The sequence below is a fragment of the Giraffa tippelskirchi genome, chromosome 13 (assembly GCF_054371585.1).
Source record: "Giraffa tippelskirchi isolate mGirTip1 chromosome 13, T2T-mGirTip1v1.2.pri, whole genome shotgun sequence".
NCBI lineage: Eukaryota > Metazoa > Chordata > Mammalia > Artiodactyla > Giraffidae > Giraffa > Giraffa tippelskirchi.
This window is the reverse complement of record NC_137287.1, coordinates 80,814,488-80,958,666: the sequence shown is the minus strand read 5'-3', so window position 1 is coordinate 80,958,666 and position 144,179 is coordinate 80,814,488. Positions and strand designations below refer to the sequence as shown.

The window sequence follows — 144,179 nt, the reverse complement described above, 5'->3', positions numbered from 1 at the left end:
AGGAAGGAAATCCAAAACAGGGGGGAATATGTATATGTACAGCTGATTTACTTTACTGTAAGCAGAAACTGACACAACTCTGTAAAGCAACCATATTCCAACAAAAAAATGAAACAAAAAGAAAGAAATAGAATGAGATGTAGAAAAAAAAATGCTCATGATTGCATTAATGTCCAACCACACAATGAGTGACACAGCCCAACCTTCCAGGAGGTCGCCTTTCCTCTCTGCCTTGTTCAGAAACTCAGAACCCCAGTTACAAAGATTTAGGGTGAAATGTATGTTCCTCTGTAGCCTTGGACCATAAAGATGCTCCTAGAAAGGATCTTTCTATCTCTGTGACAAGATTTTGAATATTTTTCTATCTGGGTGACATCAACTAAGGTTCTGATCTCTACTATCCTTGTTTAGAGAGCAGCTCCTTCCATAGATTTGGTGCTAAAGAAAAAACCCGAGATACATTTTTACAATGTCAGGGCGGAGGAGTGGGGGAGAGCATCCCTCGATTCGTGTGTTCTCTGAGACCGTTCACATTCCACAGTTTATGTGCTGAGACCAGGACGTGTTTTGTGAAGAAAGTTATACTTGACTAAATTGTCCTCCTGACGTAAACCTGTAATTTAAAAATTATATATATTTAGAGAACAAGTCAAAACAGGAAGCGCATTCCCAAAGAGGATAAAGATATTTATGTGTTAAAATACCTACTACTACTATAGTAGACCTAGGTCCCTGTATTTAAATAGAAGAACTCTGAAAAGAACAGAAAGAAAGAGCAAAGAAGTTAGCCTATCGTCATGCTTGTGGATGAGGCCAGGGTCTTCTAGTGGGAACATATTTCTTCGTCACTTTCCTTCTTGACAGAGACCCTGGTGCCCATTGCCTCCCACCTAGGGGCTGTGGCAAGAGCAGAGGTTGAGTTGAAGCAAAGCATGACAGAACAGAAAATATGATTTCGTGGGAAACAAAAGAGGTTAAGGGGTAGGAAATGTTAAACTAAAACTCAAAGATAGCCAGAGCAGAAGAAAGAACTCAAAAGTTAGGCAAAGGTAAATAAGATGATGCCTCCAGAAGCCCTTCAGCCAATGATCCTAAGCTGGTTCTTCCTAATTGGATCCAGGTGTAAATTAGGCCTCTCTGAAACAGGCACCAGTGTATGAATCATTTGATGCCTATATGCCATGTTGGGCTTCCCTGATGGCTCAGTGGTAAAGAATCCCCTTGTCAATGCAGGAGACATGGGTTCGATCCCTGAGTCAGGAGGATGCCATGGAAAAGGAAATGGCAACGCACTCCAGTGTTCTTGCTTGGGAAATTCCATGGACAGAGGAGACTGGTGGGCTACAGTCCATGGGGTAGCAAAGAATCAGACAACAAGTTAGGAATTAAACAACCACAATAGTGCCATGTTAATCAAAGTTGTTTTGATATAAGGAAGGGTAAGGGTAAGAACTGACTTCTGCTCTTGGAGAACAGTAATCTAGTTGGAGAGACCAGAAGGACACATATAAAAGTAAAATAAGAAGTCTAGACTTAAATAGTAGTGAATTAAAATAAGAAGTGTCACTGCCTAGTGTCAGATTGAGCCCAGAGAGATCTTTGTTTCCATCCTTTTGCACAGGAACCACAGCCTGTGGGCCCTGAGGAAGGAGATTTAAAAAGGATTGGCACCTTGCATTTATCTTGAAAGAGTGTTGAGAACTTTATGTAAGACTCCCCTAAAAGTGGTTCAAGGCAGGCAGAACATCTCTTTCTCATGTAGATCTTTTCCTAGAGTTTCAGTGATGGAAGTGTGGCTAGGGGTGTGGAGGTTGTGTGCATTTCTGTTCCACTCCTGTGTCCATACAGATCTGGCTGTCTGTCCCTGGGTGATGTTTACACATCCGCAAAGCAGATGACTCCACTATCAAAGGGTGCTCTGTGCTACCTGAATTGTTAACTCCTTTAGCTTTGATCTTTCAAAGCACTCCCTACAGTGCCTTATAAACAACAGGTACACGGTAAATGTTCCAAATGAGTGAATGAATTTTTAAATGTGGTCTTGAATGCATGAATAAAAGCTGTCCTACTTCAGGGGAAGGGTGAGATTTTAAGAGACTTCGCATGATCTAGACACATGCTTTTCTGTGATCCCACAGATCGACTATGACTAAGTCCACGGAAGGCAGCCTCCAAGATGACCCTAACAATCCCTGTGTCTCTGATAGTGGGCTTCCCAGGTGGCTCCATGATCATGAATCTGCCTGCAATACAGGAGACATAGGTTCGATCTCTGGGTCAGGAAAATCCCCTGGAGGAGGAAATGGCAACCCACTCCAGTATTCTTGCCTGGAAAATCCCACAGACAGAGGAACTGGCAGGTTACAGTCCATGAGGTTGCAAAGAGTCATAAGTGAATGAGTGACTGAGCTCATTCTCAGCATGTCTCCTATGGCCAGTCCCTGTATAACCCCTTCCCCTGGAGTGCAGCTGGACCCAGAACTTTGCTCCTAATGAACAGAACATGGCAAAGGTGATAGGGTGTCCCTTCTGAGATGGGGTTGTAAAGGGATGGTGGGTTCCATCTGGCAAGCCTGCTCTGATGCTCTCACCTGCTCACTCGGATGGAAGCCAGCTGCCACGCCATGAGCTGCCCTGTGCAGAGGCTCACATGGCAGGGAACTGGGGGTGACCCCCCGGCTCCAGGCAACAGCCAGCAAAGAACCAAGGCCCTCAGTCCAATAGCCTAGGAGGAAACTGGACCATGCTGACAATCACGGGAGGGAGCTTAGCAGAGGATTGTCTCTCAATTGAGCCTTCAGATAAGATGACAGCCCCAGCCAAACCTCTACTGCAGTCTTTTGAGAGACTGTGAGGCAGAAGCACCCAAACAAGCTGTCTCTGGATTTCATAGACATGCAGTCACAGAAATGCTTGTTTTAAGCCTCTAAGTTTTGGGGGCAATTCATTATCCAGTAATAGATAGTTATTACAAAGTCCATTATAAAAGTAAAAGTTATTAAGTCATTTTATAGTTGTGGAAACCAAGATATCAAAAGACTAAATGTGTTTTCCATGGCCACCCAAGGAAGCAGTAGCAAAATAAAAAATGGAGTTGGTGCCAAGGCTTATCTTCTTCTGAACAAAAAACAGACAGGATTTTATGAGAAACAATGCTAGTGGAATCCATGAGGTTCATAGTCACAAGTCACCTTTCTTCCTGTATTTCCATTTTTAATCTCTTTAGGGACTAACCATTTAACCATTCAGTGCTGGCCCTTCTCTCAGAGAACATGACTCCTTTAACAAAATAGCTTGATCTTTTCCAAAAGAAAGAGATTCTAGGCATTCATTGTGCATTCTAACAAACTGAGATGTTGAAACACTGGAGAAGAGTAACTTTCAAATAAGCATATAATTAGCAAGCAATCTTCTCTCCACCTATTATGAAATTTATGACTTTAGGAATGTTGTTTATTATGAATTATTTATTTATTATGAATTTTCTCTTCCCTCATCACAAATTTCTCATTCTTAAGAATTTTGTCCCCAAAATTCTTTAGGCTGACAAAGCCTAAAGAAAGTAAAAGTGAAAGTCACTCAGTCGTGTCCAACTATTTGCAACCCCATGGACTAACCAGTCAAATTCTCCTGGCCAGAATACGGGAATAGGTTGCCTGTCCCTTCTCCAGGGGATCTTCCCAACCCGGGGGTTGAACCTAGGTCTCCCTAGGTTGATTCTTTACCAGCTGAGCCACAAGGGAAGCCCAAGAATACTGGAGTGGATAGCCTATCCCTTCTCCAGTGATCTTCCTGATCCAGCAATTGAACCAGGGTCTCCTGCATTGTAGGCGTATTCTTAACCAACTGAGTTATCAGAGAAGCCCTAAAGAAGCACCTCTTAATTATAATTTCTTCTTTTTTAATCAAGTGGAAGGAGAAATTATTATTGATGCAAGAGAAGTATTTTCCCTTCTAGTGAGATATTTAACCAGGATCCTCAGCCTTCTTCCCACAGGGAAATAATACATTTATGAGTTGCCCCTCCTGTGATTACACCATCGGATATAACAAAGCTTCACATCAACCAGGCCAATCTTAAGAATATATTGAAGAAACCTAACATACACTTAAAAACAAAGACATCTCGCATTGTAAAATTGTAAGCCTCTAGTCTATATGGATTAAGAATTCCTTTATGACAATTCCTTAAATATACCAAAAAGAGAAGCAGCAGTTTCTTTTGTAGTGGAGTCCCCATATTTGGTGACCATCATTGGCAAGCTGACCTTGGACCATTTCTAAAACATGGTGGTTCTACAACAAAAATGATTATACAAAAGTTTTCATTATTGAGTGGTCAGTAAGACAGGAGCTAGCAAGTCTAGCACTGGAAGAAAAAGAACTTCATCTCTGGGGAGAAAACACCAACTCTAGGAAAATACTGTTTCTAATCTATTGCTCAAGGCCAGTGTGTTGTTTGAAACACCTCAATAGGCTCATTGTTCTGGACTAGAACAATATCAGCAATGAAAACCACTATATCAGCTACAACACAGGTACCATAAGCAAGGTTCTTTGGATTAGTAATTTCATTTATTCATTGCAATAATCCTGTTATGTAAGAATTGTTTTCTCCATTGTGCAGGTGGGAATCAGAGATGAGAAGCTGAGGAACTTGACTAAGACCATTTACCTAGTGAGCAGTTGAGGTAGAATTCAAAGCTGGAACACTTTGATCCCAAAGTCTGGGTACTCCTGACTATGCTACCTTGATTCTAAAGCCCTGAATTCAGGGAGGATGAGCTTCAGGCCTTTAAAACCCAGAGCTCTGACCCACGCTGGTGAAATACAACTGCCCTTGATAGAGTATATACCCAGTCACAGTGTTGTCCATGTGTAGAGAGGCATGCCTTTCTGGGAAGAATCACTAGAAAAGTAAGAGGCAGAGGTGAAGCCTCCAGACAATGAAGACTCCCAGGAAGATCAAAGAGTTATTTCTGGGTATGCTCTCCCATGAGTATGTTCAAGAGAGGAGCCCAGCACAATTTTCAATATTCCCCTAGAGAACTCACACGAAAGTTTAGAATAACATAAAGGTCTTAAATTCATCCGTTGTCTATTCATTATTATAAAGAATGCTGGACATTTTGTATTTTCCATCCTAATTGAAGAATAATGTGGATGTCCCCTCCCTCACCCCATTAAGGGCACTTACTGTGATGTACCATAAATAGTATCATAAAATCTGGTATTTTATGTGTCATTTTCCCAGTAAATAAAATAATCTGACTTGCAACCCCAGTAAATTATTAAAATATTCTTTTAGGGCAAATGCTAATGTCCCTTTGATATTTAGAGTCAAAGAAAAAAAAATAAAAGCAACTTGAACTAGTTTCCATTCTCTGCAGTGATTCTTTCTCCACTTGGTCATGTCTGTCTCCACCAAGTGCTGTACTCCCATTGGGCAGAAAGTCAATCCACCTACAGGTATTTACTTAATGTCCATTAAAAATCACATTATGCACATTATACCCTGTTAGCCTGTCCCATTTATTGTGAATTTCTCATATTTCCGTCATTCTTCTGGTGATTTTTTCCTTTATAGCTTCTATTTTCCCCCCATTAATCCTTCAAAACCCCTGGGAGGTAAGATTGTGCATATAATTTTCTCTGTATTCTAAAATACTGTTTGGAGTTTTGCTTTGAAATTGCTTTTAAGGCTGGATGTTTGACTTTCTTAAGTGAACCTGTAATAAACACTGTTGAATTCTCTCCAAATTACCTCGAAGAATTACCTGCTTATCTGGAAGAACCATCAGTGTAATTTTAAGGGATTTTGTTTTTATTCAGTGGCTCTGAGTCTTTGAACTTCTCTGCCTCAATTTTTCAGTCTTTCCATAGGAAGAGTTCTGCTGAGAACAAGCGCTTTGACTCAAAGGCAGAAGAGAGTGTTTTTGTTTCTACTTTGGTACTTGTGATTCTAGCTCTAAAGGAAGCAAGATTTCCAAGATTAGGATAGTTTAGTCTGGAAAGAAGACTAGTTAAAGGGGGCGTGATTAAAACCTACTTAGGGATTTGAGAATGCTTGTGAAAACTAAATGATTCATTTTTTTAAACCTTTCACAAAACTCAACAAGGAAATACTCCATGAACTAGAGGAATGATAGACTTAAGTCCAATGATAAATTCCTTACACAGCTTCTAGATATAGGTACCCTTATTAGCCATTTTCCAGGGAAGGAAACTGAGATGCAGAAAAACTCTATGACCTGCTGAGAGAGAGTCACAGAGTAAGCAGTGGAGTAGAGATTGTGTATATGCCTGGATTCCAGAGCCCAGGCTTTCCATTATTGTGCTCTATTTCTATGATGTGATGGTTGCTCTTAAAAACCAGCTTGTAGCTACCATGATTGAGGCTTCCCTCGCAGCTCAGTTGGTAAAGAATTTGCCTACAGTGCAGGAGTCTGCCTGCAAAGCAGGAAACCTGGGTTCAATTCCTGGGTTGGGAAGATCCCCTGGAGAAGGAAATGGCAACCCAGTCCAGCATTCTTGCCTGGGAAGTCCCATGGACATAGGAGCCTGGGAGGCTACACTTCATGGGGTCGCAAAGAGTGACTAAACCACCACCATGAGTGAACAACTGCACCAAAAGAATGTAGGAATCCTTCCTGCTGATTCACCCATTCACGTGGTTAAGCAGAGTCAAGGCTAGAGCCTGGCAGAGCACTTGGTCAGTAAATACCATTTTCCTGGAGGTAGATTAGTGCAAAGAAGTATAGAAGGACCAGCAAATGAGTTCAAATCCTACCTCTTCTAGCTGGAGGACCCTGGGGATATTACAGAGTCTCTGTAAACCTCAGTTTCTTTATGTGTTAAGTAAAGATAATAATAGTAACTATCTCAGAGGATTCAATGGGAGATTAACCATAGGATGGCCACGGTATTCCCAGATACCCATTATTATCATCGTTTTCTTGGAGAGAGGATGAGAAAGCAGGATGACGCTGGAAGAAGGGAGTGGAGATGTGTACTCACTCTTGTGAATAAGGAGTCTGTAGGGAGAGGGCAAGGATTTTCACAGGTCCTTGCACATAATGGGTTTTCAAACTGTAGTGACCAAAGTGCCATGCCACCTTTACAAGTTTAGCTTTAGATTTCTGGTCAGTGGTTTGGATAAAAAAAATACACCAATAAAAAGAAAAAAAGATACACTGAAGTAAAAGGTACACCAGATCTTCAAGTAATAAATGCAAAATTAAGGTCAGGGAGTCAGAATGGGATCATTAGCATATGGCTCAGGTTTCCATGGAGGCAGATGTAGCAAAGAGGATGTGATGTCAAGAACACAGATGGGAATAGTATCTTAGATTTGTTCAGGGAAAGCATATTTAGATTTAAGTCAAGTTTCAGAGCACCAGTGGCCAGAGCCAGAGGAAACAGAAACATTACAGTGTGGACCAGACTCAGGGTTTCTTAGGCATCCTTTGCATTCCTAGCCTAGACCTATATTTCTTCTTTGCACATGAGAATCAGACAGTACTGACTTTGTAAGGGTCAGTGAATGTTATACAGTGTCTTGTCCATAGAAGGCTCTCAAAAATATAGGACATGTTATGAAGACTGGGGAGCTGATAATGGTGAAACATCAGAGCTACCTTGGTCATCACTATCTGCTACCACCTGGCACAGTACAGGCACTCAATGAATATTTTTTGAATAAATGACTGATTTTTAAAGAAGTCAAAGAATCTGGTTAAAATGGATATCAGAGAAGTCATTCAGGGGAAGAGGATCATAAGAAGGACCTTATGGAGGGTGATTTATGGGAGAGGAAAGGGCCAGCCAGCCCCAGACCCTTCTTCTCCTTCACCTTTACACATCAGGGGCAATCACTGAGACTTGGCCCTTTGAAAAATACCAGAATTCCTTCTTTCCAATGGACTCTCTCTAAAGACACTCCTAGATGCTAGATCCAAGGACCACAAAGAGACCATTCAAGTCAAGAGGAATGGGCACCCACCTTTCTGCTTCTCACCAGAGATTGGCAGTGGGTCACTTGCTGGCCTTTTGGAATTTGATTGCTGGTCTGGAGAGCAGTTCACTCTGAATAAAATGGCATTTGCCACAGAGAACAAGGGCTTTCCTGGTGGCTCAGACGGTAAAGAATCTGCCTACAGTGCAGAAAGTGTGGGTTCAATCCCCAAGTCGGGAAGATCCCCTGGAGAAGAAAATGGCAACTTGCTCCAGTAATCTTGCCTGGAAAATCCCATGGGAAGAGGTGCATGGCGGGCTGGTGATATCGCAAAGAGTCAGACATGACTGAAGCCACTAACACATACACAGGAGGAACAAAGTCGCGATGGACCTCAGGGAGTGGGTCCATTAATGAACAGCAGGAGCCAAGATAGTTACAAATTGTTACCAATGTGTGTATTTTCCTAGTGAGGATAAGTTTACCAGTGAGGAGTTTCTTCTCTAAGAAACAGTTTTGACCTATCTTTTAAAATCATGTCAACATTTAAAAAGCAAATTATGTTTTCTTTTTTGTTGTTGTTAAGAAACAAATCAGGAGATTTTTAAAATAAACTTTTTATTTGGAGATAACTGTAGATTCACATGCAGTTGTAAGAAATAATATGAAGAGACCCAGAGCGCCATTTCTCCAGTTCCTCTCTATAGTAACATCTTGCAAAACTGTAGCAGTACTCTCCCAACAGGGATATTAACATTGATACAGTCAAGTTTGGAGCATCCTTGGATTGTTCCCATACTTGTGGCTCAGTCTCGTTGACCTTTACAGCCACATACCCTCCTCTCCCACCCACCCCTCTTTATCCTTGGCAGACACCAATCTCTTCTCCATTTCTAGAATTTTGTGAGTCCAAGGATGTTCTATAAATGGAATCACACTGAACATAATATTTTTGCAGTGCTTTTTTTCCACTCAATCTAATTTTATGCAGATTCTTCCAGCTGTTATTTGTTATCAATAGCCCATATCTTTGTATTGCTGTGCTGTGCTTAGTTGCTCAGTCATGCCCTACTCTTTGAGACCCCATGGACCCCTATCAGGCTCCTCTGTCCATGCAGATTCTCCAGGCAAGAATACTGGAGTGGGTTGCCATGCCCTCCTCCAGGGGAATCTTCCCAACCCGGAGATCGAACCCAAGTCTTCCAAATTACATGTATATTCTTTACTGTCTGAGCCACCAGGGAAGCCCATGAATACTGGGGTGGGTAGCCTATTCCTTCTACAGGGGATCTTCCCAACCCAGGAATTAAACTGGAGTCTCCTGCATTGCAGGCAGATTCTTAACCAGCTGAGCTACCAGGGATACTGACTAGTAATCTTTGGTTTGTTGAATCATTCACCTGTTGAAAGACAACTGGGTTCTTTCTAGTTTTTGGCCATTATGAATAAAGTCAACATGAGCACTCATGTAGAGGTTTTTATGTGCACAGAAGTCTCCACTTCTCTAGATTGCTCATGAGTTGAAAAACAAGCTTCTTCTCAAAGCCATTGAATATTTGAGTCTATTTATAACAGCACATCTGTATACTCTGTTAGCATGTGTGTGTGCCAAGTCCCTTCAGTCATATCTGACTATAATCCTATGGACCATAGGACCCGCCAGCCTCCTCTGTCCAAGGGATTCTCTAGACAGAAATACTGGGGTGTGTTGCCATGGTCTCCTCCAAGGGATTTTCCTGACCGAGGGATCGAATCAGCGTCTCTTACATCTCCTGCCTTGGGAGGGAGGTTCTTTAACACTAGCACCACCCAGGAAGCCCATACTCTGCCTGCTTATCCTAAATGACACAAATGTCTTTCATATACTGGTCACTGCCATGGTGACAATCACAGCTATAAGTTCTTGAATGCTCACTGTGATGCAGGTACTATATGTAACTACATTGTAACAGTAAATGGTAATTGACATTTACTGGGGACTGACAATGTACCAGGCACTAAGTGCTACATACACCAATTCATATAATCTACAAACCACCCTATAAGGCAGGTACTATTTCTCCCTCATTTAACGATGAAAACACCGAAACACAGAGATTTAACAATCTGCCTGAGGACACATCCAGGAAGAGCTAAAATTGGAATAAAAAGTGAGATAAGACTGGTACCAGGGCCTACCATTTTAGTGAAAGTGAAAGTCACTCAGTCGTGTCCAACTCTTTGCGACCCCCATCCAGGCCAGAATACTGGGCTGGGTTACCTTTCCCTTCTCCAGGGGATCTTCCCAACCAAGGGATCGAACCCAGGTCTCCCATATTGCAGGCAGATTCTTTACAATGTGAGCCACCAGGGAAGCCCAAGAATACTGGAGTGGGTAGACTATCCCTCTCCAGTGGAACTTCCCCATCCAGGAATCAAGCTGGGGTCTCCTGCATTGCAGGCAGATTCTTTACCAACTAAGCTACCAGGGAAGCCATTTTAACCACTATGCTATAATGCTTCTCTGTTCTGTGGCATTAGATAGACAAAACTCTATCAGATAGGTTTTGGGATTTCCAAGGAAACCCTCAATAGCCTTCACCCCTCTATTCTACCAGAATTGGTATATTTGTATAAAATAAAATAAGAGATTAAGTAAGCAGTCTAAAATGCTTTTATTATTGACATCACTAAATTAGAGAAGTTCATTTACTATAATATTCGATAGGCCTACTCACCAGACTCTAGAAATAGAATCACCCTCCCAATAAAGTGATAGTGAGCTTGTGTAAGGAGTCTTATCTCAGGAGGCCCAAGGCTTGGAGGAACAAATGGAAATTCACGCTTTCTATGAGGAGGCTGCTTCCCCACGGGAATGAAATTGAACCTACATGTGCCCAGGTGTTTTCCCCAGATTTGTCACGCATAGCATTTCATCTTTCCAGAAAGTAAAGGACCCAAGAGAGGCTCAGAATTACATGAATTGAACTCTCTTTCCAGAAAATGAGTTCCTTTTCCTAATAAGAACAGGGAGTTAGTATTATAAGAACTAGGCTAGAATACTCCCATTTTACAGGGATTGAATATGACCAGAAATTATGTGGAAGAAAACTGGGCCTCAGAGAAGTTTCAGATATGCCTAAGATTGAAAAGTGAGTTTTCAGTGGAATCATGTTAATTCTGAGCACTGATGCTTTGCTCTCAAAGGAAGAGGTATTACATCAGCAAATTGTCTGGCTACACACATAAGTAAATCTCACAAAAGCTTTCAACACTAAAGCAGGGCAGCCATCAGGTAAAATAATTTTTGGTTTTACCCAACAAGGACCTACTGTATAGCAGAGGGAACTATACACAATATTTTGTAATAACCTATAAGGAAAAATAATCTAAATATATATATGTGCATATATATATACATATTTACCTGAATCACCATGTTGTATACTTGAACTAACACAACACTGCAAATCAACTGTATTTCAATGAAAAGTAATCTTTAGTGTTGCTAAGTTAAGTCATCATTGAAACAGGCAAAAATATTATCTAAAAGATATTATTTCTGAAACCTGCATTCATTATTATTAAAATGGAAATGTAGGTGACTCATCTTTAATCTTTCATGTGGGATAAGAAGTGATGAAGATACCAGTTAGATAAACTTGCAGCAAGCCTATTGATCAGTCCTGTTCTAACTGGACACCCAATGTCACCTACTGGAACTACAGTCATCACTCCTAGCAGAAAAATAGCAGCCTTTGGGATATAACTTATAACTCTAAATGAACGTCAGACATCAGAATGGACATCAAGAAAATATAATCATCTCCCTTGGACAGCAAGGAGATCAAATCAGTCAATCCTAAAGGAAATCAACCCTGAGTATTCATTGGAAGGACAAATACTGAAGCTGAAGCTCCAATACTTTGGCCACCTGATGCAAAGAGCTGACTTATAGGAAAAGGATGCTGGGAAAGATTGAAGGCAGGAGGAGAAAGAGGTTACAGAGGATAAGATGGTTGGATGGCATCACTGACTCAATGGACAGGAGTTTGGGCAAACTCAGGGAGACAGTGAAGGACAGGTAAGCCTGGCATGCTGCAATCCATGGGGTCACAAAGAGTTAGACACAACTTAGTGACTGAAAAACAACAACAACAGGATCTGAAAAATATCTGTAAGAGATGTCGCTGTGGAACAAGAGTGACTTGTTAGCTTTGAGGAAGAAAATGGCAGTATTGCTTCCCCACGTTGCAAGGAACTGAAGCTTGCCTCTAGTAACTGAGGAAAGCTTGTGGTCAACAGCCATCAAGAATCTGGATTCTTCAGTCTTACAGTCACAAAGACTTGAATTCTACCAACAAATGCATGAATTTGGAAGCATCTCTCTCCGTACATGAGAACCTAGCCCTGACCAACACCTTGATTGCAGAGTCCAGCTAAACCATGCCTAAACCACTGACCCACAGGATTAGAAATAATCTATGTGTGTTATGTTGAAAGCTGCTAAATTTGTGATGATCTTGTTCTATTGTATAAGGTAACTGATATAGATTTTGGTAATGGAAGTAAAATGCTGATCTAACGTATACCTAAAAATGTGGGAATGGCTTTGGAACTGGGCAATGGGCAGAGGCCAGAAGAATTTTGAAAAGAAAGCCTAAATTGTCTTGGACAGACTGTTAAAAGAAACTTGGACATTAAAAATGTTGCCAGTGGGGACTCAAAAGGAAGTGAGGAACATGTTATTGATAACTGGAGGAAGAAGGATCCTTGTTAAATAGTGCCAGAAAGCTTAGCACAATTATCTTCTGCAATTATGTGAAAAGCAGAACTTGTGATAAACTGAGTTATCTAAGTATATTTCCAAGCAAAATATTGAAGGTGCCACTTGGTTTCTTCTTGCTACTTGGAATAAAATGTGTGAAGAAAGAGATAATTTGAGGGGGAAAAAAAAATGTTGAACTAAAAGGAACCAAAACTTTTCTTGGTGCCTTTTTCACTAAGCCTAATTCTCCTCAAATTCATCCAGTTGTTATTTATATCAATAGTCCATACCTTTGTATTCAGTTCAGTTCCGTTCAGTTCAGTCGCTCAGTCACGTCTGACTGAGTCTTGTCTGATCCCATGGGCTGCAGCACATCAGGCCTCCCTGTCCATCGCCAACTCCCGGAGTTTACTCAAACTCATGTCCATCGAGTCGGTGATGCCATCCAACCATCTCATCCTCTGTTGTCCCCTTCTCCTCCTGCCTGCAATCTTTCCCAGCATCAGTGTCTTTTCAAATGAGTTGATTCTTCGCATCAGGTGGCCAAAGTATTGGAGTTTTGTATTACTGACTAGTAATCTGTGGTTTGCTCAATCATCATCCATTGAAAGACAACTGGGTTCTTTCTAGTTTTTGGCAACAATGAATAGAATAAAGTCAATATGATAAAAAAAAAAGTCAATATGAGCACTCATGTACAGGTTTTTATGTGCACAAAATATTTTGAAAATATTCAGTCTCCCTAGATGGCAAAATATGCTAATATTGAGAGACAGCTTCCACTCTCAAAAAAAGTGAAATCTAGAGAAAAAGATGAGTGTGTGAATATACAATATCGTCCTCAAATCTCAGAAAAGATCAAAAAGCGTATTCTGCCACACAAAGAGCCATTTCAAGAGACTAAGGGTGTGCCTCACAGATCTCAGTCGAACCACAGATCCTCTAGGAAATTCAAAGGCATTGCCCCTCAGCCATCTCAGCAGAAGCCCAAGGTAGAAAAGAACTTTTTCATAAAGTTCTGTGCATGCAGCTTCTGTCTAATGGAGTGAACTCCAGGAAAATCAGTGAAAGCCCACAAAAGTCTTGAGAAAATTGTTTCAGAAGGAACACTGTCAGCTTGGACTGAAAATACAGATAGGACAAACTAAGAGGAGACTGTTGTAACCCCAGATTCCACTGGTAAGAAGCAGGTTGATAAAATTATTCAGCTGCAAACATGTGTCAAATAATTCTGCACCCAATTCCAATGTGAGGTGGGGGGTAGCGAGTTTTCCCTACATTAACAAGAGACTCTCTGCCACCATCTGGATGTCTTATCATTCAACTAATTCTAACTCTACCCAGAGATAGCATCAGATCCCACAGATGAGGGGCTCAGCCTCACAAGACTGCCTGTCAGCCCCCCAACCCCACTTCCAGGGAGGTGGGGCTGAAATACCCAACTCTCTAAACACACAGTTGGCTCCTTTGGCTACCAGTTTCTATCCTTTAGGGCTTCCCTAGTAGCTCAGTTGATAAAGAATCCACCTACCATGCAGGAGACCCCAGTTTGATTCCTGGGTCAGGAAGATCCCTTGTAGAAGGGAAAGGCTAACCACTCCAGTATTCTGGCCTGGAGAATTCCATGGACTGTACAGCCCATGGGATCACAAAGAGTCAGACATGACTGACTGACTTTCACTTCACTTTTCATCCTTTATATTTTTCCTGGTGGCTCAGATGGTAAAGAAACTGCCTGCAATTTAGGAAACCTGAGTTTGATCCCTGGGTCGGGAAGATCCTCTGGAGAAGGGAATTGTTACTCACTCCAGTATTCTTGCCTGCAGAATTCCATGGACAGACTACAGTCCATGGGGCCACAAAGAGACAAACAAGACTGAAGCAATTAACACTTTCACTTTCATCCTTTCGTTACCCAGAGACATTCCAAAATTCAATTCATTAACAGAAAAATAGCAGCCTTGTCACTCTCATCATTTTGGCAATTTCAGTGGTTTTAGTAGCTCTAAAATGAGGATGAAGCAACAGGGACAAAGGCCAAATATCTATTTCTTACTATCAATCATAATATAATGTACTACCTTCCATTATAAAAAGAAAGGATAACTCAGAAGATCCCAGAAGCAGATCGTAGAGCTATGGAGAATTATTCCAAGCCTAATTTTAACTCAAGGTCAGAGCAGTGTTTAAACTGGGGCTAATTATTTTTCACTACTGAGATAAGAATTTTTTAAGTACCCTACCCAATGTGATTGATAATGGTTTTCTTTTCCTGGTTGTGTAAACAAGCATCACTATCAGCCCTTTGTGGGCACCAGCTACTCTTCTGCAGCCTCAGAGAAATCAACAGACATGCTCTGATGAGTGCTCTCCTGAGCACTCAGGAAGGGCCCTCTACTGTCATCCAGGGTTCTGTCTGTATGCAGCTTTCCCCTCTCTGGTCCACCATCTCTAGCCAACATAGTGTCCTTGAACTTCCAGCTCCAACTCCTAAGGCCAGGAGTCTTCTGGTTTTTCTACCTAGCTTGCCTTTCCTGTGTCACAGCCTGAAAACTCTTACAAGGCAAACACTAGACCATTCATTGAACTCACCTCTTTTGTTTTCTGTGTCTGAGGGATCACTGTTCTTTGTTTGGTGTCTTGAAAATCATTGTTTCACATATTTTGTCCAGTTCTTTCCTGCTTCATGAAGAAGGTTAAATCCAGCCACAGGAACTCCAGGTTGGTCAGAAGTGAAATCTTAATAGAATTTCTTTTTCTTCCTTTTTATTATCTTCATCGCTGCATTGAAATTCTCATCTCTTTCTCCATGTGGTTTACCTTTTCCATTACATCATTTAGTATACTCATCGCTGTTATTTTAAAATTCAGACCTGTACCATCTCCAGGAATGCTTCTATCATCCACTCCTTCTGTTTGACCATGAGTCACATGGATTTATTTTTTTAGTATCTTCAAATGTCCCATTATTTTTATCATACAATGAACAGTTTACATGAAAGGACACTAGAGAAATAAGTAAATAATACTTCTAGGAAATGTCACATCCCTTCTTTAGTATGGCTTCAAAATTGGAGGGCTGAGTCCATCTGATACATAGTCAGTCTGGATCTGACCTTTGCTTCCCTTTTAGTTTGATTCAGTTGCCCACTGGCTTCAAATGTTCAGTTCCTCACCTTCAGCAGGTCTGAAACCCGAGCATTTGAGATAGTCCAGATAGTTCTCTATGATTTACACAAAAATGCCATTTTCCAAACCATGGGATATTTCTCTGACTTACAGCCTGGCTCCTAAGTTCCCCAGTATCCACTCCTCTGAGTTTTGGGGGGAGCCTAGAGTCCCTGCCTCTTCCCTAACTGCCTTTGATGGCATTCTGTCAGCTCCCTGCCCTGCCCCCAGGTTTAAAAGGCAGCTAGCTGCCTTGCACTTGGGCAAGATTCCTCTTACCTCCTGGGAGACCTCCCTCAGCTCTCTAGTCCCAGCCTTCAACATATTGTCCATGAACTTGGACAAAACCTGTATTAAAACGTGTGATAGGTGGGTACAGATTTCTTCTGTGGCTGGAGCTCCTTGGCATCCTAATTTTTCACACTGACTCATACACGGTCATTATAATTTTCCCACAAGTTTGGTAGGTTTCTCCCTACCATCTACAGTAGGTGTCTTCTCTTCCTGGTTTGGTTTTGAGGGCAAGAGTGAGAGTCTTTTTACTTTCTACACCATAACCAGAAACAGAAGTCCCTTCAACCTTTCTCCTAATATCCTGCTTTCTAGAAAAATGAAAAGCACCTCTTTTTCATAGTAGTTTTCCTGCCATAGGTGAAATTCCATCTCCTCTTGAGTTTGCCTGACTTTCCTGAAGGTTGGGAGGGTGGAGACAGAGAACTGGGGATTTCTATATTTGGATGGAAATTTTGGGATTACCCTGCTCAATTTCCTGACTGATACTTCTTTCTTAGGAACTCTCCCATCAAGCTAGTTGTGTGTGTGTGTGTGTGTGTGTGTGTGTGTGTGTGTATTTTCAGTTCCTACGTGTTAATGTGTGACCCTCTCTGACTGCAGTTGACCCAACTATTCCCACTGCACAGTGGTTCATTTTTTTCTCTCTGAATATTGAATATTATACCAAACCAACCTCCAGAAAACTTCCCATGTGCCCAAGCAACTCTGTCTGGCCTGGCTCACAGCGGGGATTGGACCTTGGACAGTGCCAGAACAGACGGATCCATATGAATCTAGTATCTCTGGTCTCGTTTGATTACTAAGATGCTTAATTGGGGACTGGGTTTTTTGGTTGTGTTTTTGAACACTAATATCTATTCTTTTGATTTGTTTTTTACGTGGTCTCTTGTGGCAATAAAAGTTTAGAAGAAGCCCAGCTCATGATCACAGACAAGCACTCTTTAATAATGACTTTTTCTGTATTTAAAAACAGGACCTATAAATCCTAAACAACTTGTCATTTTCTTGGCCGAGTGGAAATGCATTGTGGTTAGTATAGTTATACAAAATCATGTCAGCTCTTTACTCACAGTGGCAGTGAGTTCTAATAGGAAACTTGTGTGATTGCTCATTTTTAAAGAAAAAATTAGCCCATCCTGTGACCACTCTGTAATTTGATCCGTGATAACACAATGCTGATGCTTCATTGCAGAGAAGGAGCCTCTTCTCTGATCTTAGAGGATCTGTATCCTTCCATCCATTTTGAGCTCTTTCTCAAAACAATTTATAAGAAAACAGTTTACTAAAAGGTGGGATTACCCAGCAGCAGTAACAAAGCTACTACCATCTATTAAGCACCTATCACATCTCAGGTACTGCACTAGGCCTTTTACATACAAATCCTCTTTTAAATCTCATTGCATCCTTGGTTGTGTGCTAGTTAGTTGTTCAGTTGTGTTTGACTATTTTGCAATCCCATGAACTGTAGCCCACCAGGCTCCTCTGTCCATGGGATTCTCCAGGCAAGGATACTGGAGTAGGTTGCCATTTCCTACTCCAGGGGGTCTTCCTAACCTAGAAATAAAACCCAGGTCTTCTGCACTGCAGAGAGATTCTTTACCATCTGAGCCACCAGGGAAGCCGGCATCCTTGGTTATTAGCTTCCAAATCATTAGCCCTATTTAAGCGATGAGGAAACCTGAAACATTCTAAGGTGAGAGCTGGTGAGGGAGGGTCTAGAGCCAGGTCTGCCGAACCCCAGCATCTGTGCTTTCCCCAAGACCACCCTGCCTCCTGCCCTAGGGACAGACCTTCTCATCCATCCTCCCTTCTCCTCTGTACACTCTCCTCTTTAATTGAGCAAGACCTCTTTTCCATTCTGGTGAATCAGAATCCAGCTCCACATCTGCACAGGGCAGACCGATGACCCTCCATCATCATCTCCTCCCCTCCAGTCTCAGCTGTCCACTTCCCTACAGCCCTACTCCATCTAGGTGTATCCCAACAAATGCAAGCCTGCAGAGAAGTGGGAAAGGGCAGGTCCAGTTCTGTGATGAGATGTGAAAGCCCCATGATAGCATCACTGCCTGTGTAGATAGTGGATGTCAGGAATAGAAATGGAAACAGGAATCAGGGATCACCTCTGAGATGAGGAACAGGACTGGGAAAGATGTTTCTGCTCTGAATCTTTTTCAGGGTTTTGTATACATGGGTGCATAGATTTGTGAAAACTATGGAACTCTACACTTAAGATGCACCTATTTTATGTACAAAATTTTACTTCAGTGAAGTGAAAGTATTAGTTGCTCAGTCTTGTCTGACTATTTGCGACCTCATGGACTGTAGCCCACCAGGCTCTTCTGTCCATGGGATTCTCTAGGCATGGGTTGCCATTTCCTTCTCCAGGGGATCTTCCCAACACGGGGACTGAACCCATGTCTCCTGCATCTCCTTCATTGGCAAGTGGATTCTTTACCACTGAGCCAGCAGGGAAGGTGCAGACAAGTACTATTCAATAACACTTACACAAGATACCTAGAATAGTCAAATTTATAGAGTCAGAAGGTACATTGGTGGATGCCAGGGGCTGGAGAGGGAGGGGCAAGGGGATTTAATATTTACTGGAGATGGAGTTTCAGTTTAGGAAGGTGAAAAATTCGGGAGATGGATGATGGTGAGAGTTGTATGACAATGTGAAAATACTTAGTGTCACTGAGATATACAGTTATATATGGCTGAACAGTATCTTTTATATTATGTGACTTTAATACAATATAAAAAATTTTTTTTAAAAAAATGCAGGTGCTATGGTGTGCAGATGCTAATTTTAAATGTCAAGTTTCTTGCCTTTGAGGATCTGCTCTGGTCCTTACCCCTGTACCTGCATGCTCCAGTTATGCTACTGAACTAGCTCATCAGTCAGTCAGTTCAGTCGCTCAGTTGTTTCTGACTCTTTGTGACCCCATGAACTGCAGCATGCCAGGTTTTCCTGTCCATCACCATCTCCTGGAATTTGTTCAAACTCAGGTCCATTGAGTCGGTGATGCCATCCAACCATCTCATCCTCTGTCATCCCTTTCTCCTCCTGCCTTCAATCTTTCCCAGCATTAGGGCCTTTTCAAACGAGTCAGTTCACATCAAGTGGCCAAAGTATTAGAGTTTCAACTTCAGCATTAGTCCTTCCAATGAATATTCATGACTGATTTCCTTTAGGAGGGACTGGTTTGATCTCCTTGCAGTCCAAGGGACTCTCAAGAGTCTTCTCCAACACCATAGTTCAAAAGCATCAATTCTCCAGTGCTCAGCTTTCTTTATAATCCAGCTCTCACTTCCATACATGACTTCTAGAAAAGCCATAGCTTTGACTAGATGGACCTTTGTTGGCAAAGTAATGTCTCTACTTTTTAATATGCTGTCTAGGTTGGTCATAGCTTTTCTTCCAAGGAGCAAGCGTCTTTTAATTTCATGGCTATAGTCACCTTCTACAGTGATTTTGGAGCCCCCCAAAATAAAGCCTCTCACTGTTTCCATTGTTTCCTCATCTATTTGTCATGAAGTGATGGGACCAGATGCCATGATCTTAGTTTTCTGAATGTTGAATTTTAAGCCAACTTTTTCACTCTCCTCTTTCACTTTCATCAAGGGGCTCTTTAGTTCTTCTTCACTTTCTGCCGTAAGGGTGGTGTCATCCGCATATATGAGGTTATTGATATTTCTCCCAGCAATCTTGATTCCAGCTTGTGCTTCATCCAGTCCAGCATTTCTCATGATGTACTCTGTACATAAAGTAAATAAGCAGGGTGACAATATACAGCCTTGATATACTCCTTTCCCAATTTGGAACCAGTCTGTTGTTTCACGTCCAGTTCTAATGGTTGCTTCTTGACCTGCATACAGATTTCTCAAGAGGCAGGTCAGGTGGTCTGGTATTCCCATTTCTTGAAGAATTTTCCACAATTTGTTGTGGTCCACATAGTCAAAGGCTTTGGCGTAGTCAATAAAGCAGAAATAGATGTTTTTCTGGAACTCTCTTGCTTTTTCGATGATCCAACGGATGTTGGCAATTTGATCTCTGGTTCCTCTTCCTTTTCTAAATCCAGCTTGAACATCTGGAAGTTCACGGTTCACGTACTGTGAAAGCCTGGCTTGGAGAATTTTGAGCGTTACTTTGCTAGCGTGTGAGATGAGTGCAATTGTGCAGTAGCTAGTTGACTCTTTGTCCCCATCAGAGGGCTTAACAAGCTTTGAGTGGTGAAGGAATTCAGACTATGCCAGACCATAGATGATTTCGAGCTGAAGGCACTTGAGAAGAAGCAGACACAGGAAAAGCTCTCCGTTCTCTACTATCTACTTAAAACAGGGCACAAATGTCCCCTGTGGAAGTGTCCCTCACTTTTGTATCAGGGAAGGAAAAGTAACCATTTTCAATGGAGATAGTGGAGGCACTGAGATGAGTTTTACAGACAAAACCTATCTCACCCTTGTCATCCACTAGCTTCCTCTATATATTTACCTTACCACAATTTACTCCAGAAGCCCTAGCCCCAGCCCCATTCCCTTTGTCTTTTCACTTCTTCACAATTTATAGTCCTTTGTTAAAATGATATACAAGCCCTTTAAGTCTAATCACTTCTCTGGCACTTCTTTTCTGTGATATTCTCTTTGCATGGAAACGTTAAAATATTAGCATCCAATAAACTATGTATGCCTTTTCTCTTATTAACCTGTCTTTAGTCAGTTTAAATTGCAGAGTCTAACTTAGGAACATAAGAGGGTAGAGAAAATTTTTCCTCCTCTACAGAAGCTGAGGTTCAAGAACATCACAGTAAAGAAGGATCTGTACACCAAAGCATTGAGATCCTTAAAGGACAGGGAGACACAGTGCCGAGTCATGAACCTGGCAACAAACCAGGTCATCCTCTTTCAGAACCAAACTTGGGTCGACTCACTCGTGGGCAGTAAAGTCAATCTACCAGGTTGTGGTGAAGGAAAGTGCAGGGTTTATTGTAGAGCACCAAGCAAGGAGTCCAGAGCAACTAGTTGCTCAAACACCAAAATTCCCAGATGGGGTTTCAGCAAAGCATTTTTAAAGGTCAAATGAGTGAAGGGAGCCCCAGGGTATGTGACCAGCTTGTGCACAATTCTCTGATTGGTTGATGGTGAGGTAACAGGGCAGTGTCACAGGGGTTAACATCAATTCTCAGGCTCCAGTAGGTCTGGGGGCTATGTGCTCACAGTCATCAATTAGTTAATTTCTTCCATTTGGTGGTGGTTTTAGCATCTGTAAAACAACTCAGGAAATGTGCATCAGATACTATCATCTGTGTACTTCGGAGAGGAGCTAAAGCAGAGGATGTGGGGGAGGGGTTTGTCCTGGGAAGGCCCTGATCAGGTCCTGCTCAGTTACAACCCTCTGTCTCCAATCCTAATTCAAGAGAGAGACCAGCCCTGCTGATGCTCTGAAAAACAGTGTCACAGCCAGAGGCAAGCAGTGCAGACTGGCAGCTCCCCCACATCTCCCCCACTAGGCTCCAGCAGAGGAAGTGAACCCTCCAATCTCCTTCCTTCCTTATGAGATGCTGGTTCTCATATCTCCAAGGCCTCAGGTCTTTGGAAGGAGTAGGTCACCAGCATCCTGAGACTCTGGACAAAGCCAACCCTGACCCCTGGCAAGGGTGGCCCCAGGCCAGCCAGAGGCTCAGAGTCTGAAGAGTTGATGGGCATCATGGTACAAGGGCAAGGCCAATCCTGCCTCAGAGCAGGAGTCCCCAGACCACGCTGCCCTCCCCCCCTGCCCTCCCCTCCCTTCTCCCAGCTGGCTTTGCCTTTGATCTTAACACAGAAAGCTCTAGCCCATTATAAACCTGTTTACACTCTAAAGACAAGAATACAGGCAAAAGTAATTAGACATGAACATTAAATGGCTTAGGCTGGCTCCCTAGCAGAACCGGGTAGGGTGGGCGGTGGGGATGAGTCAACCAGCTTGAGCAGCAGAGGTTTGCTTCAGATGGTCCAGGATGTGGCCTTGCTGTCCCCAAGGTCTTTCCTCTGTAGAAAATACCTCACTGGCAGCCACTTCAACAGAACTGTGAAATCTCTCTTTTTAAACAGGAATTCCCAAGGATCCTCCAAAGCTCTTGCCCCTGCTTCAGGTGTTCGGTGAGCCCCAGGCTTCTTCTCCCTCCCCTCTCTGATTTCAAGAATGAACTCTGGTATCAGTCATGTACATTTTAGTGAGAGTTTTTTTTCTAACAATTTTCTCGGAGCCTAGGGTAGACTGGACAATCACTCTCAGTATCAGCACAGAGGAGAAAGAGAGTGTACACCAAAGCCACTGCCAACTGTCTCACTGGGAAACTAGAAAATCTATGTCCTGGAAAACATGAAGCATCAATTTCACTTACACACTAGAATGCGTGTAATCGGTTTCTGTCTGCAGACACACCTTGGATCTAATGTGCTCTAACAGGAAGGCTGCAGTCCTGGTTGAGTCCCTTGTACACAATAACCTGTTATTTTGTGATTGGTATAATATTTTCCTAGGGCTCTGAGATTTTATGTTTAAACTGGAAAGAAATATTGAAAGCAAGGGTTTTTTCTTTCTTCCTTTAAAAAAAAAATAACCAAATATGACACTATTACCCATAATCCCAATCTGAGTCTCTCTCAGTTCCCAGGAAAGAGATGAAGTTGTCTGTACTAACTTTGCAGCTCTCTGCTCTGCAGCCTGAACCACGACCAAGGTCAAGTACACAGGCGACGTCTTTCATTACCATGGGGCGAGCCTCCAGTCCAGCCATCAGAGGAGAGCCTTCTGGTCTCCAGCAAGTCATTATATACTTAGGATTATCATTAATTTTCTCTCCCTGAAGTGCTTCTGATGAATGTGAGGGCTGTGGGCTCAAGCCGGCTATGCAGTCACTGATAAAAGGTTCTATGTTCAATTTTCCAAAAGTGCCCTTAGAGAATCCCCAATTTCCGGCCTCTTCCTAAGAAGAAACTGAACTCATGCTGCCTTCAAAAGGGTAGAACTGAGTCCTCTTAGTGTAAAAGCCTCCTGAAGTTTGGAAGGAGAGGCCACTGGGACATTCTGGAGACGCTGCTGACCACGGAGATAGAGGCCTTTTTATTTATTCAAGCTTAAGAACCGTACAAGCCAATGCTGGTGTGGCTTCCGCTTCTCCATCCCATTTTCCACTGGTACTGCCTTGGCTGACCTCCTGGGAATCTCACACCAGCTCCTGCAAGTCCCGATGAACTTGATCAGCGAGACTAGGTCCATCTTTCGTCTTTTTGTGATGGCTCCACACTGCCTAGGGTGCCCCTGACTCAGCCTGTTCTCATGGTCACATTTGATAGAGGACATCTGCTCCCTCAGACGCATGGGGGTGAAGCTGGTGCACTAAAGCGAGAGTACACCCAGTCAACAGCAGCAGCAGCACACCCAGTCAGCCGGATGCCTTGTCTCCAGCGAGGCAGGGAAGGATACGGAGGCTCCAGGCAGAAATGGCTTGGGGTAGACAGTGCGCTCACAGGAAGAGCTCTGGAGCGCCATCTTTTATTCAGCCACAGGCATTTGGGGACATTTGTTGTCAAGCTGTATAGTGTAAGTTATCGTCATGAACTAGAAGAGCCTGTAGATGTGTCTGGGCTTTAAAATCATGCTTCTGGGTGGAGCCCTTGCGAAGGAACAACCTAGGGTTTCAAGGATGTATCCAGGGCCCTGTTGCATCACGCTCCTCACCACTCCCTGGACCACTCCTGCCAGCATCCAGAGTTTGCTGTGACGCTTCAGCTTTTGCCACAACTGCCATAGCTCCTCACAGGGCTAACAAAGGCCAGGCTCTGTGGGTCAGCATCAACCAGAATTGACTAGCTCTATGCTTGCAGCCACAGATAACCCTGCAAGTGCCCCTGAGGCCAAGCAGAAGAGCTCTGTCTGCAGATAGGAAAGATCCTGAATTTCAGAGCTGCCCTGGTGGCTCAGACACTAAAGAATCTGCCCACAATGTGGGAGAACTGGGTTCGATCCCTGGCTTGGAAAGATCCTCTGGAGAAGGGCATGGCAACCCAGTCCAGTATTCTAGCCTGGAGATTCCCACGGACAGAGGTTGCAAAGAGTCAGACACGACTGAAGTGACATAGTACACAGAGCTGTACTGGACTATGAACCCCACAGCTTGAATTCTCCCCGAGGGATGGAGGAAAGCATACCATGGCTGTGTCCCGGCTGACAGAGGCTGAGGGATGCACATGACAGGCCTGGGGCCCAAGGAATGAACTATCAAACCAGCCATGTGTGGGGGCAGATAATAGTAGTGTTAAAAGAAGACAATTATTAAGAGACTGGGAGATTTAATTAGATCCAGTGCCCTGCAGAAAGGTCAATTCAGAGAAGCAAAAAGCTAAAGGGCTTTTGAAAGTATAGATGAGTCTTTTCAGACTGACATTCCCCTCCTCCCACATCCCTCAATCTCGGTTAAAGTAATTGTTAGGATATTCCAGTAGGTTTGGGACTGGAAATTTGTCATGGCGTGTTGGAAAATAATTCTTGTTTGGCATTCTCTGACAAGTTCAGATAATCTCTTACTCATACTTTTTTTTTTTTAACTAACATGTGTGTGTGTGCCTGCTAAGTCGCTTCACTTGTTTCTGACTCTTTTCAACCCTATGGACTGTAGCCCTCCAGGTTCCTCTATACATGGGATTCTCTAGACAAGAATACTGGAGCGAGTTGCCATTTCCTTCTCCATTGGATCTTCCCAACCCAAGGATCGAACCCACATCTCCTGCAACTCCTGCATAGCAAGTAGATTCTTTATCACTAAGCCACTAGAGAAACCACCAGCCCTTTACACTCCTATCTCCCTACTAACAGGAACAAATCAATAGCTAGTCCACAACTCTAGAATGTTGGTTCCTGAGGAAGAATTGGATGTTGCAGTAGTATTTACCATAGGGAGAGCCAGTCCATTTTAATGGAGAAGATTAGTCAATTTTAGGGAGGTCTTTGTTATATACAACATCAAAAAACCGATTCATTGGCTTGAAAAAATGTTTCAATGAATTCTTTTCAAGTTAGGTAGACTCAACCTCTGTATGGGAATAGCTATCAAAAATGCTGTGTCATTGAGGCATTGTGTTTTCAGTATTGAGTGCCACACACAAAACTTTCAGACATTAGAGGAAATCTGATGCGCCCTTGCAAAAAGAGATCAGTAGAACCAAGCCTTTTATCTGCATTGTGATGTGATTTAGATATTATTTCTGTGCTATTGTCGATTCTTATATAAAAACTTTGTGAGATAAAAAATCTTTTTCTTTCTTGTAAGGATACTCAGTCAAGACTCAGGCCAGAACATGTGACATGATGTTTGCTTTAAGATAGAGCCACCTTATTGTCAAAGAGGAAGACCTGAGTCAGGTGAAATGGGTTCTGGTTCCAGATATGACTGTGTTATCCAAAAAGAAAATTACTCAGCTTCTCTTGATTAAAAGCTGTGCTTAAGTGTAGTTAGAAACACAAGTGCAGAATCACACAACCTGGGTTTGCATCACTTAAAAGCTGAGCAATCTTGGACAAGTTACTCAACCTCTTTGAGCCTCAGTTTTACACCCAGTACCATGGGCATGATAATTATAGTGATCTTAAGAGGAGGTTGGGAAGATTAAAGCACATACAGTAAGTTTTCAGTCAATCAATGTTCATTATTCTTATTACTGACTTTGATTCTCTACATAGTGATAATTTTATATAAGACTCCTCCAAAATTCTTTTCAATTTTAAAACTCTATGATCCTCAGGTCCAATCCAGGCAACCCAAGCATCTTAACCAGACTTCAAGCTGGAGAGTGGATGGATGGAGCACAGCCTGGCTTTCATCACTTCCTTTGAGGTTGAAGCACTCACACTGAGATTTAAAGGGAAAAGAAGGCAAGTAGGAAACGTTTTCTAAAGAATGGGGAAGCAGTCAACTGAGAAACTTAAACAGAAAAAATCTGGTTTGAGTTTTATCTTCCCAAAACACAAAATTTAAAAGATGTCTTCTGAGCATGCTTTTCTTATGCAGTGTCATAAAACACCACCCACTAGTGGTTATTGAAGAAAACAGCCAATAGCAAGTAGTGTGCGATCTTACGTATTCCCTTCACCTGTCCACGGGGTGGAGGGGCAAACCTCCACAGAGAAAACCCACATGGGACTCAGTTCAATGATCCCATGACTGAATCTCTACTTTCTTACTGTGAATGAGTTTCCTATAAGACATCGAAAGTCAGAGTCTCCTCATGGGAGAATCATGAGCAATTGGCAGCCTTTGTTACCAGAACACCCTGATGGGACCCGTTGAGGGTTGGTCCAGGCAAACCTGTGAGCTGTGTGGGTTCACCTTCTCATCTGGCCATCTCTCATCTCTTTTGCTCACTTGTTTTATGGCTAAGGAGGCTCAGGTTACATACCTGCCCAACATAACGACTCTTGTGGTTTCCAGGACAAGCATCTGAATGAGGACCTCTGTTTCCAAAGGGTCTGGGGACCTGCCTTCCTGCCATATTGCATCTTACATCATGGGCCCATCCAGGGTTACATGAGGTAGCTGTCTTCAAAAAGAGAAAAGTTCTTGTTCTGACCATTTTTTCAGTTTTAATAGAATGGACATTTGTTTCAGCCCAGTCCAGCCTGATCCTGTAACCCACATGCAGAGACATGAAATAAGCAAACCACAAAGCCCCAGAAAAGTCTTCTTCTGCTCAACTTAGACACAGGGTGTTCCTTTGAGGTAGCTATGCCTCTATTAATACAGAACATCAGTCAAATGGGAAATATTTTCTGGGTAATGGGAAAGCGCTCAGAGAAAACATTGAAAACCATTAAAATCTAAAAAGACCCTCCCATCCAAAGAGCCCAGGGTGAGTTCATTTTCTTTCTGGGTCATCAGTAATAAGAAGCACATCCCCCCAGAAGCATCTGGGTTTGTATCCTGAGAAATGAAATATTTCCTGCCATATCAGTAAGCAAGGATGTCACAGTCATCAGCAATTGCAGTCTTCCAACGTGAGCTGGTGGAAGAAGAATACCTGTGATCTAACAGCCACTAGACTGCAGCCCCTCCCTATGGTGAGCCCCAAGGGAGCTCAGGATGTGAAAAAATGCAGTACACTGGCCCAAGATATTTGAAATGCATATGAAAGGAATGATTTCAGTGAGCCCAGACTCTCATCCATCTTCCCATACATAGAAGAGTGCTAAATTCCTCAACTTGGTATATCTGGTTTTCTTTAATTCACAAAAATACTTTGACATTCAGACTACCTGCCCTTTGTTGCACATTTCTACATAACCTGGCTCCCCACCCCCACCGCCACAGTCCTCAGAGAAGTTCTCTCAGGGTCACTTGAGATGCTATCTCCTGGGCTTGAAGTCCTAAAAATTCCCACTGAGTAAAACATAACTCTAAGCTTTTAGCTTGTGGTTATTTTTTAAGTTGACAATCCATTGGTACAGGATCAGTCTTGGGCATGGATCCCAAGAAGAAGGAAGCTTTTAAGGGCTTGTCCTTATCACTAGCATCACCCAGGAGCTCTTCAGCAATGCACAATCTCAGACCCCAGCTCAGGCCTCCCAAATCAGAATCCACCTTATAACAATATCTTCAGGTAACTTGTATATATACCTTCAAGTTTGAGAAATCCTATTGGAAGGTACTATTCATTAGAACAATTAAGGCTGTTTGACCCAGGTGATACAGGTGGTATTTAAGATCATTCTCCTGGCCTCTGAGACACAGTATCCTCAGTTCTTTACTACCTGGATGGGGCTTCTTCCTACTAACAGGGCTAGCCTTCAGTCTGGAAGAATAAAGAAAACAATCTGGCAGTTGTATTCAGTGTATCACATCTGATGCCAATTTTTTAAGACCCAAAATATAATCAAATGCCCTTATAAACAAAAATCACATTGACATTGGAATCCTTGATGGGCACTGGGGACTGATCTTGTAGGAGATCAAAATCACCTTGGGAACATCAGCTTTCTTCCTGGAGAGGATGTGAGCTGTGCCAACTAATGGACCATCTCCGCTGCTCACGTTGCAGGGTGGGCAACTTAGTTCAGCGTGTGAGGGGGCGGAGCCGAGGGTGAGGGCTGTACCTGGACAGGTAAGCTATAACAAAGAATGAGGCATTCTTCAAACTGAAAGGGCTGGTTTCTCTGGTTAGCTGAGTCTAGATTGATGGCACTAGGAATTTAACATAATTAGGGCCAAGCCTCCTAATGGGAATGTCTTTACAATTTAATTCTGCCTGCAGGCTGGGGTTGGGGACCGGCTGGCCAACGAGGGGGAGTTTCCACCTTCTGAACCCTCTTAGTCTGGTTTGATTCTGCTGAGAACCCTTGCTGCAGTCCTTTTGCTGTTTTCCTCCCATTCCTGCAGACTTAAAAGATTTGAAAATGCCTAGACGTTCCCAGCCTGCCCTGGCCCTGAATCCTGAGTTCAGTTCCCTTCTTCCCCCTGACCTGTGTTTGTACAAAACGAATATACAACTGTAGACTCCAAGCTCAAACTGCTCGGGATGGGTCCCTGCCTCCATCTGTCAGCTGGGGAAAGACCACCCTTTCTGTGCCTGGATTTTCCCAGCTGTGAATGGAGCTGATCAGAGTGTGGCCTTGAGAGCTGGCCCCAGAGAACTGTTCTGAGGATTAATGAGCTAATATGTGTTAACACCTGTTAAACGTGTTGTCAGATGGCATGTGCTTCAGACACTTGGCAAGCATAGTTACCATCTTAGGGCATCAGATTTGGAACTGAGAAGTGGAATGTTTCCTACCATATCTGTAAACAAGGATGTCACAGTCATCAGCCATTCAGTTCAGTTCAGTCTCTCAGTCATTCGTGTCTGACTCTTTGCGACCCCATGGACTGCAGCACACCAGGCTTCCCTGTCCATCACTAACTCCCAGAGCTTGCTCAAACTCATGTCCATCTTGTCGGTGATGCCATCCAACCATCTCATCCTCTGTCGTTCCCTTCTCCTCCTGCCTTCAATCTTTCCCAGCATCAGGGTCTTTTCCAATGAGTCAGTTCTTCGCATCAGGTGGCCAAAGTGTTGGAGTTTCAGCTTCAACATCAGTCCTTCCAATGAATATTCAGGACTGGCTTCCTTTACAATGGACTGGTTTGATCTCCTTGCAGTCCAAGGGACTCTCAAGAGTCTTCTCCAACACCACAGTTCAAAAGCATCAATTCTTCGGCACTCAGCTTTCTTTATAGTCCAACTCTCACATCCATACATAACTACTGGAAAAACCATAGCTTTGACTAGATGGACCTTTGTTGGCAAGGTCATCAGCCATTGCAACCCTCCAGTGTGAGCCAGTGAGCCCTAAGGACACTCAGGAAGGAGAATACCTGCCATCTAGCAGCCATCAGACTATAGCCACTCCCTACGGTCAGCCTGGAGGAAAGAAAGCTCAAGATATGAAAAAGACAAGATACTGACTTCAGATAGGTGAAAAGTGAAAGTGCAAGTTGCTCAGTTGTGTCTGACTCTGCGACCCTATGGACTATACAGTCTGTGGAATTCTCCAGGCCAGAATATAGATAGGTGAGGTGCATATGAAAATGTTTTCAGTGAACCCAGACTCTGGTATCTTCTTGTACACAGAAAAGCATTAAGTTCCTTAACTTGGGATATCTGGTTTTCTTTAATTAACAGTAATATGTTGATGTTCAGACTACCTGCCCTTTGTTGCAAAACTTCCATTAATATATAAACTGGCTCCTTCCTCTTCTGGGCTTGAAGTCCTAGAAATTCCCACCGAATAAAACGTAACTCTCAACTTCCAGGTCATGACTATACTTTTACATTGATGGAACTTGCTCCTAGGCACTTCTTACCCCCAAAGGGGAAAAGGAAGCATCAACTCCCAGTAGCCAGTAGGCAATTGAGGTCACTGTCTTCTCTGCCTGGGTCTCAGGGTTCTAATTGGCCCAAGAAGAGATCAAGGCACTCTGGACTAGGGCGAGGTTGGAGTTCGGAGGTTCGAGGATGCTCTGAGTGTGCACCAACACAACTTGACCACCACCACCACCCCCTGCCCCCATGCCGGAAGTGTGGGACTGAACCATCATCCTCTTTATAAACAGTCAGAGAGTTCTCTTGGGAACAGGCCATGGGTTTGTTTAGGTGGCTCCTGCTTGGCTGGGAAGGCCGAGGCTTGCTGGAGCCGCTGGGCTTAGCCCCCAGCAGCTGGGCAAAGTGGAGTTCAGCCCAAGGGCAAGCTCTGTTGAAGTTGGCAATGGAACATAATGTGAGATAACCCCAGGGCTTCCCTTGGAATTTGCACTGTCCTGTTCTCCAAACCTTAGGAATGGATAAACCAGCTACCTTGAGGGCAGAAGGTTGGGGATTTGTGATGATACTTCCCAAGTCTACGCAGATGGGGGCGTCTGGTATTTTCTGCTTCTCACTCACACTGAAGCTGATTCTGTTGGCACCCTCAGCAGCCAGGAGACACTTTTAACCCTTTGTGGACAGTTTTTCTCTGTGTTGGGTTCATTGTTTTTCAGTGAGACTACCGTTAGCATTTCTATTGCAAGCCTAAAAAAACAAGGAAACCGGGAATTGTCCACCTCATCCAGTCCACAGACACTTACATAATCATAGACAATAGATTTGATTTTGGTTCAGGTTTGGGTTCTGAGTGATGGCCCTTCTCCCCAATTCTTATAACTATTGGGACACAGTTGAAATGATTATGTTTTACATATATTTTTCAAATGCCATCACTTCAGTACTTTCAGTTGCCAAAGGTTCAATTTTTGGCTGTGTAATGGCTGGCGGGATCTTTGTTCCCCAACCAGAGATTGAACCCGGGCCCTCAGCACTGAAAATGCTGAGTCCTAACTGCTGAACCACCAGGAAATCCCCACCAGAAGTACATTTTCCAGACAAAGCACTCAGGCAGGCAGAGCAGAGGCCATGATTCTTGGAGTCAGAGATTTCAAAAGCCTGAGACCCACCTCCACCTCTGTCACACCGAGGCCGAAGCTGGCTGGGGACTGGAGTTTCAGAAGCTCCACTGTACGTACCTACTCCCCCCCGCCTCCACCACCCTATCCTTGAGTCTCCTTTGTCACATACTTATACCAAGTTTTCATTTTACAACTGGTATAATTTTGTAAGCCATATTTATTTTTTTCAAGGACTGGCTAAGAATAAAGTAAATGATTGATAATCTCTTTTGAAGAACAGTTCAGTTCAGTTCAGTTCAGTCGCTCAGCCGTGTCCGACTCTTTGCGGCCCCATGAATTGCAGCATGCCAGGCCTCCCTGTCCATCACCAACTCCTGGAGTCCACCCAAACCCATGTCCATCGAGTCAGTGATGCCATCCAACCATCTTATCCTCTGTCGTCCCCTTCTCCTCCTGCCCCCAATCCTACCCAGCATTAGGGTCTTTTCCAATGAGTCAACTCTTCGCATGAGGTGGCCAAAGTATTGGAGTTTCAGCTTCAACATCAGACCTTCCAATGAACACCCAGGATTGATCTCCTTTAGGATGGATTGATTGAATCTCCTTGCAGTCCAAGGGACTCTCAAGAGTCTTCTCCAACACCACACTTCAAAAGCATCAATTCTTCGGCACTCAGCTTTCTTCACCGTCCAACTCTCACATCCATACATGACTACTGGAAAAACCATAGCCTTGACTAGACGGACTTTTGTTGGCAAAGTAATGTCTCTGCTTTTAAATATGCTATCTAGGTTGGCCATAACCTTCCTTCCAAGGAGTAAGTGTCTTTTAATTTCATGGCTGCAATCACCATCAGCAGTGATTTTGGAGCCCCCCAAAATAAAGTCTGACACTGTTTCCACTGTTTCCCCATCTATTTCCCATGAAGTGATGGGACAAGATGCCATGATCTTAGTTTTCTGAACGTTGAGCTTTAAGCCAACTTTTTCACTCTCCTCTTTCACTTTCATCAAGAGGCTCTTTAGTTCTTTTGAAGAACAGACTCAAGACCAAAGCTTCTCTGCCCAAACCTGAAATCTCAAAAAGCATTGGGATCTCACTGAATATTTGTACAAGTTCTGAAAATTATATAAAGTTGTCTCCTCTGAAATGGTGAAGAAACCAGCGGGTGACATGGTTGTACCCCTGGGAAGAAAAACACAAGCCAAGCAACTCAAGCCACCTAGCAGATGCTAGGTTGTTGGTAGCAGAACCACCAAAGCAGAGTGGTTCATCATCAGACACCAATATGGGATTCTCATTCGAGTACAACCAGCAGGAACTGGCCTCCTGGTCAGCACCCATCAAAGTCTGGGGACTGATCATGGCACCCTCTCAGCTTAAAACCACTGCTCTTGGGATGAAGATCAACGCACCCCCCCCCACCCAGTACACCTGCAAAACCCCTAACGATTGATACCCCAATACCCTCTGCAGTGTCTTTGTCCCCCTCTTTTCCCTGCCCTTTACCTTCTGTAACTTTCTCACACCACACGTCTCTTAGCTCTGAGCTTTTCACATGATATTCCCTTCTCTTCATGCTGTTCCCTGTCTTCAAAGCATTCTTTGAAAGTCAGCTCAAAGTGTTCCCTGGTGGCTCACACCATAAAGAATCTGCCTGCAATACAGGAGACCCGGGTTCAATCCCTGGTCAGGAAGATCCCCTGGAGAAGGGAATGGCAACCTACTCAAGTATTCTTGCCTGGAGAATTCCACGGACAGAAGAGCATGGCAGGCTACAGTCCAGTGTGTCGCAAAGAGTTGGACGCAACTGAGCAACTGACACTTTTCAGTTTTGCATTTTCAAAGTATACATCCTCCACAAAGAATTCTTAGAATTTCATACTGAAGCAACTTCTCCACAGAACACTCTCAGTGTTGGCTTTATCTTCTCTTTGTGGCATTTACTACCATCTGCCATCATATATTTGTGTGCTCAGGGTCAGTTTATTTGCTCATAGTTGTGTTCCCAGCATGTATATGCCTGACAGAAAGAATTCATCTAAGAAAACGATGGAAAGGCAAGATGACTTTTCTGGGCCTGGAGGGATTCTAAATTGTCTCCTTGGATCAAGTCAGACACCCCAAGACTGCTCCTGGAGGATACTATCCTTGGCTTCAATCGGCAGTCTCCATTAGAGGCTTCATACAGATGATGCCCCTGCTCTCATGTAAGAATGCAACTTCACTGGTGAGATACCCTGTTTTTGCAGGGAGGGAGGTGCAGCTAGTTTAACTGCAAGTTTAGGATGATGAACTGGGTATGTGCAGCCCAGACCTTTCTCTGCCCTTTCTCCCAGATGTGACCCTGCCTACAGAAAGCAGGCATTCCACACTGCCCCCAGGAGTGTCTCACAGGGACAGGTCCCCACGCACATGAGGTTGATGGTGGACCTTACCCACGATTGATTAGATAAACCTCTCAAGTTTTGGGGTTCAGTACTAGGAGCCCAGCGTTTCTGCAGATAAGAGCCACATTCTCCAATATGATATTTATCAGTAATAAAATAATATTTTGATCTTTCCACTTCACTCTTGATGCCAGAATTCAACCATTTATTTGGGCCACATCATACCCATCAGAAATAATTTTAAGGAAACCTCTTCCACATTTAGTATAAAACAGGATGGACTCTAAATACAATTCCCATTCTACCACTTTTCTGTATATAAAATTCTAGTTTAAAAGTTCTCACAGTTTGGTGTCAGGAAAATTTGTCTTGAGCTAAGGAGCTGGTATTCTTTTTACTTTCCAATAAAGAGAGTTATGAAACTCTGGAATCTGGGATACCGGCAAGTCCACAGTCTAATTAGAAGCTCAATCAAAACAATCCGATCGACCACCTCCTCTTACTTTGATGTTGCTTTCCAGCTTCTCTTTAAGTTGTGCAGCTTTATAGTCAGCCACAGCTACCCCAAGTCCTATTTGGAAAAGGATAGATAAGGCCACGTTTTAACAACATGAGATGATGTGAGTTGACAACCAAAGAAAACAAGGGAGATTGATCGAGTGATAACTAAGAGCCATGCTAATGACTTTATCCCCATTATCTCATTTAATCCTTGTGATAACACAGTGAGTTTAGGACCATTATTATCACTGCCCATGAAGGGATGAAGAACGTGAGGTGTGGATGGGTCTGTTTGTCCAACCTGCCACTGCTCCATGGCGTGGAATGAGGATTGAACTCATTCAGCTCCAGAGTCTGAACTCTGAATGGCTATTCCACACCTTCGTGAGCTGGAAAGAAGATTTGGCTTAAATAAAACTAACTCCATTTATTTATTTTTCTAAGAAAAAAAAAAGTTTATTGAGGAGTTTTGAACAAAAGAGATTTAGCTTGGTACTGAATAAAAACTTAGATTTTTATTAATAAAATAATAATTACTTTAGCAATGTCTAACTGTATAAAAAGCCACCATTATCTAGTTCATTGTTTTGTGCCCACATCACCTTTATGATTAAGGTAGATTAAGTTTAGGGTAGACACTTGGAAGATGAAGCAGCAAAGTATTACGTTATTTAACTAGACTTTGTCATTTTTTTTAAATGTCGAACAGTCTCTGAGAAAATAACTCTCCCAAATTTGCAGAATCTAAAATTGCATTTGCTGTGAATGAAGCAAAAGATAAAAAACCAGACCCATCTCATCAGTTCAGTTCAGTCTCTCAGTCGTGTCCGACTCTTTGCGACCCCATGGACTGCAGCATGCACGCCAGGCTTCCCTGTCCATCACCAACTCCCAAAGCCTGACCCATCTCATGCACTTCATAAAAGCAGAACTTTGAGTTCTGGACATGTGAAGGGTCAGCCAAGCTCTCTATTTTCTGATCCTGGGAAAGGGCAGTATAGCTGACATCTTAGGTCCTGCTTAGATGTGGGAGACCGAGCACAGACAAAACAGAGACCCTGCCCCATATTCAAGTCAGGGAATGGGGCAGGGGCAGGTAAGGTAGACAGACAACATGTAAAGAAACAAGGAAACACACTGTATGTCAGGGTATAAAGCTCTATGAGAGAAAAATAAACTAGAATAAGGGTGATTGGTCATAGCAGGCTAGGAGTGGGGGTTAGGGGGCTCTTTCTATGGGTTAGTTAGAGAAGGTCTGACTAGTGGGGTGACATTTAAGCAAGTGTTGAGGAAGAAAGTGAGCAAGGTGCTCATCCCTGGAAGGAACATTCCAGACAGAGGGAACTGTGAGCTGAGGGGCCGGGGGTGAGTTTGATGTTTCCTAGAAGCAGCAAGGAGACCAAGCGAGGAAAGAGGGGAGAGGCAGGAGATGGCACGCGATGAGGATGAGGGGACCAGACCTCTCAGGGACACAGGGACACTGAAACATCATTGGAGGGAGATTGGTTTTTATTTTAGGTGAGACAGGAGAGCAAGGAGCAGATGAGTCTTGAAAGGCTCACTCTAGTTGCTGCAACTGAGAGCAGCGTGTTGGGGGTGGGGTGAGAAGGCACAGGGACACCTGTCAGGATGGCTGACAACCAACCTTCACCTTGGGAAGAGGCTTCCAGCCCTGGGCTGGGGCCTGAATCCTCACAGGGCGGATTTGTTATTTAACATGATGGACGAAATCGGAGGAAGGAATGGAAACTGACGATGAGAGAAGTAACTCCGTTCCGGGCATGGAAACCAAGGGCAGATGCCAGGCAGGCACAAGATATGTGAGTCTGGAGCTTCGGGTGGACTGCCAGGCTAATGAGCATTTAAGTTGTGAATGGTGACTGACATCCTGGACTGTATAAAGATGACTGCATACCTTGGCAAGAGTGCATGCTGATCTGGGTGAGAAAAATTTCCAGTAGTAAATCGAAAATCCTAGAAGCTGCTGACATGTGAGCACCTGAGGGTGAGGACTTGGTCCTTCTTAGCTCTATTCTTCACTGAGACTGCATCATTCCTGCACACAGAGTGGACTATATATCTATTGAACTAAACCTACCAAAATAGAATTAACATTTAAACTCTGAATCATAGTCAGTTCAGGCAAGCAAATCACCAAGATTTTTTTTTTCAAACTTACCTAAAATTAGTCTCTTGCCCAACCCAGTTCATTTTTCTCCACAAATATTTCCAGATTTCAAAAATGATATTGTAACTTGGAATAACAAACTTCACTAAAAGAGGGAAGGGAACAGATATATTAGCTTAAGAAAAACTACACTGCAAGGAAGCAAGAAATAAGCTCTTTTTTTTTTTCCTTTTGCTTTAAGAAGACTTGTTTATAGGAACACTAGAAGAGACTAAACATATAAATTCTAAAAATGATCTCTACTCTCAGGAGACTGGAATCTAATAAGCGCAGTTAAATCAATTTCAGTACCACAGCACTGTTCATTCCTTGGGGTGGCTCCTTCTGTTTCCCTTTTCAGTATCCACATCTCTTTCATGGTATCTGGAAGAGGAGTCAGACAGTGAAACAGGCACCCCAGGAGGAAAAGGAAAACAGGAGGAAAGGAACCATCCCCTTAGAGATACATCAGACCTTGCTTATACGATCTTTTCCATTCCTAGAGAGAAAGCTAGTTTTTTTTTTTATTAGGAACAGAGAATCCATTTCTTTCAATTCCATGACATTTCAGACACCGCTGGCCTCTGGATATAGTTCCACTGTCCCCATATGTAGTTTCAAAGATGTTTTGGGCCTGAAATCTTCTGAATCAAGCTTTCGTCATCCACCTCCAGCTTCTGGACTCTCTTTGCCCAGAACACATCCTGGGTAACTGACGTCCAACGCGAGGGTTTTACAATAGGCAATCGTTTCTAAATTGTGTGAACCTTTTCTCTAAAAGATAAAATTCTTCTTCTTCTTCTTTTAATGTGGACCATTTTTAAAGTTTGTATTGAATTTGTTACAATATTGTGTATATTTCATGGTTTGTTTTTTTTTTTTTTTTTTGCCATGCATATGGGATCTTAGTTCCCTGACCAGGGGTCAAACCTTCACCCCCTTCATTGGAAGGCAAAGTCTTAGCCACTGGACCACCAGGGAAGTCCCAAGATAAAATTCTTCTTAAAGTGATGCAATTGATGGTATTTCAAATTTCAGGAGCTATTTACATGCTCAGTCAAATCTTCCTATTTGTAAGAGAGGTGGCAAGTAGCCCAACTTACTTCTAACCGCATGAGACTAGCTCAGAGCAGTGACACCCTCTCCAGAGAGGCTTCTGTGGATAAGAAGCCGTCGCAGGAGAACTGGGGCCCAGACGCATGCAGATCTCATGCGGGTTGGTCCTTTTCTTCCTGGAGCCAGGAAGTACATTCCTCCTGCAGCCGGAAGAAACGTGGTTCCTGTCAGGAGCCAGAATCATTAACAACTATCTCTGAAACCATCAAGAAGTGGTCTCGTTTAGTTCAGTTCTTTGGGGACCAGACACTTTTGGAACTTTTCAGTTGTGTCTGTCCTCCAGAACAGAAATCACGGTCAAACCTTCCTTGAAATAAGAGTTCTCTACCTCAAGCTTTGGAAATGATTCTTCCAGATTTGGAGGTATTTGCAAAGAGAAATGAAGAGAGGTCTCAACAAAGAACCCAGGGACCAGAGTGTTTCGCCAGGCTCTCTGCCTGACGTTGATAAGTCACCTACAGTTCTGGGTCAGATGAGATAACAGCCTTTCGAAGTGCATTGCCTGTGACGTCACAGCACGGCTGGACCTGAGGTGTAGGTCAAGGGGTAGAGTCCAGTCGAAACAGGAGACTCAGAGCTCAGTATCCAGTCATAAGGAACCCTTTTGCTTTGTCTTGGTTATTTTCACATTGAAAAAAGTAGCATGTGTCCATTGTGAAACATTTGGAAAATACAGGAAAGTTTAAAGATGCAGACAAACACCTGAAAAGTCATGATCTCAAAGCAGCTACTGATCCTATATGGGCCCATATCCACCCAGTTTTCACTCTACACTTGTGACTTCTTCCTGAGATCACCCTGCATGTGCTGTGTGTCCAGCTTTCTAAGCTCAATACTGCATCCCTTAAACACATGGGTGTCACTTGTCCACTGAGTGTCTGCCCTGAGCTAGGCACTGGGAAACACGATGAACAGCATGGTGACGCCTGGGTGAGTGCACCTTCCAGCCGTTTCCATATCATTAAGAACTTTCCGTCAGACAGAGAAAGACAAAAACTGTATAATATCACATATGTGGGGTTAAAAAAATATTGCTAGTGAATATAAGAAAAAAGAAACAGACTCACAGATACATGGAACAAATCAGTGGTTACCAGTGGGGAAAGGGAAAGGGGGAACAAGCTAGGGGGAGAGAATTAAGAGGTACCAAGCACCAGGTATAAAACAAGCTACAATGATATATTTTACATCACAGGGATTACAGCCGATATTTTACAATAGCTATATATGGAACATAATCTTTAAAATTGTGAATCACTGCTGTACGCCTGAAGCATATAATGTTCCTCAACTAAAAAAAAACAAAAAACTTCTCATAGACATAATATCTAATGGCTACATCTCACTCTTAAAACAGTTTGTTGTTATTTCACTCTGCGTGGCACTGGAGGAAATAATATAGCTCAAGAAGGAACAGAAGAGAAAAACCCAGCAGAACACGGAGAGTGAAGCTACAGGGGAGAGAGCAAGACAATGTGATGGGAGGGACTTCCCTGGTGGTCCAGTGGTTAAGAATCCAGCTTTCAATGTGGGGGATGTGAATTCAATCACTGGTTGAGAAACTAAGAAAGATCTCACATGCTATGGAGCAACTAGCCCACATACCCACAACTACTGAGTCAGAGTGCCACAACTAGAGAGAAGCCTGATGCAGTCAAATATATATATGTGTGTGTGTGTGTATATACATATAATACAAAGAAGTGTCCCTGGTTGCTCAGATGGTAAAGAGCAATTTGCCTGCAATGTGGGAGACCTCGGTTCAATCCCTGGGTTGGGAAGATCCCCTGGAGAAGGAAATGGCAACCCACTCCGGTATTCTTGCCTGGAAAAATTCCATGGATGGAGGGATAAAATGCAATGGGAGACAGAGAAGGAAATCCAGAAAGGGAGAAACAGAGAGGAAGCAAGGAAGGTGAGCAGATTTAAGAGTAGCTGCTCTGAGCCCAGGAACTCCCCGGGTGATTTGGCACATGGAGAAGAGAACGCAGGCTTTAGTGCCTGGTAGATGACCAGTTGGGGCATCTTGGGCAAGTTTCTTAACACTTCTGTGCCCTGGTTTCCTGGTGTGGAAGATGGGGATGATAACACTCACTCTTTACTGTGGTAATAAGGATTAAGTGAGATCATATATGTAAAACATTGAGCACCTAAGTACTCAAAACAGGATATTATTAGCCTTTATTAATCACTCTCATATTTCAGTACTGTACAGTATATTGTACCAAGGGGTTGGGAGTCAGGGACTATCAATTAAAATTTTTCTGTTCTTACTAGATGATAAATATACATATACATATATATATGTATATATGTGTATTTTTTTAGGTACAGTTATCTTTCTTAACCTATACATCTACACGTATGTGCCAGTAAAAGAAGACATTGGGAAGTGGTAACTACATAGGGTTTAATGAAAGTCCCTTATCCAAAGACGTGGGCAGAGAACCCAGAAAAGGGTAGTAAAGCATCTCTGGGGCATCAACAGGAACCCACAGCTAATTCTGAACCTAAACCTAGCAGGCACTCTAGGGTTTCCTGATGGGAGCCAGGGAGGAACTCAGCCCCCTTCAGATCTGCTGCCAGGAGCTGCCATGTGCTGAAACCCCAAGGAAGTCAAAGGGCAGTAGATGCCCTGGACAAAGCCACCTGCAGAGATCAGCTTCCAGGACATAGAGAGCACAGAAATGCAGAGAGGCTGTGGAAAAGCAACAGAGGAAGCGCAGGATACAGGAGCTTCTGGCACATCCAATTCCGGTTATCCCTGGGCATCTGTGAATGCACCCATCAAAGACCATTTGTAAATGTGCTGACCATGCCTATGGAGACCACGTCCCCACAGGTCCTGCTACCCAGACATCACTGTCTGCCCAGTGCTTGCATTTTTGTGCACATACCTGTGCACATACGCACAGGCTATGAGCCCATGAAATCCAGGACCACAACATTAAGAGCTATCAAATCCCAGTAAAACCACACACCCTCAAAATCAATGAAATGTAATATTCAGCACAAACTGTGAAGCTTGTGTGTTTATTAGCATTGTGTGCCTCTGTTTATAATAAAATGGATTGTATTTTTGTCAGGCACTTCTTTTAGGTCTAAGGATGAAAAGGATGTGTTTTGCGATTAACATCATTGGGGAAAATAGGGCCTAAGAGACTAATGCAGAAAGAAGCGGCAGATTTAGTGTCTGGTGTGTGTGTGTGTGTGTGTGTGTGTGTGTGTGTGTGTGTGTGTGTGTGTGTGTGTGTGTGTGTGTGTGTGTGTGTTTAGTTACTAAGCATTTGATAGTATTTAATAATAAATGAATACAAACTAGGACCTGGCAATTCACTGTTCTTCCCAGCTCCTCTTTGTCTTGTTAGAGAGGGCATGGACGGGCAGAGGGACAGACAGTCAAGTGAAACCCATTTGGGGCATATAAAGTGGTCATTTCTGTCCCCTCCTGTGCCCAGAGACAAGCTTTCTACCCTTTTCTTTCCACCCTCTTCCTAACAGCAGAGAAATCTTGGCTATAGGTCACAATAATAGCACAGTAGGCGGTAAAGTTCTTGTTTGGCTTGTGGATTTAGTATAATCAGAACACATAGTTGTGTTTGAAAATTTCTTTGTTCAAGGATACATTGTACAACATGGGGAACATAGCCAATATTTCATAATAATTATAAATGGAGTGTAACCTTAAAGAAAGTACTAATTAGAAACAGTTCTTCTTTCAGAGATGAATTCCTCTTATATAATAATAGATTTGATTTTTTAAGTAAATGAAAATCCATTATTTTAGAATATGGGTTCGCTTTGTAGAATTTGAAGTTACTAGTTTTTGTCTAAAGCCATTGTTCAATGTTTTTAAAATAGAGGATACGTTTGGCTTTTGTTCTTTTTCCTTATTCAGATCGTAATAAACTGATATGTGTAGGTAGAAAAAAAGAGAAATTTGGTTTGTTTACATATTTATATATTCTTTGCTATAGACCAAATGGTCTTAAAATAGGCATTAGTATATATTTAGGCTTGTTAAAGGAAACTCAAACTTTGGGTAGGTTACCTTTGCATTAATAAGCCAGTTGTCAGATTAGAGACGATGGTTGGAAGCTGTGCATTTGGGGAGCCTGTTTTAATTTGTTTTAAGTTTGTTTTAATTTCTGTTTTTATTTCACTTATATATTTATTGCCAACATTCGTAGCCCCGCCATCTGGGAAGACTTGCTCCTTAATTTCCAGTGCGGATGGAAGTAGAAGATGACAGCTTTGCTGAAGAGCACAAATTGTAAAGATAAGGCACTTGGGAAATTTCTCCCTTCTTACTGCCGGCTGCCTCCTAGGGCAGGCAGATCCCGGCAGAGATTTAAAGTGTTCAGTGTCGTGTTCCCAGATAAGACCTCATCGCCAGCTCCAGGCAGAGGCAGGAATGAATGGAATTTAACCATTTTATTTATTACTGGGGATTTCAAATAACTTTGCTCCAGGTTTATTAGGTTTTCAAAGATCGCTAGGTCAGACTGAATGGAAACTCTTTATCTCAGGCTTTCTGATTGGTTACCAATTCCACAAATTCCTGTGCGCCCTTTCTTAATTTTTTCCCAGGCTCTTTGTTATAAAGAATGATTCACTGACTACATATCTTTTTAAAGGAAGTGTTGGGCTACAGCATCAAGTCCTAGTCACAATTCATAAAATCTTTTAAAAGCTACAAAATAACAAGGAGTTGAAGAATTCTACCAGTAGGAGCCACTGGTCTAAGAATGTGATTTGAGGTGGCAAACTGGCTTCATTTCAATGCTTCTGCAGATTCTTCTCCTCTTTCCCAGGCCTTTACCCTAATTGAAGTGTCAATGTTTATTTTTAAAGCTTTACAGTGATTTGGTTGGCTTTTTGGACTGTATATTGCAGTGCTTTGGAATTTGTCGTATCAGATATTAGAATACTAATGTCATCAAGTCAGACTCAATGCCGTTTTGTACCTTGTCAGAGCCAGTGAGAACAAGTTTCTCTCTCTCTTTTTAATTGAAGTATAATTACAATGTTGTATTAATTTAAAGCACAAGCATCTGTTGATAAAGATGCTTAAATAAGCCCTATGCTAGTATTAACTGAAAAAAGTACACAGCGTGACAGTTGCAAGTTAAGTTTTATTTGGGGCAAAATGAGGACTTCTGCCCTGGAGATAGGCACCTCAGATAGCTCTGAGAAGCTCTGAGAATTCTCCAGGCCAGAATACTGGAGTGGGTAGCCATTCCTTTCTCCAGCGGATCTTCCCAACCCAGGGATCGAACCCAGGTCTCCCACATTGCAGGCAACTTCTTTACCAGCTGAGACACAAGGGAAGCAACTTCTCCATTGCTGTCCTGCAAATAAATTCATCGGTACCATCCTTCTAGATTCCATATATATGCATTAGTGTATGATATTTGTCTTTCTCTTGTACCCCAATGTTCATTGCAGTGTTGTTTACAACAGCTAGAACATGGAAGCAACTTAGATGTCCATCGACAGATGAATGGATAAAGAAGCTGTGGTATATATACACAGTGGAGTATTACTCAATTTGCCATTTTTATGCACAAGGACACGGGGAAAGTGTGGAGCCCATTCTCCCAAGTGACTAAGGATTTGTAATTGACTGGAGGGTATTCATCCAAAAGAACCCACCCATTCCAAAGGAATTTGAATTGTGTTTTGTTGGGAAAGAACAAACTTTTATTCTTCCTTCTCCCAGAAAATATTTTAGGCAGGTTTCAATAAAGTGTGTGTTCACAATCAGGTGGTTAAAATAGAAAATCAGAAAGCATGTCAACGGGGAGATTTTAAATAGTTACTGTAACTTAACATTAAATTTAATTCTGGGCTTCCTGATAGTTTAGGGAGAGAGGAAACACAATGGAGTACATTGTTTTCAGATTCTGATGAAAGGGAGAATTTCACTGTTTCAGAAGATACTTGCTTTTCCTGTGACTAAATTTTTAGAGGGCTGTATCCAATGGTCCCTTATATGCTTCTGGAGCAGGAAATGGCAACCTACTCCAGTATTCTTGCCTAGAAAATCCCATGGACAGAGGAGCCTGGGGGGCCCCAGTCCATGGGGTTACAAAGAGTCGGACACGTACATCCAGTGATCTCTTATGTGCTCTACAGAAAACACCAAAAAAAAATCTTTTTTCAACTCCAGACAAAACTTGGGACTGCAAAACTGAAAATACACCCAAAGAAAGTAAAGCACGGCCTGCGGTCAGTATGTTCTTAACATCATCTCAAGGCACCAGGCAGCACATTTTCCAAATTTAGATTTCCCACAAGATAAAGCATCCCTACCATCACTTTCTAAATGTATGTGCTGGTTTCCATCTGCTGTGAATAAAAAATAATGGCATTCTCTTTCTGAACTGGTATATCTTAGAACCTCTGGAAAGATGAAAATTCTAGAATAAAGCTACACAAACATAATTATGACAGCGTATGATAAGCCAAGAATCTCTCAGATGTGCTTAATTTAACATGGAAATAAGTTGTCTCGTATTATTCTAGCTTGTCACTGGAAACTATTTTTTATTTGGCCTCCTTTGCTCCTAAGAATGCAGTGAAATAATGAAAATCAAAATCTGGGATTTGTTGACGTAAAAAAGGGGAAGTGCTGAATTTACCTGCTCGTAAATTTAGCAGGTCCCTGCTGAGTGAGGGACCTCAACAGGACTCCATGTTATGGGAGAACCATCGTTTCTGTTCAACAGAGAAGCACCCTACCCAGGGATCAAGACTGCTTCCAGTGAGGCTCAGGTCCTAGGGGATAAAGTGACTGGGCCCTCCAAATTTAACTAAATTGGCACTGTGGGAAAGCTTCTTTTCCACATACCAGCCCACACTGCGGACTTCATGTAGACCGAAGTCTGTTATTTAGAGAGCTGAAGACGGGGCGTGGTTTTGCACCACAATTTCCAAGATCCTCCATCTTCTGCAGCAAAGTCCCTCAGCAAAAGTTGACACAGCAACACTGCAGCAGGACCGAGCTCCAAGGAATACACGACCTCGAGCTCTGAAAAAGAGGGCTGTGTTGGCTTTCAATTGCATGTATACATCACTGATTCCAGGATTTTCCTCCTTGGGTGGCTCTGTCTGCATTCAGAGCTGCCTCATTTTCATATTTCTTTGTCTGTCCCAAGCATAGTCATATTTCTGGGTCTTTAGGTGATCTCTTGCTTCATTATGACTTCCTGGCATTCACAGCACCTTGCAAGTTATCTGGTGGTTTATTAAAACATTTATTCTCCCAAGTATCTATTGTTTTTGTTTTGTTTTTAGTCACTAAGTTGTGTCTGACTCTTTTGCCACCCCATGGACTCTACCTCTGTCTATGAGATTTCCCAGGCAAGAATACTGGAGTGGTTTTGCCATTTTCTTCTCCAGGGAATATTCCTGACCCAGGGATCTAGAACCTGCATCTCCTGCACTGGCAGGCAGGTTCTTTACCACTGAGCCACCAGGGAAGCTAAGTATCTATTGTGTGTGTGTGTGCTGAGTCGCTTCAGTCATGTCCGACTCTGAGGGACCCCGTGGACTGTAGCCCACCAGGCTCCTCTGTCCATGGGATTCTCTAGGCAAGAACACTGGAGTGGGTACCATGTCCTGGGGATCTTCCTGATCCAGCAATCAAACCCAAGACTCTTATCTCTCCTGAATTGGCAGGCAGGTTCTTTACCACTAGCGCTACCTGGGAAGCCCCAAGTATCTATTAAATAAACATAAAAAAATCCAACTAATGCTAACATCTATAGACTTTGCTAGCTTTTCTTCCACCTCATTCTACGACCATTGGTTATTCTTCCTTGGTCTCCCTTGATTGTGGTCAGTGTGCTCTACTGCAATTTCATGGGGTTGTTTTGCATTGTATTTCACTCATTATTTTGCTAGCTTAGTTATCAAACTGTGAAACTAACTACTGAGGCTTTTTCTATCAGTCAACACTATGGTTCCTCTTTCATCAGTGTTCATTTATTCACTCTTCATGTACTTAATAAATATATCTATTACACATAGAGCATGTTTATTTGCCAAATGAATTTCAGATTTTAAAAGTATTTATTTGAACTGAAACTAGACCCAAAGCATATCCATCACACGAGAACCCTTGCCCTTGTGCCTGCACTGTGGCATCATGCCATTGCTCCAATTTTCCAAAGCAGCAGGAGAGAGAGAAAGGATCCAGGTTAGAGAAACCCCAACTAGCTTGTGTTTAATTGTAGTGCAATAAGAGAGGGGAAGACCCCTGTTTTTGTAAAAGATAAGAGGAGAATTATTAGGAAAAGGAGTGTCATCGTGCATGAAAGTATTCTGATAACCTCTCTGGGCATGAAGGGAGAAACCACCAGGTCAGGACAATGCTGCAGAGCACCAAGGTAAGCTCCTGGTGCTATACGGCAGCTTCCCGTTAGCTGTCTACTTTACGTATGGTAATGGATATGTTTCAATGCTACTCTCAGTTCTCCCCACCTTCTCCTTCCCCTGCTGTGTCTTCAAGTCTGTTTTAATCCACTAGAGTTTAGGGTGATTTGTTTTGCAGCAATGGTAACCAGAACATCAATGTTTCAAGTTTACTTCCCAACACTGTTTTCATTTAGATTCCGGATCAGGTGGTTCCTAAGTCTAATTGTAACACGCATTTCAATTTTTATAAATTCATGCATAATAACTCCATTTCAAGAATTTCAGGCAGCAAGTTCAGCTGAGGGAACATGAGAGAACTCTGGAAGCAGATCCTCTTGGTGTTAAACAATAGCTCGGCTAATTAATGATGTAAACTTGATGCTTAGTCACTCAGTCATGTCTGATCCTTTGCGACCCTATGGGCTGTAGCTCGCTAGGCTCCTCCGTCCATGGGAATTCTCCAGGCAAGAATACTGGAGGGAGTTGTCATGCCCTCCTCCAGGGGATCTTCCGAACCCAGGGATTGAACCCAGGTCTCTGGCATTGCGGGCGGATTCTTTGCCATCTGAGCCACCAGGGAAACCCAAGAATATTGGAGTGGGTAGCGCATCCCTTCTCCAGGGGATCTTTCCGACCCAGGGATCAAACCGGGGTCCCCTACATTGCAGGCAGATTCTTTGCCAGCTGAGCCACCAGGAAAGCCCAGTGTAAACTTGGACCCGTGTAAATTATCTGATGTGGACCAGGTGTTGCCCAGATGCCTATCCCCATATCCCTGCATCTTCTGTTTCTTTCCCTTCATAGGTCATTAGTGTTTTAGAGGCAGGAGATGTGGATTCTTGTGGCTTTTGAAGTCAAAGAGACACGGAATTCAAATCTGTGCATTTTGTATGTGACCTCATAAAAATCACTTAAAATCTAAGTCTCAATTTTTCTCAATAGGAAAACTGAGAAGACTCAAAGAAATATTTTATGTTTTGGGACCAGCACAGTTCCTGGCACAGAATAAGTGCTCAGTAAATAGAAGTTGCAGTTGTCATCATTATTATAATTCATGTCAAGCACAAGTGTTAATAAGATTAGGAGGTCAATCTTATGTTTAATCATGCTTTGTGGGAGTAAAACAAGATATCTCAATCATTTAATATCTTTTCTGTGATGTACTTCTCTTCCTCCTAAAATGAAAAAAGGGATTAATATATGTTTCAGTAGATTCAGTTAAATGGAAACTATCATCTCTTGGGAAGCAAAGTCATATAATGTCCATAAAATAAACATGGCTATGGGATTTATCTCCCGTGTGTCAACTATCTTTTTTTCTTTTTAAAGTCTTTTGCTTTTATCAGATGTAACCACACTGTTCATTCTTATCTCAACATCTTAGTTCAATCTTGCAAATATGGTATATTTCTGTTTTTATCAGGGCAATCAAGGGACACGGACTCCTATAAAGAGCTACTTTTGCTGAATCAAGATGAGAGAATACAGACCATGAGGGATTCTGGGATCTTTTGGTGGGAGTGGGGAGTGGGCAGTCAGAACACCTACTTACTATCAGCCTTTTTGAATAAAATCAACCACTATGTTTTTGAAAAGTTTTAGAAACTTTGTCACTGGCACAAATAATTCCTTGAACAGAAAAACCTTTCTCCTTCTGAGTTTTTTAAATTTAATGTTGGTGCTGAACAAGGGCCCAGTTAAATCCCTTTGGGAAGAGTTTGGGGTCCAGAGGAGACATCTTTTGCCCCATTTAATTCAAGGATTTCCTGGATCCTTGACTCTTCCCTCACTTATCATCCCAAATGCATTCTTCTCAAGGCTGTGGGCTTGTTGGAAGAGAACAACCTCCATCAGGGGAATTGGGGAACTTTTCTTTAGTTCAGATATGCAAGTGAAAGTCTCTCAATTGTGTCTGACTCTTTGTGACCCCATGGACTATACAGTCCATGGAATACTCCAGACCAGAATACTGGAGTGGGTTGCCTTTCCCTTCTCCAGGGGATCTTCCCAACCCAAGGATTGAACCCAGGTCTCCCACATTGCAGGTGGATTCTTTACCAGCTGAGCCACAAGGAAAGCCCAAGAATATTGGAGTGGGTAGCCTATCCCTTCTTCAGGGGATCTTCCCAACCCAGGAATCGAACCGGGGTCTCCTGCACTGCAGGTGGATTCTTTACCAACTGAGCTATCAGGAAAGCCCCCATCCTTTGCTAGAGCTTTCGGAGCTTTCAGATAAATTTCAAAAAGCTCTGCACACACAAGCCTTGGAAAGTGAAGTATGTGCAAGGCTGGCACACAGTAGGTCAGTTTTTAGTAAATATTGGTTCTCTTCTCTACCTTCTATGAACCCCACCCTATATATCTTTCATCTCAGTTAGAATTCACAACAATGAGATGAGAACTCTGGAGAAAGAAAGCTGTGTTTGTGTCCCAGCTCCAGGATCACAGCAAGTGCCAATTCTCCCATCTGGAGAATAAGAATATTATAAAGGTAGAATAATGTAATGCATGTAAAGTCATTAGCACAATATCAGGCACATAGAAAGCACCAGGGAAGGCCCTATTAAGTGCCTGCAGTGTGGGAGGCCCAGATTTAATCCCTGGGTTGGGAAGATCCTCCAGAGAAGGGAATGTTAACCCACTCCAGTATTTTTGCCTGGATAATTCCATAAACAGAGGAGCCTGGTGGGCTAGAGTCCATTCGGTTGCAAAGAGTCTGACATGACTGAGCGATTAACACAAGCACTTAATAAACATTAACTAAGAAAGTTACAAGTTAAATATTATGACCTCCACTTGAAAAATGAGGAAATAGGTGTTCAGAGGGTTCCAGTAACTCACCCAGATTGTTCATCTAGTTGTGAAATGGGTGAGGGGGGAACAGAACTTTGAGTCAAACCCAAGCCTTTATGACTCCAAAACCTTATACTGGATCTTGGTTGTGTTTTGGGATCTGTTACCTCATGCTGTTGTTGTTTAGTCGCAAGTCGTGTCTGATTCTTTTGTGACCCCATGGACTGTAGCCTACCAGTCTCCTTTGTCCATGGAATTTCCCAGGCAAGAACACGGGAGTGGTTTGCCATTTCCTTCTCCAGGGGATCTTCCTGACCCAGGGGTCGAACCCAAGTCTCCTGCATTGGCAGGTGGATTCTTTACTGCTGAGCCACCTAGGAAGCCCAGGCAGCAAGGATGCAAGGTGATAAAGTCATTAACACACTCACTCTGGAATATGGGGCATATTCCAGAGGACTAGCAACTGTCAGTTCTGCTAGAACACTGCTTCTTTGAAAATGTAAATTTGTTTGAGCAAGCCCTATTGATTTATCAGGAAATTATCTGAGCATAACTCAAATTTCCCACCTACCTACAAATGATTTCTGAGAAACACTAACTGCACCCAGTTCTTGCCTCCTGCTTGCTTGCTTGTGTGTGTTCAGTCATACTGGACTCTTTGTGACCCTACGGACTATAGCCTGCCACGCTCCTCTGTCCATTTTCCAGTCAAGAAGACTGGAGTGGGTTGCCATTTCCTCCTCCAGGGGATCTTCCTGACCCAGGGATCAAACCCATATCTCCTGCATTGACAGGCAGATTCTTTACTGCTGAGTCACCGAGGAAGCCAGTTACCTCCTGACATAACAGCAAAACTAGGCTGTCTCTCCATCTACCAGCTGGAGAGAAAAGTACTTCCTACAATGCAGCAAGAACCTAAGAATCAATATGTATTTTTGTTTTATTTTTTCACTCCCTTTCCTAAGCTGACTTGCTGGAAACATCATTATTACCACGCTGTTTACTGGTGGGATCCCAGTTTGCCAGTTCAGAGGCAGGAGGCTTCATCCTATGGCATGGGATGGTACCTTTCTTTCCTGTCTTTTTTTGGGCAACTTAACAAGACTATTAAGAAAAAAGTAAGCAAACATAGACAAAAGCAGTCAGACTTCACTTCAACCTGTGTTGACTTTTGTGACTCTCATTTGCAGCAGTCCTTGATTGGGTAAAGACAAAAAACTCACTCTGAATTTCCATCAAATGCCTTTTGAAAAACCACAAGGGGATGGACTTAAATATACATGAGTCAGAAACATCCGGATTATATTTCCAGGGAATTATCCAGGGATTTAAAAATTTAGAGGAAGAGAGGTTTGGCAACCAGCATTCTGGGGTTCTTTAAAAAGCTTTTCAGACAATTAGACCATGGGCCTTGCTTTGTCCTGTGATCGTCCACTAAACAGTGCCTAGAACCTGGCAATGGGACCAGCATGGGTCCCATGGGTTTAAAGTCACAATGACTGTTGAGAGCTTCGACCCCACTCTAGGTCAGTGCGAGGTGATGGGAAGAGGACCATGTTGGAGCCATGTTCCTCCTTGTTGCAGAGAGGGAGCCCAGAATCTCATTAGATTTGAGTGTGGGGCCACCAGTTCCCTGAAGGCATCTTTTGTTGATCTTGCTGTTTAAAGACAGAATTGTCTCGGAACAAAACTTTTTCTATTTTTAGGTACATTGTTGATTGTGAAACTGGAGTCTCCAATGCTCATTTCGTAAACATACCAGAGACTGTCTCCAGAGACAAATGGACTGGAGTTCCGGCCAAGGGCAGTTTGATGGGGAGCTCAAACGGACCTTGAAGTCCCTGACGTGTAAGGGATTGGGGGTTTGTAGGGGGAGAGAAGGGCTGTGTAGAACTAACCTGGGAACCTGTGGGCTCTTGGGTGTCCCTGCTTTATACTTTCAGCTCTTTAGGGAAATGATGGGCTGCTGTCAGGACAAATTGTGAGCACCTTCTTGATATGGATGTAGAGGGACAACAGACGGGGCTCTGGTGTCATGGCCAACCCCCTGCCCCCATCCACACCACTGGATCCAGGTCCTCTCTGCACTTCCTGCCTCCAGGCGTCCTGGAGGAGGCCAAAACTGCCGGACCAGCCACCCTGGTCTCCCTGCCAAAAGGAGAGGCCGGCAAGATGATACTTTGAAATAAAAGAGAACAGGACAGACACAATCGGCCTCTCCAGCTCTCTAATTTGTGTCTCTCTTAAAACTGACTTTAATCTTCAGCTTCATTTATCCAATCCTGGCCCAGCCTGTTTGTTTCCATGATTCAGGAGAAGCAGCAAAGAGCTTGTCTGCCGTCCAAGCGCGGGTCGGGCTGCAGTGGCTCTGGAAAGAAGCCCTAGCTAGTCTCCTGCTCTGCGGGGGCCCTGGCTCTGGGCCCAAGCCAGTCATGGCCACTCTGTCCCCTTGCCAGCCCCTGCAAGTTCAGACTTTGTTGTAGTTTACAGGCAAATCTCCGGCCTCCTGTCCACATCCTAATACTCAGACTTGATCTCCCCAAAAGTCCATGTACCAGGATAAGGGAGCTGAAACCACAGAACGACTCCAACATGGAATATTCAGTCCTCACCCAGACACCCCAACACCACATGCATAGGAGAAGCAGAAACGTCCGCTGGTCCTGAAATCCTCTCTCTTTAGCCACCACCGCATGTGGCAGGAATGGGTTAGGCTATCCAGACGACCAGAACTGCGTATCGAGAAAACAGAACTCTGGCTATAGAACAAACAACGACCTACTGTCTAGCACAGGGAATTCAGTATTTTGTAATAACCTATAAAGGAAAAGAGGGCTTCCTAGGTGGCGCTAGTGGTAAAGAACCCGCCTGTCACTGCAAGAGACGGAAAAGACGTGGGTTTGTTGCCTGGGTCGGGAAGATCCCCTGAAGGAGGGCATGGCAACCCACTTCAGTATTCTTGCCTGGAGAATCCCTTGGACAGAGGAGCCTGACGGGCTACAGTCCATGGAGTCACAGAGAGTTGGACAAGACTGAGTGACTAAGCACAGAAGATATGAATGTATCATTTGCTGTAGACCTGAAGTCAACACAACATTGTAAATTATCTATACTTCAATTAAAAAGAAAGAAGATCACAGGGCTTTGTGGAGGAAAATTCCAACCTACTTCTGAATTCCCTGTTACACTCCCACAGCCAGTTGCCTTTTGAGATGAAACAGGGAAGCTTTAAGGCAAACCTGCGAGTTGGAGCATGATTAAAACTTTGAATGAAACCTGGAGACGACAGCTGTAATTATAAGGAGGATGCGTCACTTTTATATTCCATTCAACAGTGCTTAAACCCAATTACAACACACCAGTTTGCTGTGCTTTCCTTTAAAGCTGTTTCCACATGCTAACAATGAACCATCTTGTAACCTCATCAGGAGGAAGGGGTGGCCTCCCTGCTGTCAGCTGAGCCAGGGTCCCGCTCCCTGAGACCCACACAGACACCTGGGTGTCCCAGACCTGCATGGTTACCTGGGTGTGTCCAAGACTGTTTTCTAGAGCTCAATATTGGTAAAACCAGGAAGATGATGTCTTTTAAACTCAGCTAATTACTTTCAAAAAGACCATGGTTCCTGATGCACCGGATCTGGAATAGTACTACTTAATAAATGATCTCAGGCAGGGAAAGAGAAAGAAAACAGCACTTCCCAGCCCTCCACCGCACCCCCATAGTGGGTGAGCAGCAGTGATTGTAGTGACTTAAGCTACATTTCTTTCTTAGGGTGAGGAGTAGTCTAGTCCAGAAATCTGACTACAACAGATAATAGTAAAAGGGCATCAGCTTTCTCGTCTTCACTCTACTCCACTTTTGCAGATGATAAACAAGCCAGAGCAGTTTTTTTTTTTTTTGTATTGTATTGTATTGTATTTTTTTGGCTCCACTGGGTCTTTGTTGCTTTTCGAGGGCTTTCTCCAGTTGTGGCGAGCAGGGGCTATTCTCTAGTTACAATTCTCGGGCTTCTCATTGCGGTGGCTTCTCTTGTTGCAGAGCACAGGCTCTAAGGCATGCAGGTTCAATAATTGTGGCACCCGGGCTTAGTTCCCCTGCAGCATGTGGGATCTTCACGGACCAGGGGTCGAACCAGTGTCACCTGCTTTGGTAGGCAGATTCTTAACCGCTGGATCACCAGGAAAGTCCCAGAGCAATCTCTTTGTATATGCATCTCTACTGTAGAGCAATTGGTTGTAGAATCAGTATGGAGGGAATACACATATTTTTTTCCTTTTAAAGAGATTTTGGACAACAATCAAATTAGAGAAGTACTGATGATTGAGTATGATGAGCCTGATTCATACACCTAAGAACATCCCACTTTGGGATGGGACCAGGTCCTGCTTTTGCCCCTAGGGGTCCACTGGGCGGAGAGGGGGGCGGTGAACGCTCTTCCCGGATCAAGAGAGGGAATTTACTCAAATGGCCCCTAGTGGCCTGAAGGCGTTACTGCAGTTTTGTTAAAATACGCACGTGTATCCATTATTGTTCTCTGAAGATATAGCGGATTTTCCTTCCGTGTTTAAGGATAATAAACCTGTTACACCACAAATAAAACAAATGTACCTGGAATGAGTACACTGCATTGGTTTAGCAAGATCACTAGGAGGAGCCCTTGCTTTTTAATAATAGTTGCGAAGTCATTGGTTACTGACCTCAAGAATACCTTTCAGGTTTTTTTTTTTTTTAAAGATAATGATTAATTTTGAACAGAAAATTATCAAAATAAGAAATTTATATTCTTGCTTGTTCCAGAAAAATTGTAGGCCCATTACAGAAATATGTAAATTACAGAAAGATGTAAGAAGGGGATATAGAAGGAAAAGATACAAACCGGGACTCCGAATGAGGCTAATAGTTCTCTCTCTCTCTCTCCTTCTGAAGGCTAGTAGATAATATATCCCCCTGTTTTAAAATTTTCCCTCTGTGTTATACTTTTACCAGTCCAGTGTATTTTTTGAGTGTTAGTAGATTTCTCTTAGTCAGTCATGTCTGACTCTTTGCAGCCCCATGGACTGTAGCCCACCAAGCTCTCTGTCCATGGGATTTCCCAGGCGAGAATACTGGAGTGGGTTGCCATTTCCTTCTCCAAGGGGATCTTCCCGATCCAGGAATCAAACCCGGGTCTCCTGCATTGCAGGCAGATTCTTTACCAGCTGAGCCACCACGGAAGCCCCAGATTTTTCTCAGAAACCAGGCATATGATTATGAATATTATTCACTAGTCTCCATGAAACTTTATGGTACTACTTACATTTAAAAACAAACAAGATATAATAACAAAACCCAATCCATCCCTAGTTTCTACTTTATATTACAAACAGTGTAAGAATTTCTAAGCTTGTCCTTGGTTGAAGTCAGGGTATAAGAGGAAATAAACTCACTTTTTTCACCTCCTATTTCCAGAGATTCATGCACTGAGCAAGTGCGCAAACCCATATTTTTCAGAACTCACGTAAACACCACTCCAATCCAGAAGAACAAGACAGGGAGAATGAAAGCGAAATTACAGGGTTTAAGACTTTGTGAACCCAAATTCATAGGCTTCCCATAATTTTCCTTTTAGGCAGGGAGACGCACCCCACCCACCCTTTATTCTGACCCCAGGTTCTTTCTTTCAGGATTGTGGGCAGGCTTTCTGACTGCTGTGATTTTTGCTCTCTTAAAAACTTTAGTCATTCACAACAACTAGTAGGCTGGTTGGCTTTTCTGTGTCTAAAACAACTGTAAACTGTAAAGCTGGCATTTCTGTCAACTTTACAGGGCCTCATCAGCTTGCTCATTTCAACTTGAAATGGTCAGGCCAAGGAATGTTTCGTCATTTCTGTTTTCTCTTCCCATCCCCTCTTCCATATTTTCATGAGACCCACAGCACATCAGATATGAACCCAAAGCACACTGAGTTTAGCTCTAAGCCCTGGGGAGAGTGAAGAGGCTGAGGGGGTTTCTCTGGCCAGGAGTCTTCAGGACAATGCCCTCCACCCACCTCTTCAGCCAGAGGCAGGGCCACCAATGTCTCAAAGTGTTTGGGAGGAGCTAGCTTTCTTCCATTAATTTGCTGTGAAGACGTAATGGTTTTCGAAAGAAATATGTTTTTTATAAGACAGTCAGCCTAATGCACTTTAACTGTTCTTACCTTCCTAAAGAGAATGACAAGCCAGAGAGAAAAAAAAAATGCTAACACGCAAAGGTCATGCGACATACATAGAAACATTTGCTCCAGGATCTAAAAATGTTACCTCTTGGTTAGAATTCAAACTCTGATGTCTCTCTAAGTTCATCTGAAAGGCAGACAAAATCAATTAGCAAGCCTTTCACCCTCTGGCAAAAAAAGGAATTTCTACGAGAATGCCTTCCAGAAGCTCTTCGTTGCTTGACTCTTGGCTGTGTTTGGCTGATGTGAAGGCAGAGACACAACTTTGGGGCTTCCCCAGGGGACAGGCGCTGGCTCCATCCTGTCTCTCCTCTACCTTTGTCGGCTCAGCTCTCTGCCCCCAGGGGGAGGACCATGAGCACGTCCCGATCCGGGGTCAGCTGTCAGGAGACAGATCTGTTTAATATTTAGCTTTGAAGGGAACTGGCTGAATCAAAGATGAAAGGGATCAGCTCCAAGGGATGGGGAAAAACAAAAACAAGGCTCGATTATTTCAGTATTTCCAGAGAAAAATAGAAAGATAAAGTCAATGCAGGTAAGAGAGAAAGAATGAGAGAGTGAAAGAGATGGAAAGATGGGGGAGGGAGGGAGAGATAAATAGAGGGAGAGAGGTAGAAAAACGGAAGGAAGGAGAGAGAACGCTCCAAAAGTCCCTGGGAAGTAGTCCCCTAACCCATGTGCATTGGCCAGTTTTGCTCTGGTGCACACATACCATCGAGAAATACAGGTAATTGTCCACTCTCAATGACAGTTCTAGAATAAAGAATAAAATCTGCAAAATGTAGATTCTGAGTTAGTAGATCTGGGGTGAAACCTGCCATTCTGCATTTCTGCATAAGACCTACAGTTCTACTGACTGGCACTCTGTCCCCAGGGTATAGAGTCTAGAACACATCAGCTTGCTTGCACAGGGAAGGCATTCAGCAACCACAGCTTCTGGATGGCTGCTTGTTCTAAAGCCGTCCCTATAAAGAGATGAAGAAGTATAATATAAAGTTGCATGTGCTTGTGTGTTAAGTTGCTTCAGTCGTATCCGACTCTTTGTGACCCTATGGTCCCCAGCCCGCAAAGCTCCTCTGTCCATGGGATTCTCCAGGCAAGAATACTGGAGTGGCTTGCCATGCCCTCCTCCAGAGGATCTTCCCAACTAGGGATTGAACCCACATCTCCTCTGTTGCTTGCATTGGCAGTTGGGTTCTCTACCAGTAGCATCACCTGGAAAGTCCCATAAAGCTGCACACATGGGAATAATTAAATGAGAAAGAAAAGGTTAAAGAAGATATTCACTTTTTTTTTTTTTTTTTAAATAGAAGCTTAGTGGAAGAAATAGGAACAAATTCAGCATGATTTTGACTCATCCCAAATACCCACTTTTCAGGTTGGGCCATTTCTGTTATAAAATGAAGTCAGTACTGATTTTGCTGGGATGCTCACCATCCCTCACCATGACAAGAGCAAAGCATGAGCATTTTAAATAAAGTAGGTTGGCTTTTCAGGATAAGTAGTAATACTTGCACATTTTTAAGGAGGAGAAAAATATGAATATCAGAGGAGAAAAGACACGACTACATAGACTGGAAGAAGGTACAGTCATGTATAGTCTTCCAAGGGAAAAGAGAAATTTAAGTCCCAGTCTTTGTCTTGAAATGTACACAGGGAAAGTGGATGGAAATTTCAAAATCACTTCAATCATTCTTGGCTAATGTGCAATGAAATTATGCATGCTGGCCTCTGAGACTTTAGAATTAAATGCATTGCCTCAGCTCACCCCTTTCCTTCTTTTTTTTAAAATTAATTTTATTGAAGAATAGTTGATTTACAATGTTGTATTAATTTCTTCTGTACAGAAAACTGATTCAGTTATACACACACACACACACACACACATATATATATATGCTCTTTTGCATCTTGTTTTCACTTATGGTTTATCACAAGATATTGAATATAATCCTATATTGAATATAATATACAGCAGGATTTTGCTGTTCATCCATCCCATATGTAATAGCTTGTATCTCCACCCCTTTCCTTCTTCACTCAGACATCCTATAATTCTGTGAAGGCCAGGAGGCCATTTTGGCCAACTATGGAAACTTCTAGAACATAAGATCCCACTGGCTTTCCATCTCCCTTGTTATATTCCTTAAACACACAATCCTTAGGAAACAGAAAGCTGACCAGGATCCCAAGATTACCTAGCCTAACCTCTTCATTTCATTTACTAGCTAAAACTTGATTAACACTTGACTACACGTGAATGAGAACCACAGTTTCTTTATTTTATGTTGGCTATATTTTGCCCTGCCTTGTCATTAGGCACACTCTGACTCTTTGCCCCAAGAGAACACCAGCAGGGACAGGCACGCAGCTGTCCTTCTCTGCAGTCTACATGGTGACCAGCTCAGAGCCAGGCACATGGTGGCCCCTGGACAGAGAGCTGTTGGTGTGGTGTGAGCAGAGTGCCCCCCCAAGCCCCGCTCACCTCCAGCACTGCAATGCAGATGCAATAGAATAGAGGTAAACACCAAGGGGAGACTTGAAAGGACCAGGTGAGTAGCCTTGAAAATGGTCCCGGAGTAGCCCACACCCCAGTTGTACCAGGTGGGTCAAACAGAATAACACGGCAGCAGGGGCTGCAAATAACACATCCGAGGTGAAGCTATAAAAATTCTCCCCAAGGTCCTCTCTCACTCTGGCTCTTGCCCTCTCTCTCCTGGACTACTTGCTCTGTGGGAAGCAGGCTGCTGTGCTGTGAGGATCCCTGTGGAAAGGCCCATCTGCCCAGGGACTCAAGCTTGGGGCGAACAGCCAGAGAGGAACTGAGGTCTCCTTCCTCCTCCCACGTGAGTGATCTTGGAAGAATATGCCCCTCTCACATCCTCAGACAATACTGTAACCCCAGCCAACAGCCCGACTGCCACCTCCTGCAGGACCTTGACCCAGAAGCCCCCAGCAAAGCCCATCCTTAATTCTTGACCCACAGAAACTACAGGATACTAAGTGTTTGTAGTTTTAAGCTACTAAGTTTAGAGTCAATTTTTCTCTACAGCGAGAATAACAAATACAATGGCTTTGAGGTAGTTTGAGGTATGTGGGAAAGAAAGCCGGTTACTAGACAACCTGCCCTTGTTTCAGAGATGTATGGTGGGTGACAGAAGTTTCCATGGCTGGGGCCCTTGGAGGGTCGCCTGTCTTCTGAGGTCTTCCTCGTCCAGCCATTGTCACCTTGATCAATGGTGCATCTCCTGGCATCTCAACCCTATGACAGCTTGTTGCCCAGCAAGATTCTATCACATTTGAGCCACAGTTTCAGCTATTCTGACTCTCAGTTCTATTATTATTTTCAACAGGTCATTTGCCTGGTAAAGAACCACATCCTAGAAGAACAGGAGGATCTAAAATTCATATCATATGGGATAGATTCATTCGTTTTCAAAATGTTTATTTGCTGGCTACTAGGCAGGCTATTAGGTCTTTAACTTATATGCAGAGTACATCATGCCAAATGCCCGGCTGGATGAAGCACGAGCTGGAATCAAGATTTCCGGGAGAGATGTAAATAACCTCAGATATGCAGAAGACACAACCCTTATGGCAGAAAATGAAGAGGAACTAAAGAGCCACTTGATGAAGGTAAAAGAGGAGACTGAAAAAGCTGGCTTAAAACTCAACATTCAAAAAGCTAGAATCATAGCATCCAGTCCCATCACTTCATGGCAAATAGATACGGAAACAGTGAGAGACTCTTTTCTTGGGTTCCAGAATCACTGCAGATGGTGACTGCAGCCATAAAATTAAAAGATAATTGCTCCTTGGAAGGAAATCTTTGATAAACTTAGCATATTAAAAAGCAGAGACATGACTTTCCTGACAAAGGTCAGTATAGTCAAAGCTCTGGTTTTTCCAGTAGTTATGTACGGATGTGAGAGTTGGACTATAAAGAAGGCTTAATGCCAAAGAATTGATACTTTTGAGCTGTGGTGTTGGAGAAGACTCTTGAGAGTCCCTTGGACTGCAAAGAAATCAAACCAGTCCATCCTAAAGGAAATCAGTCCTGAATATTCATTGGAAGGACTGATGCTGAAGCTAAAGGTCCAATACTTTGGCTGATGCAAAGAGCCAACTCATTAGAAAAGACCCTGATGCTGGGAAAGGTTGAAGGCAGGAAGAAAAGGGGATGACAGAGGATGAGATGGTTGGATGGCATCACTGACTCGATGGACATGAGTTTGAGCAAGCTCCAGGAGATGGTGAAGGACAGGGAAGTCTGACATGCTGCAGAACATAGGGTAGCAAAGAGTTGGACACGACCAAGCAACTGAACAACAACAACAAGGTCTTTGGTGACAACTAAGGCAATTGGCTAAGGTCATTCATTAAGGGAAAGAGATTTGAAACACACCCAGGTGTCTAGACTCTAATGTCTGCCTTGAAAATAATAAGAATAAATGATTCATGGTAAGAACAAATAATGCATTTAAATTAAATAAATATTAATGAATTTAGTCTAGCTGAAATGATAGAATTAAAACTAGTAAAACTCACTTTAAGTTTTAAAAAAGTCATCATTTGGATGATGACTAAATTAAACTGCTGCACATCAGATACATGAAATCTGGGACAATTACACTGTACATTTAAAGGAATTCTGGATTGCCTCTTAATGTCCTCTTTGGTCATGCCGCCAACCTTCACCTATTTCTTCAACCAAATACTCATATAACACTTATAATAGTCAGGCTATTTTCTAAGTGCTTTACAAACAATAACTTATCTAATTCTTATTAAAACTCTGAAGGGGATACAGTTACTGTTCTTGTTTTATATACAGAGATACAGAATCACGAAGAGGTTAATTAGCTTATTTCCTTATCAGTGATCTATTGCTACACAAAAAACCTCCCTGATTTAGTGACTTAGCGCAACTTCAGCGATTCATTTTTCTTACTCCTTTACATTTTTGTCAAGGATCTGTAGGAATGCCTTGACCCTGCTCTATGTGGTACCAAGTGGACTGCTCAGCTAGGGGCTGGGGACTTGTTCTCGCCAATGGCTTCCATGGCAGGATGCTGGTCACTTGGGAGGTCAGCAGGGGCCCCTGTTCACCTCTGTGTCAGCCGCTTGGGCTTCCTCACAGCATTGTGGCTGGATTCCCAGAGCAAGTGTCCACAGAGGACCAGGTAGAAGCACAAGGCACTTTATGACTGTCTCAGGAGTCACAACACGTTACTTCAGTCATCGGTACGTTTAATTGGCTGAAGCTGTCACCAAGGCCCGCCAGATTCAATATGGGGAAAAATGACCTCCATCTCTTGATGAGGGGAGGGGGGAAAGTCAAGATTTTAAAAGCTTCTATAATACCATGTGGGCTGGGAAATATTGTTATGGCCACCTTTGGGAAAATACAGTCTGATACCCAATGCTAATTGAGATAGAATGCATTCAAACACTAGCCTCAGAGGTTAAGCTCTTCACACCGTAGTTCCATATTTCTTCCTCTTTGGTGCCCCTCCTGTGGAAAGAAGAACAACATTTCTTACCTGTCTTGCCCACAGCAGAAGACCTATGCAGGATTACAGAGATTTTGATCTCTGACAGAAAGAACCATTTATCTTTTTCCTATTCAGTTCTAAAGGTCAATCAACTACAGTTTTTCAAAGTGCTTTTGAAAATATAAACTGTGTGGGCATTCCCCCTTCGTAGCATTCATCCCAGTCACCCAAGGACCCTGTGGAAAATGCAGGTCTCTGATTGCCCTGAAGGGATTCTAGTTTATAATATCTGGGGGAAGGGCTCAGAAATCTTCATTTTCCTTCAGCACCTGGAGGTATCACCATGCAGAGACTAAGTACCACACTTTGAGCAATGACTTACACCTTTTCCATTGTTTTTTGCTGGCTGGGACCTTTAAATACCCCCTCTTGTGTTTGGGATTCCTTATCTTATGTGTCAGTGGGCTTTCCAAGTGGCTCAGTGGTAAAGAATCAGCCTGCCAGTGCAGAAGCTTCAGGAGATGTTAGTTCAATCCCTGGGTGGTGAAGACGCCCTGGAGAAGAAAATGGCACCCTGCTCTGGTGTGGACAGAGGACCCTGGTGGGCTACAGTCTATTTGATTGCAAAGAGTCGGACATGACTGTGTGACTGAGCATGCACGCAAGCATCTCATGTGTCAATGCCTCCAGACCTGCTCCTCCAGGCTTCCATGCAGGCAGAAGCATGCTTGTTCCATCTCACAGGCAGCCAGGGCACAGGGGGTGGATCTAGTCTTCAACCAACGAGATGCAGCCACGTAGGGCTGTATCAGAAGGCAATGCCAGCCAGGACTCAACAGTGGAAGCAGATACCTCAGGCTTCTGGAGATAGCAGGGGCACCCTTTCTAGGATGAGGGGCCCAAACAATGCCCATGGCCTGCACTCTTTTAATTTTTTTTCACAATGTTGTTGAGTTGTTTTGAGAACACTTAACATGACATCTGCCCTCTCAACAGTTTTTTGAGCATAGCACACTACTGTTGGCCATAGGTACAAGGTTGCACAGATGTCTCTAGAGATTATCCATCTTGCTCCACTGAAATATTATGGCCATTCTTTAGCTCAGCCATGGCATCTTTCACTGGTCTGCTTCTACAGTCTGATATGGACACTGTTCCTGGAGGCACTGGGATTCCCAGGCGGTGCTAGTGGTAAAAGAACCCACCTGCCAATGCAGGAGATATAAAGCGATACGAGTTCAATCCCTGGGTCAGGAAGACCCCCTGGAGGAGGGCCTGGCAGCCCACTCCAGTATTCTTGCCTGAAGAATCCCATGGACAGAGGAACCTGGCAGGATTGCTTCTGAGACTGTGCCTCTGGTCCTTCCAGAGACTCTATGAACTGTTAAATATTTTTCAATAAACTTTGTGTCTAGTTACACATGCTGCATGCATGCTAACTTGCTTCAATTGTGTCTGACTCTTTGCAACCCTATGGACTGTAACCCACCAGGCTCCTCTGTCCTTGGGATTGTTTAAGCAAGAATACTGGAGTGGGTTGCCATGCCCTCCTCCAGGGGATCCTCCTGACCCAGGAATCGACCTTGCGTCTCTTATGCCTCCTGCATTGATAGGCGGGTTCTTCATCACTAGTGCCACTGAAGAGAGTTTCTACTGTTTGCAACTGAAGAAGCCTGATTGACAACTATCAGTATAAAGCATTTCATGCTTTGAAGTCCTTATTATTATTCCTAAGAGACAGCAAAGTCTATGTTTAATTGACATCATGCTTCTGCTTTGGTCTTGGTTTACACTGGTTGCTCTATATTGGCAAATGTATAAGAATGTTTAAATGCATAGATGGCAGTGCCTGTGCTTCTTATTTTAGTGTAAATTTTTAGAACAGAAGACTCTCATCTCTTTGGCTGGTTTTGAACAACCCTAATCACTCCACTGTATATAAATAACTCATTTATCATAAAACAAACCTCACTGATTCAATTGGTTCTCATTGTACCATGAGGATTTTGAAATCAAAATAAAAGCTTGATTAACAATAAACATCATTAGATATAACAAACTGCACATTAATAAAAATAATTTAGACACCACAGCAGAGTTCATTGTAATGAAATTTGACTTGTGATGAAATTTGAAAGACAATTTGAGCCCGTCCTTATATAGTGGTAAAGAAAGGCAGAGACAGAGAAATGGAGCAAACTAAAACTGGAGGGAATGTGTTTGTTTGCAAGTAACCAGATTAATCACAGTTCACTTGAGGAAAAGCTCCCTGGGAGTCTGTCTGTATTTAGACAGAGGGTCGCGTTGGAGTGTGTGAATCGCAGGCAGCCTTCAGAGCCTCCATATAGTGGACGGATGCTCCAGTGATGCTAGTTTGGGATCTAGGAACAGGAATGCTTGTCTGATGATATATTATAGGAAAGTAGAATGGGCTTTTAAACAAGCTAAGATAAGGCAGTTCCTCAAGTAGTAAAATATAGGTTGAAAACAGGAATAAAAGAAATAAGTTTTTGCTTCTCTAAGTGACTCTCTTTTCTATGATTCCTCTGAGGGTTCATTTTCTTTTGCTATTAATGTACCCATATTTCTTCCACAGACATAACCTGCCAGGGTAAAACAACATAAACACTTGAGGCATCAGCATAGCTCATTTTCCTAAAACTCCAATAATTCACAATGACAGCATAATAAAATATACCCGACCTCGTGCAGACTGCAGAGATGGTGCGCTGATGGTTAAGGTGCTGTCTGTCAAGTTTAAACCCATCCTTTTATAATTGGCTCTGTGATGCTGCTGCTGCTGCTGCTGCTGCTAAGTCGCTTCAGTCGTGTCCAACTCTGTGTGACCCCATAGACGGCAGCCCACCAGGCTCCCCCGTCCCTGGGATTCTCCAGGCAAGAATACTGGAGTGGGTTGCCTTTGCCTTCTCCGGGCTCTGTGATGCTGGGACTGCATTTCGCTTTTGCCGGCAGGTGATATGTGAAGCTCTACCAGCAGGGGGCAGGAGAGAGGGTGTGAGGCTGCCGGAGGGAAAAGAGACTGGCTGCCTGGTTTGCATCTTTCCCGGGACAGAGTGGCTGTTTCCGTAGCAGCCCTGGACTCCACGGGCAGATTTTCCCCGCACTGCTAGACCCAGCCTCACTGTGTCCCCGTAGGACACCTGACCAAAGTTACTGAGCGGAATCCCCTCAAAGTTCCTGAGGCAGCAGCACCAGGGGGGCCTCTTCCCAGAGGTTCAAGTTTTGGCCCCACAAGCCTTCCTCCAAGCTTCTGTTGTTGCTGTTCAGTTGCTCAGTCGTGTCTGACTCTGCGACCCCATGGACTGCAGCACACCAGGCTTCCCTGTCCTTCACCATCTCCCAGAACTTGCTCAAATTCATGTCCATAGAGCCGGTGATATCATCCACCCATCTCATCCTCTGTCACCCCCTTCTCCTCCTGCCCTCAATCTTTCCCAGCATCAGGGTCTTTTCCCAGAAATCAGTTCTTCACATCAGGTGGCCAAAGGATTGGAGCTTCCGCTTCAGCATCAGCCCTTCCAGTGAATATTCAGGGTTGATTTCCTTTAGAATGGACTGATTTGACCTCTTTGCTGTCCAAAGGACTCTCAAGAGTCTTCTCCAACACCACAGTTCGAAGGCATCAATTCTTCTGCGCTAAGCCTTTTTTATTGTCCAGCTCTGATATCCATACATGACTACTGGAAAAACCATAGCTTTGAGTTTAGGGACTTTTGTAGGCAAAGTAATATGCCTGTTTTTTAATAGGCTGTCTAGGTTTGTCATTGCTTTTCTTCCAAGGAGGAAGCATCTTTTAATTTCATGGCTGCAGTCACTGTCTGCAGTGATTTTGAAGCCCGAGAAAATAAGCTTCCACACTTTAGTAATTTCATGCTTTTTCCTTTGATCCTCCAGCTCTAGGGGTACTAGCTGCATCAAAGCTGTTGGTGCCTTAGGGTTCCCTTTTTGCCATTAAAAATCCCCAATATCTGGCACACAATTTCCAATGGGTAGTTCACTATTCTAAAAAAAAAAGCCATTGTGGTTCTTTCCACTTGAGTGGAACTTGATGACACAGATGGGCTTCAATTTTCCTCCCTCCTCAGATATTGTTGTTGTTTAGTCGATGGGTCGTGTCTGACTTTCTGTAGCCCCATGGACTGTAGCATGCAGGCTCCTCTGTCCATGAGATTATCCCAGGGAAGAATACTGGAGTGGCTTACCATTTCCTTCTCCTCTCCTCAGATATATGAACACTGAACACTGACATCTGTTACTGGCGTGAACCTCAGGAAACACTATCCTGATAAACATACTGGAATTAGAGTAAGGCAGACATGTTTGATACATTTAGTCAGTTTAAATTATTGCAAATTTAGAGAATTGTATTCTCATTGTATTGTAATTTTCTGATTGGGAAGTCCTGAGCCTAGAAATCAAAAAATTTTGGACTTTAAAGATCATCTAATTGAATTACTGATATAGAAGAAGAATGAACTCCCGAGAGCTGAAGTTATTCACCGACATTCATTATTAGCAGTAAAGACTGGACTTGTGCACAGATCTTTTAGCCAAACCACTAACAGAATCCCCCCAAAACATGTCTCAGTGGAAGGAGTAGCAATGATAGTATCCTCAAGACAATCTGTACAAATTCTCTTATACAGACAATAGGAACATCTGTGAGACTATTTAAAAAATCCTTGAAGGGATCAAAAAGCTAATCAGTAAAAGATTTAATCAAGCCAAATCAAAGATAAGACAGAAACCCCATGAGGTTTGGAGGACAAAAGGAACTGTGCAAGGCTCACCCAGTGGGAGTCTCTCTGCGGTTAACCCTTAAATATTTGGTTAAGACTTGGAAGGGATGGACTGCAGGAGAAAGATGAATCAGCCCTCAGAGAGATTTCAGATCAGCTTCAGACAATCTGGGTGGCACAGAAAATCCTAGTCCCTGAAGTTCGATTAAGATGATCCAGCCTATGACCCAGATCATGTAGACACTCTGAATGGCAGCTCTCTTCCTCTTTGTTCACCTGCCTTGTCTCGACAGCCTCACAATGGAAACTGCATACGCTTCAGAGCTAATCACAGTTTAATAAGCCCACCCTCCTCTGTGAGACCCTAGGAAAGTATCTACATGCGTGGGTGCTAAGGCGCTTCGGTCGTGTCTGACTTTTTGTGACCCTATGGACCGCAGCCCGCCAAGCTCCTCTGTCCATGGGATTCTCCAGGCAAGAATACCAGAGTGGGTTGCCATTTCCTTCTCCAGGGAATCTTCCCTACCCAAGGATCAAACCCACATCTCTTATGTCTCCTGCATTGGCAGGTGAGTTCTTTACCACTCGCGCCACCTGGGAAGCAAAGCGTCTGCACTGGGGCAGAAAGGCTGTGTGTTACTCTCAGTGATAGGAGAAAGGAGTGAAAAAATACTAAGCCATTTTATTAACTCCTTTTAGCCTTTTATCTCCTTTTTGTTCCTGTTTCTCCAGGCACCCTTGGGCAATCTCAGCTGAAGTCTGTCCTCAGAGCTACATAAGCCAGGCTCCACTTCCCTCCTGTGACACATTCCTGAGGGTCCTGCCCTGTGGCCCAAACTCAGAGAGGCAGGGACATCACTCATCTGGGTCATGTGATTTCCATGTCAAAGGTTTACTGTGAGTCTGACCTTTATATTTCTGTGCTCTCTCCCTCCTGCTTTCCTTTTTGGCTTTCTCTTTTCAGGCACAGAGAAGAGAGAGAAAAGAACTACTTTATAAACATTGCAAAATATAATTTAACTTCATGCTCAACATTTTCCCCCCAACCCCTCTTTCTTTTCTATTCCTCCAATGGGTGTGCACACTCAGGCACAGTGAATGTTCTATATTTTTGGCTGTGTCCATTCTTGGTGATGTAACTGTGAACCCTCAGCTCCCTGGTATCAACTGCGTTCACATCCTTCCTATTATTTTGTGATTCTGGACACTTTACCTGCCTCCTCTTCTAAGATGTAAGGTCCCTGAAGGTAGAAATGGAATTTTATTCATTTTTATTGTTGTTATTTATTGATACTTAAATTTTTAAAATATTTTTAAAGTTTGGTGGGGAATGAGATTTTCATCTCTTTTTCATCAAAGTATAGTTGATGTACAATAATATATAAGTTACAAGTGTGAAATATTGTGATTCACAAGTTTTAAAGGGTGGGCTTCCCTGGCGGCTCAGATGGTAAAGAATCTGCCTGCAAAGCAAGAGACCCGGTTTGATCCCTGGGTCAGGGAGATTCCTTGGAGAAGGGAATGGCAATCCACTCCAGTATTCTTGCCTAGAGCATCCCATGGACAGAGGAACCTGACGGGCTACAGTTCATAGGGTCATAAAGAGTCAGACACAACTGAGCGACATGACTTGTGAATATGGTGATTCACAAGTCTTAAAAGTTATTCTCCATTTATAATTATTCTAAAATATTGGCTGTATTGCCTGTGTTATACAGCATATCCTTATAGCTTATTTTATACATGACAGTTTGTACCGCTTAATCCTCTACCCCTCCTACCTTCCCTCTCCCCACAGGTAACCATTAGTTTGTTCTCTATATCTGTAAGACCTTTTCTTTGCTGTTATATTCATTAGTTTGTTGTATTTTTAGATTCTACATATAAGTGATGTCATACAATATTAGTCTTTCTCTGTCAGACTTATTTCACTTAGCAAATACCCTCTCAAAGAGTCAGATATGACTTAGTGACTTAGCAACACCCTCCAAGTCCATCCATGCTGTTGCAGATGGCAAATTTTCATCCCTTTTTTGGCTGCATAGTATTCCATTGTGTGTGTGTATTTATGTATATATTACTTCTTCTTTGTCCATTCATCTGTTAATGAACACTTAGGTTACTTCTGTACCTTGATAATTGTAAATAGTGCTGTTATGATCATCAGATGCATGTATGTTTTCAAATTAGTGTTTTTGCTTTTTTTGGATGTATGCCCAGGAGTAGAATTGCTGGGTCACATGGTAGTTCTATTTCTACTTTTTGAGAAACCTTTGTACTGTTTTCCACAGTGGCTGCACCAACTTACATTCCCAGCAACAGTGTAAGGAGGGTTCCTTTTTCTCTGCATCTTCACCAACCTTTGTTATTCCCTTGGCTAAACTTCCTACTGATATTCAGACCACTGTTTTTATGTCATGCAAAGTAGGGTCGGATCAAGAATCCCTCTCCATTTCCCACCAAAGGGCAGGACTCTGAATGATCCAAGACACGGGAGAATAAAAAAGAAAAGAAAATAGAATGGAAAACAGGAATAAAGGGGGAATGAATGCAACTTCTTTGTTCAAGCATTTATTAATATTAAGCACCTACTATGTGGTAGGACTTCTCTGGGAATAGAGAAATGAAGAAAACTTGGCATCAAAGAAAACCAAGGAAAGGAAGGATTGTTAAGTTTGTCAAGTGCCAGTGAGGAGACAAGTCAGGTGAAAAGTAGCCTTTGGGTTTGAGGATGAAGATGGTCATTGCTATTCTTGGAAAGAGATTTGATGGACCGGTGGACGCCGAGAGAAAACTGATCAGATGAACGAGGAGCAAATGGAAAATGAGGGAACAGAGACACTCAGTTCAACAGCTCTTTAAGACTCTTAACTGAGAAGAAAATCGGAGTCAAAGGCTGGAGGGAAACATAGGGTCAAGGCATGGGCTTGTTCTTCAGGTTTTCAGATGAGAGGCTCTGAACACATACAGATAAAGGTGAGAAAGAGCCATTTGATTGATGGGCAGTTGCAGGTCCAGGAGAAGGAGAGATGATCTGAGACTTCTAAGAAGCTAGAAGAGGGTAGAGTTCCAGGAAGCTGGGGTAGGGTGGGCCATGGGCAGGGGGAAGGATTGTGTCCTCTTGGAACTTGAGAGAGGGAACGTGGATGGGCAGAGGGTGGGGAAGTCTACAGGTGGGAGGGGGTGAGGTGGGTTAGAAATGGGGGGAGCTTCTGCCCAATGGCTTTTGTTTTCACAGTGACGAGGAAACAAGGAAGTTAGTCGAGAGTGATGGGAGAGGTGGTGAATAGGGATCTTAAGAAGACAGAAAAGGTTTTAAAGGTAGAGAATGGCAGAGAGCCAGTTCTGTGACTTCCTGAGCAGCATTTAGCAGACAAGTGGCAGGATTCACCCCACAACGGAGTCTGGGATTTGAGAGAGTGGCGTATGGATTCAGGGGATGGCATTTTATTGAGTGAATGTGACCCAAGGACAAGCTCAATAGCACTGACGTTTTGTAAAAGAACAGCAGGCACAGGTAGGGAGGACAAGGAGACAAAAAGTTTTCTGGAAAATCTAAGCTGCAATCAGAACATCTGTTTAGGTCTCCTACCTTCTCCTCCCATCATCCTAGGAAACGTCCCCTAGGTCACCACATGGGAGCAGGGCACTCCGTGCTAATTAACAGTTTCGGTCAGAACACCACGAGGCAGAGCTTACACACTCCTGGGGCCCCTTCAGCACCAGGCTCAGACCATAAGTAAAACAATTTCCCTCCAGGGCTAAACCCACCACAGCACCAATGAACCGCAGAGTGACCCGTTGCTAAAACATATTTCCATCAAAAGCACATTTTCCACTTAAAGCACTCAACCTCATGGTGTCTTAATTTTTTCCTTTCTCAAAGTGTTGAAAGTCCGTCCTTCACTTAGAAGAGAACTGCCATTACAAGCTTCAGGACTTCCTCGATGTTGGCACAGCAGAAGGAATTAACACAAGTTGAAGGAAAAGCAAGAACAAGAGAGAGAGAGGCGGGAAGAGCTATTTGTGGCCAGGCAGGTAGCACATGAAGATTGTCGCAGACTTTGATTATTTAGTGCTTCTGTGATGTGTGAATGAAGCCCTACAGGCTGGGGACGGCCCTCTTGCTCTGAGTTTTGATCTCTGTCAGTAATGAGATGCCAGCAGCCACTACTTCAAAGCCTTAACTGATACAGATAATCTCCTGAAAGGCTCCCAGAATCTCAAGTGATCTCTCGGACTAAAGTGTGGAGGATTACGTAGACACCAGAATAGATGATGGAAGACGTCTTTCTTGTTTCATACTTGCTCTTTGATTTCTTTTAAATGTCCTCATTTTCAGTTTCCAAAGCGGTGGTCCGCAGCTTCCACACCATTAACACTGAAGGTCATCATTGTCAGATTACAGCAAGGACCCTGGGACATCCATAAATTTTATCTTTCCTTTTTTTTTTTTATCCTGACTGTCTGTAAAAACACTACCAGTCCAGATTTGGTGATTAAAGTGGTGCAGGGTGACAGGATCCAGCCTGCTGTGGAGACAGGGTTTTTTCCTGACAAATCCATAGCTGCTCAGAGATTACACTTGGATTCTTTTGAGGTTTAATCTCTCTGCGCATTCAAGGACGGGGGGGTGGGGGGGACAAAAGGTCACAGGGTATGAGAAACATGCTATAAAACAGCATGAACATCAGTTTCCTATATCCAATTATGCTTTGAGTTGAAAGCATGTAATTTTCAAGGTATGTTGTACCAGGAAATATATCTGGAATATTTTATACCGGACAACCTCAGACTCTGGAAGCAAAACAGCCGGGCAGGGTCTTTCCTCACAACCTGGTCTTTTGTAATCCCCAGGCATGAAAGAGGAGTAACAGACACTTCAGTGCTTCAAGAAAACACATGAGATCCAAAGGTTAAAGGAAGTCATGGATGAATCTGCTTAAAAATTACTTGACACACTCTTAATATACATACAGTTTACTCTAAAGGATTTCTCACAATTAGAATAGCAATAAAACCATATACTACATTACATTCTCTTCTGTGGGTGCAACATGTGTCAATGTCTGTAAGGACAGAGACCACAGCAGCATTCCCAGAGGGGCTCACGACTTTCAATATACTGGTTGACCAGTTGACTGAGTGACTGTGACAGCCAATGATTAAAATGTTCTTAGGTAACAAAGAAGCAGACTTCTCTGGCAGCTTAGTGGTAAAGAATCCATCTGCCAAGGCAAGAGACGTGGGTTTGATCTCTGGGTCAGGAAGATCCCCTGGAGAAGGAAATGGCAACCCACTCCAGTATTCTTGTCTGGGAAATCCCATGGACAGTGAGCAGAGCCTGGCAGGTTGCCATCCATGGGGTTGCAAAGAGTTGGACATGACTTAGCGACTGAACAACAAGGTCTCTGTTGGCTTTCTGCTGCAGAGGACTTAAGGTTTTGATTTTAAGTTGAGAAAAGAAGGAGATCTTTAAAAAACTTGAGATTGATCGATCCATCAGCTTGTGCTGTCCTAACAGAAATGTTAGAAGGGAGATATGGTCTTTAAAAAATGTTCTCTCTCTGTCTTTTCTCTTGTCTCTTGGCAATCCCATGCCTCTCCAATGAACAAGCTGGTTGATACCCTGTCCTGAAATCTGACGAGAGGTCTGCCCCTGGTCTGAACAGGGCTTTGTGTGCTTCATTAGTGACTGTGAGCTGCAGGATGGCTCCTGGAAATGCCGCTTTCCACCATCTGTCAGTAGAGGTGTGGGACCTGGGCTCTCAGAGTCTTTTCATCCTTCGGGCTCTGTGATTTGTGAGAGGTTCATGTGTTTCCAAGCAGATTTTTTTCTTTTATATCTTATTTTATTTTTGGAGTTTTGTTGCTTTACAGTGTTATGTTAGTTTCTGCTGTACAACGAAGTGAATCAGCTATACGTATACATATATCCCCTCCCTCTTGAGCCTCCCACACCCCTCCCCCATCCCATCCCTCTAGGTCATCACAGAACACAGAGCTGAGCTCCCTGTGCTATACAGCAGCTTCCTATTAGCTATCTATTTTACACATGGTAGCGTATATGTCAATCCCAATCTCCCATGTCATCCCACCCTCCCCTTCTCCCTCTGTGGATACCTGTTTGTTCTCTAAGTCTGTGCCTCTAATCCTGCCCTGCAAATAGGTTCATTGTTGTTCAGTCGCCCAGTCATGTCTGACTCTTTGCGACCCCATGGACTGCAGCATGCCAGGCCTCCCTTTTCCCTCACCATTTCCCAAGTTTATGTCCATTGCATTGGTGATGCCATTCAGCCATCTCATCCTCTGATGCCCTCATGGATCACTGCTCTGTCGTGGCAAAGGGGCTTTTGTAACTCAATGAAGTTATGAGCCATGCCGTGTAGGGCCACCCAAGACAAACGGGTCATAGTGGAGAGTTCTGACTAAACGTGATCCACTGGAGGAGGGAATGGCAAACCACCCCTGTATACTTGTTGTGAGAACCTCATGACCTGTATAAGAGGACAAACAGGTACCTACGATAGAGTATTGCTCAGTCATAAAATGGAATGAAATTGGGTTATTTGTAGTGATGTGGATGGACCCAGAGACTATCATACAGAGTAAAGTCAGAAAGAAAAACAAATATCGTATACTAACACGTAGATGTGGAATCTAGAGAAACGGTACTGATGAATCCATGCAGGTTCTATTTACCTGGCAGATCCTCAATCTTCCTACCTCACCTCTACTTTCCAGCACTCATGGGATAGATGAAATAAATTGACACATGTAAAACAGTTTGAACAGCAAGTACTACTTATCTATTTGCTGTGAATGCTATTACTGGTATTATTCTGAATGGAGTGAAAATTCTTGGTAACTAGTGAATGTTTGGTTACATTTAATTTCAAAACACTTATTGTCATGTGTGAAAAGGGCACTTCCTGGGCAAACTTGGGAAGGTAGGAAAGGTCTTCTGGTCCCCCTGACACCCCTTCCTTCTCCTTCTCAGACTTTCTTCTCCACCCCTACCTGCAGTGTGCCTCTCTCTGCTCCCTGCTGCTACTGCTACTGCTGCTAAGTCGCTTCAGTCGTGTCCGACTCTGTGCGACCCCATAGACAGCAGCCCACCAGGCTCCGCTGTCCCTGGGATTCTCCAGGCAAGAACACTGGAGTGAGTTGCCATCTCCTTCTCCAGTGCATGAAAGGGAAAAGTGAAAGTGAAGTTGCTCAGTCGTGTCTGACTCTTAGCGACCCCATGGACTGCAGATGACCAGGCTCCTCCGTCCATGGGATTTTCCAGGCAAGAGTACTGGAGTGGGGTGCCATTGCCTTCTCTGCTCCCAATGCCCCCTAAATCACCCTTCACCAGACTGGCACCCACCTGGGCCCTAGGATCCAGAGTGCCTACTTCTAATTCCAAGCCAACAGCAACCACACATTCCTGTACAGCTAACTCCAGCCAGTTCCTATAACCAACACAAATAAACTTACACTGAAGGTTGGCACAGTTTATGGATCCAAACTGTGGGCCTTTTCAGGTGGGGCTGGGGGTTTTGCAGCATTTTGAAAAGTGTGTACTGGAACAGCTATTCAGTTTGGCATCAAATCTCACCATCATTTTTTCTTTTTTTCAGAAATAGTCACTGACTGCCTGCTGCGTCTGTGTCATCCGTCACTGAGGATGTCCTGATAACTCAAGACAGAGAAAATCAGCCTTTCTGCAAGTTGCATTCTGTAAGTGTGTGTGTGTGCTAACTTGCTTCAGTCACGTCTGACCCTTTGTGACCTCAAGGACTGTAGCCCACCAGGCTCCTCTATCCATGGGATTCTCCAGGCAAGAATACTGGAGTGGGTTGCCATTTCTTCCTCCAGGGGATCTTCCCAATCCAGGGATCAAACCTGTGTCTCTTATGTCTTCTGCATTGGCAGGCAGATTCTTTACCACTACAGCTACCTGGGAAGCCCATTCTGTAGATTCAGTTCAGTTCAGTCACTCAGTCGTGTCCGACTCTTTGCGACCCCATGAATCGCAGCACGCCAGGCCTCCCTGTCCATCACCAACTCCCAGAGTTTACCCAAACTCATGTCCATCGAGTCGGTGATGCCATCCAGCCATCGCATCCTCTGTCATCCCCTTCTCCTCCTGCCCCCAATACTTCCCAGCATCAGGGTCTTTTCCAATGAGTCAACTCTTCTCGTGAGGTGGCCAAAGTATTGAGAGTTTCAGCTTCAACATAAGTCCCTCCAATGAACACCCAGGACTGATCTCCTTTAGGATGGACTGGTTGGATCTCCTTGCAGTCCAAGGGACTCTCAAGAGTCTTCTCCAACACCACAGTTCAAAAGCGTCAATTCTTCGGCACTCAGCTTTCTTTATAGTCCAACTCTCACATCCATACATGACTACTGGAAAAACCATAGCCTTGACTAGACGGACCTTTGTTGACAAAGTGATGTCTCTGCTTTTTAATATGTTAGGTTGGTCATAACTTTCCTTCCAAGGAGTAAGCGTCTTTTAATTTCACGGCTGCGATCACCATCTGCAGTGATTTTGGAGCCCCCCAAAATAAAGTCTGACACTATTTTCCACTTTTTACCCATCTATTTGCCATGAAGTGATGGGACCAGATGCCATGACTTTTGTTTTCTGAATGTTGAGCTTTAAGCCAACTTTTTCACTCTTCTCTTTCACTTTCATCAAGAGGCTCTTTAGTTCCTCTTTACTTTCTGCCATAAGGGTGGTGTCATCTGCATATCTGAAGTTACTGATATTTCTCCCAGCAATCTTGATTCCAGCTTGTGCTTCACCCAGCCCAGCATTTCTCATGATGTACTCTGCATATAAAGTAAATAAGCAGGGTGACAATATACAGCCTTGATGTACTCCTTTTCCTATTTGGAACCAGTCTGTTGTTCCATGTCCAGTTCTAACTGTTGCTTCCTGACCTGCATACAGGTTTCTCAAGAGACAGGTCAGGTGGTCTGGTATTCCCATCTCTTTCAGAATTTTCCAGAGTTTATTGTGATCCACATAGTCAAAGGCTTTGGCATAGTCAATAAAGCAGAAATAGATATTTTTCTGGAACTCTCTTGCTTTTTTGATGATCCAGCAGATGTTGGCAAAACAGACAATAACAAATAAACAGTCATTTTGGCTCATGAATTCAGATTTACCTGCTGCTCCCAGCCCTATTCTCTTTCCTCCCAGGCTAGGGTAATTCATCTGAGAACAGGTTGTGCATCCAGATAGAGGGAGAACAGGAGCTGCCTTCTGATGGGTTTATGAACAGGCTGCCCTGTTCTGATTTCCTTTGACTCCGACCTTGCCTGCCTTCCATCCTGCGTGAAACTCCAAGCATCCCAGATTCCCTGCTGGCTGGCAGTTCTACTAGAGTCTATAAAAAGTTACACTGACATTTCAAATAAATGCATTATTTACTTCAGAATCTATAAAATATTTACCTGTCATCCTAAATATACACAGTATTTGTATTGCACATGACAGGAAACTTGTTTGGAACATTCCCCAAATCGTGAAAGGTGTTGTCTTGAGGGGAGAGTACAGGGTGGGTGCCTCAGGAGACAGAGCACGATCCCTACATCTGGAAAGGTGCTGCTCAGGAAGAAGCAGGACACTGAAGACTCTGATAGACAAAAATCACTGTGCCCTCAGTGTACTCCATGGGGCTCAGATGGTAAAGAATCTGCCCACAATGTGGGAGACCCAGGTTCGATCCCTGGGTCGGGAAGATGCCCTGGAGAAGTGCATGGCTTCCCACTCCAGTGTTCTTGCCTGGAGAATCCCATGGACAGAAGAGCCTGGTGGGTTACAGTTCGTGGGGTCACAAAGAGTCGGACATGACTGAGCGACTAACACTTTCACGTTCCGTGTCCTCCAGGGTTCCTGCTTGTTAGGGACTGAATTGTGCCCCCCACTAAAATTCTCGCACTAAAGCCCTAACCCCCAGAACCTCAGGAAGTGACTGTATTTGGAAATGGGCCTTTAAAGAGACAACTGAGTTAAAGGGAGGGCAGTAAGGTGGCTCTAATCCAGTCTGACCATTGTCCTCATGAAGAAGAGATTAGGACACATAGAGACACAGCAAGAGTTCAGGCGCACAGGGGAGGAAAGGCTCTGTGAGGACTCAGCAAGAAGGCGGCTGTCTTCCAGCCAAGGACGGAGGCCTCAAGAGAAACAGAATTGCCGACACCTTGATCTTGCACTTCCAGCCAACCAGAACTGTGAGAAGATAAATTTCTGTTTTTTAAGTCTGTGATATTTTGTCACGGGCACCCTAACAAACTAAAACAGATACTTTTAGTTCTTGAATCAAAATAATCACCCAGACAGAGGCTTCTCTGTGTTCAAATGGACAGAAACTCTCACTCAACTCTGAGGTCAGACATACCCCTCAACTGGGTTCATTCACTCCACCAAGCAGCAGGACATGGAGCTCACCTGATACTTTCATGGACCAGAATATGCTATAGAAATCCTGGCACCTCCACCTAGGTGTCCAGCCGCCTCCCTGTGCTGCTCCCGTACAGGAGAAGCCACCCGGGATAGACCACCCATCTCATCACGCACCTCATCCAACAGGTAAAGAAGTCTCCTTGTGGTGAATCTGACTCCCCAGAAATGTACATCTTTGAATTGCACTGTGACAATGGGCCATGCATCTCTACACAAAACCACCTTTCAGCCTGACCTTGCCCCTTCTCTTCCACTTCTTCCCAACTTCAGGATCTGATGGACTACCCTCTCCAAGCCTTGTTCATTCCTGCCCTTCTCTGTGTGTCCACCACCAGCCTAAGTTTCTCTGTGGAATATAAATACTATATCCTGGTTGTCTTATCTTGTGGAAGGGCTCTCCTGGAAATCAAAGAATGCACCTGTTACAACAATGGCAGAACCTTTGCATTTTCTCCACGTTGAAAAACAGGTGGGCAGCTTAGGGAGCAGCAGCTTCGTTCTTCCCGCAGAGCTCGGGTGTCCTCACACAAACCACTGAGGGTGGGACTGCTACACGGTCCTTGCCCACCCAAGTCAACTCCCTCCTGTCTCCTCATCTTGTCTTTTCACCTCCCTTTCATGAGCCCCCACTCCTGGCTTCAGGCGGCACAGCCTCTTCCGTTGCTGTGATGTAGCCAGGTCCTGACTCTCTCTGCTAAGGTGTCAAGTTGAGATGTTATTACATCTCTCTGGGGATTGAGTGCTGGACGGAAAACTCTGAACGACCAAAACACCGAAGATTAAAACCAGGCTCAAGAGAACAAGTGTTTGACTGCCGGAGTGAACAGACAAGGGGAGGGCATATCTGGGGCAACCGCCCTGCTGGGTACCCCACACCTTCTGAGAGGAGGTGCCCCTGCCCTGGGAAGGCCATGGTCAGGGGCCTCAATGGGAAAGCAGACCTCAGTTACCCTGGCCCTCAGTTACCTCCAGGCCCTCGGATTTACTGAAGAATGAATGACACCATTAGCAGTGACAGAGGCTGTCTGCCTCCAGCGTGGGGCCGGGAGGGGCTGTGTCTGGGCTTTTAAATGGGGGCTGGGATTGGAGAGAAGCAAGAATAAAGGAAGCAGATGCTGTCAAAATAGTTTACTGGCTTGATTCACTGGGTTCGGCAGCTGCCACAAGGAAAACAGATTCCTAGAGAAAGATCAGCCAGACAGCAAGTGCTTTCAAGGGGGCCTGATGGAGAGCAGAGATAAGGCTTTGTTTTTAAAGTATCATGCTTACCTTGACTGGGATTCCATTTACAAATGGGCCTGTGTGTGTGTGTGTGTGTGTGTGTGTGTTGGGAAGGACACAGGGATGTGACAATACCAGGACACTGGAACACTGGTGTGTAATGACATAGTGGGTGTGTTATTCCCCTTTTCCAAAAGTAACCCCCCTCCCCCCAGGGACTCAGCTGAGGAACTGTGATTAAACAGCTTCTTTGTGTCAGTCTCCTGTGTGCCAGCACTTGGATTCCGGAGATAAGGGTATGGAGCGCACAGCACGAAGCTTCTGGAAGCTGCCTGGCCTCCCCCTTGCCAGCGGCTCCCGCCCCAGCCTGGGGTCACAGGGCTGCACATTCCAACTGCAGGGTTAAAAGGGTTTAAATGTCCACCTAGGAGACGCCAAGTAAATTAACTCTTCGTCGAGCCGCTCCACTTTTGAACTCTGGTGGAATACACACATACCCTGGTGGGGTGAAGTCTGAAATGATTTTTGTTGGTGTGAGGGGGTGAACATTTTTAATTTGAAATGTTTTTCACATTAATGCATATAAGAGGACAAGAGCACCTCAAAGCAGTGAGGTTTTACAGATAATAGGCTAAAGAAGATCTTTTTTAAAAAAAATGCTAGATAATGTAAAGAAAAACATGAAGCTATTCAGTCCATGGAATGTATATAAATATGGCAAAATTGTGAAGATGGTGTCCAAGGACCTCCCTTGGGAAGCCCTGTGTCAATACGCCTAAGCAGTACCCACCAGAGTCAGCTAAACAAGGGTTTCCAGACTTTCCTGATAGGAGACATTGATTGTCCACAAAGCCCAGGCGCCCCCACTGACCCACCAAATCCAAACCCCCAGGAGTAGGGCCCCGGGACTGAATGATAACTTGTGACGGGCGGAGATGAAGTCGCTGAGGCTGGATCCGGCTCCCACATCCTCAGAGCAGGTCCAGCTGCTTGTTCACAGGTGGGTAGGAGCAAGTGTCTGAGTCTGCGTTGGACCCAGGGCCAACTCCTGTGTTTCCTGAGCCCCAAACCTATGCCTTTCCTTTGTGCCACTTACGGGGAGTTTCTGCCCCCAGCCCTCTCCTTCTAGAAGGCTGGAGCAGGAAAAGGAGGGGAGGGGGCCGAATGCAGAAACCACCACGGTACCTGAGCTGGGTAGGGGAAGAGTATTTGCCCCTGATTTTGAGAAGCAGGGACCACAAGAAGGGTGAGCAGGGACAGTGCACCGAGGGCAGAGAGCACAAATCCTTGGCAGAGAATGGGCAGGCCGCTGTCCTCCGTCCTTGACCGTGGCAGTGGGGAGGCTGCTAGGGGGGTTCCAAGAGCTTCGGCCCTCTCACTGACTAGCTGGGGTGACTTCCCAGCAGGAGAGTAGGCCTCAGAGAGATAACCTTCTGCCTTAACAATACAACTAAGTCAATGGGTGCAATTAATCCATCAACAAATTTTAATTAAATTCCTACCATGTTTGGCATAGAGTGCTAGGCATGTGTGTGTGTGTGGAAGTCACTCAGTCGTGTCCAACTCTTTGCGACCTCATGGACTATACAGTCCATGGAATTCTTCAGGCCAGACTACTGGAGTGGGTAGCCTTTCCCTTCTCCAGGGGATCTTCCCAACCCAGCGATCAAACCCAGGTCTCCCGCTAGGCATAGAGAATAGAAAGCAGCGGGCATGGGCCTTCCCTCAAAGGGCACACTGTCTGTCTGGGTGCAGAATAATAAGCATGACACACGACCATCACCCTGACCTGGGGGCCTCCTTCCCATGCTGTGATTTTAAAGCAAGATAAGTGCAGGGTGGGTGTCTGGGCAAGATTTTAAGGGTGGTGGGGGGATGAGGGGCTACTGAGTAAGATTTCAAGAAGGGAGGGAGGGCTATGCCATCTTTAGGGGTAGCTGAGAGCAGCCTAACCGCAGAAGGCTGGTTTTTGGGTTTGCCCTCCTTACCATCTGTATACACACACACACACACACACACACACACACACACACACACGTGGAGGTGGAAACAGTGATTTAAAAAAGCAGCCGGATGGTGCAGACTGCAATGGGGATTTGGAGACTGGGAGGTGGAGGGGTGTGTGTATGTGTGTGTGTGCGTGCGTGATGTCTGTGAATCTGTCTCCTTTATAAGACATCAGTAGTTTCTATGCTTCTTCATCAAGGGAACTACTATCACATGGGAGGAGATTCCTCTGCTTCCAGGGAAGAATCAAACAAGTGGCGAACATGTTACTCACAAATGGTGTATTAGTAATCTTCTAGTTAGTGGCCATGCTAGGGAAAACCTGGAGAATTCATCAACTAGCTTGTTAGTGGGTTCCAACAGGGCTCAACCAAAGGACCATCTTCCTTCATCAGAAAACTTCTGTTACAACCTCTCAGAAAACTCACTGCTGGCATAATGAGGTGAAAATTTAAACATGCAATCAACTCACACAGCCTTGCTGAGTAATCCTTTCACTTACCCGATTGGTTGTCTGAGTCGTTGTAGACCCAACTCCGTCACAACTACAAGTACTCCAGGAGATGCTCTGTAATACCAGGACCAAGCAGACCCCAAGAGGGAAAGTGAGGCTTAAAGTTCACCCAGGGACGGACCAGGTGGCTGCCTCCTAGAATTGCATCATACCCATAAAGATCTCTTTCAGTTTTCCATGGAACTCACGCCCCTCACTCTGATATTTGAGTGAAAAGATGTTGGCTTCTCCGACGTCAAACTTTCACTGCTTCTCTGCTGCCTGGGCTCCTCTTCTGACTAGGACAAAAAACACTTACTGTTTTCAATTTATGATTGACAGTCTGGGTTGCTAGATGGGGAATGAGAAAACCGATCTCCATAAAGTCAGACCTGCGTTATTGATTACCTTTCAAGATTATTTTCAAAATAACTTCACCAGTCCATTTAGATTGGCATAATAAAGTTTCTGCCAATAAAAATGGCACTGTAAAATAGGCTTGCTGTAGAAGACCCAGCCAGAATCCCATAGCCATACCCCAAAACAAACTGAGAAGGCAGAGAACCCTATCCTTTGGTGGACACATTACATAAGCGGATATAGCCAATTTGAATCAAATTTTCCTTGTGGAGTTTAAACATCCTGGGATTGAGTTTATGAGCACTGAATAGGGTTTTTGAAGCCACAGAAAGTTGATTCTAGAATTGTGGGGAATAATTTGGAAGCTTATTTCTTGTCTAGAATGTAATTTCAAAGATAGAAGGGGACAAAGGGATCATAGTTTGATTCCCAAAAAGAGTCTGAATGGAGTCATATACTTACTAATCTGAAGTTTGGGAGGATTTTAAGACCCAAAGGATCAGAAGGCACAATAAAGGAAGCCTGCATCTTCCCAGATGAATATATTGGAAAAGAGTTCAGTTACTTCCTAATTTTTTTAAAGATTAAGTTAAGAAAAAGTCCATTAGCTGACTTGATTTTTCTTAGGTTCTCCCAATATACCAACAGCTGTGATAACAAATATTCTGTCTTTAGATTTTAACAAAGATCTCCTTTATTTGATTTCATAAAACCTATGTAAGATAGTTAAATATTTTGCATTCTTGGAGACAGACATTAAAGATAAACATGTCACCATATAAAATACATAGTATATTAGATGGAGCTACGTATTAAATAAAAAGTAAAACATGAAGGGAATACGAAATGTTGGGAGAAGGAGTTTTGATTTTGGACAAGTGGCCCCACTAAGGACTGCCTCACTGAGAAGGTGTCATTCAAGTAGCCGAGGGTGAAGGAGAGACATGTGCTACCTGCAGAAGAACAGAAGAGTAAGTGCGCAGGCCCTGAGGTGGGCATATGCCTGCAATGTTCACCAGCAAAGGAGAAGCCAAGAAAGAAAGAGGAAAACCAAGAGAAGTGCAAAAACCCACAGTTATGTATGGAGGAGGGAGATGCTAGCAGTGCCTGTGCTGTCATGGATTAAGGGATGTGAGGACAAGGATGGTCACTGGGCTTGACGATGTGGAGACTCAGAAGATGGAGAACAGAGCAGTTTTGGTGGAAAGATAGTTTTGTTGAACTCAGGTTCGGTTGCTTGTTGCTCAAGAATCCAATACTGAGAGACAAGTGTTGGATAGAAGGAAATATAACTTTATTGAGAAAGGGGACAATCCTGGGGAGAAGGTGGACTCATGTCCCAAAGAAACAACTCCCCCCTGTCAACAGGGAACAAGAGATTTTAAAGAGGTGTTTCAGGGGTGTGTAGGTGAAGAGAGGAGACTACATGCAGAAACAGCACATTCAGCTCTGACAATCATCTTGAAATTGGTCATCAGTGGTCTGATCAGTATCGTTTTGATTGTTTTAAGTATAGTCAATCTTCAGTTCCAGGGTTGGTTTGTACCCATTTCCTTGAGGCCAACTTTCACAATTTTGGCAGCTTATGTCATGGCTACACTCTGGTTATCATGTAGTTAATTTCTTCCACTTGGTGGGGGTTTCAGTATCTATAAGACAACTCATAGGATATGATTCAGAATATTATCTATAGCCCTTGAGGAGGAACTAAAGGTCTTTGACTTTGTTTAATAACTAAACCATTATTATTTGGTCTTGACTATTTTTCTTTGCCTGCATTTTCTCATTTATCTGATTAAATTTATTCTTTGGCTAAAGTTTTTCTACATATAAGTTGCAGGTGGAGGACATAGGTGGGAGGTCTGTTTTTGGAAGGCCCCATAGTGTCCTGTCTGTTACAGTAGGAAAAATCAGTTTTTTGTCAACCAAAAACTGATTTGACAGCAGGAGGACATAAATCAGAGGCAATATAATATACAACTCCAAGGATTTTTGCTGAAAAGGAAGGGAGAGAAATGAGTCATTAGCTGGAAGAAGAAGGGAAGTCAAGAAGTTGAGAAATATCAATTTTTCCTTCCAGTTTAATTAGCATACAGTACTGTTTAAGGTGTACAGCATAATGATTTGATTTTCATACATCATGAAAAGGTTGTCACAATAAATTTAGCGAACATCTATCATCTCCTACAAATACAAAATTAAAGAAAAATATTGTTCCTTGTGATGAGAACTCTTAGGAATTACTTTCTTAGCAATTTTTGTATAACATACAGTGGTGTTAATTGCGTTTATCATGTTGAACATTGTATCCCAATACTTGTTTATCTCATAACTGGAAATGTGTGCCTTTTGACCACCTTCATCCAAATCCCCCTCCCCCCAACTCTAGGAACCATACATCTGATCTCTTTTTCTATGATTTTGTTTTTTTTGAAGTATAACTGACCTATAACATTATGTTAGCTCTTGATGCACAATATAGTGATTGGATATTTCTATGCAGGTGGCTCAGTGGGTAAAGAACCCGTCTGCCAATGCAGGAGACTTCAGAGATCTGGGTTCGATCCCTGGGTCAGGAAGATCCCCTGGAGGAGGGTATAGCAACCCACTCCAGTATTTTTGCATGGAGAATCCTTATGGACAGAGGAGCCTGGCAGGTTACAGCCCATAGGGTCACAGAAGAGTCGGACATAACTGAAACGACTTAGCACATATGCAGAGAAATATCATTGTATTTGTGTATTGACTGAGACAACCCAGCAAGGAGCGAAAATAGCTGATGCAGAGGAAACCAAAGGAGTGCCCCTGAGTCCTCTAAGAGGAGAGTTGGCCTCACCAGAAACAAAAGCAGTGTGACCGCAGAACCTGGAAAGTAGGCTTGTGGACACTGGTTCTCATGGGTAGAGTTTGTGGACATTGTTTCCTGTTTGCTTCTAGTTTCTCAGTCCTTTTTCAATAAGAATTCAGCTGAAAGTAAGAATGGGGGAGGAAACGTGGGAAATTTGAGGCGAGAGAAGAAATCATGTAGGGCTCTGGGCACAAGGATTAGTTTGCCAGACTGCAGAGTTAAGTGGTTGTTGTATAGAGGTGATGGCCCTCAAAGCTGAAAATATTTAGTATCTATCACTTCACCAAAAAGGTCACCGATCCCAGATTTGGGAGAATGAGAGAGAAGATGGACATGGGACATGCAGTTTGATTATCTGGGAACGCTGAGAACCCCCATAGGGTCAGTGATCATGAATTTCAGTGAGAGAGGTCACTATGTCCATGACTGTCACCAGCAACAGTCAGCTGCATGGGGCTAGGGACAAGTAGAAGAGCTACCACTGGGTGTGGCTTAGCCGGGGGAGGATGCACAGTGAGAACCAAGCAGATGACTGGATGATCTCTGAAAGGGGGTGCTTATAAGAACTGGCCACAGGATTTAAGCTGGGGGAAAGGGATGTGAAGACAAGAGGTGATAATGTTACTGACCAGGGCTCTTGGCCTCCTTAATCAATAGAAATTGATAAGAGGCCAGACAAGACATTCAGGCAAGGTTTTATTGGGGCCCCTGCTAGAGCAGGAGGAAGTCAAAACAAGTAATAGTTTCCCTTGTTTGCTCCTCAAAGAGGAGTGAGCTGGTGCCTTGTATGGGGTGAGGGCAGGAGCAGGTTTAGGGGTCTGTCTGGAGGGGTAGCTTAGGTGGTCTGCCCACCCACTTGGTAGTACTGTGTGCAGGGGACCTGAGCAGTACCCTGCATTTGCTCACTGCTCTTCAGAAGTGGAAGTTGTGTTTAGGGGCTTTCTGTATCTCATTTTTCCATAGTTGACCCCAGTCCCTTTTAGTTTCTTGGTATTTTGTGGCTTGAGGAGATGTTTGTCCAGGTGCAAGCCCTGCAGCAAAGGGTCCTGGGTCTCAGGTCTCAGTAAGAGATGTCAAAAGGTGATGGGATTTGTGGATTAAAGCTCCTGTTGGAGATGAAAAATTGTTGGGATTAGGAAATGAGAGGAAGTGAGCTGGAAAAATTGGAAATGGTGGATGGAAACTGGGAGGCAGGAGGCTGCAGTGATTGGCTGATCTGGGAGCCAAAGGCGGGGGAAGATACAGAGCAGGGGTAAAACAGAGAACCAGGTCCTCAGGAGACAAAGACAGGCAATGGAGAGGCCTCTGTGTTGGAAGGAATCACCCAGAAACGTTATAGAAAACTCGGGAATAAGGCGAACATGGTGACGTGTCTCTTCAATGTCAGGGTGGAACACGTCTTAACAAGCCTACTTCAGATCACCAGATTATCTAGGAGAACGTACCTATGTTTGACTTTACTATTTGCTATTTGATTAGAACCCAGACACTGTAAAGTTACACATTAACTTGTACATTTCTGTGGAAGAGATAATCCCACAGATTATTAGCATTATGGCCTGTGAAACAGGAACCAGTCTTGTATCTACCCTAGCAATGCTATCCTCACTTAGTTTTCAAAATGTTTATAAACAGTCAGATCCTCAAAGTGCCCTTGGAATCAGCTTTACCATCATATTAGTTTCCTCATTAATGAATTAATACATTTTTTATGTGTTCATTCTGTATTTTCATGAGAGCACTGTTTTTCACTCTATGAAAAATTATAATTGAAAGGATATTAAAATCATCAACAATTTCAATGGGAGTCATGATGGAGAGAATAACTATTCAGAGGTAAGAGTTTTAACTAAGTAATCAAGTTGAAATGAGGTCATTAGGGTGGGCCCTAACCCAGCATGACTGGTGTTCTTACAAGAAGAGGAAATTCAGACACAGACATAGGGAGAATCCAAGCCAAGGAGAGACCACAGAGGAAACCCACCCTACTAACACCTTGACCTCAAACTCTACCTTCCAGAACCACAGGGAAATAAATTTCCTCTTGTTTAAGCCACTCATCCTTTGGAGCTTTGCTATAGCGGTCCCAGTAAACCAGTGCAGCCACCCCCCTCTTACTGCCTTCTGTCAGGACAATCACCGTGAGGATTTGGGGAGGGGATTTCTTTTTTTTTTTTTTAACTTTTTGTTTTGTAAAGGATATAGCTGATTAACACTGTTGTGATAGTTTCAGGTGAACAGTGAAGGGAGTCAGCCATACATATACATGTATCCATTCTCCCCCAAACACCCCTGAGGAGGGGACTTCTATTTATGGTGTATTTTATTGAATGAGCTAAAGTTCATAGGTACAAAAGGAAAAAATAAAGTCTTCTTTCCCATCTTTCACCATGAAAGTCACCTTGAGGATTACTTCTTACATGTTCCTACACGAAACCTCAAGCAGACCTCAAAGCTTTTCCAAGCCCTTTCTGTCCCATAAACAACCTCATTTCAGCAGGTAAAATAGTACTAGTGGTATAAATCAGAACAAACTTCTTTGACAGGTAGACTCTTTCCCCTTGTAAAGCCAGCAGCGAGGGAGGGGTGGGCCGTGGACTTTTCTTTCCGCCTCTGCTCCTGACTTTCCATCCCTCCTCCTTCCCCCAGGCCCTGGTTCTGATCACTTCCAGGGCTGGGTCGGTAGTGAGAGAACGTGAGTATGGACCATTTCATAATGCAGTTATACTATGGCACTGGGCTCCCCAGGTAGCAGGCATGGGGGGTCCCCCCTTCCCTGGCTGGGAGCCCTACCCTTCAGTGCTTCGTGCAGGCCACCTGCTGTGTTTCTGGATCCCACTGCTCCCTGGAGCCCTTCACCCTTCCAGGAGAACTCCCTCCGAAAGCAGCTTCCTTTCAAGATGTCCCCACACCATCTCCTTCCCACGGATCCAGTGGACTCACGGAAAAACACAGGTGTGTTTGTCATGCTGTTGATGGAAATAAATACATTCCAGTGAAACCGTCTTTCCGGCCTTGTTGGGCTTAGACTATGGCTCCTTGTGATTAACCTGGAGAGAGTCGAACACCAGGCCTCCAAACCCCAGGGGCCACATCAAGGCCTCCTCCTGAAGACCTCTTCTGTCACTCGCCTTGATTTGAAGAGTCGTGTTCCCTCCCATCCTCACACTGGGGACCTGCCTCAGCACCACTCTTTTCTGTAAAGACCCCTTTTAGTTCTGTGTTCCTTATCTTTCCTAAGCTGATGTCTGTTTTTCCCTCATGCAGTTTGCAGGGATGCTTGGCATCAATTCCACCATCACAGGCTTCTAAGGCAGGAGAGTCCAGTTTTAATGTCCTTTCACCATAAAGCCTGTGCTATGGGCCTGAATGTAAGTGTCCCATCCATTGATCCAATTTGCATCATGGCTCTTCACAGCCTCCTGGCAGGGTCATCCTCTTGGGATATAATTTTTGTAACTGCCATTTCTCCAGGTTTCAAGTCTGTGGGTTTGAGTGGACAAGCATCACCAGGAATAACCCGGGTCTCGTTGACCCGTGTCTCCACTTGAGAAACTTCTCTATCTCTGAAGAGTCCCCTCAGATATTCGAGAGGGCTTCCCAGGAGGTGCTAGTGGTAAAGAATCCTCCTGCCAGTGCAGTAGACTTAAGAGACACGGGTTCAAGACGGGTTCAATCTCTGGGTTAGGAAGATCCTTTGGAGGAAGAATTGGCAACTCATTCTAGTATCCTTGCCTGGAAAATTCCATGGGCAGAGGAACCTGGCGGGCTACAGTCCATGGGGTCACAAAGAGTCAGACACAACTGACTGTCTGAGCTTATCATAGCATAGAAAGTTCATGCTGGGGAAGGAAAATTCCTGTGGGCATTTACCTGGTGGTGTGTTTTACAACCAGCACACCTGCTAACCACACAGACAGGGATGCCACATTCTGTCCTGTGAACTCCAGCAGTGTGGCTTGTGTCCAGTGTCTCCATGACCTTTTTGCACACACATCCCCTCTCACACACTTGTTGTAGAATGCGGTCACGAGTTTGAAATCTCCCTCTATTTGAGGAGGGGAAAGTTTGGTGGGACCCTGATATTTCCTCACCACTCTCTGCTTAGGCTTTTGGTCACCCTGGATCAACCTGGTCCAACCACAGCAGGGAGGTGTTGTGGAAGGAGCAGAGACTGAAGCAGAAAACATCCGAGGGACACTTAGGACCAGCAGGAGACCTCCATGTGCACCCTCGAGGCTCTGTGCATAATGGCTCACCTCACCCATCCTCACCTTAGCTCTGCCCTGGGACAGTCTCATGAAGGTTCTACGGGAGCCGTCCTGAATGAGGAACTCAGAGAGATGGGAGATGCAGCCTGGTGGCCGGAGTGGGAGGCAGGTGGTCAGGCGAGGCTGGGGGCCCCACTAGGGACTCTGAATCCAGTTCTGTGCCGGGCGGCCAGCATGACTCTCCCCAAACATCCAATCTCAGTGTCCTGCCGTCCTGGACCTGTCACAGCATGTAGGCACGAGGAAACCACATGAAAAGAAATTCCCTTTGCCCAGGCTGGGCTGGGCTGACTTGTTTGTTTGTTTTGTGTGTTGTTTTCTTTTCATGCTTTTCAGAATCAAAGCCCTGGGCTGGACTTTTTTTTTCTTGGTGCAGTGGTGAGAAATACAGTCTCCAAGCAAAGGTCACTGGACCAGAATTTTGGATTTAGTGAGAGGAGAGGCTATAATTTTTCTTGCTGGCAGCCTAGGGCCCCTGGAGGAAATTACAAAAGACACATTGTGCCTCCCTGGTGCCCAGGCCAACAGCAAGGAGATAGAAGGAATAGAGAGCGAGACCGCACCGACTGAGAGGCAGAGCTGTTTTGCCCAAACGAGGGCAAAACAATTTCCAGGGCCAAGCAGAATCATCAGGGCACAGAATCAATGGGGCCGGATTTTCTAACCTTATTCAGAGACTATTCTCTTGTAACCAAATGCTAAAAATTGCCTCTATGTGAAAGTTCTCCATGGAAATGTGCTTCAGCAAATTGATCAGGGCCATGTTGCCGTCTCGTGCAGCCTTGAGCAGGAACCTGGCAGGGAATCTTGGTCCCCAGACCATCCCCAGGCCCCTGAGCTGATCTAGATACAGCTGGGGTGGCCTGGGCTGAGATTTGAGTAGCTGTTCCCTAGTGAGAAGTCAGGGCCCAGGCAGTAGACTGAAGAAATATCACCCGGGCTCCCACAGCTGAGCCTCCATGGGCAGGAATATCTGTGGAGAGCAGTGCAGGGTCCAACCTGGTCTGCTGCCCTCCTGGAGCGGGCACTGGTGTGGGCACAGGTGGAAACAGACAGCCTCAGAAACAAAGAGCAGTCATAGTGCATCTTTGGGAAGATACCAGGCCACCTGGGGCCCCGAGATCCAGTGACAGCATCTGCTGCCATGAGAAGATGATGCCTAGAGTCCGCTCCTACCTGATTTACAGGCTAGAAGCAGATCTGATGCCATCAGGAGGGTTGAGATGGTTTTCACAATGACTTCCCAGCCCCCAGTATCCGCACAGGCTGGGAAGATTCTCACACCGGCAGCTAGGAAGGACTTTCAGAGGCTCCCAGCCATCCCTGGAGGCCTCTCCCAGGTGCCAGGGAGTAGAAAACTGCCCTCTTTCCCGACAGGACACTGCTTTCCTTCCCATTACCCATCCAGTGTTGATGCCAACTTCCCAGTGATGAAACTCAGGCCATGGGGACTTCACGCCCTCCTGGCAGTGGCTCCCATGAAGCTGTGTGCTGGGCTGGAAAGAGCAAAAACATGGAAGCCGGGATCCCAAGGTCTTGGCCACAAGCCAGCACTCCGTGCCTCAGAGCCTTGGGTGTGTCCCCCAGCTGTCACTTGCAGTTTCACGTCTGGTAATGAGAGTAAAAGGAGGGGCTCAGATTGACAGCCCAGGTGTCTGGGCATACACCCTTTACACTGGGAGCACTGGGCCCACCTCGGGTAGTTTGCTTGCTTTGGCCCAAGGGCCATGATTTGGGACATGAGTTACCACACCTTAACAGTTCTTCAGTTCCAAAGGGAAATCCTCCTGATATAGTTGTCATTGGTAATAGTAGGGCTTCCCTGGTGGTCTAGTGGTAAAGAATCCACCTGTAACGCAGGAGACGAGGGCTTGATCCCTGGGGCGGGAAAATCCCCTAGAGAAAGAAATAGCAGCCCACTCCAAGTATTCTTGCCTGGGAAATCCCATGGACAGAGGAGCCTGGCAGGCTACAGTCCATGGGGTTGCAAAAGAGTCAGACATGACTTAGCAACTAAACAACAGCAATATTCACTGTGGACTATGGGTCCTGGGAAGCCAGGGCTTCTATGTACGCCTAGGAGTTTCCCATTTTCACAGCTTGCCACTCCCACTGTTGGATTGGATGGCAACAGCTCCCCGTCCCCCACCCAGGGTCCTGGGGCTTATTCAACAAGAAGCGTGATAAAAATAGCTGGGCGTCTTGACTCTTGAAAGAAAGTACTCTGTTATCCCCTGTTGCTCTCTCAGTGATGCTGAGCATCTGGATGGAGGGCATTTGTATAATCCAATCAGCCCCATGTGACAGATACAAAAATACTGCCCTGAGGTTTGTTCAAGAACATGAGCCAAGCTCCTGGGAACCCCCAGCCGAAGGCCAACTGCCTATCTTCTGGTTCACAGCTCTTTCTCCTCCCCACCCCCACACCATCCATCAACCAGAGGCTTTGCCTTCAGAACATCAAATACACAGACCTCCCCGACCACCCAGAAGATGGAAGAGATTTTTTGCTTTCTTTCCACTCATGTCTAACATGTTGGGAAGTCACAGTCAGAGAATAAGTATCATGAAATGCTCAGTTTCTCTTCTCAAACAAACATGTATATTTGTGCACATGTGATGGGAAATTGAAGTTCAGAACTGAAGCATCTCCTGGACTATATTAATGTCTTAGAGCCTGATATTCTGCTCTTATCACTACAAGCCTCTTTCTCCCCGAATTAGACACCTTTAAAAGTCAAGGAGTTAAAAAAATGGGGGGAGTGGGGAAGGAGTCTCTTAGTGATCAAGAATGATCACTGGACTTCTCTGGTGGCCCAGTGGATAAGAATCCACCTGCCAATGCAGGGGACACGCGTTCCATCCCCGGTCCGGGAAGATTCCACATGTCTTGGAGCAACGAAGCCTGTGTGCAATGATTACTGAAGTCCATGCACCCAAGAGCCAGTGCTCTGCAACAAGAGAAGCCACTGCAATGAGAAGCCCATGCACCACAACTAGAGAGTAGCCCCTGCTCAACATAAATAGAGAAAGCCCACACAGCAACAAAGACTTGGAAGCAGCCAAAAAATAAATAAATAAAGTTGAAGGGGAAGAATAAGAAAGAATGTGTATGGGGGGTGTTGTTGTCACCACCTTCAGATATATGAGGTGTCCCAATAGTAGCAGGATGGGGACACAGTGACCGTCTACCCTCATCACATGATGGCAACTGCAGGCCTGGGGCACGTCAGGCCTCCAGGGGCTGCAGCTCTTCCCTGAAACTCTCTCAGACTTCAGGAGTACAAGTGTCACTAGGATTCTCCCTATATCCCAGTTTTTTGGGAGGGGGAACATCCAGTGGACCATTCATGCATAGGTGATCATTTCCAGAGCATTAGGTAGAGAAAAACAAATGAACTCCTTGCAGAAACTGCTTTTCATATCTCTGGAGTCTAGCCTAATAGATACAGTTGGATGTGTCTCACTTTTCTCTTCATCTGCAGTTAAAATTCCTCACTGTCTCCCAAGAAGGACACACAAAGAGATGCGAGAGTTTATCTCACCCTCTATGAAGACCGGCACTCCCAGCGCTTCCCTTCAGCCTGTCACAACTCAATCCCGTTTTCCTGAATGGCTTGTTTAACTTTCGGAGGGTATCAGATGTGCTGTGGTGTAAATAATATTTGAACAAGAGGGAGATTATTAAGTTGCCAACTAAAAAGGCACATTACAGATACCCCATTACCCTGTTTAAATACCCTGAGCATTAGTGCGCTGGAAACCTCTTCACGTTGAGTAATCATTTTAAAACAACACACATTGTTCAGCGGGAGGCACCCGATTCCAGCTCCACATTTAGCACTTAAAAGAGTTTAGAGACTCCAGACAGCCTTATCAACTCTTAGACAGGGGCACTAAGCGTCAGGTGGGCTTCTGCCTGCAAACCACAGGGTAGAGCTCTGATGAACACAAGCTCCAGTTAAGTGCTTAAAGTATTAAGGGAATCTAAAAACAACGTGCGCACCATTAGCCAAATTGGTGCTGGCTTTTGATGATCTACGGTGGGTATTTGTGGCTTGGTCTTTGTCAAAAGTTTTTAAAAGCGAAGTGGGTGGGGGTAGAAATGACATGCTTGAAACTCTTCTGCCAAGATACAATAGAGTAAGAAGGAACCATTAATGAGTCTGAACCAGTGAGTGTTTCTGAACACCTGATTTTCCCCTTTAAACCCAATTAGCTATAAGAGACCACCAGAAGGGGGGAGGTGGGAAACAGTTCTAATGTGAAGAAATTGCTGGCCTGTATTCATCAGACAATGAGAAAATGCAACTTGAAAAAGCATTAGATGAGAAAGTGGCTTTTTTTCACATTTAAAACTATAAAAGCCAAACTTTGATCTCCTCATGGCATCTGATCCCATCACTTCATGGGAAATAGATGGGGAAACAGTGTCAGACTTTATTTTTGGGGGGCTCCAAAATCACTGCAGATGATGATTACAGCCATGAAATTAAAAGACGCTTACTCCTTGGAAGGAAAGTTATGACCAACCTAGATAGCATATTAAAAAGCAGAGACATCACTTTGCCAACAAAGGTCCATTTCGTCAAGGCTATGGTTTTTCCAGTAGTCATGTATGGATGTGAGAGTTGGACGGTGAAGAAAGCTGAGTGCCGAAGAATTGATGCTTTTGAACTGTGGTGTTGGAGAAGACTCTTGAGAGTCCCTTGGACTGCAAGGAGACCCAACCAGTCCATCCTAAAGGAGATCAGTCCTGGGTGTTCATTGGAGGGACTGATGTTGAAGCTGAAACTCCAATACTTTGGCCACCTCACGCGAAGAGTTGACTCATTGGAAAAGACCCTGATGCTGGGAAGGATTGGGGGCAGGAGGAGAAGGGGACGACAGAGGATGATATGGTTGGATGGCATCACCAACTCGATGGACATGAGTTTGGGTGGACTCTGGGAGTTGGTGATGGACAGGGAGGCCTGGCGTGCTGCGATTCATGGGGTCGCAAAGAGTCAGACACAACTGAGTGACTGAACTGAACTGAACTGAGAAGAGTGGATGGAAATTTAAATATTTTTATCTTTGCTTGACTTAGAAAATTATTTAGATGGAAGAAAAAGTAGTCCTCCATTAGACCCAATTCTTTTGAAATTACTTTTGCTCCTACTGGCTTAATTTTAGCCTCATAAGAGCACCATGGTGAACTGGGTACAACTGTGCCCATTTTACAGATTGGAAAATAAAGAGAAACCAGTTCTGCAAATGCTCTCTGAAGGCTCAGTTTCAAACTTATTTTGGGCAGTGGCTCCAGAAATAAGTAGCTCTAGGATGGAAACCCAGGTCACCTGGATCCTCAAAGAACTTCAGAAATTCAAATCCAAACCAAAACCAACATTGGAGCCTATCTATGGAGATACTCTTTTCCTTGGTGATCATGTGGACCCCCACCCCCACCCCCCACTCACCCAGGAAGGAAGGTCACTCTTGATGCCTTTGTTCAGATCTCAAGTCAAAGTTCTGGAATCAGAGAACCTTCACTTAATTCCTGAGACCTTCAGCAAATGGAACTGATCTTCGGTGCTTCCCTTGAGAAAACCTCTGTGCACAAAGGTGAAGATTAATTATGATATGAGTACAAAAAGCCTGACACACATTGTGGGCTTGATGAAGAATTGTTTGTCCTCAGTCCATGTTGCGGGGGGTGCTTGGTTGCCCTTAGATTGTGTGTATTCTAGGAGAGACACCCTAGAGCAGCAATCACCAACACTTCTGGCACCAGGGACCTGTTTTGTAGAAGACAATTTTTTCATGGACAGGGGACTAGGATGCTTTAGGAGCATGACTATTATACAGTTTATGCCTGTTATTATTACCTCAGCTCCACCTCAGATCATCAGGCATTAGATTCCAGACGTTGAGGACCCTTGGCTTAGAAGGTAAGGCATGGTTACCTTGTGCTCTGAAACTATTATTGACAGAAACTCCATCTCTCTCTTTTTTTTAATTGAAGTGCAATTGGTTAACAATATTGTGTTAGTTTCAGGTGAACAGCAAAGTACTTTGGTTATACATATGTATGTATAGATCTATCTTTTTTTCAGATTCTTTTCCATTATAGGTTATTACAAGATATTGTATCTTGTTCTCTGCACTATACAATAAATCCTTGTTGCTTATCTTATTTTTACATATGGTAGTGTCCATCTGTTAATCCCATAGTCCTAATTTATCTTCTGCCACTTCTTTCCCCTTTGGTAACCATAAGTTTGTTTTCTATGTCTATGAGTTTGTTTCTGTTTTGTAAATAAGTTCAATCGTACTTACCATTTTTTAAATTTCACATACAAGTCATAACATAGAGTATTTGTCATTCTGTGTATGACTTATTTCACTAAACATAATAACCTCCAGGTCCTTTCTTGCTGTTAAAAAATAAATGACAGAATTTCATTCTTTTTCATGGCCGAGAAGTATTCCATTGTATATATATGTACCACATCTTCATTATCCATTCACCTGTTGATGGGCACTTAGGATGTTTCCATGTCTTGGCTACTGTCGATAGGGCTGCTATGAACATTGAGATGCATGTGTCTTTTTAAATTAGAGCAATAGAAACCCCATCTCTTATTTGGAGGGGCAGTCATGATACACCCCCTCTTTTCTGACTGGTCCATGTGGCATGGGTTCAGTCAATATCTTCCACATATTACTGTGAGTTTTTCACGACACTGTACTTTCATCATAAGAGATAATAGGAGGATTTTCCTTTCAAGTCTGGCCCTATATTCCAAACAATCAAATTTAAATCAATATGTTATACTTAGGTTTTACCCTTTATTACTGAGTTGATCTTAGAGAAGGCAATGGCACCCCACTCCAGTACTCTTGCCTGGGAAACCCCATGGACGGAGGAGCCTGGTAGGCTGCAGCCCATGGGGTTGCTAAGAGTCGGACACGACTGAGCGACTTCACTTTCACTTTTCACTTTAATGCACTAGAGGAGGAAATGGCAACCCACTCCAGTATTCTTGCCTGAAGAATCCCAGGGACGGAGGAGCCTGGTGGGCTGCCGTCTATGGGGTCGCACAGAGTCAGACACGACTGACGCGACTTAGCAGCAGCAGCAGCAGCTGAGTTGATCTAGTCTTCAATGTAGAAGTTAGTTTATCTAATATCTTTTCATTTTCATTTCTCAAGTCACGCCATGATAAAGATATTCTTTTAAGTGCTGCCCCAAAGACTCAGCTCCATTTTGACCACTAACCCAACAAATATTTACTGAGCGCCTATTAATATAATGTTTTTAGCAGGTATTCTGCTCAGTACTGGGAAGAAAACTGTGAACAAGACTGTAGTTCCTGTTTTCAGGGGGCTGCTTGCATTCTAGAGTGGAAAACAATTAAAGAGACAAAATAAATACAGGCTCTGATCTGTCATGAAGAAAAAAATATAGAATTGAGGGGGGACTAATTAAGACCCTGGGCTTCCCTGGTGGCCCAGATTGTAAAGAATCTGCCTGCGATTCTGGAGACTCGGGTTCAATCCCAGGATTGGGAAGATCCCTTAGAGAAGAGAATGGCAGCCCTCTCTAGTATTCTTGCCTGGAGAAATCCATGGACAGAGAGCTCTGGCCAATGGCTATAGTCCATGGGTTTGCAAAGAGTCAGACACAACTGAGTGACTAACACTTTTCTTTTCTTTTTTTTTTTCCAGTTAAAATTTCACAAGCAGCAAATGCCTCTGTGATGGGAGACATTCAAGGCGAATCCCTACAAGAGACCCAGCAAAGCTCCCTTGTCCAACCAAGCCCAGGTCTGATATATATCTCAAACAATTGGCTCTGAATAGAGTCGCCTTAATCCAGCAAGGATTTGGCTATTATTTCAACTTTTTGCACACACACACAGAACTTTTAAATACACATGATTCTCTGTGAAGTCATGAAATGGTGTTCCTCTGAGATGTTATTTTATAACGCGAGACAAATGTCAGTGAGAGCCCAGGGCTGCTGAAGTTCAGATCTTTCCAAAAAGCCACTTCTGGAAAACATAAATCACCCCGTTCGCTTTCATGATGGATGTTAACATGGCAAAGGTCCATTCTTTACCTCACGCTCAATAATTCTCAGCCGCGTCTTCACCGCCCTTAGGTTTTCTGTAACTCCGGGCAGGTTTCAGAGACTCTGGAAAGCACCCTAAATCACAGGGATACTCCTTCCGTGCTTGGAAATGATTTGTCAGGGACTTCCTCCCAGGTGGACAGGCTATGGGAGCAGGGATCTCCCAGCTCCCTGTGGCTCTGAGAAAGAAACCAGAAAGAAAATCCCCCCAAAGCGGTTTTCCTGAATTGGATTCTATCTGACAGACTTGCTGGGGTGGGGAGGGGATGTCCTCAGATTACAGATAAGACCGCAGAGCTGAATCTGACTAGCAGGGGTTTCCACCAAGAGCTCTGCTGTGAGACAAGGCAGCTATTTGTCCATCCAGACAGTGAGTGAAGGAAAGAGCCAATAAAAATTATATTACTAGGGCGTCTTCTTGTCTTCTTTCATTGCTATTAGTCCATTTATTCCATGGAAATTGTTACCTTTGGGGTGATTATGCACACACTCTGACATAATGATGGCCACACCTACCCATGAAATATTATCCTTTTGTATGTGCACTCTGAAAAGACCAGCCAAGTCTGTGGAAGGTCTTTGCTTATGAAGAAGCTGATATCTTTGGGAATTTTTTAATTATTTGACTTTTCCATGGGGAGAAGAGAAACCTGTCTTCTGTGCTTTGACGTCGTATAAAAGGAAAAGATACAGCTAATTTTGTTACCATATTAGATTATCCGGGGATTGTTTATTTTCCATTGCCTCTCTGACAAGTCAAAAAGAATCTGGAATCCTGGTTTGCATTGAGTGTGTCCGTTTTCAATTTCTAAACTCTCCACAGCCTATGAACGACGTCTTTGCAGAGTGCATGGGAAGTGGTCAGTGGATTTTGCCCTAAATGGACTTACAACATTCCAAACAAGGATTGCAATTTTTCCCAGGACTGTTCTTCTTGTTCAATGTTTGTGACATCATCAAAGACCTAGGCTTTGATGGATTCTCAGCTCACTGGCCCCAAAATGATACCAACGCCAGTTCTTACAACACATGTAGAGTTAAGTTTTAATGGGCTTGTCCTGGTGCCATATCTAAGCCTGGAATCAAGTTTGACATTCAAAGCAAAGTTTAAGTCACCACAACCCTCTATAGCATGACTAAGACCATTAAAAGTTGCACCAGGATTTCTGTCGCCACAAAGGGCAGACAAGTTCTCTAGATCTCTTTTTTTCAGACAATATACTGGTAGCATGATAACTGGAACATGGTTTATTTGGCCAGAGGTGGTGAAGGACTGAGTCATATCTTCAGCAAAAAAAAAAAAAGCCCTCAGGAAAAGCTGGTTCAAGGAACCTGACACTTGACAGACTTTCAACTCTGGGGTCACGTCTGCTGAGACCTCAGAGGCAAATGGGGACATGAACAGATCCACATCTCCAGTGATGTCGAAACACTGCGGGGCTACATGGTAGCAGAGATTGAATCAAAGCCGGGATTACCCCTTGAGGAACTAGAGGGAGCCCGAGGTTTCAAAGCTGAGGAATGTGTTTCTCTTTTTCTCTGGTTCTTAGCAACCTCATCTGTACATTCTAGATCATAAAAATGCCTGCCCTACAGAGGAGTTGGAATCATAAGATCAGATTTTCCCTGTTATTAGATCCTCTCCTCCCTCCCCCTCTCCCTCCCTCCTTACCTTCTTCCCTCCCCCCTTTGCTCCTTCCTTCTTCCCTTCCTTCCTTCTTTCCATCCCCATCTCCATTTGGAGAACAGTGTTTTGGAAGGAGATTCTTTTAAAGCATCTTCTAAGGCTAGAAAGCAGATGAATTCTTTAGAAAAGGTTATTAAATAGCACATCTGTATTACATACATGCATATATTTATAACAGGTATAAATAACTTTGCTAACGGTTTTTCATTTCCCCTTCCTGATGTTTCTGCCATTTATAATCATCACATTTTACAGATGAGAAAACTGAGGTTCAAACAAGTGCATCCACTTGCCAGAAGTCTTACCTGGGGTCACTGCTGGATCTGGGACTTGAAGCCAGGCTCATCTCATTTTCAACTTTATATCCTCTCTAGAGGGCTTCCCTGGTAGCTCAGCTGGTAAAGAGTCCACCTGCAATGCAGGAGGCCCCAGTTCAATCCCTGGATCAGGAAGATCCCTAAGGAAGGGATAGGCTACCCATTCCAGTATTCTTGGGTTTCCCTGGTGGCTCAGACGGTAGAGAATCCACCTGCAATACGGGTGACCTAGGTTTGATCCCTGGGTTGGGAAGATTCTCTGGAGGAGGGCATGGCAACCCACTCCAGTATTCTTGCCTGGAGAATTCCCATGGACAGAGAAGCCTGGCAGGCTACAGTCCATGAGGTTGCAAAGAGTCAGACATGACTGAGCAACTAAGCACAGCACAGCATCCTCTTTAGAGGCCCCAGTTCCAACTGGTGGCAGTAGACTGTGTATTCTCATCAAAATCTAAAAGAGAAGGAAAGTCAGATGGCACAGGTCAGTGGTTGCCAGAGGTAGCTGCATCTAAGAGAAACATAAAGTAAAGTGTTAGTCGCTCAGTCCTGTCCGACTCTTTGTGACCGCATGGACTGTAGCCCATCATGCTCCACTGTCCATGGGATTTTCCAGGCAAGAATAATGCAGAGGGTTGCTGCTCCCTTCTCCAGGGGATCTTCCCAACCCAGGGATCAAATCTGGGTCTCCTGCATTGCAGGCAGATTCTTTATCATCAGAGCCACCAGGGAAGCCCTGGGTGCCTAGTAAATGAAGAGTCTGGAGATTCTGACTCAGCAGTTTTAAGGCAGTGCCCAGAGATCTGCATGTTGCAAACACCCCAGAGGGTTTAAGTGGTCCAAGGTTCACAACTAGGGAAATGCAATTGGAGTCTGTTTGTTGAAGTTTCCCCTCATCCTGCCTCCATGACACAAAACCTGGACCCACCAGGGTAATAGCTTGCTCCCTGGGAATGATGCTGAGCTGAGCAAAGACAGGAGCCCGGGAGCTGAGTTCTCTAAATGTCTGAGCACTTGCAGGTCACGGGCACCGCTGAAGCCACGGGGCCGCCTCTGTGCCCCCGCAGGCATCTTGTTCAGGGTACAACAACTATGCAGAGCTATAAGTATCTACTCACCCACCATCAACATCAGTAACTGAGGATGAACTCAAGAGTATAACCAGATTCAGTCTATCTTCAACTTGATAGATGTTTGGTCTTTTCTTTTTTTTTCCTAGAAAATGTTGGGGGAAATGTTGATTCACTCACTTGAACTCCCAAAGCTCTGGTTGAGAACAAGTCTCTCATCATTTTCAGAAAATCTGGAACCTTACTGACTTCATCTCTGAATCCAAGCTATCAGGGGACCTGCCTGCAGAGGGCTTCAGCTGATTTACCTACACTCACCTGACAGCCCAGACCATTCTCTCAGACAGAATCTGTTTTAAATCTCAGGTGCGGACTTTTCTAATGGTCCAGCAGTGAAGAATCTGCCTGCCAACGCAGTGGACATGGGTTTGATTCCTGGTGCGGGAAGATTCCACATGCTACTGGACAACTAAGTCTGCGCCACAAGTCCTGAGCCCGTGTGCCTAGAGTCTGTGCTCCACAAGAGAAGCCACTGCAATGAGAAGCCCACGCACCACAACTAGAGAGTAGCCCCTGCATGCAACAACAAAGTCCTCGCACAGCCATGAAGACCCAGCACAGCCATAAATAAATAAATCTTTTAAAAATTAAAAATAAATCTCAGGTGTTTTCTGGAAGAGGAGCTAACCTCAGGCTCTGAGGACAGTGGTCCTCCAAATGTGGCTACATCAGGATCCCTTGGGTGCCCTTTCAAACAAACACTGCAGGGTCAGACTCAGCAGGTCTGGAGGGGAGCCCAGGAACCTGTATTTCTCACAGGTTCCCAGATGACTCTGATGCCACTGGTTGGGGCACAGAACTCTGAGAACCACTGACTTGGGTATTGATTCTGTGCCAAAGTCAAGACTTTAAAAGTTCACAGCTATAAGGAAATAAAACTTCTTTGCCTCAGTTCCACCTGGGGAGAAAGGGATTACTCCGGATGGTGACTGCAGCCATGAAATGAAAAGACATTTCTTCCTCGGAAGAAAAGCTATGACAAACCTAGACAGCATATTATAAAGCAGAGACATTACTTTGCCAACAAAGGTCCATCTAGTCAAAGCTATGGTTTTTCCAGTAGTCGTGTATGGATATGAGAATTGGACTATAAAGAAAGCTCAGTGCTGAAGATTTGATGCTTTTGAACTGTGGTGCTGGGGCAGACTCTTGAGAGTCCCTTGGACTGCAAGGAGATCAAACCAGTCCATCCTAAAGGAGATCAGTCCTGAATATTCATTGGAAGGACTGATGCCGAAGCTAAAGCTCCAATACTTTAGCCACCTGATGCAAAGAACTGACTCATTTGAAAAGACCCTGTTGCTGGGAAAGATTGAAGACAGAAGGAGAAAGGGGTGACAGAGAATGAGATGGTTGGATGGCATCATCCAACTTGATGAGCATGAGTTTGAGCAAGCTCCGGGAGTTGGTGATGGACAGTGAAGCCTAGCATGCTGCAGTCCATGGAGTCACAAAGAGCCGGATATGACTGAGCGACTGAACTGAACTGAACTGAGTTCACTTCTGTTAACCACGTTTCTATACAAGTCATTGAAAGATCTACCTTAATGTTCCTAAGAGTGCTCGGATGAGAATCTTTTCAGACAATAAAAATGGGAATATGTAAAGGGACTTCAGTTCCTAAAGGACCTTATTCATGTCACATGTTGTCTGTCACTGCGGAGATTCCAAAGACACACCAGAGATTTGTCTACATTCTGTATCTTGTTGGCAGAACAACCGTGGAAGAATTCTTTCTTTTTTAAATTGAAGTATAGTTGTTTTACAATACTGTGTTAGCTTCAGGTATAAAACAAAGTGATTCAGATATATATATATATATGTATATATGTATGGATATATATATATATAGTCTACCAGATGGTGCTAGTGGTAAAGAACCTGTCTGCCAATGCAGGAGACATAGGAGACACAGGTTCAATCCCTGGATTGGGAAGATTCCCTAGAAGAGGGCATGGCAACCCACAGCAGTTTTCTTGCCTGGAGAATCCCATGGACAGAGGAGCCTCTCGGGTTACAGTCCATAGGATTGCACGGAGTCGGACACAAGTGAAGCAACTTAGCCCACAGCACACACCAGACCTTATGGGCTGAGAGTAAGCAGAGATGAAATCTAAAGTGAAAACCAGAGCCTTCACTGGAAGGGGAGAAGTGGAGAGGAAAGTGCAAGAAATATTTATAGCAACAAGAAAAGAATAACACTGTATGCTGAAAAAGGATGCAGAGATGGGGAAAGTTCAACAAAGACTGGACTTGAGGAACCCCAATCACCCTGGACTAGCAAGCTTCCATTCCTCTAGTATGATTGTGAACCGAAATGTTTAGGCTTTGGTAAATGTGAGTTATTTTTGTCCTAAAATTTCAGTGCTGGAGAGAGGTTAAGTAGGCGAGATGTGAAGGTCACATTTTATGCCTTTACCTTTATAGGATCAGGATCAGTTAGGCAGACTTCCTCCTGCCTTTCCTATCTTATGCAGTGAGATAACTTTCTTTGTTTCTGTAATATTTTCTCAAGGAAGATCAAATTTATGTTAGACTTCCTTGGTTACAGCTCCGGTCATGAGATCCTCCCACTTACTTAGCCTGTGACCTTAATTAAGTCATTTGAACTTTTCTAGGCCTCAGATTGCTTCCCTGTAAAACGAAGAAGTTGGTTAAGTGATCCGAAAGTCTCTTGCTAAGAAAATAAATGTAGTGGGAATCCCAGCTCCAGCCTAAATTGCCTTCACTCTGGGGATTCAGATGTGACTAGCCGTGTCTGGGAAACCAGGAAAACCAGCCCTGGAGAATCCTAAGTGAAGAGGGAGCCGGATAGAATCAAACAGAGTGTTGGTCTCTATCACCTGGACTTCCTCTCAGACCCCAGCATGCAGTGATGCATCTGAGAATCCTTTGTAAATAAAAAGAGCTGTGAACAAAAGAGATGTCTCACTAAATTGCTTTAAAAATTTATCACTCAGAATGGGGAGGGTGTCTTTCCTCTTTCTCACTCTAATGCACCATGAGCTTGGCACACTGGAAGCTCTAGAACATCTGCTCCCACTAAACACTCAAATGGGCACACAAAATTCCCTCTCACTGAAAAGTTGCAAGTGACAGAGAAGGAGAAATATTGTATAACATCCCTTATATGTGAAATCTAAAAATAAATGATACAAATGAACTTACAAAACAGAAAGTGACTCACAGACTTAGAGAAGGAACTTATGCTGGGAGAGGGTATAGTTAGGCAGTTTGGGATGGACACATACACACTGCTGTGTTTAAAACAGATAACCAACAAGGACCTGCTGTGTAGCACAGGGAGCTCTGTTCAATGTCATGTGGCAGCTTGGATGGGATGGCAGTTAGGGGGAGAATGGTACATGTATACATGTGGCTGAGTCCCTTTGCTGTTCACCTGAAACTATCACATCATTGTTAATAGGCTATACTTCAATATAAAATAAAAGCTTTTTTAAGTTTATTAATAAATTTTTTTTAAAGAAAACTTGCAAGCAGTCTCAGCCAACAAGCTTTTCAAAAAATCTTAGACTATGAATGCTTAGTTAAATATGATGGATTGAAAAATACACATTTAACTCTGTTTCTCCCCAAAACACCACTAAAATAACAGAAGGGAATTTTCTTAAAGGCCCACAGGGGAAAAATAATGGAAGAGAAGATGATAGCAACTGGATTTTGCAAGCCAAAAAGTAAAAGAATGAATGATAACCGATTTAGAGGCTCAAAGAAACTTGAACTCTGAGCTCCTTCAGAAGAAAGACAAAAACAACTATCTTTGCACCAAAAAGGCCCCAAGAACTAACATATCGATGGTAGCAGGTACCTCTGGAAGTGGGATGAAGGTGAGACTGAATGTTTTTGCTTGGCATTTGCTTGTATCCCATGGATACACAATTTATTTAATACTACTTATTTAGTAGTTTAACACTGTGCAGTTAGGGATTGCTTTTTCTTTATCTTTCTTTCTTTCTTTTTTTTTTTTTTTGAGGTTACAAATACTACATGGAATGTTCTGGCACATAAAAATTCTGCCTGATTCTCTAATTATTTCTTTAGGATAAAATGCTGGGAGTGTTCTTACTTCAAAGACTATAAGCATGTTTAAGGCTTTGATGTGTGTGTGTGTGTGTGTGTGTATGCTCAGCTGTGTCCAACTCTTTGTGACCCCCTGGAGCCAGGATGGCCCTCTGTCCATGGGGTTTTCCAGGCAAGAATCCTGCAGTGGATTGCCATTTCCTTCTGCATTTCCTTCTGCAGGGGCTCTTCCTAGCCCAGGGATCAAACCTGTGGCAACTGAGTCTCCTGCACTGATAGGCAGATTCTTTACCACTGAGCCACCTGGGAAGCCCTAAGGCTTTATTGAAGTGAAGTGAAATGAAAGTTGCTCAGTCATGTCTGACTCTTTGTGACCCCATGGACTATACAGTCCATGGAATTCTCCAGGCCAGAATACTGGAATGGGTAGCCTTTCCCTTCTCCAGGGGGTCTTCCCAACCCAGGGATCGAACCCAGGTCTCCTGCATTGCGGGCAGATTCTTTACCAGCTGAGCCACAAGTGAAGCCCAAGAATACTGGAGTGGGTAGCCTATCTCTTCTCCAGCAGATCTTCCCAACCCAGGAATCAAACTGGGGTCTCCTGCATTGCAGGAGGATTCTTTACCAACTGAGGTATTAATTAGGCACCACCAAATGCCCTAGAGAAAGTCTGCACATATAACAGACCTCTTAGCTTGTAGTTGTAGCATATAACACCCCCACTTCCTTACACTGATGCCAACACCAGGGGCCATAATCCTTTTCAGGCTTTGACATCCTGATACATAAAAATGGCACCATTCTCTCATCTGTATTCCATTGACTGATAATAAGATTCAAAGCATGAAATATATGTTTTTCAGGTTTCTGTCATTTGTTGAGAACTGCTTTGCAAACCCTTAGCCCATTTGTTCCTTGGGTTGTTTATCTTTCCCTTGCTATTTCATATTAATTCTTCAAGTTAAAAAAAATACCTTTTGCTTCCATGGAAAAAGATATTATTTTTCCCCATTTGCCATTTGTCTCTAAAGTTCCTTCTAACTCAAAGAAGTTACATATCTCTTTTACTCAACATGGTAAAATTCATTCTCATTTTGTTTGGGTGGAAATAACAGCATTGACCAGGAGAAGAAACATTTTGTAGATGAGAAGGCAGCCTGCGCTTTCTGGAATCTGGAGCAGAGTCATGGGTCAGAGATTTAAAGGGAAGACGTGAATGTACACTTGGTCCATCTCTGCGGGAGACAGAAAAGATATCAGAACGTGTAGAATTGGGGAAGGTCAAGAGGAGAAAAGTGAGAGAGATAAGAAGGATGCCAGACAGCCACAAACAACCTTACAAAAAACTTTATAATTACTCGGCAAGAAAACTAGAACAATGAGTTAAAACGTAGGGTCTCAAGGAAAAAATAATTAAGACAGGATAGTTTTCTTAACTTAAAAAAAAATTGGCTGATACACAAGCAGTGTCTTTAAAATATTCTTCCAAGAGGATCTTCCTCCCTCTGGGGACCCTCTGCATCAGTTTATAAATTTATGCACATAACTCTGCATCAGTTTATAACTCTGCATCAGTTTATAAATTTATGCACATAACCTCATGGCAGAAACAGATAAGAGCAGGCCCTCTACACTTCCTCCCTAATGTCAGGTAGGTGATTCACAGAATATGTTTGGATCTACCCATTTCAGCAACCCTGAAGGAGTTGTTTTATTTTGCTATGTTTTTTTAAACTTCCAATTTTACCAAGAAAACCCCAAAAATAGCTTAGAAGAACTGAACCATATACAGAATGAACTATGTACCATTTACTAAGTAACCACAGATAATATAAAGGTGTAGCAAGACCAGGCTCATTAACTATTAACTCTGCAAGAGGAGGATGGAGAAGCCTGGCCATGTTTCTTTCTTATGTCAACATCCCAGTGTTTTCATGCATGGCTCTGCCCTTGTGTCTGTCCACACCAGTCGATTCCCTCCCCTGATATGAATCCCCATCATAATATTCCTCCCTTTAATTTCAGATGGTTTGTTAATTGCATGGAGTTCATAGTTCTAGGCTAGAATTAAGTCTTAAATCTAACATATGTTCAGTATCATTTGGCTAATTCTTTCCATTTGCCACTCAAACGCTGAAATCCTGGAGATCTCCTTTATTTAAAACCAAATGTATTCTGCCTCCTAAAATAAAGCAACATTCTCTGTACTAAATAAATATTTTATCAATAATTTAATATTGACATACAATATAATGATGGGTTTTCCTGGTAGCTCAGTTGGTAAAGAATCCATCTGCAATTCAGGAGACCCCGGTTCAATTCCTGAGTCAGGAAGATCCGCTGGAGAAAGTATAGTCTACCCGCTCCAGTATTCTTGGGTTTCTCTTGTGGCTCAGCTAGTAAAGAATCAACCCACAGTGTGGGAGACCTGGGTTCAAACCCTGGGTTGGGAAGGTTCCCTGGAGAAGGGAACGGCTACCTACTCCGGTATTCTGACCTGGAGAATGCCACAGATTGTACAGTCCATTGGGTTGCAAGGAGTTGGACATGACTGAGCGACTTTCACTATATTAAAGTATGATATTTAAAAATATCATATATTTTATATAAAATAGTGTGTATTATATATTAAAATAGTATATATTTAATGGTATTGATATAATGTAATAATATATCATATAATATTAATAATATTTTATTTATTAAATAAATTAATAGAAAAAGTAGATTCACATCACCACAATTCAACTTATAGTTATGAGTGAATGTGGGGGACATATTTGCTTCATATAGCATGAATACATTGTGACCTGGACTCCAGCTAAAGTCAGATCTGAATCCAGAGGTGAAGGATCATGGAAAACTGAAGACAGGGAAGATTTTAATCCACTTGTAACTTTTTTTTATGATCCTTGTGTGTGTGTGGGTGTGTTTGCTTAGCTGCTCAGTCATGGTTGACTGTTTGGTACCTTTTGGACTATAGCCCACCAGGGTCCTCTGTCCATGGGATTATCCAGGCAGAAATATTGGAGCAGGTTGCCATTTCCTTTTCCAGGAGATCTTCTCAACCCAGAGAGCAAACCCATGTCTCCTGTGTCTCCTGCATTGCAGGGAGACTCTTTACCTGCTGAGCCATCTTTGATTTATTGTTGAATTTGAGGTCTGTACTCTTGGCTCCCTTCCAACATGCATCCTAGGAGCTGTTTCTCAATAACAGAACCTCCATTTTGCCCACCCTTCTGTAAAAGTGGTTAAGTCCTTCAGAAAGGTGGGACTCTTCGTCACCCTCCAAAGGTGAAGTTGACTGATCTCAGTGAATAAAGTTGTTCTCAACCTTCTTGACACTGAAGTCCTTCCAAACAATGAGACCAGAGGGGAGGTCTGCTGAAGGGCATCTGTCAAAGGACTTCAGCAAGACCCTGTTGCAGTGCTTGTGATTCTCAAACTGGGGGGCCATGGCAATCATGGGCTCCCAGCCCAGGGACCTGGACCAGGCATCTGGTCCTTGTTGACAGTGTTGAGACATACAGACTTTGAGTTTTGTGAGAGAAATGGCCTTATTATTTTAGATATGTTTCACTGGGCTTCCTATTGCTTTCAGCTGCAAGTATTCTGCTATAGTTCATGTTTAATTTATGCACTGTCAGTGGGTGGACTCCTCATCTATTTTATATGTTCATTTGTGGCAGAAAAAAATTATTCGAATGTATCCTAGAACACAATGACGTTTTTCAGTGATCTAATTAACAGCAGGGACTTCCCAGGTGGCTCAGTGGTAAAGAATCCACCTGCCAATGCAGGAGACACAGGTTCAATCCCTGGGTTGGGAAGACCCAGAGAGAAGCGAATGGCAACTCACTTCAGTATTCTTGCCTGGAGAATCCCAAGGACAGAGGAGCCTGGTGGGCTATAGTCCATGGGGTCGCAGAAAGAGTCAGACATAACTTGGCAACTAAACAACAACAATTAACAATGAAAAACACATTGTTGGTGCCTCTTCCTATCAGACATGCACTTAATTTCAGAAGAGGGAAATTTCTTCTCTTTCACACATGGAGTCCAAAAGTCACATGTTAGTTTCACTTTTTAACTGTGAAGTTGTTAGCACACTGTGGCTCTACATTGCTAGACTGACCTCATTCAGTTTATTAAAAACTATATTCAAAATATTAGCAACATCTGATATATTCATCATATATTTAACAGCTATTCCATAAATGAGGCTTCTTTATTGGCCAAAGGGATGTTTCATGTGGAATTTACACTACCCCTTTTCTGTGAACAACCAATTGGCCCTCCACATTAGTAATTAGGTTGATCCATAAAGGTGGCTCAGATGGTAAAGAATTTGTCTGCAAGGCAGGAGACCCCAGTTTGATCCCTGGATCAGAAAGATCCCCTGGAAAAGGGAATGGCTACCCATTCCAGTATTCTTGCCTGGAGAATCCCATGGACAAAGGAGCCTGTCAGGGGATTGCAAAGAGTCAGACACAACTGAGTGACTAACACACCTTCACCTTCATATGAAACTATCAATTTTTTAGGTTAAAAATATTCAAAGATGTTCAATTTCATGTGATTCATTAAATCATCAGCCTATAAAAACTTGAACTTATCCTCTCTCTGTATCATTACAAATCACTTTGAAAAATCTTAAGTACGAAGACCATCCCTTAATAAAACTGATTATTTCTATACTATTAATGAGCAGTTTTCAACATGTTCAGATATATCAACAAATGACCAGTTAAGCTTGTTGCATTAACTTTTATCAAAGCCAATATTTCTGCGATTTTTTTTCGATAGTATGTTGGGGCTGCCAATATAAAAGCTCCATTTTCTACTTAAATTTGTTATGTTTTAACAGTAGTATAAACTTCAATAAAGTTCAAAAGACTTCCTTTTGCATATGCCAGGTGTTTTACAACATAATAATTTTCTCATATTTGCCTGACCAATCATGTTATGAGTAAAATATAATAATATCCCCAATCTTCATTCTCTTAAACAGTCTCAGGCTTTGAATAAATTTGTCAAGAGTATTCCTTACCTTCTCTGAACTGCATTTTGAGAAGGGTATTCATTATGTTTTCATTAGAGGCTGAGCAAAGTTTAATAATTCTTCCCCAGGTGTAGGTATCGTCTAAACTTGGGGTGATGCAATTTACATCCTGCTTCAGGAGCACTTAAATAATCAGACTTAACTTTGGCAAAAAGATCTTAAAGCTGTGTTCCAGTAGACGGTAAGCTCTGCGCAGTTAGTGACTGGGACTATTTTGTTTTACTCAGGGGGCACAACCCCAGGCAATGGCCCATTTGGCTGAGAAACTCAGATTCTTTGCAAACCTTTCAGGGTGTGCATTTTATGCTCTCACAGACCTGAAAGACAGCAGACTCTCATTTGAACAGCAGGGTCCACCGGTTTCAGAAACAGCCTGACTCTGAGCATCTTCTCGTGACCCGGACCCTCCATCAGACCCTTCCTTGGCCCTAGCCAATTGCGTTTAGGGAGGGGGGCCCCGTTTCGATTTTCTGAGTGGTTCTCCTGTTGTCTGGTCTTGCACCTCAAGCTTCTGTGCACCTCCTATAGGTCTTCTGGTTCCTGCCTGTCAGGTCTGGGTCACCCTGTGTGCTCTGCCATTTGACATGTGTACACAGCTTGTTTCCCACCTACCTGGCTTCTGTCCAGCTTCTTTCCCTGACTCGTGTTCTCTGTCTTTACCCCCAGTTCTGAGTCTGTGTCTTGCACTCACCCCTAAACCTACTGAACCCAGCCAGCTCTGCTTGTGATTTCTTGTCCCTGTGTCCGCAGCAACTGACACTCTGGTGAAATGCCAGCTTTGCCACACACAAGAGCGCCTGATTTTTTTTTAGAATTTATCTTGATTTTTCCTTATTGGCTGTAAGCTCAGCCTCACATAGACTCATGGTGAAACATAGAGGTGTCTGATGATAACTAACAACATCTGACATGACACTCTCTGGTTTATGAAGCACTTGTCATATATATGTATATATGTACATACAAACATTACACACACACACTTACACACACACATATATTCAGTGCCCCCTGGAATCCTAGAGTCTGGAGCATGTTCCAGGGTCTATTCCTTAATGCTTGAGTACAGACCTGTAATAGGTTTGAGATCACTTGGAAGCAATTGCTTTATAGACACCATCTTAAAATCTGAATCAGTAGCTCTATAGGCTGTAAGACTCAGTTTCCCCAGCCACCCCAGGTGGTATGAATGAATGGCCAAACTTAGAAATTACAGACACAATCTACCTTCATCTCTGAAGAAGGGTTAGCTAGCTTCCAAGGAAGCATCACATAAATAAGAAAATCTCCCCATTTTGAAGAGTCATGGCCATTCTGAGTGGAGTCTCTTTCATTGTTGGCTTGGTTGCCCTGCCTTGAACCAAAGTCAAATGTGGGCTATCAGATTATACCTAGAATCCGAGTAAATATTCATAAGATTCAACCATAGGACATTCCACTGCTCTTGTCTCTACCTTGGGAACATCTCAACAAATGTCAGCGGTCCTTCTTCTGGAGAAAAATTATATTTTTCTCATTTGGGGAGATTCTACTATTATAAAAACAATAAGTCCATAATTTTATTTTTTGTCTCCAGCAGGAGGACTCGTTATGGTTAGAAAGGGAAATAAGAAAATGTTTTTGAGGCTCACCATTTTTGATCCTTCTTCTCTTTCTGCTTCAGACTCAGTGCGTTGAAGACATCAGTTGCTTCATTCACAAAATGGAGGGATCATCATTCTTCACCAAAGCCCAGACCCAGTTGACTTCACTGGAAAGAAGAGCTCCACTAGGGGTGTTTCAATTGCATTCCAAAGCCATTCCATGGGAAGGCTTGTCAGCAGGACAGCTGAGCGTCATGTGATTCTGGGATCACAATGGGGCAGGAAGTGCCCACTGTGTGCTCATATACAAGCAGACTTCTCACAGCCAAAGGCACTGAGGTCAGGCCAATCCTTTCCAGGCACAATGGGGTTTTTAACACGTTTACTTATATGACATAAATTTATGCATAATATAACTATATAGTTAAATAATAAATTTATATATAATTTATACATGCATGCTAAGTCACTTCAGTTGTGTCTGACTCTTTGCAACCATGTCGACTGTAGCCTGCCAGGCTCCTCTGTCCATGGGATTCTCCAGGTGAGAATACTGGAGTGAGTTGCCGTGCCCTCCTCCAGGGGATCTTCCTGACACAGGGATCGAACCTGCATCTCCTGCACTGCAAGCAGATTCTTTACCCACTGAACCACCTGGGAAGTCCCATATAAATTATACCTAATTTAAATATAAATTTATATATAATACATAAATGCATATATTAAAGAAGGCTAAAGTGGAAAAAGGAACAGCAGACAAGGCATTTTTTGTGTCTCCCCAGGACAGTTGGAGATGTCGTGCTCCCAGGCCTCCCATTCTGAGCGTCTCTTCTCCTGTCCCAGTGAAACCTGAATAAGGAGAATTTTCATCCTTCACGTTCATGACTCCAGCAGGGACCTGGCTGTTAGAAGCTACACCAGACAAACCTGTTCCCAGTCAGTGATTTCCATGTGGGAGGGCAGAGTCTATGTGAAACCAAACGTGTTCACGGAAGCCACCTGGGTTAGGCTGGGCAGGAGGGAGCCTCACCTTGTTAGGCACCCCCTCAAGAGATGACATGATGGAAAACAGAGGACTCGTGTCCCTAAAGGGGAGAAGAGAGAGGTTTAGGGAGCCGAGAAATCTTCTGATCCCCAGAGCCCAGGGCAGCCCCCCAACATGGGTGAAACTAATGAAAAAGAGGTTTGTCAACTGACACAGGAAGTCGGCACGGTTCGGAGCCCTTCATGGCAATTTCTGAAGCATCTGGCCCTGAGCCTTTGAGTTTCCTGTGCCGGTTGGAATCAGGAAGGGCAAGGAGTTCCAAAGGCAAGAGAAAAGTTCTAAGTAGGTCATTCTGTGTACCGGACCTTGAGTAATTCTGACTGCTGACTGGTGCCAGAGCCCGCATCACTCTGCATTCTATCTGAATCAGGGTGTCTTTTTGTTCTTCAGTGAAACGATGGCAGGAATCCATCCACAACAGATGGAGAGAGGCACCATCCAGGGGCTCCGCTTGGCCATCTACACTAGCCAACAAGGCGGGATCACAAGCGGCTCAGTGACCAGTTTTCCAATCTGATTCCCAGTAACTGTAGACCTGCTCTTTAAATACTTCAACTGAGAGTATAAATACAGCTCAGACTACTTCCTGAGTCCTTTTCCCTGTCTCCTCCCACAGCAGGAGTGCTGTACCAGCTCTGATTAAACCAGTTATAAGTTAGGGGGCAGCAGAGAATGAGATGGTTCGATAGCATCACCGCCTCAATGAATGTGAATTTAAGCAAACTCTGGGAGATAGTAGAGGACAGGGGAGCCTGGTGTGCTGCAGTGCATGGGGTTGCAGAGTCAGACACGACTGAGTGACTGAACAACTACAAGGTAGGGTGCATGATTGGGATGGGATGCAGGTGCTGGTGGCTTGTTTTCCAGAGAAGAGAGACACACACCTCTTCCAGTCACAGTTAGCACCCCTTCTACTTAATTCCTCTCTTTATCTCACATGTTGAAAGCGTTAGCCTCTCAGTTGTGTCCGACTCTTTGCAATGCCATGGACTGTAGCCTGCCAGGCTCCTCTGTCCATGGGATTCTCCAGACAAGAATACTGGAGTGGGTTTCCATTCCCCTCTACAGGAGATCTTCCCAACCCAGGGATTGAACCCAGGTCTCCTGCACTGCAGGCAGACTTTACCATCTGAGCCACCAGGGAAGCCCATCTCACATACTATAATATACATGACGATAATCCAACCTTCAGATTTATATAACTCTTTAGGATTTCAATCCGTCCAGCCATTCCACCATAATTGGCTCCTTCCTGAACTCCTGGCACTGTTCCCCTCCAGGGAGCGATTGAGCAGAAGTAGGCAGAGCCATGGCCTTGGGGAGTGACAGGTAGAGATCAAGATGGACATGAAGTGGGGAATCATGCCAGGCAGCCTCCAGAGTCATCATTTGGCTACATTTATTGGACTCATTCTTACTGAACATCAGACATAATGACATTCAAATGTTCATACAAAAATAAATCCAAAAACAAATAAACATGAGCTCAGAATTATTAACCAGTTTGGACACTGCATGCCTTGTTGCCCTAACATGACAAAATAGAAACTTGACTATCGTTCAAAGTTGAAGAGCCTTTGGAGACTTTTGGGTAAAAATATCTTTATATTATCCAAAAAGCATGTATTTTATATTTACTATTAAACTGTCTTCATTCTGTCCCTGTGTGACATTATTAATCCTCAAGGAGAGTGTAACAGATACAAATATTTCACAAGGAATTGACATGCTTACTTTGGGAACACCCAGAGGCCAGACAAGTTGTGAGCCCAGCATAAACCATGTATTCAAGTGCATGTGGGAAGGAATGAACACGTCCATTCCCATCATATCTGAAATTTGTAAATTACCCAAAACAACAAAATTCTGTTGATGCTAAGGGTCCTTGTACATGAACACTTATTTCCTATACATAAAATGTGAATTTTATGGGTGAAAGAGGAGAGTGAAAAAGCTGGCTTAAAACTCAACATTCAAAAAACAAAGATCATGGCATCCGGTTCTGTCACTTCATGGCAAATAGATGGGAAAAAAGTGGAAACAGTGACAGATTTCTTGGGCTCCAAAATCACTGCAGATGGTAACTGCAGCCACAAAATTAAAAGATGTTTGCTCCTTGGAAGGAAAGCTATGACAAACATAGACAGCTTATTAAAAAGCAGAAATATCACTTTGCTGACAAAGATCCATCTAGTCAAAGCTATGGTTTTTCCAGTAGTCATGTACGGATGTGAGTTGGACCATAAATAAGGTTGAGCACCGAAGAATTGATGCTTTCCAACTGTGGTGCTAGAGAAGACTCTTGAGAGTTCCTTGGACAGCAAGGAAATCAATCCAATCAATCCTAAATTAAATATTCAGAAAATTAACCCTGAATATTCATTGGAAGGATTGATGCTGAAGCTGAAACTCCAATACTTTGGCCACCTGATGTGAAGACCCAGTTTGTTGGAAAAAACCCTGATGCTGCGAAAGATTGAGAGCAGGAGAAGAAGGGGGCAATAGAGGCTGAGATGGCTAGATGGTTAGATGATGCCATCTAACCATCCATTGAGTCGGTGAATCCATCTTATCAACCAACTCAATGGATAAGAGTTTGAACAAACTTCAGGAGATGGTGAAGGACAGGGAAGCCTGGCATGCTGCAGTTCATGAGGTCGCAAAGAGTCGGACACAACTTAGCAACTGAACAACAACAACAAAAATGTATAGCTACTTTAAAATATTACTTGTTTTCACTGTTCAAAAAAAATCTAGTATTTGCCAATAAGTGGTGGCTGCAAGTGCACAAACTGGCTTTTCAATAAAAATTCTTACCTTGTCAATTTTCTAAATGTTTGGGAGTCTTAGTTATTTGTTCTGGAGGGTGTCTCAAATGCAGTTGGAGTGAAGCCAAGGAATGACAAAGCAGAGAGAGACAGAGGCAGGGGCGTAAAGGGGAGCAAGTCAGCTCAGTTAAGATGAAAAGACACGCCTGACACAGCGCTGGCTTCGGGCAAATTCTCTCATTATTTCTCCTGGTTTCTCCCCTCTGGTTTCTCAGCCACCCAGCAGCTGCCATCACTTCAGTTCCCAAGGGTTCTGAAAGAGGGCCAGGCCCCAGATGGATGTCCTTGGTGATATTAACCAGAGTCCAACCACCCAGCTACTCTCCTGGGGTCAGAATGTCTCAAGGTTACTGCAAGAAATATGCCAAGGAAATGATGCTACTGAAAACATTGCAGTTTCTCAGTGAGGCTCCTCACTAGCTTACTTGATCTCAGCTTTCAGCATGCCTCACCCTCCTGTGTGTCAGAATCTTCCTTCCTACTTTATTTTTGTCCTGTGGAACCTACCAGTGATGTACTTACTCACCTTGTTTACAGTGTGGCCTCCCCCACTAGCAGAGAAGCTCCATAAGTGCATGGACTTTTGGGGTCTCTTTAATTCACTTCTGTATCACCAGCACTTTCATTAGTAAATATTTGTTGCATGAATAAATCTATATCTGACTTGGTCATTTTTTAACAGGTTTGGTCCCCCTAAAGAATGCTTTTGGGTGAAGGGATGAGTGGCTGCTTTGGAGAGATTTGATGCAGGACCACCCTGCAAGATCCTCCCCACCCCATCCCAAACAAAGCTTTTTAAGTTGAACTGTGGCTGCTCTTTTAGGAAAACTCATTTCCAAGTCTTAAGGACCAAGCCACCTAGCAGAAAAGGAACAGGACTTTTTCTGCTGTATCCTAAGCAAATCAGTCAAGTAGTCTGGCCAAAAGATGATAGTAAGAATTGTTAGTTTGTGTTTTCAGATACTTTACCATTTGAGAAGATTAATAAGAAAATGAAGAAATGGAATTTTCTGATCCATGAAACTGTGATCTGTCACGAACTTTGACAAAGCATTATAAAGCTTCTCAATATTGTTTGCTTGCTTAAAGTTGATTTTTCTTTATTATCTGTAAAAGCAAAAGTGATTAGACAAAGAAAATTCACATTGAGTATAGAAAAGCTAGGAACTGCGGGAAAGTATGAGGGAAAAAGCAAAAATCACCTGTAGTATTGAATTTAAAAAAGAAAGACTGTTAATATGCTGGTGTATTAACATTTAGTCAAGTGTGTGTGTGATTAACATGTTATAGCAAATACACGGTTTTTAAATTTTCATTTGATGTCATAGGATATATCATGAAAAATCTAGTCATTACCACTTTTGATGATGAAATTGGGCAAGCATAAAAAAATGTAAGTGCAAGATGAGTGTAAATTGGCTCAGACTTTCTCTAAGGTAAGCCATAAACCTGAGTATAGTATTTGACTTAATAATTTAATTTTGAAGATTTATTTTGAGAAGATAATCAGGCAGGGAGACAAATGTATACACACATATGGATATGGATGTTCATTGAAGCTTTATTTATAATGGAGATTTAGGAATAAACTAAAACAAATTTTGATGCTCTCATACAATAGAATACTATTAAAAATAATGCAATGAGTTGCTGTTTAATCTGTAACCTGCTCTTTACCACATTCCCACTCCTGACCCCCCACCTGCTCTCCTAGTTTCCCATAGCGCTAACCCCTCAAACATACTTTCTGATTTACTCAGTCATTATGTTCACTGTTTATTGTCTGTGGTGACCTGCTAGCATGTAAGCTCAGAAAGCGCACTGATAAATGTTCTTGATGAATCTCAAATGCCCAGAAAATCTAGTTGGCATTCAACAAATATTTCTTGTCAGATAACACCCTGGAACTGGAATTTCTAGGTAATGACGTGTAAACCTGTTCAAAACTTTTAGGATATCCTTGTGGCTCAGCTAGTAAAAATCTGCCTGCAATGTAGGAGACCTGGATTCAATCCCTGGGTTGGGAAAATCCCCTGGAGAAGGGAAAGGCCAGTATTCTGGCCTGGAGAATTCCATGGACTATCCAGTCCATGGGGTCACAAAGAGTTGGACACGTCTGAATAACTTTCACTTTCATTAAAAATATAGAGACATACATATTGTTGTTGTTTCAGTCACTCAGTCATGTCCGACTCTTGGTGACACCATGGACTGTAGCCCCCCTTTGCCCATGGGATTTTCCAGGCAAGAATACTGCAGTGGGTTGCCATTTTGTTTCTCCAAGGGATCTTCCTAACCCCAGGATTGAACCCACATCTCCTGCCTTGGCAGGTGGGTTGTTTTGTTTGTTTGTTTGTGTTTTTACTACTGAGCCACCAAGGAAACCCCAGATATACATGTATATATGTATCTATCTTTATATTTCATGCTTTAAAAGTGACTTTTTAAACATTAATGACAGAATGCTTATCATTAATAATATTCTTCCTTATAGGATTTCCACTAAAGTGCCATGTGTCCATTCTGTTGAGGCTTACAAAGAAAATGCTTTCTTTCCATGATCTCCTCTTCAACTATAATAGCTTAAGACTGTTTTTTAAAACAGTTTCTAGGATTTTTCTTCATGATACATAGTTCTACAACCTATCCTAAAAGTCATAATGAAGAGTTATTTGCAACTGACTTTTCTGCTATCATTTTATGTCTATTATATTTTAAGGAATCATGACAAAGAAGCATTGCATTGTACAAGCCAAATAATACCCACCAGGAAGATTGGTTTGCAGAAGATAACATTTGTATATTTGTGAAAGTAAGTCATTCGATTCTTTATTATTCGTGATAAAAAATATCCTGCTTCTATGCGGAATTTAGACACTCCCTGTACAGTGGAGAAGTCTCTCTCGTGAGACATGAATGACAGACCAGGAATACCTCTCATGATGAAACCTCCGGGCCAGAGCTAGGAGGCCAGATAAAACAGCCAGGGTTCAGTGACAACCAGTGTTCAATTCCCATAGAGCTGAGACTGGAGAAAGCACAAGTTTCAAGGGCTCTGGAGGGAGAAGCAGGCCAGTAACTTGAAGAGCTCCAGCCTGAAAAGCATGCAAAGCCCTAATCCCACTACTGTTGAGGACAGATTCTGAGTTAGGGTCCCTGCTCCCCTAGTACTGGGAGCTCCCTGAACGTGAACATTTACGTGCAGAGATCCGTCAGGTGTACTGAACACCTGCACCATCATTCAGATTCAAGGTTTGGAGGCTGCAGTATCTTACCCCAAATGCTAGGGTTTTCTAGAGTCTTCTTTTTTTAATTTATTTATTTTAATTGGAGGATAATTACTTTACTATACTGTGATGACTTTTTTCTATACATCAATATGAATCAGCCAAAAGTATACATGTGTCCCCTCCATCCTGAACAGAGTCTTCCTGAGGCCACCTCAGTTAGGGTCCATGACAAGAAGAAACAACAGCATAGTTAATATTTATAGAGCTTTTAATTTAATTTGTATTTTATATTGGAGCACAGTTGATTTCTAATGTGTTAGTTTCAGGTGTACAGCAAAGTGATTTGGTTATACATATATGTATATCTATTCTTTTTCAGATTCTTTTCTCATATAGGTCACTACAGAATAGTGAGTAGAGCTCCCTGTGCTATCCAGTAGGTCTTTCTTGAGTATCTATTTTGTATTAAGATAAAAGCTTTTTTTTTCCTTGTTCCATGTCAGTTAGAATAACAAAGCACTTCAATATCAAATATGACGTTTTAAAAAATAATTTAAAAACTAACTAGAATAATCTGTGACACACTGTGGAAACAGTAAACCCCAGCAATGCAATTGCTAAGTTTTAAAATAAAATAGTCATGCTTCACTAAAAAAAAAAGATGTAAGCTTTTTGTATTAAGAAATAATAGGCCCTGTACCAGGGGATTTGCCAACATAATCTCACTTAATAATTAACAATAGAGTCCTATGAGTCAGGCATTATGATTTCCCCCTATTTACAGGTGAGGAAAACGATACAGTTTAATTTATTGGAAGTAACACAGCTAATAAATGGCACGGTGGGACTTTGAGGGAATCTACTATTCAGTGAAGCCAAGTTACTGTGAGAAACCAGGAAACCCAGAGCCGACGATCAGAATTCACTCTTCGTCCAAAAAGGCTGGGAACAATAGTCCACCAACTACCATAATACGAGGAAGCAATTTACATTTTATATACTTGCCTTCAAAGCTCTGTCTTTCCATTTCTTCAAACAGTCCTGAAATTTCAATGAAACTAAGAAACGTTTAAAGTGAATTCGCCCCTATCTTTGGAGTTGTGTTATAGGCAAAGTGGTTTCATCATTGTCAGTTGTTAAGTCTGTTATCTTTTATACCTTAAAAAGAAAAGTTTCTTTTTCAAATGTAACATGGCTTCTCACATTCTGCTTAGCCAAAATGTAATGTTATTCGACTAGTTGTTAGTGAACTGAAAGAGTTTTGAAAAGAAAAGAACCGAAATCCGCATACGTACACTGATAGGGTTTTGAGATCAAGTAGAGCTCTCAGCATCATTCCCACTGTTGCTTGAGAGCAGGGATTCTACTCTCCCTGGTCGGAGCCCCATCGGAGAAACACAGCCACACAGATAAGCCATCCTGTGCTGCGCTGACTCCTGAAGTCAGTGAAACTGTTGCTCCCACACTCTGGCACCAAGTGAGAAGGGAAAACCTGACCTAGATTATCATGAAATTATTCCTGATGCTGCTCACATGCCCTTTGGAGCCAAACGACGTGGCTAACAAAGAAGGTTTGTTCAGCGGGAACCTGCGCCATCAGTCTGGTTTCAGAACAGTTTTCAGTAGTTGAGTGTGGTGGATGGGGAATGACTTACTTAGAGGAAAACCTTATCAGGGGCCAAAGAATGAAGAAGTGGACACACCTGCAGCCATGCATTATTTTCTGGATGGTCTGAACACTCAACACAATTTGAGACTTAGTCGTCTCATAATATACTTATTTATCTTGAGGTTTGTTTTTTGTTTTGTTTTGTTTTGTTTTTGCAGTGCATATTACTATAACACTGAGGCCCTCTGACAATGGAATATTTCAAGGCCAAGTGTAAGAACATGGTTTTGTTCTTGCTGAAAAAAAAAAAAAATCCCAATCTGAGCCTAGGTGGTTGTTTTTTTCTATCGTTTGGTGTCTTCTTCTTTTATAACTTTATTTACTTATATATTTTTGGCTGTGCTGAGTCTTCATTGCTGGGCTGGGTTTTCTCTAGTTGCAATGAATGGGGGCTACTCTCTAGTTGGGGTGCGCAGGCTCCTCAGTTTTGTGGTTTCTCTTGTGGAGCACAGGATCTAGGGCATGCAGGCTCCCATACTTGCAGCTCCCAGGCTCTAGAGCACAGGCTCAGTAGAGCCTACATGTAGTTGCTCCACAGCTTGTAGCTTCTTCCCAGATCAGGGATCGAACTCGTGTCTCCTGCATTGGCAGGCAGATTCTTTACCACTGAGCCACCAGGGAAGCCCCCATCTGGTATCTTATTTACCTTCATAGCAACAGATCTCCTCCACCCCCCACCCCCCCAACCCCGCCCCGTTGCTAAAAAAAGAAAGCGGGGGTGGTCTCACCAACTGGTTCCACATTCTAAATCCCCATAGAAGTTCTCACAGTCAATTATATTTGGATACACAGTTATAGAAACTGTCTGAGGGCCCTCTGTTAGAAGAGAATTCAAATATTTCTGCAAAGCCCACTCTTTTGCTATCATTTCCCTGTGCCACTCACTTCCTTGTCCACTTACCCAGCTCCCAGAAAGAAAGCCGTTCCATCTGCCTCTGCCTTCCCCTGTTCCCATCACTGTCCTGCTCACTCGAAAGCTTACACTCCCCTCACCCTGCAGAAACAGCCTGGCAGGGATCCCCAGACACCACATGACCATATGTCTTGTTTGTCTGAGAACATGTGTTGTTCTTCTGTCATTATTATTTGAGAGTGAACTTCTGTTCACTCTCAAACATGTCTTGGTTCAAAGATAAATCATGTGGTCTTTTTATGTACCAGATTCCACAGAGTGGTCATGATATATAAAAACAGAAGAGCATCTGATGGATTTGACAGATACAAGATAATTGGTAAAGAGACTACATGATTTATCTTCAAACCATGACACGTTTAAGAGTGAACAGTGGTGCTATTAGTAATTACAGTCACAGAACTGACTTCTACAATAGGGAAACTCTTCTCCTTTGGCTTACACAATGCTCTTCTCTTCTGCATCTCTGTCCCATCCAAGCTGTCTTTGTGAGCTGTCCTTGCTCTCCATGTCTATTAAACGTTGGTACACCTGGGCCTCCCTCGTGGCTCAGTGGTAAAGAATCCACCTGCCAATACAAGAGACACGGGTTTGATCCCTGATCTTGGGAGATCCCACGTGCCTTGGAGCAACTAAGCCCAAGTTGCCACAACTACTGAACCTGTGCTCTAGAACCTGGGAGCCGCAGCTAGCCAAAGCCCACACACCTTCGAGCCTGTGCTCCACAACAAGAAAAGCCACTGCAGTGAGAAGCCTGCTCACCACAACTAGAGGGTAGCCCTCATTCTCCACAACTAAAGAAAAGCCCACAGAGCAATGAAGACCCAGCACAGCCAAAATAAATACAAATAAATAAATAATTTTAAAAAATATTGGTGCATCCAAGGCTTCATATTAGAGCCTTTGTCTTTTGTCACTTTATATGATCACCTTAGCAGCCATCATGGCCATGCCTTTGGTCACAATTTACAGTCTGAGACCTGGTAACTCACCCTCTCTCTCCCTCTTTTTCTCTCTGTATTTCTATCCTTCAATCTCTCTGTCTCTTTCTATTTGTCTTTAGCTCTCTATCTCTCTCTCGCGCTAGCTCTCAATCTCTCTCTCTCTCTCCCTAGCCAAGACCAGTCTCCTAGTCTCCAATCCCATGTCTTTTTCACTCAAGTGTCCCACACACATCACAAGATCAATGTATCCAAAACCGCACTCTTTACCTTTCCCCTCAAGGATGCTCTTTCCCTTCCTCACAAATCACAGTGAATGATACACGTCCTACATTCACATCTTAGAAATGACTTCATTGTCTCCAGCCAAGTGCAGCCTGATCAGCTCTATGCAGCCAACTTTCAGATCTATGGGGATAAACAATCGATGTTTTAAGACACTGAGTTTGGAGGGATATTTTGTAGTAAAAGTGAAATGATGTAGAAATTGGTTCTGGAGAAGAAGAGCTCCTTTAAGAAAAACTCGTTATGAGTTCTATTGGCTTTAGAGCTGGGTAGAAGGAGGTAAAGAGCTTCCCAGTGGCTCAGCAGTAAAGAATTCACCTGCAATGCAAGAGATGCAGGAGACGGGGGTTCAGTCCCTGAGTGGTGAAGATCCCCTGGAGGAGGGCATGGCTACCCACTCCAGTATTCTTACCTGGAGAATCCCATGGGCAGAGGAGTCTAGCAGGCTACAGTCCATAGGTTCACAAAGAGTGAGACACAAGTGAGCAGGCAAGTACACACGCACAACTCATAATAGTAATTGGTTTACAGGCCGAAGTACAAAGTCCTGGGCATGACATATACAGACCTTGCTGGTCTGTTCTCCAGCTACATCTCTGTCTTGAACTCTACAATAGAACATTCTTCTTGTTGACCCGGAATGTATTAAGTCATCTCATACCTCAGGGCCTTTGTTTGTGTTTCTCTTTTTGCTTTGAAAGCCTTTGCTTCCTCTCCTAGTCTACCCATAAAGTTTTATCCCATCTTTAAGACTTAGTCAAATCTTATGTATCAGGAAAGCAATGAGATTTCTCCTGTTCTTTTGGAAAATTAATTGCTAATTCTGCCTTTAATCTCATTCCAGAAGAAATCCAAAAGTGCCAAAGTTCCAAGGAATTCTCAGAATCTTCTCTCAGTGTCACTTGTCCTTATAGTTCTTTCCTGGGATATAGCATTGTACTAAGGCAGGTCCCACCAGATTTCTTTTGGAGAAAATGTGTCATTAACATGCCAGTTTTTGATTTATGCTACTGGTCAGCTGGTCAACCACATTGCCTAGTTCTCAGTCTTCTAGTATATACTGGGGGTATTTTTATTTATTAGAAAATATACTGTCTATCTTCCAAGGAGAGTAATTTAACTCAAGCAATTAGACTCATGTAAACCAACTAAATCGAACTTTTATAAACAGATGTGTCTTCAGCCCTAATCTCCCCAGGATCTGCCAATGAACCCAGGAACCATTTCCACTGCAATATTTAAGAAAGATGAAACACTAGTCAAAATTGTCTATTTACTCAGTGATGTAACTGTCAAGATTTAAAAACTTCTATCAGGTCCCTGTGCAAATCTACTTCTGTCAAAGTATTTAATAAACTCCTGTTTGTGCTAAATGTCCAAATCAGCTTAGTAAAAAATTTCAGCTGGAAAAATCCACAAAACCATGCTTCCATTAACTGTGAAGACATAGCCTACCTTTTTGTCAGAATGAGAAAGGATGAAAGCAAGCTTAATGAATGCCCTCTGCGGACTTCAAAAAAATACACAGTGGGAGAGTTGTGACTGAGTTTTATTTGGGGGAAAAGGAGGACTGCAGCCCCGGAGATAGCAACTCACAGAGCTCTGAGAATCTGCTCAAAAGAGGTAGGGAGGAAAGTCAGTATCTATGTGATTTTGGTTAAGGGAGAGTACATGCAATCAAGCACAGATTTTTCCAAATGGTTTCTGCTAGTCTCATGAAACTTTTGCTAGTCAATGAGGAACAGTCATAAGCATGAAGGATTTTAATGATTTTCTAGGTGTGGGGAAATACAAGAATTGGGTTCATAAAATTGACTTCTGAAAATATCTAACTATCTGAAGACCTGTCCTACCAGTTCCCTGCTTCCCCAAGCACAGAGTGCCTCATTTCTGCTCTCCACTCTGAACTCTTTTCAGGGGGTGTTGAAGGTCAGCAGCTGCAGCAGCACGTGATTTAATCCTTGTAGAAATGGATGGCAAGTGCCCATGGCAAGTGCCAATTGGTAGTTGACATCTGTTTATAAAGCTAAAGGTAGGGTTAAGAGAAACCAACAAGAAATATGAAGCACTCAGGGGTAGCCACTGTCACACTTAGACAAAAAGAGACAAAAAAAGAGGCAATTCTAAGAGCTAGAGTTATGGCAGTTTCCTCTCTCCCCAGCCCCATCCCCACCCCACCCTCCAGGAGCTGTGACCTTCAGATCAGGAAGAGGAAAGTCCAGCTCTCACCCCCAAGAGGACCTGTAGAGACTAGGAACTGATAACAGAAGCCCTGACCTCTGCTTCCTCCCACCTTCTGATCCCCTCTGGTGCATTCAGGGACTGAATCTAATCAAAAACCAGAGGGCAACAGAACCTGTGATACAGCCTTTAAAGGTCAGCCTCTGGGGACAAAAAGCAGGGTGTAAAAAGTTGGAATAGATCTGACATGCCTACAGACAGGTCCAGCACACAGACTTTAATCTAAAAGGATTGCTTCTCATTAGACTGTCAGGCTGCACTGCGCCATGCCTGCTGGAAAGAGGAAATGAACTGGGTTAAAGATTTATAGATTGTGAGAGCTGACAGAGTGCTGAAGGGTCATCTAACCCCGGCCTCTCACTTTACAGACTGATGAAATGGACGTCCTCGGAGATTAAATGACGTGCTTAAGATCACCTTTGAGTTAATAGCTGAACTAAGACTAAAACCCAAGGTTTTTTTCTCTCCACCCAGGGCTGCTTGCTCTTTGCATGTAGCTCAAATTCATTCTAGCTCGGTGAGTTTCTAGTAATCAGTTTCATCCGGAAGCATGAAGCAGCATACAAAATTTTAGGAATTTTAGAGAAGAAATTCTCAAAGGATCTCAAAAAGACAAGCCACAAACAGTGTCTAAAGACACTCATTTTTCCTCCCTTTGACCAAGTGAGTTAGACAGAAAAATACCTAGTCTTTTATTTTTTATAATTAAAATGAGAAACAAATGAATCAGCTCATAAATAAAATCCTTGCTCTAAGTACCTGGAAAAGGCACAAGTTTTGGTTCTTTGTTGATATTTTCTGTTTTATTTTCTACTCCTCTTCCCTAATTAAGTGCAAATTAATAGCTAGAGCCATGTATTACCTGACAACAGAAGTAAAATGAAATTCTGAGAAACATGATACATAACTTTTTGCTCATCATTTTCAAATTACACCAATGGGAAAATGATTCAGGGTATTGTATGCAGGCATCTGACTTTTTGGAACATGCTAACTTCCTTGATCTGGCCAGATTCTCATTGGCCAATATTCAAATACAATCTAAAACCAACCCTAAATCTAGATAATCAAAAGCTTCAAAGATAACTCTCCTTTCCTGCACAGCTAGGAAGGGAAATAAAATGCATTTATTCATTTAGCAGTATGATTTAGTCCTTACGTTGGGCTGAGCTTCATGCTAAGTGCTAGGGGTCTAGAGAAGGCACAACCTCTGTCCTAAAGGAACTTCAAGCCCAGAAGGGGAAGCAGACCAATAAACCATATTGCTAAAGTTGAATGGCCACCTGATGCAAAGTGCTGACTCATCACAAATGATCCTGATGCTGGGTCATTTCTCCCTTTTCTGGAGAAGAGGGCAGCAGAGGATGAGATGGTTGGATGGCATCACTGACTCGATGGACATGAGTCTGAGCAAACTCCGGGAGATAGGGAAGGACAGGGAAGCTTGGCGTGTTGCCATTCATGGGGTCAGAAAGAGTCGGACACAACTGAGCAACTGAATAGCAAAGCTGGATGAACAAATGTGAACACACGTGAGGAGAGAGAGACATTGAAAAGGAAATTAGTTTCAACTGAAATTATTGTTTATTTTCCCAAAGTGTAAGAGATGTCATGAATTAAATCTTGAAATGTTAACCTGAAGTTAAGCTATATTCTCAGGATGTCTGGCACAGCACAGTGGTTTAGAAAGAATGGGCTCTGGAATTGCACTGCCTGGGCCTAGATTTCAGCTTGAACTTGCAGAAAGCAATTAACTCAATTTCCTCTTCTACAAAGAGAGAATAATAATAATAATGATAATAATAATTTAAAGCGTGCTTGAAATATAGTATGATCCCACTTATATGTGAAATCTGAAATAACAACAAAAAACAAGCTCATAGCTACAGAGAACAGATTGGTGATTGGCAGAGGTGGGGGATGGGAGGGGGCAAAATGGGCAAAGGTAGTCAAAAGATACAAATTTCCAATTAAAAAATAAACAAGTCATGGGGATGTAATATACAGTGTGGTGACTATAGTCAATAATACAGTATTACATGTTTGAAAGTTGCTGAGAAATTTAATCTTAAAAGTTATCACAAGAAAAAAATTTTTAACCATGTGTGGTGACAGATGTTAGCTAGACTTATTGTGGTGACCATTTTGCAATATATACAAACATCATATCATTACATTGTAAACTGAAACTAATGTAAGATTACATGTCAATTATACCTCAATAAAGAATAATAAAAGTGCTTGGTATATTCAGATAAAAATAGAAAAGTTATTCAGTTATCAAATGGGAGTTGGTTTGGTTTGTGCAGACAAAACCTTCAGACAGTTGGCTAAAATATTTAGATCCCATCCAAAGACTGGCATTACATACTTGACCTTAATGCTATACTCATTACTTGTTCTATTAATACCTAGTATTATAATTCTCTACCTACCACTCAACAAAATATCATAATTTAAAAATAAAAAGGAAAAGTACAAGGGCACTTTGGTTAAGGTAGAAAAGTTCTTGAAAGGTTATCCCTACAGAAACTTACAAAAATTAGACCACAGAGGAAATTATGGAATACTTTATTCACAAGTATACATTAATTATTGAAGAAAATCAGATACAGCTTCCCAAATACTATGTCTCTTACACTGAATTCATTTACAAAGGGTTTGATTTTTCAGTGGTATACTCAACTTACACACAGCTGAGTATTTAATATTTGATTGTTTCAAGATGGTAGTAAGTTTTTATATGTTTGACAGCTTAAAAACAACTTTGAGACACCAGAGAAACCTATGGAGTCATTTTTTTTAGTACATAATGAATAGCAACAAAATATTGTGCTGTTTGACATTCATGAATAATAACTCTTCAACCTACCATACTTAAACTCTTCACAGTTTGATAAGATACATATGGTATCTACTTCTGAACAAATAATACTGAATGATAACTGTGATAAAAGGAATTTTAAAAAGTTTCTTTTATAGCTTATATCTTGAATAAATGAATCCAAGCATTGTCCACATTATAACTTATCTTCTATTTTTGAGGTCTCAAATGAAAAGTATTACTCAGATCATAGATCAAGAACAATTCTTTGGAGTTTCAACATTTATCCATGAACTTCTGTAAATTGTAGCTCTCACTTGCAAATAGTCACATATCAAACAATGTGTTTTGGGACATGCTTTTTTATCCACTCAGTATGAAAATTACAGATGGAACACACATTTTAAGAGAGTAGGCTGAGTTTTCTTTCCTTTTATTAGAGACACATTAAAATCTATTTCAAAGTGTATAAAACAAACGCCCCTTTGAAAATACTTCCTGAGTATCAGTGTGTTTCAGGACGCATGATTTTCTACAAAATCCACAAATCACATTTAATGAGTGTCTTATAAAATATCACTTGGCTCTATCCTTCTTTTTCCCAACTCTTCTTCAGTAAGTTGTCTCTCAGTATCCAGGGGCATTGGTTCAAGGATCCCCCATAGATACCAAGCTCCATGGATGCTCAAGTCAAGACGAGGCAAGATGGTTTCATTTTTTGTGTTTATGATAGGTTCTGACCCATTTAGAAAGTGTCTTAGTGTGTGGTGTGAGGAAAGGTCTAAATTTTATATTTTCCATTTGATCATTTTCACTTGGATGCTTGATTATCCAGTTTTACATATATATATATATATATACATATATACACATATATATATGTATATATATATGTATATATATATATATATATCCTTCTTTCCCCCACTATTGAGATTAGAGTCATATCTCTTTTGCTGTTGTTGTTGTTCAGTCACCCAGTCATATCCGACTCTTTGCAACCCATGGACAGCAGCAAGCCAGGCCTCCTTGCCCCTCACCATCTCTCAAAGTTTGCCCAAGTTCATGTTCATTGCATTGGTGATGCCATCCAGCCATCTGATCCTCTGATGCCCTCTTCTCCTGCTCTCAATCTTTCCCAGCATCAGGTACTTTTCCAGTGAGTCAGCAGTTTGCATCAGGTGGCCAAAATACTGGAGCTTCAGCTTCAATATCAGTCCTTCCAACAAGTATTCAGTGTTGATTTCCCTTAAGATTGACTGGTTTGTTCTCCTTGCTGTCCAAGGGACTCTCAAGAGCCTTCTCCAGCACCACAGTTCAAAGGCATCAATTCTTTGGTGCTCTGCCTGCTTTACAGTCCAGCTCTCACAATCATATGTGACCATTGGGAAGACCATAGCCTTGACTATAGGACCTTTGTCAGTAGAGTAATGTCTCTGCTTTTCAACACATTGTCTAGGTTTGTCATAGCCTTCCTGCCGAGAAGCAATCGTCTTCTGGCTTTGTAATTAGATAGCAGCCACCATCCACTTATTTTAGAGCCCAAGAAGAGGAAATCTGTCACTCCTGCCACCTCTTCCCCTTCTATTTGCCTTGAAGTAATGAGGCTGGATGCCATGATCTTAGTATACTTTAATATTTAGTTTTAAACCAGCTCTTTCGCTCTCCTCCTTCATCCTCATCAAGAGGTTCATTAGTTCCTCTTCACTTTCTGCCATTAGAGTGGTATCATGCACATATCTGAGGTTGTTGATGTTTCTCCCGCCTATCTTAATTCCAGCTTGTAACTAACCCAGTCTGGCATTTCTCATGATGTGCTCAATGTATAGGTTAAATAAACAGGGTGACAGCAGACAGTCCTGTAGTACTCCTTTATCAATCCTGAACCAGTCAGTTGTTCCATAAAGTGTTCTAACTGTTGTTTCTTGACCCACATACAGGTTTCTCAGGAGACAGGTAAGTTGGTCTGGTATTCCCAACTCTTTAAGAGCTTTCCACGTTTTGTTATGATCCATACAGTAAAAGGTTTTAGCATAGTAGATGAAACAGAGGTAAGTAAATGCTTTTCTGAAATTCCTTTGGTTTCTCTATGATCCAGCAAATGTTGGATCATATACTAAATTTACATATATTTATGTATCTATTATACTTCTGAATTTTCTATCTGATTACCTCTGTCTGTCTCTTCACACATCAATACCAACTGTTATAATTATAGAGACTTTAAAATATGTCAATATCATGTGGGACAAGTCCCCACACCCTTTCTATTCTTTGTTTTATTTATTAATCCTTCTAAATGGAATTTAGAATAAATTTGTCCAGGACTTCTCTGATGGTCTTGTTGTTAAGACTCCATCTTCCAAGGCAGGTGGTGTGAGTTCAATCCCTTGTCAGGGAGCTAAGATCTCCATGCTTTGCAGCCAAAACAACAACTACAACAGCAAAAAAAAAAAACAGAAGCAATACCCTAACAAATTCAATAATGATTTTTTAAAAACTTTAAAAAAATAAATTTATTTGGCTCCAGAAAGAAAAACAACAGCAATTTTCTTTGGAAGGCATTAAATATGTAAAGTAACATTGGAAGAATTGACATCTGTTATCTCTTGCCATATAGGAACATGGTGTGTCTTATTATTTATTCAAGTTTACATGTGTGGCTTTCAAGACTGTTTTATCATTTTCCTCATATAGTTTGCACATTTCTTACTCAGTTTAAGCCTAGGTGTTTTGTATTTTGCTACCACATTGCTACTTTAATGTAATTTCTCTTCTATTAGTTTTTCTAACTCATTAGTGTGTGAATTTTATATTCTGCCTCTCTACTAAAATTTTTGAAGTAGATTTTTCCATTGATTCTTTTGAGTTTTCCAGATGTATAAACATATCATCTGCAAAAAGGGATAGTTTTGCCTCTTCCTTTCCAATTCTTATCCCCTAATTACTTGCTCTTGTCCAATTACTTTGGCTACTATCTCCAGTACAGGGTTCAACAGTAATTATGAGCAATGGCCATTCTTGCCTAGTTTCTGACTTAGTGGAACACAACTTTTAGTGTTTTTCCACTAACTATAATGAAGGGTTTGGGATGAGGTATATACAGTTTATCATGTCATGTTAAGAAATTTTTCTCAATTCCTATGTCTTATCATGAATTGTTGATAAATTTTGTCAAATGTGGTTTTTGACTGTTATTAGGAATGATCATATGACTTTTATTCTTGGCTCTGTCCATATGATGAAGTTTATTAATTCACACCAAAAGTTTTGGAGTCCTCTAGAAACACAGCCACCTCTGAATATAAATCCCCTTGTCATCAACTGGCAGAAAAAGAAAAGAAGAGAGAGGAGACATTTTTGACCTGTTCAGTATCAATAATGATGCTGAGTCTTGGCTCTGGGTTTCTGGCTTATTTCCTAGATATCTGAGCAGAGAGAGAACTGCCTGGCTACATGTAACTGTGCTTTTATGACTCTGTAAAACACCCTCCCCTCCACCCCTCAACTGCCCTCATGCTCCCCTTGGCTCATGCACAATCAGACTCAACTTTTTTTGAAAGCAATGGCTTAAAATCCTTATGTCTTAGGAGACCCATAACAAGTGAAACCGCTCCTCAGCCAGCACCACAGCTTCAGAATTAAGCACCGTTTCTTACTGGATAGCACAGACCCAGAATACACGAGCATATCCAAATTAAATGCAGACCTGTTTCAGCTTGGGAGCACAATCCAACTCCAGAAGTGGGAGATCAGCTTTATTAACTAAGCCACCCACTATCCCAGGAAGATGGTGGGAATTAAAACCAGACTTTCCTGGTGCTGTAAATTTGATTTCTGTCAGCCATGGCAACTATACTCTGAAAAATCGAACTTCTTACTATTGTTTTCTCCATCCCTAATATAACAGTCGAGGAGAACCGAGCACAACAAGGTGTTCCAAGTTCTCTTTCAGGTGAGAAAATGGTCTAAAAGGCTTACTGTTCTGATGTCTGAGATTATGTTTCTCCATTAACAATTTCATTACCATGTTGAGACTATTCCAGTCGCTTAGATGGGAAGTTTTTCAAAGACAGGTCAGCTAGAATTTCAGGTTCATTCATGGCTTACAAAGTCCATCCTTGGAAGGATCACCCAGTGGTTGATAGGGTAGCAGAGAGTCTTAGACTTTGTTCCATCCTGGCCTTTGTATCATTTCATCACAGTTATCTTTCTAAATGTGGTGTTGCAGAAGACTCTTGAGAGTCCCTTGGACAGTAAGGAGATCAAACCAGTCAATCCTAAAGGAAATCAACCCTGAATATTCATTGGAAGGACTAATGCTGAAGTTGAAGCTCCAATAATTTGGCCACCTGATGCAAAGATACAACTCATTAAAAAAGACCCTGATGCTGGGAAAGACTGAAGGCAAGAGAAGAAGGGGACGTCAGAGGATGAGATGGTTGGATAGCATCACCAACTCGATGGACATGAGTTTAAGCAAACTCCAGGAGATGGTGAAATACAGGGAAGCCTGGCCATGCTGCAGTTCATGGGGTCGCAAAGAATCAGACAGAACTGAGCAACAACAGCAAATCTTTGTTCTCGATGCTATGTAGGGTCCAGCCTGGAGAGAGTGGCTTCCAGACCCCTGGCCCTTTGACAGGGAAAGCAGTAGCTATAAGCCTGCAGCCCAAAGGGGAAGTGGCCCTTCAGGCCCTTCAGGCCCTTCAGGGCCTGTGGAATCTCCTGAGGATTTTATTCCAATGGAGCTGGATGTCTGGTTGTGCCTGCTGAGAAACAGACTATTTCCTGTCATCAGTAAACAAGGATGTCACGATCATCAGCAATAGAAGCTTGCCAGTGTGAGCTAGTGAGCCCTAAGGGCACTCAGGAAGGAGAAGAAAACCTGCCACCTAGCAGCCATCAGTCTGCAGCCACTCCTTACAGTAAGCCCTGAGGAAAGGAAGCTCAGGATGTGAAAAACACGGAATACTGGCCCCAGAGAGGTGAGGGCCATATGAAAGGAATGATCTCAGCAGGCCCAGATTCTTGCATCTTCCCATACTTAGAAAAGCGCTGAACTCCTTAACTTGGGATATCTGGTTTTCTTTAATTAGGACTAATCTTTTGATAGTCAGACTACCTGCCCGTTCTTGCAAAACTTTTATGTAACCTGACTCCTCCTCTTGTCTCCTCGGAGCAGTTCTCTCAGGGTTACTTGAGATGCTGTCTCCAGGCTTGAAGTCCTAAAAATTCCCACCGACTAAAACATAACTCTCAACTTTTAGGTTGTGACTATTTTTGAAGTCGACACTGTTTAGAGCTTGGATTTGAGGGTAGAGGCCCTGCAAGGACTGGGCTGGAGGAAGAAATTCTCTATGTCTCTTTCTCTGGAGAAGTAACCTTCTGCCACTCATCTCACCCAGCTGTGCAGCCCTCATCAAGTTAATTGTTCTGAGCCTCAGTTTTGTCACCTATAAAATGGGGATAATAATAATAGTATTTACTAATGCTACAAAGATAAATATTAGGACACTTAATGCACACAATGCACTTAATGCCTGGAACAAAGAATGTGCCAAATAAATCAACATCTCCAACTTGGACCACAGGGATTTTTTTTTTTGAGACATATTCAACTTTTAGCCTTTCACTTCTCAATTTTTTATTCAGAAAAAGTGAAAGTGAAAATAACGTAGTCATGTCTGACTCTTTGTGCCCCCCACAGACTATACAGACCATGGGATTCTCCAAGCCAGAATACTGGAGTGGATAGCTGTTCCCTTCTCCAAGGGATCTTCCCAACCCAGGGAGTGAACCCAGGTCTCCCACAATGCAGGTGGCTTCTTTACCAGCTGAGCCACCAGGGAAGCCACTGATACAAAATCCTTAGAATATATCATAGCAGATCCTTAAAATATATCATAGCAGAGGTGAGGAAAATGCTGAATAAAAGTAATGTAGAAAAATCACAAAGACAACATTAGCACTTCCTTACAGTACAAATGTGGGATGGAGAAGTGTCTGAGGTTGAGAAAGTGGGAAATGCAGAAAGTGGCAGAATGCAGCCCTGAGGGCACCTGCCCAGGAGTGTCATCTCACACTCCATTGTCTTTGTTTCTGTCCCCTCTGGTGGTTTACACAGTGCCTGACATGGTGTGCAACCCGTGTGTTGACCTTTGACAATTTTCCCTTCCTGCCGCTATTGAGATTGGTTTCCTTTTCAGAAAGGAGGGGTGAGCTGCAAAGTGAGTGAGGCTGAAGGACAGAGGATCCATCCAGTCCTGTCCCCAACCTCCAACCGTCATCTCCTCACCACCGGCATCTCCATTCTGGACTCTGCGGGGCCTCCTGACAGCTGTGTGTCCATTCTCCTTCCTTCCAACTCAGCCTCCGCAGGACAGTTGAACCATCTGTTAAAAATCCATATCTGATCACATCCTACCATTTCTTGAAACCCTTATGACTCCCTAATATCATTAGCATAAAACTCCAAATCTTTAAAATATTCCATGAGGTCCTTGACAATCCTGTTCCCCTCTCCCTTGACCCTCGCTGTCAGCATCTTTCAGTGCCAAGCAATGTCTAACTCCTGCCTCCCACACCACTCTGCCCACACCTTTCTCTCCCTCTGTCCAGTGAACGATTGACTTCAGTGTCTCTTTTACAGGGAAGCTGACCTCCCTAATTAGAGCTCCTGTCTCATGTTCTCACTGAATCTTGTACATTGCCATGATCAGCACTGTCACCACGGTGATTAACAACTCAAGTAACGATGTTTCTGGTGTGGCTTTCCTCCTGGCCTGAGTAAGCCTCCCGCAGACAGGGACCATGTCCATCTAGCTTCACACCATCGCTTTAGCACTTAGCTTGGAGCCAGGCATATGCTTGACAGGCGATCAATCAATACATGCTGAATGAACAATGAAATAATAAAAGAATGTGCCTAGCAATCCAAAAGGCTTCTCCTGTTGAGAAAGTTCAGACTGGGAAAACCCAGTGTCTTTAGCTCTAATTCACTCAGTTGACTAACTCAGCCATCTGGTAGACATAAATAGGAATATGACATTTACCCATGCATTCATTTACACATATATTTACATATAGCCTGACTTTCCCTACTGGCAGCACTTTCAGGGTTCACAGCAGGGAACTGACATGGATGAATCAGCACCCCAGGTAGCCATTCACTGAGCATCACATTTACAGATGCTTGAAAGGCACAAGGAGATTTTTGCTTGATAATTATATGTGTGTGTGTGTGTGTGTGTGTGTGTGTGTGTGTGTGTGTGTATAATGTATATTCATGAAAAGAAACTCATATCAAGGTTCCATGTGCCTCAAAGCCAGTTTCCAGATGAAGGGTCCAGGTTGGTTAGAAATTTGGAGTTACTTATGCCAACAATGGACTTCCCTGGTGGGTCAGCAGTAAAGAATCTGCCTGCAATGCGGGAGAGCTGGGTTCAAGCTCTGGGTCAGGAAGATCCCCTGGAGGAGGGCATGGCAACCCGTTCCAGTATTCTTGCCTGGAGAATCCCATGGACAGGGGAGCCTGGCGGGCTATAGTCCATGGAGATGTAAAGAGTTGGACATGGCTGAGCAACTGAGCATGGTCTACTTTTTAAAAAATAAAGGAGAAATGATACATGAACAGCATGCTCTTCAGGATTAATTCTACACAACAACTCTGGACTCTGACACTGAAATAGACTTCATAGCAGATTCACAGTTTCTTGAGCTTTCTTTGTCTACATTGCGGAGTTCTTATGGGTGCCCTTGCATGCGTGCATGCTAAATCACTTTAGTTGTGTCCGACTCTCTGCCACCCCATGGACTGTAGCCCCCAGGCTCTTCTGTCTATGGGATTCTACAGGCAAGAATATTGGAGTGTGTTGCCATTTCCTTCTTCAGGGGAGCGCCCTTGAACACTGGGTAAATTCCAAGGCCTTCAACATCATCAAATGAGGGGGAAAACTTCCAGTGGAAGTTATAAAGTATTTAATTTCCTTGATTTTTTTGTTTGAAATTGGGAAATGCTTTCTGGTATAGATAGGAATTCCCAATTAAGTCAAATATTTGGATATTTGAATAACCAGAACATTCCATTATCGGACCTTTATAGAGAAACAGGCATTCATCCATCTGTAGAGAGCACACCATGCACAGAGCAACAAAACTGAGTGAAATTATTGATTTATTTGAGACAAGTCTTATCTGCAACTATGATGTATAGCTAATCAATTTGTAACTTTACCCATCCAATACCTTGAAGTTCTTGCAGAAGTAGAAGAACTGGGTTCTTACATTTCCTCAATAAAATTACCCTTGATGTTCTGGAATGAGGTTTCTCCAAATCTAGTAGTTTATTTCTGAAATAGCTGATTAAAAATGATGGCTTGTTCTAACCTCCTGTGCTTTCTGGTTGGGAATGTGTTGACAATCAGTAGGGCAAAGGTCAAGAGGAATGAATGGCATCTGTTCTCAAGGTGTCTATGAGAAAGTTTTCAAAACCAGATAAGAATTTAATACAGAAGTTTTTCATCCACCTAATCAAATTTAAATGCCCCAATGATGCCTGGAATGTGTGCTGAAGATTGTAATCTGCAGGTGGCTATAAATGAGTCATGTGTCTTGGAAAGGCATTCCTGGAACAGGAAAACTTTTTTTTTTTTTGGATAGTTCAAATGTTCTTATCAGAACCTACTTCTTGACAGAAGTCTTTGTATTTATCCTTACAATCTCTGGATCAGCTGGACATGGCATTTCTTCTGCTCCACATAGCAGAGATGGGGCACAGTAGGTGGGTTTTGGTGGCAGCAAGACTGGACTGGAGGGTGCAAGATGGCTTAATGCATATGCCTAACATTTTGGTGGAAAATTCTGGAAGGCTGGGCCTAGTTGGGCTCAGCTCCCTTTCTCCACCTGAAGTCTAAGCCTTGTCATCTAGATACTAGGACTTCTGATGTGACAGCTCAGGGCTGCAAGAAACAGAGTGGAAGCTGCCAGGCCTATAAGACCTGGACCTGAAAACTGGCACTTTTGTGCTCTCTTTGTCAAAGCAGTCACAGAGCCCACCCAGGTTCAAGAGGAAGAAACACAGGCTCCAACTTTCATTAGAAATGTTGAGGAATATTCCTCCATCTTTAACATGCCCCAAAGTGTATGCAAAACATCCAGAATCAAAGTCTGAGAATCTCCCCTGGCAACAGATGAACAATATCCAAAAGGCCTCAGAACACTCAAGTCCCTGTGTAAATACAAATTTTGTTCTACCTCTGCTTGCAAAGTGGTTACACAAAACAGCTCTTTCATTTGGCAGGAGAAATTACACAGAGATGAAGCCCCAAAATGCAACCTATGAAAAGGAGCCCCATATCAGACATCCTCAAAGTCTTTACCATTTAAAAAAAGATAACAGATTTTTCTCTCATTTTTTAATATTTCTTCCTTAATTATGTTTAAATTGCTCAGAAAACTCACTGGAGGAAAAAAAATGCCATTTTGGTATGCATACATGTTGGGTACAAGCTGAAACTGTCTTTACTTCATTCACCTCCTGTGGCCACTGCCTCTAAGCTGGGGCCAGTTTTCCATTCTAGGTGCAAAGGGCAAAGAACTAACCCAGAATTTGCAGCCCCCTCATGCCCACCCAAGGCTAGAAGCTCCACCATGTTTTATGTTGCCAAGGCATGAAATGCTGACTTGGGGCTCAAATTTCAGTCTAGCTTTGCTATTCCTGACCCCTCTGTTTCCCTTTGACACTCTTTCAGGGTTTGTGCTTATAGTATAGGGCATGTTTGTATTTGAGAATTTCCTTTTATAAATCCCACCGTAAGTCCACATATGGGCTTAGAAAGCCTAAGGGCCTAGAATAAAGACATCAAAACAGAAGAGAAGTTACACTCCTACTCTGCATAGTAAACATCTCTGGACTCTGAAGGCAGAGTTGCTCTGCTTAGATCCTGTCTCCAGAATGCTGTCCTCCAACACCAGCTGAGCCTCAGGGCCCCAGCAGAGCCATGAATTAATAATACTGTGAAAGGATTCTTCTCCTGTGGTGACTTCCTAATGGCTTTAAGTGTTTTTAGATCATTAAATTCTTGACAAAAAATTGGAGTGAGCAGGGAAAGAAGAAGAGGGGAGAGATAGACTGGGAGTTTAGGATGGACATGTACACACTGCTATATATACAATGCATAACCAACAAGGACCTACTGCAAAAAAATAAATAAATAAAAAGTTTTTTTGAAAAGGAACAAAGAAAGTAACTTTTTGCCAAAATTGTTAAGAAACATCATCACTTTTTAAAAGCTGTTCTTTTTGCTTTTAAATTTTTTTAAGTTGAAGTACAGTTGATTTATAATGTTGTGTTAATTTCTACTGTACAGTAAAGTGATTTAGCTATCTATATATCTATATATAGATAGATATACAAATATATTCTTTTCCATTATGGTTTAACAGGACATTGAATATATTTTCCTGTGCTGTACAGTAGGATATTGTTGTTTATCCATCCTATATATTACAGTTTGCATCTTCTCACCCCAAACTCTCAATCTATCCCTCCCCCCACTGCCCTTCCCCTTGGCAACCACAAGTCTATTCTCTACGTCTGTGAATCTTTCTATGTCATAGATAAGTTCATTTGTGTCATATTTTAGACTCCACATATAAGCGACACCATATGGAGTTTGTCTTTCTCTGACTTATTTCACTTAGTATGATAATCTCTTGGTCTATCATGTTGCTGCAAATGGCATTAGCTTGTTCTTTTTTATGGCTGAGTAGTATTCCATGATGAAATCTCATCATTTGAAAATAAATCAGGATAAAGCAACTCTGGAATGAGAATGTCAAGTAAAAAAAATGCAAAATATATTATTACTTGGCTTACAAACCTTTGATGAACACAACCTTTTAAGAACACTTCTACTGCACAAGCAAGGCACTCTGCAGCATGAACTCATAGGTAACACGAGTGTTGGATTGTATTGGCACTTGCCCAGCACCCAGCAGAGAAGGAACCCCAGATCTAAGTCAGGCTCAGCCCACTCTCCTGACCACAGCAGTGACGTTTCTGATTCACTCCATTCCCTGCTCCCTCTTCTCCCTGTGTGGACAGGTCAGTGGACCAAGGGGGATCTCAGGCTTGACTTTGTTTGAGTTATGCTTAAAATCCTTATTTGAGAATCTGCCTGCAGTGTGGGAGACCTGGGTTCAATCTCTGGGTTGGGAAGATCCCCTGGAGAAGAGAACAGCTACCCACTCCAGTAGTCTGGCCTGGAGAATTCCATGGACTGTATAGTCCATGGGGTCGCAAAGAATGGGACACAACTGAGTGACTTTCAGAACAGCTCAGAGTTGGGAGAAAGCTCTCATGAATCACTTTCAGTTAGCTCCTTACTTGCCCTCCCCATGCTTTATCCCTTCTATGTTTTCACAGCCTCATGGTTAACCGGGGATCTTGTATTCCTTTCCTAGAAGGGGCCAAGGTTACAGCTTTCCAGGCTTTGTTCAAAGCAACTCACACTAAAATACCTCTTGATTACTCCCAGCATGGCCGACGGTGCCTTTGGGTTACTCTTGGCCAGGACTTGAAGCTGCCTCCCTTATCTGGTTGTTTCCTGTCACTTGGCCGCTGTGTATAGTCCCTTTCTCAGCCACATTTTGGAAATGTGACATTCCTCAAACTCCATGCTTAGGGTTATGTTGCTGTTGTTATTTAGTTGCTAAGTTGCATCTGACTCTTTTGCAACCCCAAGGACTGTAGCCCACCAGGCTCCTCTGTCCATGGGATTCCCTAGACAAGAATACTGGAGTGGGTTGCCATTTCCTTTTCCAGGGGATCTTCCCAACCCAGGTATCGAAACTGTGTATCCTACATTGGAAGGCAGATTCTTTACCGCTAAGCCACCAGGGAAGCCAGCTTAGGGTTATAGCTCCACGCAAATCTCTGCCTCTTAAAAAATAGGTCTTAATAATATTTATTATTATAAACCTCTCAGCTGTGAGTTTCAGCTTTTCCTGTTATTAGCAGTATGTGAACTTCACTCCTGCCATTCCAATCCCAAGGTTGAAATTTCCCAAAGTTCCATGCTAGGAACACTTCTCCCGCCAAGCAATCTCTTTCATGCAGTCATCAAACACAAAGGACACAAGTGACCCACAAACTCATCTCAAACCCAAGCCTCTACCCTGGACTTCGGTCTACGTATCTAGCTGCTAGTCTAGTCCCAAAGATACTTAAAATCCAGTGTGTGTAAATCAAACCATACATCTACCCTTAAAACTAATGCTTGTTCAATGTCTTCTGTCTCTAAATAGAAGCAGTCTGTAAACAGAAACTTTAGAGGCAATTTTGAAATCTCCCTCCCTACCTGCATGTGAGTTGATGGTTGGCTTTTTTAACAATAAAATACTTTTTAATTAAGGTATGTACATCGCTTTTTTTAGACATAATGCTGCTGCTGCTGCTGCTAAGTTGCTTCAGTCATGTCCAACTCTGTGTGACTCCATGGACGGCAGCCCACCAGGCTCCTCTGTCCCTGGGATTCTCCAGACAAGAATACTGGAGGGGGTTGACATTTCCTTCTCCAATGCATGCATGCATGATAAGTCGCTTCAGTCGTGTCCGACTCTGTGCGACCCTATGGACAGCAGCCCACCAGGCTCCTCTGTCCACGGGATTCCCTAGGCAAGAATACTGGAGTGGGTTGCCATTCCCTTCTCCAGACATAATGCTATTGCACACTTAAAGGACTACGGCATAGTGTAACATAACTTTTACATGACAGGGAAGCTGAAAAATTCATGTGACTCACTTTACTGCAACATTTGCTTTACTGCAGTGGTCTGTAATTGAACTTGCAATATCTCTGAGGTTTGCCTATACTGCCAGACTTAACATAGTACCTGGCATCTGGTAGATGCTCAGAAAATATTCCATCCTCAAGTCTATGTCTTTTCTATTCTCTGTATCTTTCCATCTTGACTATTTTTCTCCCTCCAGTGGATACTCAGTATGTGGCCCCAGTGGAGTAAGCGATAGTCACCCACTTTTCTGGGAGGCTCATCTCATCCTATTTCATCTTGCATGAGTGTTAGGTAAGCCTGGGATGCCTTGTCCCAGAAATATACCCTCTCTGATCAAGACAGGCTGGTGGGAAAACTGAGTAGAAAAACAAAAGTAAATCTGCAACTTCACAAAAATCTCTTCTTGTATAGCAAGGACTTTTTAAGAAAAGGACTTTCTTTTAAGAAAGTACTTTTATGCTGAAAAAGCACTTACCCCACCACTACCTTACACACACACACACACACACACACACACACACATACATACACAGAGCTGGGGGAGGGGTAGAAGGAAAGACTGGTGGAGGGGGAGGGTCCAGACTTCCCAGGTCAGGCCCTTGTGCTACTCTGAGATTAGTTTTCACTTTCAAATAATAACAGTTAATATTTGAATTGTGACCTAAGTGCCTATATTTACCCATTTAGTTCTTGCAACAGGTTTATAATGTGATACAATGCCAAAACTTGGGACTTCCTAGGTGGTGCTAGTGGTAAAGAACCCACCTGCCAAGGCAGGAGACATAGAGAGATGCAGGTTCGATCCCTGAGTCAGGAAGATCCCCTGGAGGAGGGAATGGCAACCCACTCCAGTATTCTTGCCTGGAGAATCCCATGGACACAGGAGCCTGGAGGGTTTCAGTCCCTGGGGTCACAAAGAGTCAGAGACAACTGAAACAACTTAGCATGTACACACACAATGCCAAAAATTAGCCTCATTTTACAGATGAGGGAATTGACTGCAACTTGTTAAATAAGTTGTCCAAACTGGCATAGCTAGAAATGGTGGATGTGGAAGATGAACCTCCAAGATGGTCCCAGTAATCCTCACGTCCTGGCATCCACACCCTGTGTGGCGCCATCACACACTGGATCTGGTTTCACCTCTGTGACCACGGAGCATAGCTGGAGTGCAGTGGAGACGGCCACACGGCAAGGAGCTGAGGTGTTTTAACAGCACTAGCCTGGGTGTGGGGGCACCCTTGGAAGTAGCTACCTGCCCTGATTGAAACTTCAGATGTCTGCAGCCCTAACCAACACTTGACTACAGCCTCATGAGAGATCCCAGTGAACTACCATTTATTGCAATCTTACAGCACTGTGTTCTGGGGTTAATTTGTTACTCAGCAGAGATAATTAATACAGTGTCAGTGGAATTCAAGCCTTAGCAAACTGAGGACAGAGTCCACATTCCAACCCCTGGGCTTAACTCCCTCTCCTATGCTAAACCTCTTTGAGTTTATTTAGGCTTTATTTCATTCCCAGCCCCCTTTGATCTGATCTTTACCACTGAAAGGAGAAGATGGCACACAGGGAGGGGAGAGGGGTTGAAGGAGAAGATGGTGATGATCTGGTCAAGGTCCAGGCATCCAAGATTGTCACTGCCTGTTAAGAGCTGGTGACCTGATTGGGGGCAAAACCTTCCTTAGTGTAAAAGGTACATGGAACCTAAAAACAATGAACTTATGCACAAACAGAAATAGACCCACAGGCCCAGAAAACAAACGTATGGTTGCCAAAAGGGAAAGGGGATGGAAAGAATATGTTAGGAGTTTGGGATTAACATACACACACTGCTATATATACAATAGATAAACAACAATATATAGCACAGGAAATTCTACTTAGTATCTTGTAATAACCTATAAGGGAAAAGGACCTGAACAAGAATTGATGTATACGTTGTTGTTGCTGTTTAGTCACTGTGTCCAAGTCTTTTGTGACCCCATAGACTGTACCTGCCAGGCTCCTCTGTCCAGGACTTTTCCCAGGCAAGAATACTGGAGTGGGTTACCATTTCTTTCTCCAGGAGATCTTCCCAGCCCAGGGGTCAAACCTGAGTCTCCTGGATCAGTAGGCAGTTTCTTTACCACTGAGCCACCAGGGAAGTATTTTATATATATATATAACTGAACCACTGTGATGTACATGTGAAACTAATACCTCAATTAAAAATTTTTTTCAATAACAATAAATAACTGAAAGGTAGCCAAGACTCAATCTGGTTAGTGTTGACAGTGTGGCACAGATATGGCATGGGGCCAATCCCTGTGGGCTCAGGGGAAAGTGGGACTTCAGTTGGGCATTGAAAGATGAATGGGGTTTAACAGGCACCAGCCGGAGAGCGGCAACAGGGGTATGGTAGTAACGGTCAGAGGGGAATCAGTGGACTTGAAGCAGAAATATGCCCACATGTGGGATTGTTCTGCGAGACCAGTCTTTCTGAATCATTAGGTCCCTGGAGCAGGTTGAGGGGAAGCAAGTCTGCACCCCACAGTGGCCACGACCCTGGGCTCTGGGCTCTGGGCTCCGCCACCCACAGCCAGTTTCTGCCCTCTCCTGGCCCCTCCACTTCCTAGATACATGGCCCTGGGACAATCATTTAACTTCTCTCTGGCTCCGATTTCCTCAGTCATAAGATATCTTCCTCACTGGGAAGCAATGAGGGATTTTGATTCATTACCATCAGCGTATCGAGCACCAACTCTCTGCCAAACTCTGTTCTAGGTCCTTGGGATACATCTGCAAACAAAAACAGACCAATATCCTGTGGTGTCCCACAAGGGTTAGCGTGACTCCACCCACAGAAAGTGCTCAGAGCAGTGCCTTGGGACCCAAGAAACACTCAAGACATTTCGTAAGTCTTAGCTGTTCATAAGACTAAAAGGAGATCGGGGCTGAATGATGGAGTGCATTCATAATAACACCTTTTCTAAGGGAGTTAAATCACTAGTTTGTCACCTGAGTCACCCAATACAGGAAATCAAACTCAATGACTGGATCCTTTGCCCAGAGGCCTCCATGCTTCCTGACAAACAGGGTAAGTGAAACCTTAGCATGACCCACTTGGAGAGTAAATAGGAATGAAAATGTCCCCGCAGACCCGGGAGAGCCTTGTGGGATGCTCTGCTGTCTGACGCACACAGGGAGAAACTCCTTCATTTTACAAATTACTGCTTTGTGTTTATGTAAAGAAAGAACTTGTGCTCTGGCTGTGAATGAGTCACAGACTTTAAGCGGAACCAGATTTCCCAAGTTCCATTATCTTTTCACTCAATAGCTTTGTCCCAAATGGAGCTCTTTGCTTTCGGATGAATGTCTGCCAAGTTTGTTTGTTTGTTTTTTTTAACTCTTCTCTTGAAGAAATTTCACTTTAGAGGCTATAGCATCTCCATTCTACTCCAAGAGAGGAAAAGCATGCCTCTGAAAGGCTGAGAAAGCAGGTGGGGAGGGGAAGACTTCCTCCAAAGTGTGGCCACGGTGTAGATGCAGGCACATGGCCTTGTTTCCATAGACGGGAGTTAATTCAGCAATATGTCTTCTGAACATGAATTCTGATTTGGGAAACTTCAATCCTGGTGTGTTCTTTGAAACTTTGTTCCTTCCTTCCTTCTCTCCCTCCCTTCATCTTTCTTTCTTCTTCTTTCTTCCCATCATTCTCTCTCTTTGTTCTATTATTTGAAAGCAATGATTGCAGGGACATTCATTCTTGCTGCTCACTACCCCCTTCCCCAAGTCCTCCCAACGATAAAGAGAGAGTAAGGATAGAGTAAGAATGCAGCCAGGGGAAGGTTTAGCAAAGAATATAACTGAATAAGTCAGAAATATTTCTAGCCTGAGTGTATTCACATGCGCATCTGTACAAATTTCAGGCACCCTCTCAGACACTTCCCTGTCTGTGTTCTATCATACTTCCTGGAAAAAGATATATATCCCTGAAATGGAAGTAAAAACATCAAAAACAGATATGAGATTCCGTTTCTCCCCAAGGTAACTTAGGTCTAATTAATGGTAGTGTTAGGAAAAAGCAGTGGAAAAGGAGGAGGGGGAGGAAGTCAGTTGGTCAGTCAGTTCAGTCACGTCCGACTCTTTGTGACTCCGTGCACTGCAGCATGCCAGCCTTCCCTGTCCATCACCAACTCCTGGAGCTTGCTCAAACTCATGTCCATCGAGTCTGGGATGCCATTCAACCATCTCATCCTCTGTTGTCCCCTTCTCCTCCTGCCTTCAATCTTTCCCAGCATCAGGGGGAGGAAAGGGAAGAGGAAAGAGTCCTCCTGCTGTGTGCCTGATGGGTTAGGGCTCTGAATGCCTGCTCACCTAGAGCAGGTGGGAATCTTGGGAGCTGGCTCAGCTGAGGGCACTGAGGTTTCTCCAGCAGGTGGCACTAGACTAATCTTATTGCCATCAGAGATGCCTTCCTGGGAGCCTGGGGTAATAAAACACACGCCTGAATTCTTTACCAGGGTTCACTGGTTCCCTTAAGGGCTACATAAAGATGGAACCCCCACATCCATCCTAAGGCAAGAAAAGGAACTCTCACTTTTGGATATCCATTAAATTCTAGACACAGACTTTCAGCCCTCCCTACAAGCCCCCAAGGTCAGTATTCCCTCAATTTACAAATGAGGAACCCACACTCAGACAGCGTAAGTACATTGCCCCAAATCAGACTTTCTGTTGGTGCAGAATGAAGACTGGAAACTAAGTCCTTGGTCTTTCCGCTCACAACTGCTCTGCGAACAGCAAATAGCTCGTCCCCCTGCCAAGTTCCCCTTGAGCAGAACTCCGCTAACTTGACCAATTCTATACTAAAGGCTGCCATATGAGCCAGAACTCCTTTTGATCCTTATTTCACAGATAAGGAAACAGAGGCTCAGATCCACTGAGAAACTCATCTCTGTCCCACAGCTACCTGATCATTCTGAAGCTTTGCCTGCAGATGAGCCCAGGCCTCCCAGGCAGTTGTGATATGTGTTTCCATCATAGATCAGGGAATCAAGATTTGGGGCTTGACTTGAGCTCTAATTATAGGAACCACTGAGACAGAGCCATTTACCCAGGAAACAGCAAATTAAATGAAGAGAGAGAGAATTATTTAAACTGTTCTAAAAAGCAAAAGAAATTGGCTGCCACATTCACAATCTTTATGTCCCCAGAAAACCCACTTTGAAGCTGCTTGATGAGTGACAGTGGCATTAGGAGAGAGGATCTGTCTTGAAAGCATGGCAGAGAAGACAATAGGGCCAAAGGAAATCTTTTCAGGACTTTAGGCCTCCCGAACACACTGTTTTATGACAGTTATTCATTTCCAGGCATTCCTAAATACAATCAAAATGTTTTCTTTTTAATTTTATTTATTGGCTGCACCAGTCCTTAGTTGTGGCATGTGGGATCTAGTTCCCTGACCAGGGATTGAACCTGGGCTGCCTGCATTAGGAGCCCAAAGTCTTAGCCACTGAACCACCAGGGAAGTCCCTCAAGATGCTTTTTTTAATGGAGCATAGATGCAGTCGACTAGTGTAACTATTGGGTTAGAATGTGCATTTTTTCTACTAAAAATGAATTAAATTATTTTTTTAAAAAATGACAATTTACAATCTAGAAATTCCCAAAGGCCTCAGCACTCTTGCATCCTAAATTTTAATTGCCTCTCTGATGCTGGGAAAGATTGAAGGCAGGAGGAGAAGGGGATGACCGAGGATGAGCTGGTTAAATGGCATCACTGACTCAATGGATATGAGTTTGAGCAAACTCCAGGAGGATGGTGAAGGACGGGGAACCCTGGCAATTCCATGGAATTGCAAACAGTCAGACTTGACTTAGGAACCAAGCAACAACAAGGTAAGGTATGAAAGATGCATCTTTTGTACATTACATAAAGTCTACCAGGGATCCTTGTGAGTCACTGTCTTGTTATTTCTAGTTTTCACCACAAATAAAAGGTAATGGGAGAACAACTGGATTCAAAATCTAGAGATGGAGGCTTTCAGGTCTGCACTTTGGTATACAGCGGGTACATCCTACCTCTTCCCTGGGACCCAGGCTCTTCCTCTATATAGGTCTCACATGCAAGTGTTTCTTTGTTAACCTTTTAGCAGTTTGCACCAGAAAGTCTTTAGAGCCAACCAAATGTAATTAAGTGTATTTTTCCAACATATAATGTTGCAACAAAGAGGCGAATAATAGAACCATTTTCCCCCAAACCATTAAGCAGCCTCCTGGGAGGCACAATTTCCTTTCAAAGTAAACTATATTTCAATTCATAGAATGTTTTTATTACCCAAATTGGACTAAGTAATTGACTGTTTTGGAACCTACTCCTTCATTGTCTCAATAACAATTAGCTAATGAAACATTGCACAGTAAAGTGATAACCTGGAAAGATTCAGGTAAGATTGACTTTCATCATTTGCTCTAAACCCCATTTTACCTTCCCCAGTTTCTCTTTGGCCACTCGAGATAATGATCACGACATTTAAATCAATCCTATAACCTGGTGCTTAGACCAGCTTGTGAGCATACAACAATGTTCGCTCTTGGAAAGGCAGCAAAGGTGATATTTTTACACAGCAGGATGAAGAATTCTAGAGCACAGTCCACTCGGAAGCAGAATAAAAGAAACATAATAAAGCCAACACTTTGCAGTTCCTAAATATTACATTTTATAAATAATGGAGTGGAGCACTCTTTCCCTGAATTCTCATCTTTGTCTCCATTCATTTTTATTTCAACCACCATCAATTGAAACACTTACCAGCACTTACAAGTGCTAAGTACTACACTAGGAAGAACTGAAAGACCTTGTCCTTGC

General features: G+C 43.2%; 2 long non-coding RNA genes across 2 annotated transcripts; one reads left to right on the top strand and one right to left on the bottom strand.

Moving 5' to 3' along the window:
- Positions 1-59,932: 59,932 nt before the first annotated feature.
- On the bottom strand, positions 59,933-108,782 carry LOC145533470 (uncharacterized). The gene is made up of 6 exons (XR_014074105.1): positions 108,601-108,782; positions 97,855-97,951; positions 96,728-96,833; positions 92,079-92,211; positions 79,150-79,439; positions 59,933-60,214 (listed from the first exon to the last, which is right to left on the bottom strand). It is a non-coding gene; the product is annotated as an uncharacterized LOC145533470 (long non-coding RNA).
- Positions 92,167-94,417, top strand: LOC145533471 (uncharacterized). The gene is made up of 3 exons (XR_014074106.1): positions 92,167-92,223; positions 92,492-92,549; positions 94,330-94,417. It is a non-coding gene; the product is annotated as an uncharacterized LOC145533471 (long non-coding RNA).
- Positions 108,783-144,179: the final 35,397 nt, after the last annotated feature.